General features: G+C 48.8%; 1 protein-coding gene across 1 annotated transcript; it reads right to left on the bottom strand.

Moving 5' to 3' along the window:
* Positions 1-46,683: 46,683 nt before the first annotated feature.
* syt3 (synaptotagmin III) lies at positions 46,684-104,391 on the bottom strand. The gene is made up of 8 exons (XM_080217307.1): positions 104,203-104,391; positions 81,437-81,815; positions 77,628-78,177; positions 68,160-68,280; positions 66,207-66,378; positions 52,774-52,903; positions 50,362-50,484; positions 46,684-46,860 (listed from the first exon to the last, which is right to left on the bottom strand). The coding sequence occupies exons 1-7, from the start codon at positions 104,354-104,356 to the stop codon at positions 50,386-50,388; spliced, it is 1,605 nt and encodes a 534-aa protein (XP_080073433.1). The 5' UTR covers positions 104,357-104,391; the 3' UTR covers positions 46,684-46,860; positions 50,362-50,385.
* Between the last annotated feature and the right edge of the window lie 39,788 nt (positions 104,392-144,179).

The raw sequence follows: 144,179 nt of genomic DNA, 5'->3' as shown, positions 1-144,179 counted from the left end.
TCAGATTGTTGTAAAGAGAGGTTGAAGATGCCTGCAAATACCCCTGCCAGCTGATCTGCACAGGATCTGAGTGCTGTTCCGGGTATCCCATCCGGGCAGTCGCTTTCCGTGGTCTGACCTTTGAGGAAGCCGCTCTGACATCTGCAATGGTGACCCCAGATACAGGTTCATCCAGGGTTTCCAGGGTGGAGGGCACGCTCTTGCTGACCTCTTGCTCAAAATGGGCATAGAATGTATTGAGCTCATCAGGGAGAGGTGCGTTGGAGCTGGCAATTTTACATACCCTCATCTTGTAACCTGTTACGTCTTGCAGAACTTGGCACAGTCGCTGGAGTCTGTGAGGTTAGCCTGGGACTCTAGCTTGGTCTGATACTGTCTTTTGGCATCTTTGATGGATCTCCATATGTTATATCTGGATTTCTTGTATAGGTTATTGTCGCCAGACTTGAACACCTCAGCAAGTAGTGGATATTCCTGTTCATCCATGGTTTCTGGTTGGGAAACACGCTGATTTGCTCCACAACGATCCTCAACACTGACGCTCCACAAAGTTGCATTCTCAGTCCCCTGTTATATTCCTTATATACCTCTGATGGTGCTGCCAAACTCCCCTCCAATTCAATTTGCTGATGACACCACCGTCATGGGTGAGATCTCAAACAATGAGATAGAGAATCTGGCGAACTGGTGGGGCAACAATAATCTCTCCCTGAATGTCAACAAAATGAAAGAGATTGTCATCCACTTTGGGAAGCGTAGAGGAGAACATGCCCCTGTCTACATCAATGAGTCAATGGATGGGAGATTGGTTTGCCTGATGGATTGGGCTACATTCACAACCTTTTGGAATTTCTTACAGTCTAGGACAGAGCAGGAGCCGTACCGAGCTGTGTGATACATCCGGAGAGAATGTTTTCCATGGTGCATCTGTAGACATTGCTGAGAATCGTAGCAGACATGCCGAATTTCCTTAGCCTCCTGAGAAAGTGGAGGCATTGTTGGGCTTTCTTAACTATAGCGTTAGCGTGGATGGAGCAGGACAGGCTATTGGTGATCTGGACACCAAGAAACCTGAAACTCTCAACCATTAAGGAAAGGGGCTGACTCTGATGCGATGCCTACTGCAGTCAAGCAGCTGGACATTGTCGAGCATGCAGGGAAGGCAGTGGTTAAAATCAGCATGTCTGACATCTACGGAACTACAGGGGGCTGTTTTGGAGAGCAGAGGTATCCGTTTAATCTCGCTGGCAGACGAGGAAACATCAATAATACTCTTCGACTGGTCAAATATAAAACTGCCAATGTTCGCTCTCCAAAAGACTCTATCAACAGGCTCGGAAAAGAAAGCCGATACAGGCTGATGTGCTGAGTGCCTGCTGCAGAGGTTCTGTCTGGTGTGAGTGTGCATTTTTAAAAACTAATTTACCAGTTTGATGGTTACACAGCTTGGCTCCCACTCTGTGTGACCCAGTGACGCAGCTGTCGGGGTGGCTGCTATTCCGCAAACCGTTCCGCTCGCTGGGCACGCATTGCCGCATGGATGAGCAGGCCTGATGCACACAGCTGCCCGCGTCGCAGCAGACACTCCCCAGACTCCCTGCTGGCTGCCCACACCCAGAGGCAGCACGGTGGCACAGTGCTCAGCACTGCTGCCTCACAATGCCAGGGAGCCGGGTTTAAATCCGGCCTGGGGTGACTGTCTGTGTGTGGAGTCTGCACGTTCTCCCCGTGTCTGCATGGGTTTCCTCCGGGTGCTCCGGAATAGGAATAGGGATGTTTCACTGTACAGGGCATTAGTGAGGCCACGTCAGGAGTACTGTGGGCCGTTTTGGCCTCCTTATCAGAGGAAGGATGTCCTTGTTATAGAGGGAGTTCAGTGAAGGTTTACCAGACTGATTTCCTGGGATGGCAGGTTTAAAAATAAAAGTTTATTTATTCGTAAGGCTTACATTAACACTGCAATGAAGTTACTGTGAAATTCCCCTAGTAGCCACCCTCCTATGATTGTTCGGATCAATGCACCTAACCAACATGTTTTTCGGACTGTGGGAGGAAACCGGAGCACCCGGAGGAAACCCACGCAGACACGAGGAGAATGTGCAAACTCCACACAGACAGTGACCCAAGCTGAGAATCGAACCTGGCTCCCTGGTGCTGTAAGGCAGCAGTGCTAACCACTGTGACACCGTGTCGCATGAGGAGAGACCAAATCTGTTAGAATTATATCCATTGGAGTTTAGAAGAGTGAGAGGGGAATCTCAGAGAAAGTTATAAAATTCTAACAGGGTGGATTCAGAAAGAATGTCCCCAATGGTGGGGGGAGTCCAGAACTAGGGGTGGAATTTTGCAGACACGTCCGACCCGAGACCAGGAAATCCCACCCAAGACCAATGGGAGCTTCCCAATGTCTGTCCCTCGCCCTCTCCAATTCTAATGGTCAGCTGGGCCATAGAATCCCGGTGCAGGGGGTCATAGTTTGAGGACAAAGGGTAAGCCTTTTAGGATTGAGGTGAGGAGAAATTTCTTCACCCAGAGGGTGGTGAATGTGTGGAATTCACTCCCACAGAAAGTAGTTGAGGCCAAAACGTTGTGTGATTTCAAGAAGAAGTTAGTAAAGTTAAAGTTTATTTATGACCATGTAAGGCTTATATTAACACTGCAATGAAGTTACTGTGAAATTCCCCTTGTTGCCTGATATAGCTGTTGGGGATTAAGGGAAATTGGGGAGAAAGAGGGGAATCAGGATATTGGATTTGATGATCATAATGAGTGGTGGAGCAGGCTCTTAGGGCCAACTCCTGCTTTTAGTTTCTTTGTTAATAAACAGTTGTCTAACCGGACATCCCCCCAGAGAAGCTTCTTCGGATCATAACATTTAACAGAGAGGGTAGCCAGGGGTCTGGCTCAGTCGGGGAGACAGTGATGTGGTGGTAATGGTCACAGGACTATTTATCCAGCGAGCCACACTAATGTTCTGCCAACAAGAGTTCAAATCCCACCACAGCAGCTGGAGAAATAAAATTCAATTCATTAATCTGGAATATAAAACTCGGTGATCATGGCAACTCTCATCAATTGCTGTAAAAGTCCATCTGGCAAACTAATGTCCCTTAGCTTCTCCGTTAGTGATTACTTCATGGGATGTGGACATTGCTGACAGGGACCATCCCTAACTCGCCTTGAACTGAATGTCTCACTCGACCATTTCAGAGGGCAGTTGCTGAGGCTTTGGAGTCACATGTAGGCCAGACCCAGGTAAGGACGGCAGATTTCCTTCCCAGCGAGATGGGTTTTAAGGCGATCGATGACAGTTTCACGACAGTGTTACTGAGATGACGAGCCGGTTTCCTCTGGCCTGAAGGCAAAGTAGACAGGATGGGGAAATTTGGATAGTCAATTTGGGGAAAATCCAACCTTTCTATCACAGCGAGTGGTGAATGTGTGGAATTCACTTCCACAGGGAATAGTTGAGGCCAAAATGTTGCGTGCTTTCGAGAAGAAATTAGTAAAGTTAAAGTTTATTTATGAGTCACAAGTGAGGCTTACGTTAACACATGGGTGGCACAATGACACAGTGGTTAACACTGCTGCCTCACAGCTCCAGGGACCTGGGTTCAACTCCTGGCTTCGGTCACTGTCTGCGTGGAGTTTGCACATTCTCCCCATGTCTGCCTGGGTTTCCTCCGGGTGCTCCGGTTTCCTCCCACAGTCCAAAGATGTGTGGGTTATGTTGATTGACCATGCTAAATTAACTCTTAGTGTCCCGGGATGTGATAGGTTAGAGGGATTAGTAGGGTGGCTAAGTGGGGATAGGATCTGGGTGGGATTGGTGTCGGTGCAGATTTGATGGGCCGAATGGCCTCTTCTGCACCGTAGGGATTCCCTATATAAAATTAAACACTGCAATGAAGTTACTGTGAAATTCCCCTAGTCGCCACATTCTGTGCCTCTTCAGGCTCAAGGGATATGGGGAGAAGATGGGGGATCAGGATATTGGATTTGATGATCAGCCATGGTCATAATGAATGGCGGAGCAGTCTCGATGGGCTGAATGGCCTACTCCTGCTTCTAATTTCTATGTAAATAAGCAGTTATTAACCGGACAAGCCTTTAGAGAGGCTTCTTCAGATCATAACATTTAACAAAGAGGGTAGCCAGAGGCTCAGTCGGGGAGTGCGGTGGTAATGTCATTGGACTATTAATCCAGGGAGCCAGGCTAATGTTCTGGAGGACAAGGGTTCAAATCCCACCACAGCAGCTGGAGAAATAAAATTTAATTCATTAATCTGGAATATAAAACTCGGTGATCATGGCAACTCTCATCAATTGCTGTAAAAGTCCATCTGGCAAACTAATGTCCCTTAGCTTCTCTGTTTGTGATTACTTCATGGGATGTGGACATTGCTGACAGGGACCATCCCTATCTGGCCATGAACTGAATGTCTCACTCGGCCATTTCAGAGGGCAGTTGAGACTCAACTGCATTGCTGAGGCTTTGGAGTCACATGTAGGCCAGACCCAGGTAAGGACGGCAGGCTCCCTTCCCGGCGAGATGGGTCTTAAGGCGATCGATGACAGTTTCACGCACGGTGTTACTGAGATGAGTGGCCAGCTTCCTCCGGCCTGAAGGAAAAACTGCGGCCAGGATGGGAAATTGTGGATACCGGCCTAATGTCAATCCGCGACTAATATCTCCTCCTGTGTCACACTTCAGCTATGGCATTCCTGTGACGCAGCTGGCGTTGTTCAATCGTGCGAAAGGCGCTACAGAAATATAAGTTGTTGTTGTTGAGAGTGTTAATTTGATTTATTATTGTCAAGGTTTTGGAATGCGGTATTGTTTCTTGCACGCTGTACAGACAAAGCAAACCTGGTGGAACTTTACAGCAGCGTTCGCCCCCAAGATCGGAAAATCCTGTCTGAGATCAACAGAGCTTTGCGTGGTCCACTCCATCTGCTATGATTCCCGTGGGGGGGCGGGTGGGAGGGGAAACTTTCTGTGAGGTAAGTCCATTCAGTGGTCGTAGAATTGTGAGACTGGACACTAATTTTTTTTTTGACAATCGGTTCATTTGCAGTGCTACATCTGCTTCCTACCTCCTATCCGCATGTCCCAGCAGTCTCTCTTTACACATACTCTATACACATCCTCCTTAAAACAATGCCCTTCAACTGCGTATCTTAACAATGCAATTAACAAGACAATAATGATTCTTGCAATCCAGTACAGCTAATGATTTGATTTATTATTGTCATATGTATTGGGGCAAAGTATTGTTCCTTGCGCACTATACAGGCAAAACATACCCTTCATAGAGTACATAGGGGAGAAGGAAAGGAGACAGCGCAGAGTGTAGTGTTCCAGTTGTAGCTAGGGTGTAGAGAAAGATCAACTTAATGCAAGGTAGGTACATTCAAAAGTGATGGCAGCAGGGAAGAAGCTGTTCTTGAGTCGGTTGGTACGTGACCTTAGACTTTTGTATCTTTTTCTCGAAGGAAGAAGATGGAAGAGACAATGTCCGGGGCGTGTGGGGTCCTTGATTATGCTGGCTGCTTTTTGGAGGCAGTGGGAGATGTAGACGGAGTCAATGGATGAGAGGTTGGCTTGAGTGATGGACTGGGCTTCATTCACAGACACTTTGTAGTTTTTTTTTGCGGTCTTGGACAGGGTAGGAGTCCATACCAAGCTGTGATACAACTGGAAAGAATGCTTTCTATGGTGCACTCATAGAAATTGGTGAGAGTCATAGCAGACATGCCAGATTTCCTTAGCCTCCTGAGAAAGTAGAGACGTTGTGAGCTGAGGAGCTGGAATGAGGTGCCCACTTTAGCTACACATTTTCAATCACCCGATGCACTTGATAGAGGCACTTCCTTAAATATCCTGGCAATTTCCAGCCTGTAACATTATTAATTACTTTTGTGTTATGACATATATTTAACATTATTACAAATGTAAACTTGATTAATTGCAATTAAGTTAGAGAAGAGTTCATGAATTAAAATTTAAATTAGTGTCTTCTTGTGTTTTTCAATCTCACTGAGGGACTGGTGATCCAATCTGTAATAGAGTCATAGAGTTTACAGCACGGAAACTGGCCCTTCGGCCCAACTTGTCCTTACTATCCTTTTTTAACCCCTAAACTAGCCCCAATTGCCCACATTTGGCCCATATCCCTCTGTACCCAATTTACCCATGTAACTGTCTAAATGCTTTTTAAACAACAAAATTTTATCTGCCTCTACTACTACCTCTGGCACCTCATTCCAAACACTCACCATCCTCTGTACAAAAAAATTGTCCCCCTCTGGACCCTTTTGTATCTCTCCCCTCTCACCTTAAACCTATGCCCTCTGATTTTAGACTCCCCTACCTTTGGGAAACTATGTTGACTATCTACCTTGTCTATGCCCCTCATTATTTTATAAACCTCTATAAGATCACCCCTAAGAATCCTATTCTCAAGGGAAAGAAGTCCCAATCTATCCAGCTCTCCTTATAACTCAAACCGTCAAGTCCCCGGTAGCATCCTAGTAAATCTTTTCTACACTCTTTCTAGTTTAATAATATCCTTTCTATAATAGGGTGATGAGAACTGTACACAGTATTCCAAGTGTGGCCTTACCAATGTCTTGTACAACTTCAACAAGACGTCCCAACTCCTGTATTCAGTGTTCTGACTGATGAAACCAAGCATACTGAATGCCTTCTTCACCACTCTGTCCACCTGTGACTCCACTTTCAAAGAGCTATGAACCTGTACCCCTAGATCGCATATGAAGCCCCATCCAATGATTTTGTTGACAGCACTGTGGAGATTTTTCTCAATTTAACATCAGTTTGAACATGGTCAATAAAACCTGGAGGGCATACAGAGGATATTGACCACTCTGGGAGGGGGGGAGGGGGCATCAGAAATTCAGAGAGAACACAAGGAGCTGTGACTTCCCTCCGTTGAGCAGGGAACAGTAAGGGGAAATGTTGATGGAGGCAACATAGGAATTGGGAGCAGACATTAGCAATTCAGCTCTTCGAGCCTGCCCCACCATTCAATCAGATCATGGCTGATCTCTCCCTGGTCTCAGATCCAACTCCCCACCTGTTCCCCGTAACCCCTTATCCCTTTTCTATTAGAAATATATCTATCTCCTTCTTTAACCCATTCAATGATTCAGACTCCACCGCACTATGGGGCAGTGAGTTCCATAAATTCACCACCCTCTGCGAGAAGTAGTTCCTCCTCACTCCAGTTTTAAATCTGCTGTCTTTCAATCTTGTTCTAGATTGCCCCATAAGGGGAAACATTTGGTCTACATTTACTTTATCAACCCCTTTAAAAATTTTATATTCATGGCATCCCTACAGGAGGCCATTCGGCCCATCGAGCTTACACCGACAAATTTCCCACCCAGGCCCTATTCCCGTAACCCCACATATTTACCCTGCTAATCCCTCCAATCTATGCATCCCAGGGCATTAAGGGGCAATTTAGCATAGCCAATACACCTAACCAGCACGTCTTTTGGACTGTGAAAGGAAACCAGAGTACCTGGAGGAAACCCACACAGACACGGGAAGAATGTGCAAACTCCACACGCACAGTGACCCAAGCTGGGAATTGAATGCGTGTCCCTGGCACTGTGAGGCACAGTAAGATGTCTCACAACACCAGGTTAAAGTTCAGCAGGTTTATTTGGTAGCATGAGCTTTTGGAGCGCTGCCCCTTCAACAGGTGAGTCTGTGTGATAGATGTGAGGCAGCAATGCTAACCATTGTGTCACTGCCCTCCCATCCTCCTAAACGTCGGCGAGTCTAAGGCCCAACTGTTTAATCTCTCCTCCTACGTCAACTTCATTGCAATGTTAATGTAAGCCTACTTGTGATGTTAATAAATAAACTTAAACTTAAACCCTTACTTCCCCAGAATCAATCTGGTGAACCTCCTCTGAATTGTCTCCAATGCCACCACATCCTTCCTCAAATAAGGAGACAAAAACTGGACACAGTATTCCAGATCTGGTCTCACCAATACCCAGTACAACTGCAACAACACTTCTCTACTTTTAGACTCCAGTCTTTTTGCAATAAACGTTATGTTGTCATTGCCTTTTTTATTACATGCTGCACCTGCATAGCGGTGTCCAAAATCATGAGGGGGTTTTAATGAGATAAATAAAGGAACACACTTACCACATGCGTGTGTATGCCTGTGTTTGTCTGTCTGTGTATGTGCAAGTGAGTGTGAGTGTGTGTGTATGTGTGAGTGTATATGTGTGTTTGCGTTGTGTGTGAGTGTATCTGTGTGAGTGTGTGTGTGTTTGCATATCTGTGTATGAGCAAGTGTGCATGTGTGTGTGTATGTCTGTGTGTGAGAGTGTGTGTACGTGTGTAAGCGTGCTTGTGTGTGAGAGTGAGTGACTGTGAATGTGCGTGTGAGCGTGCATGTGTGAGTGTGTGTGAGTGTGTGCAAATGTCTGTGAGCATGTGAGTGTGTGTAATTGAGTGTGAGTGCAAGTGTGTGTGAATGTGAGTGTGAATTTGTGTCAGTGTGAGGGAGTGAGTGTATGTATGTGAGTGTGTGTGTGAGTGTGTGTGAGTGAGTGTGAGGGTGAGTGTGTGAGTGTGTGTGTGTGTGAGTGTATCGTTGAGTGTGAGTGTGTGAGAGTGAGTGTGAATGTGTGTCAGTGTGAGGGAGTGAGTGTATGTATGTGAGTGTGTGAGTGTGTGTGAGTGTGTGTGAGTGAGGGTGAGTGTGTGTGTGTGTGTGTGTGTGAGTGTATCGTTGAGTGTGTGTATGTGAGTGTGAGTGTGTGAGAGTGAGTGTGAATGTGTGTCAGTGTGAGGGAGTGAGTGTGGGTATGTGAGTGTGTGCGTGAGTGTGCCTGTGAGTGTGTGTGTGAATGTGTGTGGGAGTGCTTGTGTGTGTGTGTGTGTGTGTGTGTGTGAGTGAGTGTGAATGTAAGTGTGTGAATGTGTGTGTGAGTGTACGTGCAACTGCATGTGTGTGAGCGTATGTGTGTGTGTGTGAGTGTAAGTGTGTGCGTGTGTGTGTGAGTGTATGTGCAAGTGCATGTGTGTGAGCATATGTGTGTGTGTGTGTGAATGAGTGTGTGAGTGCATGTGAGTGTGTGTGTGTGCGTGAGTGTGAATGTAAGTCTATGAGTGTGTGTGTGTGTAAATGTGTGCAAGTGCATGTGTGTGAGCATGAGTGCGTGAGCATGTGCGTGTGAGTGTGTGAGTGAGTGTGAATGTAAGTGTGTGAGTGTGAGTGGATGTGCAAGTGCATGTGTGTGAGCATGTGTGAGTGTGTGAGTGTGTGTGAGTTTCTGTGAGTATGACTATGTAGGTGTGTGTGAGTGTGTGTGTTATTGCGAGTGTGCGTTGGGAGGGGGTGATGGAGCGGGGCAGGGGGCTCTTGGGAGAGGTAGTGGATTGGAGAAATGAGACAAAATGGACAACTCCCTCAAAAGGCCAGCACGGGCATGAGGGCTCGAATGGCCTCCTTCACATCCCTGGATTCACATCCCCGAAAAATGCCCGGATTTTTATGCTCTCTAATGCAATCAGGACTGAACGTTAACTGTGAAGGTGTTGCACCAGTTAGCCTGTAAGCGTCGAGACAGGATGATAAAGTATTCAGCCCGTGCTGCTGTCTGTAATGCCCTTTCTGCGCAGATCAGGCCCCTCATTACCATGTCGGGGCTGCATCTGATTCCTAATGAGGGCCAAGACTTATACTGTCTGCAATAGAATGTATTTCCCAACATTAACAGGAGATGGGCAACAGATTATTGGTGCAACAAATTCTATTTTGAAACTCCCTGCTTAATCTGAACGGTAGCACAGTGGTTAACGCTGCTGCCTCACAGCACCAGGGAGCCGGGTTCGATTCCTGGCTTGGGTCACTGTCTGTGTGGAGTTTGCGTGTTCTCCCCGTGTCTGCATGGGTTTCCTCCCACAGTCTGAAATACACGCTGGTTAGGGTTCATTGGCCGTGCTAAATTCTCCCTCAGTGAACTCGAACAGGCGCCGGAGTGTGGCGGCTAGGGGATTTTCACAGTAACTTCATTGCAGTGTTAATGTAAACCTTACTTGTGACACTAATGAATGAATAAATAAAAGTAAGCTTACATTAACACTGCAATGAAGTTACTGTGAAAATCCCGTAGTTGCCATATTCTGGTCCCTGTTTGGGTACACTGAGGGAGAATTTAGCATGGCCAATGCATCCTAACCAGCATGTCTTTCAGACTGTGGAAGGAAACCGGAGCACCTGGAGGAAGCCTATGCAGACATGGGGAGAACATGCAAACTCCACACAGACAGTGACCCAAGCCAGTAATTGAACCCAAGTTCCTGGCACTGCGAGGCAGCAGTGCTAACCACTGAGCCACTGTGCCGCACTACCTGTGCAGAATCTGCATGTTCTCCCCGTGTCTGTGTGGGTTTCCTTTGGGAGTTCCTCCCACAGTCTGAAAGGTGTGCAGGTTAGGGTGCACTGGCAGTGCTAAATTCTCCCTCAGTGTACCCGAACAGGGGCCGGAGTGTGGCAACTAGGGGATTTTCACAGTAACTTCCTTGCAGTGTTAATGTAAGCCTACTTGTGATACTGATAAATAAAGATAAACTTAAATTCTCCCTCAGTGTAACTGAACAGGTGCTGGAGTGTGGTGACTAGGGGATTTTCACAGTAACTTCATTGCAGTGTTAATGTGAGCCTATTTGTGATACTGATAAATAAAGATAAACTTAAATTCTCCCTCAGTGTACCCAGGCAGGCACTGGGAATTGAACCCAGGTTCCTAGCACTGCGAGGCAGCAGTGCTAACCACTGTGCCACTGTGCTGCACTGTCTGTGCAGAATCTGCATGTTCTCCCCATGTCTGTGTGGGTTTCCTCTGGGCGATTCTCCCACAGTCTGAAAGGTGTGCAGGTTAAGGTGCATTGGCCGTGCTAAATTCTCCCTCAGTGTACCCGAACAGGTGCCGGAGTGTGGCGACTAGGGGAATTTCCCAGTAACTTCATTGCAGTGTTAACGTAAGCCTCACTTGTGACTAATAAATAAACTTTAAATAATGCTCCGCCGCTCCCCCGGGCAGAGGCTTTTGGGAGCCTCCCGGCCCATATCCGAGCTCACTCATTGTTGTCAGGATCAGACGGTTGTGAGGAACAAGGACTGAGTGGGTCTTTTTTAGCTTCCCTCTTGCTCAAACCCTTCTGAGAGTGAGTGATGATGAGCGAGTGGGCTTGCTGGCTCAAGTACTGTTTCTGACAGTGTGTGGGTGTTGAGTTACACTCACTTACAGTGCAACCTGCCAGATTTTTATGCTCTCACTTGAAGAATACCAGTTCTGGGAAACCAAGCAGCTACTTTCTAAGTACAGTTTCCAACCTCAGTGCCGTCCGCAAACACTCTCAAGCCAGGGAAAGCGTACCCCAGGGTTAGAGTGAGCCTGTATCGCACCCTAATGTCATAGAGTCCTCGCAGTGCAGAAGGAGGCCATTTGGCCCATCAGGTCTGCACTGACTCTATGACAGATCCCAATCCCTGTAACCCCACGTATTTACCCCATTAATCCCCCTAACCCACACATCTTTGGACGCTAAGGGACAATTTAGCATGGCCAATCCACCTAAACGACACACCTTTGAATACTAAGGAGCAAGTTAGCATGGCCACTCCACCTAACCTGCACATCTTTGGACACTAAGGAGAAATTTAGCATGGTCAATCCACCTAACCTGCACACATTTGGACACTAAGGGGCAATTTAGCATGGTCAATCCACCTAAACTGCACACCTTTGGACACTAAGGGGCAATTTAGCATGGCCAATCCACCTAACCTGCATACCTATGGACACTAAAAGGCAATTTAGCATGGCCAATCCACCTAACTCCCAGATCTTTGGACTGTGGGAGGGAACCGGAGCACCCGGAGGAAACCCACGCAGACATGGAGAGAACGTGCAGACTCCACACAGACAGTGGCCCAGGCTGGGAATCGATCCTGGGTCACTGGCGCGGTGAGCCTGCAGCGCTAACCACTGTGCCACTGTGATGCCCTTTGACCTGGAAGCATTTGTGTGATTCACAACACACTAAGATGGCCGCCATGGCCAAGTGCCACATTGTGACTGCCACCAGCTCTACACATTAACAAGTGCCTCATCATGGTCAGAGTATTAAACAGATTAAAATTAGCTCAAAATTCAAATGAACCAGAAATAATCCCTACCCTTGTCAATAAAAAACTAACAGCTTATTCCTTTGGAGTCCTGCTCACCAATTTTAAGCATTACAGCACATTATGCGGTGAATTTCTTACTCCTTGTCATTACTTCCACCGTTGCCATTAGCCTCTGTTCACCTTTACTGAGATAAAGCCTCATAACTCTTAACATCAAACTGGTGTGAGTGCCAAAGGCACAGAGATTGCGTTCGCACAGATGCCAAGGACAACCCAAAGTCAACAGCAATGACTCACTGCTGTCCGAAAAGCATTTTCCCTTCTGATTGGCAATTATTACTGCAGCAAAAAGCTTTGCTTCTGAGTAGGTAATGTCGCAGAAGCTCCTCGGAGCATTACACTTGGCTTCCTTCCACCATCTGTCCATAGCCCAAAACTGGAAGTCCAGCGGGGTGTCTAGCAGCCGCTCCACCCTTTCCCAAACCTCTCCTCTCCTCATCAAAGATAATGGCAGAGATGGGAGGCCGTTTGGCCCATATTAATCAAGCCATCCAGCAGCGCCTTAGATCCCAGCCATTCTTTCAATCCCTTGGACCATGCACTTGCTTTCACATGTGGTTCCATCCTCTTGCCTCCAGTGCTACACCAAAGGCTTTACAAGGCTCTGGTCAGACCTTATTTGGAATATCGGGAATAATTTTGGGCATCTTTGGAGTGTGGGAGGAAACCAGAGCACCCGGAGGAAACCCACACAGACACGGGGAAATGTGTAGGCTGGGAATCGAACCCGGGTCCCTGGCGCTGTGAGGCAGCAGTGCTAACCACTGTGCCACCGTGCCACCCAGTGTGCCACCGTGCCACCCACTATATTGCTTCAGTAACTATTATAAGACACTGGCTACAGACATCTTGGTGCCAATAAAATGCTGGAAAAACTTCTAGAGGAACACAATTAAAATGCATTTCATAAAGGCACATTATCACGGGGCGAGAGGGCCTTAGTAAGATACTCCGTCAATCCACCTAACTTACACATCTTTGGACACTAAGGGGCAATTTAGCATGGCCAATCCACCTAACCTGCTTGTCTTTGGACACTAATGGGCAATTCAGCATGGCCAATCCACATAACTTACACATCTTTGGACACTAAGGGGCAATTTAGCATGGTCAATCCACCTAACCTGCATACCTTTGGACACTAAGGGGCAATTCAGCATGGCCAATCCACATAACTTACACATCTTTGGACACTAAGGGGCAATTTAGCATGGTCAATCCACCTAACCTGCATACCTTTGGACACTAAGGGGCAATTTAGCATGGCCAATCCACCTAACCTGCACATCTTTGGACACTAAGGGGCAATTTAGCATGGTCAATCCACCTAACCTGCATACCTTTGGACACTAAGGGGCAATTTAGCATGGCTAATCCACCTAACCTGCATATCTTTGGGCACTAAGGGGCGATTTAGCATGGCCAATCCACCTAACCTGTACACCTTTGGACCTAAGGGGCAATTTAGCATGGCCAATCCACCTAATTTGCACATCTTTGGACACTGAGGGGCAATTTAGCGTGGCTAATCCACCTAACTTACACATCTTTGAACACTAAGGGGCAATTTAGCATGGCCAATCCACCTAACCTGCATACCTTTGGACACTAAGGGGCAATTTAGCATGGCCAATCCACCTAACCCTCATGAGTGAAGGAAATGATAGACTCTCCTTTGCAACCCAGTCCCATGTCTTCCGTGACATTGACTCATTGTGATTTTGTCTAAAGCATCAGAGAGTTGGTGCAGGCTCAATGGACCAAATGGACTCTTCTGTGCTGTAGGGATTCTATGATTCTCTGAATATATGTGGAAGATTCCAATTGGAATTCTCCAGTCCCGTGAGCTTTGCTATCCCTGCCAGTGAGAACGGAAAACTTGACGCTCAGCCAAGACTTTGCTCACTGCAGCGGGACTGGAGAATTCCAAGGCGAGGCTGGAGAATTACTGCCCCGTTACATTTAACACACTCTCTTGGACAGCAGAGCCTCACGTCTTAGAGTTTTAACCCTGTTTCCTTTTGGGATCTAATTACATACTATCCTCAGTAACTTACGGAGACAAGAATCGTCTCCAGTCCCTGAAAGGATTTCAATTATTTTTAAATCTGAGTGTGGGTGCGGTGGTACGGATCTGAAAACAATTTCACACAGCGTCCGCTTCCTTTCACTGGAGGGATCTAACCAAAGACGTCTCACACTGATTGATGAACTAAAACCTTTAAGGACCTGTTCTCTACTGCAATCCTCAATAATGACAGAACTGGATTAAACTTGCTCGCTCGCCTATCCATACTCAATGCCCCGTCACAGGCACTCTGGAGTAGGAGGAAGATTAATTGGATTAGGAGGATGCTCTCAGAACAATGTTAAATAAACAAATGCTTTTTAAGGTGCTTTAGACGAAATCACAATGAGTCAATGCCACAGAAGACGTGGGACTGGGTTGCAAAGGGGAGTCTATAGTTTCCTCCATTGGTGGCGGTTAGGTGGATTGGCCATGCTAAATTGCCCCTTAATGTCCAAAGATGTGCAGGTTAGGTGGATTGGCCATGCTAAATTGTCCCTTAGTGTCCAAAGATGTGCAGGTTATGCAGATTGGCCATGCTAAATTGCCCCCTTAGTGTCCAAAGATGTGCGGGTTAGGTGGATTGACCGTGCTAAATTGCCTCTAAGCGTCCAAAGATGCGCAGGTTATGTGGATTAGCTAGGCTAAATAGCCCCTTAATGTCCAAAGATGTGTAACTTCTGTGGATTGGCCATGCTAAATTGCCCCTTAGTGTCCAAAGATGTGCAGGTTATATGGGTTGGCCATGCTAAATTGTCCCTTAGTGTCCAAAGATGTGCAGGTTATGCAGATTGGCCATGCTAAATTGCCCCCTTAGTGTCCAAAATGTGCAGGTTAGGTGGATTGGCCGTGCTAAATTGCCCTTTAATGTCCAAAGGTGAGCAGGATAGTAGGATTGTCCATGCTAAATTGTCCCTTAGTATCCAAAAATGTGTAGGTTAGATGGATTAGCATTGGTAACTGTCTGAGATTATAGGGATAGTGAGGGCCTTTGTGGGATGTTCTTTCAGAGAGTTGGTGCAGACTTGATGGGCCAAAGGGCCTCCTTCTGTACTGTAGGGATTCTACGGTTCTATGAGGGAAATCCTACCATGTGCCATTCTCAGTGTCTAAGGTCCAATACACAAAGCATGGGGTCGAATATTAAAGACCTACGGCTATTGGCTATTGTGTTTCGTCATGGATTCCCAAGGTGCTCTTTCAGTTTGTTTATGAGTATCACAAGTAGGCTTACATTAACACTGCAGTGAAGTTGCTGTGAAAATCCCCTAGTCACCACACTCCGGGTACTCTGAGGGAGAATTTATGCACCCTAACCTAGCACGTCTTTTGGACCGATCTGAGTACCTGGATGAAGAACAGGCAAACATGGCGGGAGAGGGGGGAGAACGTGCAGACTCTGCAAAGACAATGACCCAAGCCGGGAATCCAACCCGGGTCCCTAGTGCTATGAGGCCGCAGTGCTAACCACTGTGCTGGCCAAATGTCACAGAATCACAGAATTGGTAGGGTGCAGAAGGTGGCCATTCAGCCCATCGTGTCTGCACTGGCTGTCTCCAAACGTGCATCATGGCTTAGTTCCATTCCCTGGCCTTTCCCCCATAGCCCTGTACATTCAAATCTATTCAACTAATCATCCAATAGCTTCTTGAACACCTCGATTGAACCTGCCTCTGCCACACTTCCAGAGAGCATATTCCAGATCCCAACCACTCACCGGGTGAAAAAAAGTCTTTTCTCACATCGCATTTGTCCAATCTCTTTAAATCTGTGCCCTCTCATTCTCATTCCTTTTATGAAGGGGAACAATTTCTTCTGATCTACTCTGTCTAACCCCCTCATGATTTTGAGCATCTCTATCAAATCTCCTCTTAGCCTTCTTCTCTTTAGGGAAAACAGTCCCAACCTCTCCAATCTGTCCTCATTTATGCCCTTGTCGATATCAAAGGGGAAATCATCGAGAGCTTCAGGTTTCTAAGTGTCCAGCCACATTGGCGCTGTAGTTAAGAAAGCCCACCAACTCAATTATTGAGATACTCGGTTCAATGGCAATTTAGGTATGGCCCACCAATGCCTCTACTTTCTCAGGAAGCTAAGGAAATTCGGCTACGACTCTCACCAATTTTTACAGATGCACCGTAGAAAGCATCAATTAAAAGTATAATATCACTCAACCATTGCCTTCCCTGTTCCATCTCCCCCAGGATTTCATTCCTTTTTACACTCCGATCTCCGTCAGTCTTCTATCTTGTTCCTTCGAAACTCTCTTAACCCGCAAACGGCTCGTGTCATTGTCAGTGTGGAGTTTGCACGTTCTCCTCGTGTCTGCGTGGGTTTCCTCTGGGTGCTCTGGTTTCCTCCCACAGTCCAAAGATATGTGGGTTAGGTTGACTGGTCATGCTAAGAAATTGCCCCTTGGTGTCCAGAGATGCGTAGGTTAGAGGGATTAGTGGGTGTAATATGTAGGGATATGGGGGTAGGGCTTGGGTGGGATTGTGTTCGGCGCAGACTTGATGGGCCAAAGGGCCTCTTTCTACACTGTAGGGTTCTATGATTCTATGATTCAAACCAGTGTCAGCGAATCATGACACCTCCTCAATTTACCTCATGCCCTATTTCGGACAACGCAATGCAAGGAAATTCGGCATGTCAGCTATGACTCTCACCAACTTCTACCGATGCACCATAGAAATCATCCTTTCCCGGTGTATCGCAGCTTGCTATGGCTCCTGCTCTGACCAAGGCAGCAAGAAACTACAAACTGTTGTGAATGTATTCCAATTCATCAGACAAACCAGCCTCCCATCCATTGACTCTTACCCAGGCCCTGTCCACATAAGCTGATTCCCATAACTACATTTACCGCATTAATCCCCCTAAAGCATAGAGAACTTTGGACACTAAGGGGCAATTTAGCATGGCCAATCCACCTGACCTGCACATCTTTGGACACTAATGAACAATTTAACATGGCCAATCCACCTGACCTATAAATCTTTAGACACTAAGGGGCAATTTAACATGGCCATTCCACCTAACCCGCGCATCTTTGAACACTAATGGACAATTTAGCATGACCAATCCATCTAACCTACACATCTTTGGACACTAAGGGACAATTTAGCATGACCAATCCACCTAACCTACACATCTGTGGGCACTAAGGGACAATTTAGCATGGCCAATCCACCTAACCTTAACATCTTTGGACGCTGATGGACAATTTAGCATGGCTAATCCACCTAACCTATACATCTTCAAACACTAATGGACAATTTAGCATGGCCAATCCACCTAACCTATACATCCTTGGACACTAATGGACAATTTAGCATGGCCAATCCACCTAACCTTGACATCTTTGGATACTAATGGACAATTTAGCGTGGCCAATCCACCTAACCTTGACATCTTTGGACACTAAGGGGCAATTTAGCATGGCCAATCCACCTAACCTTGACATCTTTGGACACTAAGGGGCAATTTAGCATGGCCAATCCACCTAACCTGCAATCTTTAGACTATGGGAGGAAACTAGAACACCTGGAGGAAACTCACACAGACACGGGGAGAACGTGCAGACTCCACATAGACAGTGACCCAAGCCAGGAATCAAACCCGGGCCCCTGGCGCTGTGAGGCAGCAGTGCTAACCATAAATTTGTGAATGGCTTCAAGACAACTCACATTGTCTGCGTGGGTTTCCTCCAGGTGCTCCGGTTTCCTCCCACAGTCACATAGACAGTGACCCGGGTCCCTGGGTCCCTGTGCTGTGGAGCAGCAGTGCTAAGCATTGTGCCTCCTTGCTGCCTCGCTAAACCTCTCCATATCCTTTAAGACACTCCTTGAATACTCTTTCTCTTTGACTAAGATTTTGACCGCCTGTGTGACCATCTCCTCCAGCATCAATACTTGGCTGATAAGACTGCAGCTTTGGGATGTTCTATCGCACCACAATCCAATATAAACTTAAGGTTGCTGCTGTTTCTTATCAGAACAGGCAGCTGTAACTAATCTTGGAAGTAAGTAAGTCAGGCAAAGCCCCTTGGCGATTGTTTCAAGAGAGACAAAATAAATACGATATTTCAGCAACGATTTGATATGGAACTCCTATGGGGGAAGACACTGAACAGACAAAAGCAGTGACTCTTGCAAGCCATCTGGCGATTATAAAACTTTTCTCCTTGCATTCTGATTCAAAGAGAAAATAAGGTCCAACTGCCTCCAGATCCACAAATCAAACTCTCCAGCCAACCCGATTGTCCTCAATCCCCATCTAACTCATTCATTAATTCATCAAGAAACTCAGCCAACGTTCTGGGGGACCCGGGTTCGAATCCCACCACGGCAGCTGGTGAAATTTGAATTCAATTAAAAAATATCTGGGATTAAGAATCTATTGATGACACATTGTTGGAAAAACCCACCTGGTTCACTAATGTCCCTTTGGAGAAGGAAATCTGCCGTCCTTACCCAGTCTGGCCTACATGTGACTCCAGAGCCACAGCAATGTGGTTGACTCTCAACTGCCCTCCAAGGGCAACGAGGGATGGGCAATAAATGCCGGCCCAGCCAGCGACCCCCATGTCCCACAAACAAAATGATGCAAAGTAAAGCTCCCTCTACACTGTCCCCCATCAAACACCCCCAGGACAGGTACAGCACGGGGTTAGATACAGAGTAAAGGTCCCTCTACACTGTCCCCCATCAAACACTCCCAGGACAGGTACAGCACGGGGTTAGATACAGAGTAAAGGTCCCTCTACACTGTCCCCCATCAAACACTCCCAGGACAGGTACAGCTCAGGGTTAGATACAGAGTAAAGCTCCCTCTACACTGTCCCCCATCAAACACTCCCAGGACAGGTACAGCTCAGGGTTAGATACAGAGTAAAGCTCCCTCTACACTGTCCCCCATCAAACACTCCCAGGACAGGTACAGCACAGGGTTTGATCCAGAGTAATTCTCCCTCTACACTGACCCCATCAAACACCCCCAGTTCAGGTACAGCTCAGGGTTGGATACAGAGTAAAGCTCCCTCTACATTGTCCTCCCATCAAACATTCCCAGGACAGATACAGCATGGGGTTCGATACAGAGTAAAGCTCCCTCTACACTGTCCCCATCAAACACCCCCAGGACAGGTACAGCACAGGGTTAGATACAGAGTAAAGCTCCCTCTACACTGTCCCCATCAAACACTCCCAGGACAGGTACAGCACAGGGTTAGATACAGAGTAAAGCTCCCTCTACACTGTCCCCATCAAACACTCCCAGGACAGGTACAGCTCAGGGTTAGATACAGAGTAAAGCTCCCTCTACACTGTCCCCCATCAAACACTCCCAGGACAGGTACAGCACAGGGTTTAATCCAGAGTAATTCTCCCTCTACACTGACCCTATCAAACACCCCCAGTTCAGGTACAGCTCAGGGTTGGATACAGAGTAAAGCTCCCTCTACATTGTCCTCCCATCAAACATTCCCAGGACAGATACAGCATGGGGTTCGATACAGAGTAAAGCTCCCTCTGCACTGTCCCCATCAAACACTCCCAGGACAGGGACAGCACGGGGTTAGATGCAGAGCAAAGCTCCCTCTACACTGTCTTGTATATGACACCAACAACTTATATTTATGTAGCAACTTAGTCATCAAAAAATATAACTGAGCTTTTCCCAGGAGCCGTATAAAACAAGATAAGAGACTGAGTAATGTAAAGAAGCCAGAGGCAAAGAAGTGGGTTTCACGTAGTGATGGAAGAAAAGGAGATTGGGAAGTTTGGGTTGGGAATTCCAGCACTCGGAGCCTTTTGAAGTCAGGGATGGAGGAGCATAGATCTCTCAGAGTGTTGTGGAGCTGGAATGGGGTCGCAGAGACAGGGAAGGGTGCTGCCATGGAGGGACGCTCCGACTCATGCCCATTCTCACTCAGGACTGCCAGAAAGAATTTGCATTTATATAGCACCCTCCCCCGCCCCACCACCACCATTCAGGACTTCCCAAAGTACATTGCAGCCAATGGTGGGGCAGTTGCCGTTGTCCATGTCAGAAACCCCATAGACAGTACCACACACAGCAAGCTCCCAGCAACGACAGAGAGATGATGACTAGATAATCAGCTCAGAGGGATAGAGATAGGCTGTCACACGATGGTGGGGGATGGGCGGGGAACTACCCCCCCCCCCTTCTAACATCTCCACCCAACACCCCCCCTGCTGTCCACATCCTCCCCCACAGGTTCAGTTAGACCTGCTGAGATTTTCCAACATTTTATGGTTTTCAAAGAATCTCTACAGTCCATATGGAGGCCATTGGGCTCATTGGGCCTGCACCATCAACAATCCCCACCCAGGCCCCATCCCCGTAACCCCACGTATTTACCCCGCTAATTCCTCTAACCTACACATCCCAGGACACAGCAAGGGGCAATTTAACACGGCCAATCAACCTAACCCACACATCCATCATTTCCAGGGCAGCACGGTGGTTAGCACTGCTGCCCCCACAGCGCCAGGGGCCCAGGTTCAAATCCAGTCTAGGGTCCTGTCTGTGTGGAATTCGCATGTTCTCCCCATGTCTGCGTGGGTTTCTATGGGTGTTCTAGTTTCTTCCCATAGTCCAAAGATATGTGAGTTAGATGGATTGGCCATGCTAAATAGCCCCCAGTGTCAGGGGGTTTAGCAGCGTAAACATGTGGGGTTATGGGAATAGGGCCTGGGTGGGATTGTGGCTGGTGCAGACTCAATGGGCTGAATGGCCTCCTTCGGCACTGTGGGGATTTGATGATTTGATGATAATGTTCCCCATTATTTATTTACTTTTATTAATGTCAGAAGAAGACTTACATTAACACCGCAGTGAAGTTATTGTGAAAACCCTCCAGCCGCCACACTTGGGCACCTGTTCAGATACGCTGAGGGAGACTTTAAATTGGACATTGCACCTAACCTGCATATTTTTAGACACTAAGGGGCAATTTAGCATGGCCAATCCACCTAACCAGCACATCTTCGGATTGTGGGAGGAAATCGGAGCACCCAGAGGAAACCCACGCAGACACAGTGAGAGTGTGCAGACTCCGCACAGACAGTGGCCCCATTTCGGAACAAGCACCACGATAGACGGCTCCCGAACACTAGGAGTTAAATGCACGTTGCAGTGACTGGCGATGCAGGGTTACGGGGATCCTGAAGAACTCGCAGTCTCAGTTCTTCCTCGTTAATATTCAGGAGCAAGGTTTAAATGAGCAAAACACAGAGACCCCATATGGACAGCGTTAGCTTTAGCAGCATTTGAAATTCAAATGAGGAAGAGTCGATTTCTATGTTGTTTCGCTTGAAGTAAGATAGGGCTCTTAATCTGACCACATTGGCTCATTGATCTCAATTCGAAAGGAGTGTGTCAGCAGGGACATGAGATTAGTATTTATTGAATGTATTACTGGAGACAGTGCACCTAAACCCCCTCTCCCCAACCCCCAATCCCATCGAAACCCTGCATCAACACGGTAGCACAGGGGTTAGCACTGCTGCCCCACAACGCCAGGGACCTGGGTTCGATTCCTAGTCTCGGGTCACTGTCTGTGTGGAGTCGGCACATTCTTCCCCGTGTCCGTGTGGGTTTCCTCCGGGTGCTCCAGTTCTGTTCCACAGTCCAGAAGACTTATGCTGGTTAGATTCATAATCATAGAATCTATAGTGAAGGAGACCATTCGGCCCATCAAATCTGCCCCAGCAACAATCCCACCCAGGCCCCTGATGCTAAGGGGCAATTTAGCATGGCCAATCCACCTAACCCGCACATCTTTAGACTGTGGGAGGAAACCCACGCAGACATGGGGAGAACATGCAGACTCCACACAGACAGTGACCCAAGCTGGGAATCGAGCCCGGGTCCCTCGCTCTGTGAGGCAGCACTGCTAACCACTCTGCTGGCCCGAGGTCGTGCTAAGTTCTCCCTCACTGTACCCGAACAGGCGCTGGGGTGTGGTGACTCAGGGATTGTCATAGTAATTTCATTGCAGCGTTCACGTAAGTCTACTCATGGCACTAATAAAAAAACTTTAAACATCTTTTCTCGTTAAGACAAAGCTGCATTCATCGGGGGGGTCAACCGCTGTCTACATGGAGGGTTCGGAGACTTAGGGTGGGATTTTTTGCCCATGCTTGTCCCAAAACTGGAAAACCTTGTCCGAGGTCAACAGGCCTTTCCGTGATCCTATCGGGAATCATAGCATGCAGGAAGGGAAAATTCCAACCAAAGTTTGTTGCATTTGTTCATGGGACATAGGCGTCACTGGCTGGGCCAATACTTATTGCCCTTAGAGGGTAGTTAAGAGTTAACCACATCGCTGTGGCTCTGGAGTCACATGTAGGCCAGACAGGGTAAGGATGGCAGATTTCCTTCCCTGAAGGATATTAGTGAACCAGATGGGTTTTTCCGCCAATGGCTTCATGGTCATCAGTAGATTCTTAATCCCAGATATTTTTATTGAGTTCAAATTCCACCATCTGCCGTGGCGGGATTCGAACCCTTTTCCCCTGGAACATTAACTGAGTTTCTGGATTAATAGTCTAGTGATAATATCACTGGGCCATCGCCTCCCGGGTGGTGACTTTGACTAAAGGAAAGGACATGAATTGATACGGTGCCATTCATTCCTTCAGGAATTGGATCTTGCTGTGCACAAACTGACTATTGTTCCTCGCCCACGGACAACACTGCCACTTCTCCAAAATAAAATTACCCGCTAGCGTCAGGAAGCATCAGCAGGGCAAATGAGTGAAGTTTGTTTTTATTAGTCACAAGTAGGCTTACATTAACACCGCAATGAAGTTACTGTGAAAATCCCCTAGTGGCCATACTCCGACGCCTGTTTGGGTAACACTGAGGGAGAATTTAGCATGGCCAATACACCTGACCCACACATCTTTTGGACTGTGGGAGGATACCGGAGCAAACCCACGCAGACACGGGGAGAACGTGCAACTCCGCACAGGCAGGAATCGAACCCAGGTCCTTGGCGCTGTGAGGCAGCAGCGCTAACCACTGTGCTGCCCCTGATTACAGGGTGGGGGGGATAGGGCCTGGGTGGGATTGTTGTAGGTGCGGGCTCGACGGGCTGAACTTTGCGCACTGTCGATGAGTTCGAATCGTGGAATCCCTGCAGTGCAGGAGGAGGCCATTCGGCCCACGGGCGGTCCTGAGGTTAGGAAAAGGGTGCTTGATAAATGCATTTTGTTACTTTCTCCTCGGCTGATTCCCCCCAGCCGGCGATGCTGGTGGCCGTGTTGGGCACCCAGGGCGTTGGCTGCTGCCTGTCATGCCAGCATCTCCTCTCCTCTGCTAGACGTGATTGACCCACTACGTGGCAAGCTACGTGACACCACGCTCGAACTGCGGGCTTAATCGCCTTCTCCAATTTAACTCTTGGTCCCAACAATAGCGATAATATCCGAATCTTGGTTACCCATTGTCCAGACGGAGTTGTTGGAGATAGATTATTGGCGGGAGAGGGGGGAGCCGTCGGGGGGGGCTAAATGTGTGGCGGGGAAGGGGGGGTGATGCTGTGTGTGTGTGAGTGTGTGTGTGTGTGTGTGTGTGCGCGAAGTGCAGTCTTGGCGAAGCCTGCGGCCTACGTTTTCGGGGAGCGATTCGCAGTGGTTTGGATCTCAGGATCCCTTCCCCGAGATCAGAAATCACGTCCCATTGCGCACAGAAGGACAGGGTGGTCCAGGCTGACAGATAAGGATCAGCGCACGCTGCATTATCACGGAGTAATTTATCGCAGGATTGATCAGAATGGAAGTAGTTTCCACTGGCAACCGTCGCCATGGAAACCACGCTCCCAATGAGATCTCCGGGGGGTTAATGGCTTAACTTGGTCAAGGCATCCATCCCGTCGCAGAATTAACTCTCCGAGTGCAGGCAACAGAGAGCCACACGCGGGCAAACTGACCCAGGACGTGTTCCCAGAAACGATTGCTTTATTTCAGCCCGAGGTTTATACAAAAAAAATCAGGACGTTGACGTGACTTAGCGCTCCAGTGCTCACGGCCAGCCAGTAGCTCAAGAGCTCGAGTACTGCAGGGAAAAGGAGACGCGGGGTTGTCGAAGTTTTGCATCATGCACTCATCAGGACAAATGCAGGAATGGCAAACTTCAAAGGGCAGCATCGGTCAATGCTGTGCGGGAATGGGGTTGTTATGCATCTGTAAAGCATGTTAGGTGGATTGGTCATGCTAAAATGCCCCCTAGTCTCCAAAGATGTGCTGGTTAGGTGGATTGGCCATGCTAAATTGCCCCTTAGTGTCCAAAAATGTGCAGGTTAGACGGATTGGCCATGCTAAATTGCCCCCTGGTCTCCAAAGATGTGTAGATTAGATGGATTGGCCGTGCTAAATTGCCCCTTAGTGTCCAAAGATGTGCAGGTTAGGTGGATTGGCCATGCTAAATTGCCCCTTAGTGTCCAAAGATGTGCAGGTTACGTGGATTGGCCATGGTAAATTGCCCCTTAGTGTCCAATGATGTGCAGGTTACGTGGATTGGCCATGCTAAATTGCTCCCTGGTCTCCAAAGATGTGCGGGTTTGGTGGATTGGCCGTGCTAAATTGCCCCTTAGTGTCAGAGGGACTGGCTGGGTAAACGCATGAAATTACAGGGATAGAGCCTGGTTGGGATTGTGGGCAGTGCACACTCAATGGGCTGAATGGCCTCCTTCTGCACTGTAGGATTCTATAATTCCCTTCCCTCTTCTGAAACAGTGTGCCTTGGGAACACTGGCATCCACCTGGGAGAGCCGGCGGGACCTTGGTTTCATCTCTCACCTGAAGGCTAGGTTCTCTGACTGTGCTTTTGAACGTTACACTGGGAGGGTCAAGATTGATATTTGGATCTCGTGGTGTGGGATTTGATCCCATTGCTTGTCTAATGGAGAGGCGAGAATCTCCCCAAATGTTCCAACCGGGTGACTGAAGGTGATTCCCAAAGGTGCATGTGTCACGAGGCACATACCTTAACACTCACCAGAAGGGGTCACTTTGTAATGGTAATCAGGAGTGACTGATCTCCTCTCTCTTTCACCTGACCCTTGGTCAGAGAAACAAGTGGCAAGCCAAGCGGGTTCACAGCACCCTGACCTCTGTCCTGGGCTGGCCACAGCTCACTCGGCAGAAGCCAATAGCAATTTGAATTGGGATCTTCCAGTTCACCCGACTCGCTGTGTAAACTGCTGCCTCACGGCACTAGGGATCCAGGTTCAATCCCTGGCTTGGGTCATTGTCTGTATTGAGTCTGCACCTTCTTCCCGTGTCTGAGTGGGTTTCCTCCAGGTGCTCCTGTTCCCTCCCACAGTCTGAAAGACGTGTTAGTTGAATTCTCCCTCAGTGTACCTGAACAGGTACCAGAGTGTGGCGACTTGGGGAGTTTCATAGTGTTAAGCCTATTTGTGGCACTAATAATCTAATCATTAATGTCCTTTATGGAAGGGTGGCATGGCAGCATTGTGATTAGCACTGCTGCTTCACAGCTCCAGGGACCTGGGTAGGATTATTGGCTTAGGTCACTGCCTGTGTGGAGTTTGCACATTCTCCTCGTGTCTGCATGGGTTTCCTCCGGGTGCTCTGGTTTCCTCCCGCAGTCCAAAGATGTGCAGGTTAGGTTGATTGGCCATGCTTAAATTGCCCCTTAGTGTCTTGAGACGCGTATGTTAGAGGGATTAGCGGGTAAATATGTAGGGATATGGGGGTAGGGCCTAGGTAGGATTGTGGTCAGTGCAGATTTGATGGGCCAAATGGCCTCTTTCTGCAGTGTAGGGTTTCTATGGTTCTATGATTCTATGAAGGAAATCTGCTGTCCTTACCCAGTCTGGCCGACATGTGACCAGAGCCCACAGCAATGTGGTTGACTCTTAATTGCCCCTCTGAATTGGGCCCAGCCAGCCACTCAGTTGAAGGACAGTTAGGGATGGGGAATGGGTGCTGGCCTGAGCAGTGATGCTCGCACCCTGTGAAAGAATAGAATGTTTTTAAGTATCCACATGGGAGAATGGGAGAAGGGGACCTTTGTCCATTTGATTGCTTCCTCTGCTTGCTCTCTTTCAGTCTACGTTCCTGCCCTTTCCTCCTCCTGTCCTCCTCTTTAGGGGTAAAACTAAATCAAGGGATCAATTGAAAAAGCGGTCCCTTAACAAGACGCTACATCAGAGTAACTGGAATCTCAAAGGACACCTTCTCATGTGCGTGTGAGTGCACGTGTGTTCATCCATGCATGCGTGTCTGTGAGTGTGTATGTACACATGCGTGTGTGCGTGATTGTGTCTATGAGAGTGTGAATGTGCGTGAGTGTGTCTATGAGAGTGTGAATGTGCGTGTGTGTGTGCGGGGTATGCGTGAGCGTGTGTTTGAGTGTGTCTGCGAGTGTGTGTGCGTGAGTGAGCCTGTGTGAATGTGAGTGTGCCTGTGTGTGTGTGTGAGAGAGTGTGTGAGTGAGTGTGTGTGCGCGTATGTGTGTGAGCGTGTGTGAGTGTGTGAGTGTGTGTGTGTGTGTGTGTGTGAGTGTGTGTGTGTGTGAGTGTGTGTGAGTGAGTGTGTGTATGTGTGTGAGCGTGTGTGAGTGAGTGAGTGTGTGTGAGTGAGTGAGTGTGTGTGTGTGTGTGTGTGTGAGTGTGTGTGTGTGTGAGTGTGTGTGAGTGAGTGTGTGTATGTGTGTGAGCGTGTGTGAGTGTGTGAGTGTGTGTGAGTGAGTGAGTGTGTGTGTGTGTGTGTGTGTGAGTGTGTGTGTGTGTGAGTGTGTGTGAGTGAGTGTGTGTATGTGTGTGAGCGTGTGTGAGTGAGTGAGTGTGTGTGAGTGAGTGAGTGTGTGAGTGTGTGAGTGTGTGTGAGTGAGTGTGAGTGTATGTGTGTGAGCGTGTGTGAGTGTGTGAGTGTGTGAGTGAGTGAGTGTGTGTGTGTGTGTGTGTGAGTGTGAGTGTATGTGTGTGAGCGTGTGTGAGTGTGTGAGTGAGTGAGTGTGTGAGTGTGTGTGTGAGTGTGTGTGTGTGAGTGTGAGTGAGTGAGTGTGAGTGTATGTGTGTGAGCGTGTGTGAGTGTGTGAGTGAGTGAGTGTGTGAGTGTGTGTGAGTGTGTGTGTGAGTGTGTGTGTGTGAGTGTGAGTGAGTGAGTGTGAGTGTATGTGTGTGAGCGTGTGTGAGTGAGTGAGTGTGAGTGTATGTGTGTGAGCGTGTGTGAGTGAGTGAGTGTGTGTGAGTGAGTGAGTGTGTGTGTGTGTGAGTGTGTGTGTGAGTGTGTGAGTGAGTGAGTGTGAGTGTATGTGTGTGAGCGTGTGTGAGTGAGTGAGTGTGTGTGAGTGAGTGAGTGAGTGTGTGTGTGTGTGTGTGTGTGTGTGTGAGTGTGTGTGTGAGTGTGTGTGTGTGAGTGTGAGTGAGTGAGTGTGAGTGTATGTGTGTGAGCGTGTGTGAGTGTGAGTGTGAATGTGTGTGTGTGTGAGACAATGTGTATCTCAGTCCCTGTGTCCCTCTCTCCCTCTCGGTCTGTTGATCAGTGTCTGTCTGCCTCCTTTGTCCTGCTGTGTTCCCTGCTCCTGCGTCTGGCCTCATTGTGTTCAGGCACGTCCTCCCTCTCTTTCTCCCATCAGTCAGCGAAGCAGCAATTCTGCAGCTGTGCCTCTTGTTACAAACCCAGAAAACTGGTACAATCAAATTGACGTCAATCACAGCTGCAAGATCAGTGTGTCATACATACTCCATTGATCCCAGCCAGTGGATACCTGATTAAATCCAATCTGTCGCCAGTGGAAAACACAAAGGGACAGTTTGCAATTTCTGGGTCCTATTCAACACGTTCCATTCGGACTTTTATTGGGGACAGGACACACAGTGAATTTTAAACCCATGGAATGGAATCAAAGTTCAGTGAAAGAGGGACCAGGTCACATTTCCCTTTCGTAATTCAGCACAAAAAAAGGGATAACATAAAGTTTAAAAGATGATACAGTGGCGTCAGTCAGTACCACCACTAATAAAAAGCCTTCTCTGCGCCAAGCCATCTGTCTCAAACCAATTGTCCAACTGATCCATATTCAGGCACAGATAGTGAAGGGAATGTCTCCCAATCACATTCTCCAACCATTGCGAATGCAGATGCTCGCCTGCCTCACATCTTCAGGCACGCATGTGTTGCCCCCTCTTTGGGGAATGAGTGCAGGATGGCTGGACGAGCAGAGTGATTCCCAATCTCTGGAAACCTTGCCTCCACGGGCAAACAAATCCTGAAGTGGGACTCCATCTCAGAGCTTCTGGGGCGTGGGACATTACCCACTGGACCTGCCACACTCCCTGCTGTCCGCTCTTGATACTGACTGCGCCGTAACAATAGAATCCTACCACCCACCTTCCATGTGACCCCGTACAATAATCATGGCCAATCCACCTAACCCCTGCACACCTTTGGACACTAACGGGCAATTTAGCATGGCCAATCCACTGAACCCCTGCCCATCTTTGGACATTAAGGGGATGTTTAACATGGCCAATCCTCTTACCCTGCCCAAGTTTGGACACAAAGGCGCAACTTAGCATGGCCAGTTGAAATAACGCACACGTCTTTGGACAGCAGGGGCAGTTTAGCATGGCTAATTCACCTTTATGACTGTAACCTGCACATCATTGGACACTAAGGGGCAATTTAGCATGGCCAATCCACCTAACCTGCACATCTTTGGACACTAAGGGGCAATTTAGCATGGCCAATCCACCTAACCTGCACATCTTTGGACACTAAGGGGCAATTTAGCATGGCCAATCCACCTAACCTGCATATCTTTGGACACTAAGGGGCAATTTAGCATGGCCAATCCACCTAACCTGCACATCTTTGGACACTAAGGGGCAATTTAGCATGGCCAATCCACCTAACCCGTACATCTTTGGACACTAAGGGGCGATTTAGCATGGCCAATCCACCTAACCCATACATCTTTGGACACTAAGGGGCAATTTAGCATGGCCAATCCACCTAACCCATACATCTTTGGACTGTGGGAGGAAATTGGATCACCCAGAGGAAACCCACGCAGTTATGGGAAGAATGTGCAAACTCTATACAGATAGTGAGTGACCTGAGGCCAGAATCGAACCCCTGTCCCCGGTGCTATGGGGCAGCAGTACCAACCCACTGTGCCACCATAGTGATCTCTCGTGACGTGGTTCCACAAGTCACTGATTGACCTGCTAATTCTTCCAACACTCCCCTGCTTGTCCCAAAGGGAGAAACATGTCGGTCCGTCTCTACACCCTAGCTATGACTGTAACACTGTATTCTGCGCCCTCTCCTTTCCTTGACCCCTCTGTATGCTGTGTCTGCAAAGAGTGCAAGCGACAATGCTTTTCGCTGCATATTAATGCATGTGACAATAATAAATCAAATCACCTGTGCTGGTACGAAGCAAGCAAATCCAGAAGAGATTGGAAATGAAATTTAGGACAGAATTTTAGCAGCCTGAGATTCGTACGATCCCATCTGAGGCTAATGGCGAATGCCTTTCTCCGAGCCTCACCCGCCCCCGGAATTGGAACGGGCGTGCCAGTAAAATTCTGGCCACGGTTACAAGAGAAAGCCAAACTCAAAATTATTTCTTCTGAGGCATGAGACATCGCCGGCTGAGGCTCCATTTTCCCCTCTCAAGTCCAGGAAGTTCACTTGCTAACAGGAAGAAGCTTCCACACCCCCCAACAGCAAGCAAAATAGTGTCTTGTTCAATTACTCCGTGATTGATTATGTGGGTCTGGTAACTGATCTGTGCTCACAGTGTTTGATTGTTTGAGCCTGGGTGTGGACTCTGAGCGAAGCAAACAGGCAGCACAGGAGTTGAGCAGTGAGCGTGAGTACAGACAATTTGCGATGTATCTGGCAAATAAACCTGTAGAAGACTTAGAAATCAGTCACTTCTATGGGGAAATCACGTAAAGGGTACAACACTTTAGTCTCACATCTTCTGTGACCTAATGTTGCTACCTATTCCTTGGAGTCTCCTTTAATCTGAGAAACAGGCAGAGGATTTTTTTGTGCCCAGCCCATACTGGGCTGGACAACTGAGGGGTGGCGAGAGTTTTCAAGTCCCTTGGCACATGCAGAACAGAGACAGAAGCACAGCCTGACAACGGTGCCAATCTATCAGTGTCTCATTACGAGACATTATTGAAATCGACTATCCAATTACATTGCCCGAGCACCTTTAATCATCGACCGTCGCTCAGGGGTCTCTCTAGCTGTCACCCCGCAGGCAGATGTCACCGCTGGTGCCCAGATCTGTCTGTCAAGCCTTGGCACCGCAGTTAATTAATTGTTCCGGGCACAATCAGATTGCCTTTAATTCAGGCGGTCTCGTCAGATCTCCAGCGGGTACCGGCGGAGGGGTGGTGGGTAGCTGGGGCATGAGGGGCACAGCAGAGGTTCAGTGACAGATTCTGCAATGGGTTTACAAACATCGGTTTACCAGGCTGATTCCTGGGGTGGCAGGTCCATCACATGAGCAACGATTAAGTTGGTTAGGGTTGTATTCACTGGAGTTTAGAAAAGTGAGAGGGGATCGCATAGAAACTTATAAAATTCTAATCAGGTTAGATTCAGAAAGAATGTTCCTGATGGTGGGGGAGTTCAGAACTAGAGATCATAGTGTAAGAGTAAAGTGCAAGTTTAATATTGTTACAAGTAGGCTTATATTAACACTGATCTGAAGTTGCTGACATTGGACTGGGGTGGGCACAGTAAGAAGTCTCACAACACCAGGTTAAAGTCCAACAGGTTTATTTGGTAGCGCGAGCTTTCGGAGCACTGCTCCTTCATCAGGAGTCAGGCTGTGGGGGGAAGCTGGAGCATCCCCGGAGGAAACCCACGCAGACACGGGGAGAGCGTGCAGACTGTGGCCCAAGCCGGGAATCGAACTTGGGTCCCTGGCGCTGTGAGGCAGCAGTGCTAACCACTGTGCCACCGTGTCGGTAAGGCTTTTAGGGCTGAGGTGAGGAGAAATTTCTTCACCCAGAGGGTGGTGAATGTGTGGAATTCACTCCCACAGAAAGTAGCTGAGGCCAAAACATTGTGTGATTTCAGGAAGAAATTAGTTATAGCTCTTGGAGCTAAAGGGATCGAGGGATATGGGGGGAAAGGGGGGGGGATCAGAATATTGAATTTGATGATCAGACAAGATCAAAATGAATAGCGGAGAAGGCTCGAAGGGCAAAATGGCCTCCTCCTGCTTCTATATTTCTGTGTAACTGTGGGTTGTACCCTTGCCTGTGGCTCAGACGGTTATGAGTTCAAGTCCCATTCCAGACATTCAGGTGTAAAATGAATAAGGGTTCCTACAACCTCCCCACCGTCCCTTGCAGTTCTCAGGGACCGCAGCATTGTTGGAGGCATTTAAAATATCAAGGGCGGCACGGTAGCACAGTGAGTTAGCACTGCTGCTTCACAGCTCCAGGGTCCTGGGTTCGATTCCCGGCTCGGGTCACTGTCTGTGTGGAGTTTGCACATTCTCCTCGTGTCTGTGTGGGTTTCCTCCGGGTGCTCCGGTTTCCTCCCACAGTCCAAAGCTGTGTGCGTTAAGTTGATTGGCTGTGCTAAAAAATTGCCCCTTAGTGTCCAGGGACGCGTAGGTTAGAGGGATTAGTGGGTATAATATGTCGGGAAATGGAAGTAGGGCCTGGGTAGGATTGTGTTCGGTGCAGACTCGATGGGCCGAAGGGCCTCTTTCTGCACTGTAGGGTTCTATGATAACCTGCAGCCCTGTCACCTCTCCACACTGAGTAAAATAGTCTCGTGGCACTAGTCCATTGAGGAGTCTGGGCAGATTTGACCTGGCATAAAAAACCGAAAATGCTGGAAGAACTCAGCGGGTCTGGCAGCATCTGTGGAGAGACAAACAGAGTTCACGTTTCGGGTCCATATGGGTGCATGGGGTCGTTGATTATGCTGGCTGCTTTCTCGAGGGTACGGTGGCACAGTGGTTAGCACTGCTGCCTCACATTGCCAGGGACCCGGGTTCAATTCCCAGCTTGGGTCACTGTCCGTGTGGAGTCAGCATGTTCTCCCCGTGTCTGCGTGGGTTTCCTCCAGTTTCCTCCCACAGTCTGAAAGATGTGCTGGTTAGGTGCTAAATTCTCCCCCAGTGTTACCCGAACAGACGCCAGAGTGTGGCAACTCGGGGATTTTCACAGTAACTTCATCGCGGCGTTGAGTCGACTTGTGACACTAATAAAATAAACTTTAAAAACTGACCCTTCTTCAAACTTTGTAACCTCTATAAATCCATAGAGGAGGAACATGGAATTCAAGCGTTAATTCTATTTTCTCTCTCCACAGAAACTGCCAGACCTGCTGAGTTTTTCCAGCATTTTGGGTTTTTTATTCCAGTGTATTGCTGGGATTTTTCTGGCCAATGCTTATCCTTCAATCACTCCACTCACCTGAGGAAGCGGCAGCGCTCTGAAAGCTCATGATTCCAAATAAACCTGTTGGGCTTTATCCTGGTGTTGTGAGACTTCTCACTGTGCCCGCCCCAGTCCAACACCGGCATCTCCACATCATCTACAATCAGAGTCAGTGAATTGGATGATTGGGGGATTATCACAATGCTGTTCTTGGAAGCTTGCTGTTTGCAAGTTATTGGTCACGGCTCTGACAAAAGCAACTACAACTGGATCACGAAAACACTATCAGTAATGGCAAGATGTTCATTTTTTTAATTGCGTCATTCTCCGCTCGGAGAAATTTGTTCTTAAAATTCCAAACACTGTTCCAGTAGTGTCAGCCCAATCTCTATTCTGTCCCCTTTGACTTTGTCTGATATCCTTATTCTGTTTTGGAATGCTGTAGCCAGGGAGTGATCATGGTACCTCATAGCGCCAACGTTCCTCTCGTGTCTGCATGGGTTTCCTCTGGATCCTCCGGTTTCCTCCCACAGTCCAAAGATGTGCGGGTTAGGTGGATTGGCCATGCTAAATTGCCGTTCAGATTATAAAGATGAGCAGGTTAGGTGGATTGGCCATGCTAAGTTGCCCCTTAGTGTCCAAAGATGTGCAGGTTAGGTGGATTGGACATGCTAGATTGCCCCTTAGTGTCCAAAGATGTGCAGGTTAGGTGGATTGGCCATGCTAAATTGTCCCTTAGTGTCCAAAGATGTGCAGGTTAGGTGGATTGGACATGCTAGATTGCCCCTTAGTGTCCAAAGATGTGCAGGTTAGGTGGATTGGCCATGCTAAGTTGCCCCTTAGTGTCCAAAGATGTGTAGGTTAGGTGGATTGGACATGCTAGATTGCCCCTTAGTGTCCAAAGATGTGCAGGTTAGGTGGATTGGCCATGCTAAATTGTCCCTTAGTGTCCAAAGATGTGCAGATTAGATGGATTGGCCATGTTAAATTGCTGTTCAGTGTCCAAAGGTGTGCAGGTTAGGTGGATTAGCCATGCTAAATGGTCCTTTAGTGTCCAAAGTTGTGCAGGTTAGATGGATTGGCCATGCTAAATTGCCCCTCAGTGTCCAAAGATGTGCAGGTTAGGTGAATTAGCCATGCTAAATTGCCCCTTGGTGTCCAAAGATGCGCAGGTTAGGTGGATTGACCATGCTAAATGGCCCCTTAGTGTCCAAAGATGTGCAGGTTAGATGGATTGACCATGCTAAATGGCCCCTTAGTGTCCAAAGATGTGCAGGTTAGATGGATTGACCATGCTAAGTTGCCCCTTGGTGTCCAAAGATGTGCAGGTTAGTTGGATTGACCATGCTAAATTGCCCCTTGGTGTCTAAAGATGTTCAGATTAGGTGGATTGGCCATGCTAAATGTGTTAGGTACATTGATAGGGTGGGGGAGAAGGCCTGGATAAGATAATCTATCAGAAACTCAATGGGCCAAATGGCCTTTTCTGCACTGTAGGGATTTTAAGATTTGATGAATTTGTCAAGTGAGAATTGCATGCAGAGTTCTTGGCTCAGCACTGATGCATCAGTTACTGATCCACAAATACTCCTGTTTGATCTGGATTAAGAACTCCGCATTATTCCCATTTCCATCTCATTTAGATCTTGAGCCCTCTTTGCTTTATGCGTTTCCCCGTGGAGTTGTACTTAACCTCCGTGTTCCAGACATATCTCCCAGAAACATTTCCGTAACATCCTTCAAAGACAAACAACCATTAAATTCATCATTTTTGTTGAGCTGAGTGAGTGAAGAGAGAGGGTGAGAGTGAGAGTGAGAGAAAAGCCATCAAGCTCCACAACTCCCAAACCGGCAAGGGAAAGCCCACACTCAGCGCCGGGATCCACGCAATGCGACCTGATTGGCCGAATGGGTCCCATGAGCCACTGAGAGCTCGCCAATTAAAGGGACAGGCCACCACAATTCCCAAGATGGCAGAGTGCCTGATGTACCATTGTGTGGGGAGGTTCTACTTCACCCTCCCAACCCCATGCCCTCGCTAGCGGATGTGGGCATTGCTGGGCCTGCATTTATTGCCCATCCATAATTGCCCCTGGAGAATCAAAGAGTCCATAGAGTCATAGAGATTTACAGCATGGAAATAGGCCCTTCGGCCCAACTTGTTCACGCTGCCCTTTTTTGATAAACCCCTAAGCTAATCCCAATTGTCCTCATTTGGCCCATATCCCTCTATACCCATCTTACCCATGTAACTGTCTAAATGCTTTTTAAAAGACAAAATTGTACCCACCTCTACCACTACCTCTGGCAGCTTGTTCCAGACGCACACCACCCTCTGTGTGAAAAAATTGCCCCTCTGGACACTTTTGTATCTCTCCCCTCTCACCTCAAACCGATGCCCTCTAGTTTTAGACTCCCCTATATTTGGGAAAAGATATTGACTATCTAGCTGATCTGTGCCCCTCATTATTTTATAGACCTCTATAAGATCACCCCTCAGCCTCCTACGCTCCAGAGAAAAAAGTCCCAGTCTATCCAGCCTCTCCTTATAACTCAATCCATCAAGTCCTGGTAGCATTGTGGTAAATCTTTTCTGCACTGTTTCTAGTTTAATAATATCCTTTCTATAATAGGGTGACCAAAACTGCACACAGCATTCCAAGCGTAGCCTTACCAATGCCTTGTACAACTTCAACGAGATGTCTCAACTCCTTATAATGCAGGAAGGGCCCATTTGGCCATCGAGTCTGCACTGACCACAATCCCACACATCTTTGGAGTGTGGGAGGAAACCGGAGCAGCCTGCGGAAACCCACGCAGACACGGGGAATACATGCAGATTCCGCACAGACAATGTCCCGAGGCCAAATTTGAACCTGGGTCCCTGGTGCCGTGAGGCAGCAGTGCTAACCACCATGCCGCCCCAAAGGAGAAGGTGGTGATGAGCTGCCTTCTTGATCCCACCGCAGTCAATGTGGTGTAGGTACATCCACAGTGCTGTTAGGGAGGGAGTGCCAGGATTTTGACCCTGCAACAGCAAAGGAACGGCCGATATATTTCCAAGTCAGGCTGGTTTATGGCTCGACAGGGAGCCTCCAGGTGATAGTGTTTCCAGGTATCTATTGCCCTTGTCCTTCTCATAGACCCATAGAATCCCTCTTTTGCAGATGGAGTTCACTTCAACAGGCTGTATGCGCTTAATAAAGAAATTTTAAATTGTGCTGATTCTTCGGGTTGCAGAGGTGAAGATTGGGATCTCATTCCCTTTGCTTTATTTATTGGACATTTGGTGGCACAGTGGTTAGCACTGCTTGGGTCACTGTCTGTGTGGAGTTTGCACATTCTCCCCATGTCTGCGTGGGTTTCCTCTGGGTGCTCCGGTTTCCTCCCATAGTCTGAAAGATGTGCTGGTTAGGGTGCATTGGCTGTGCTAAATTCTTCCTCAGTGTTACCCAAACAGGCGCCGGAGTGTGGCGACTAGGGGATTTTCACAGTAACTGCATTGTAGTGTTAATGTAAGCCTACTTGTGACAATAATAAATAAACTTTAGGTTTTACTCAAACACGGCTTATATTAACACTGCAATGAAGTTACTGTGAAAATCCTGTCATCTCCACACCTATATCTGCGTGGATTTCCTCCGGGTGCTCCGGTTTCCTCCCACAGTCCGAAAGACGTGCTGGTTAGGGTGCGTTGACCCGAACAGCAGTCGGAGGGTGGCGACTAGGGGAATTTCACAGTAACTTCATTGCAGTGTTAATGTAAGCCTTACTTGTAACTAATAAATAAACTTTAAACGTAAATGCTCTGCATATTCAGAAGACGTCACAAACTAAGCCGGCAGATTGAACAAGAACACAAATATATTCGCTAAATATTGACTAGTAAATAAACTTTAATCTCCAGTAGCTGCTCGGGTACACTCAGGGGGAGTTTAGCATGGCCAACGCGTCTCTCGGGAGGAAACCGGAGCACCCTGAGGGAACCCACGCAGACACGGGGAGAATGTGCAGACTCCACACAGACAGTGGCCCAAGCCCGGGAATCGAACCCAGGTCCCTGGCACTGTGTGAGGCCGCAGCGCTAACCACTGTGCCACCGCGCCGCCTCACAGCCCCCCCCCCCGAAATAACTTACTCGAGAGCAAGAGAGGTCACCAATAAGTCATGAATGTTTTATTCAGCAGTTCAGCCAGAGTGTGAGCGGAGTTAACAGAACCAGTTCCGAGAAAATAATCACATTTATTCGTCTTTGATCGTGGCTCTGGGTGCACGTTTCCTTTGGACAAACACAATTGACGCACGTTTGGGAAAAAAAAGACATCCTACAACATTCACAATGGATGGAGCTGATTCACAAGTTTGGCTTCAACACGTTTCTCCGTCTTGTGTAGTCTTTAAAAGAGTAAATTATTCTTTGTCTCCGCATGCCATTTTGACAGAACACCACATGCAAAATAAAATGGAGGAAACGGGACAGCTTTTTCTGAGTCTTGCCGCTGGTAACATCCGGCAAGTCGTACACACGGACAAACAGATAGGAAATGGATGGATCGTTTGGAATTCTATTGCTCGAGTTTGTTTCCTGTGATACGATGAAGAAGACGCCCTTCGAGTCTGCGCCGACACGCGAGAAACGCCTGATCTTTCACCTGATCCCACCCACCAGCACTTGGCCCATAGTCCTGAATGTTACGGCGTGCCAAATACTCATCCAGATACTTTCTAAAGGATGTGAGGCTTCCCGCCTCCACCACCCTCCCTGGCAGCGCATTCCAGACCCTCACCACCCTCTGGGGAAAAAAGCTTTTCCTCAAATCCTCCTGTAAACCTTCAACACCTCACTTTTAACTTGTGTTCCCCCTCATAACTGACCCTTCAGCTAAGGGGAACAGCTCCCTATCCACCCTGTCTGTGCCCCTCATAATCTTGTACACCTCAATCAGATCGCCCCTCAGTCTTCTCTGCTCCGGAGAAAACAACCCAAGCCTACCCAACCTCTCTTTATAATTTAAATGTTCCATCCCAGGCAGCATCCTGGCGAATCTCCTCTGCACCCCCGCCAATGCAATCACATCCTTCCTGTAATGTGGTGACCAGAACTGCACACAGTGCTCCAGCTGTGGCCTCACCAAAGTTCTATACAACTCCATCATGATCTCTCTGCTTTTGTAATCTGTACCCCGATTGATAAAGGCGAGTGTGCCTTTCTCACCATCCTATTAGCCTGCCCTTCCGCCTCCAGAGATCCATAGACAACCACGCCAAGCTCCCTTTGGTCTTCGGAGCTTCCCAGTGTCAAACCTTTCATAGTATACTTCCTTGTCAAATTACTCCTTCCAAAGTGCATCACCTCACACTTTTCAGGGTTAAATTCCAACTGCCGCTTATCCACCCATTTAACCCTCTCATCTACAATCTTCTTGTAATCCAAGACACTCAACCCCACTATTAACCACGCAGCCAATCTTTGTGTCATCAGCAGACTTACTGATTCTAGCCCCACATAGTTATCTATGTCCTTTATATAAATGACAAGCGATAGGGGATCCAGCATGGATCCCTGTGGAACGCCACTGGTCACTGGCCTCTAGTCACTAAAGCAACTTTCTGTTGTCACCCTTTGTCTGTCAATCGACAATGGTTTCAGGGTCATCAGTAGATTCTTAATTCCAGATTTTTTTAAATTGATTTCAAATTCCACCATCTGCCGTGGTGGGATTCGAACCCTGGGTCCTCAGATCATTAGCTGAGTTCCTGGATTAATAGTTCATTAGTAATACCATTAGGCCACCACTTCTCCTTTGCAGCTGCCTCAGGATTTCATTCCTGTGTTTACCCCTGACATCCACCAGTCTTCAATCTTGTAAGACTCCTAACCTGCAAGCCAGTCACCAAATCACGACACCTCCTCAGTTTACCTCATGCCCCATTTCCGACGCGGCAATGCAAGGAAATTGGCAAGTCAATAATGACTCACGCCAATTTTTATACAGATGCGCCATAGAAGGCATTCTCTCTGGCTGTATCACAGCTTGGTGTGGGGTCCTGCTCTGCTCAAGACCGCAAGGAACTACAAAAAGTTGTGAATGTAGCCCAATCCATCATGCAAGCCAGCCTCCCATCCATTGACTCTGTCTACACTTCCCACTGCCTTGGAAAAGCAGCCGGTATAATCAAGGATTCCACGCACCCTGGACATTCTCACTTCCACAATCTTCTATTGGGAAAAGATACAAAATTCTGGAAACTCATGCCAACTGACTCAAGAACAGCTTCTTCCCTGCTGCCGTCAGACTTTTGAATGGACCGACCTCGCGTTAAGTTGATCTTTCTCTACACCCTCGCTGTGACTGTAACACTACATTCTACACCCTCTCCTTTCCTTCTCCCCTCTGTGCTCTATGAACGGTATGCTTTGTCTGTATAGCGCGCACGAAACAATACTTTTCACTGTATGCCAATACGTGTGACAATAATAAATCAAATCACTTTGATTGGAAATGATTGTGAAGCACGCGATGGACATTTAGTGTTGGGTGCTCATTATTGCAACAAGGTTACTGCTTTGACTCAGATTGTGGGTGCTTTGTCTCTGGAATTGTACTCACTTTCTGAGTATGGTACGAATGATAGGAGTATGAGCAGGAATAAGGCCACTTGGCCCCTCCAGCCTGTCCCTCCATTCAATAAGATCATGGCTGATCTGATAGTGACCTGAGCTTAGATTTTCTTCCCCCGCATCGCCCTTGGTTGCAGGAACTATACATCATTGCAAACCTATTCGCAAAGCACTTGCAGTGATCCTATTCATCCTGACATAGGTGTAGGAAGAGGCCATTCAGCCCCTCAAACCAACATAGCCATTCAATGAAACCATGGCTGTTCTGTACGTGACTATCAGATTTGCATCCATGACCCTCAGTCTCCTCACCTTAACTCAACTCTCAGTTTTAAGCCCCACAATGTCCAACATGGAAAGGCAACGAGATGGGTCCCAAGTCTACCTGAGTGAGAATGGACATCAACCCATAGGGGCAGGAAGGTCTCACAATGGTTAGCACTGCTGCTGCCTCACAGCACCAGGATCCCGGGTCGATTCCTGGCTTTGGTTCACTGTCTGCATGGAGTATGCATGTTCTCCCCGTGTCTGTGTGGGTTTCCTCCGGGTGCTCCGGTTTCATCCCACAGTCCGAAAGATGTGCAGGTTAGGTGGATTGGCCATGCCAAATTGCCCCTTAGTGTCCCAAGGTGTGTAGGTTAGTTGGTTTGGCCATGCTAAATTTGCCCCTTAGTGTCCAAAGATGTGCAGGTGATGTAGATTAACCATGCTAAATGCGCAGGGTTATGGGAATTGGGCAACGGGGGTTGGGCCTGGGTAAGATGCTCTTTTGGAGAAGTGATGCAGACTCAATGGGCTGAATGGCCTCTTCTGCACTGGTTCTAACCACATTCTGTTGGCACCAATCCGAATCATTCCTGTCAATACCACCTTCCTTGGCCATCAAGTCCTGGGTGGGACTCGAACCCGGAGCGCCTGGCTCAGAGGCAGGGGCGCTAACCCCACTGTGCCACCACAACTCCTCACCATTTCTTTAAGAAATTAATTTATAAATACAAGGTAAAGCTGAGGTCCAGGCCCTATTGCTCAGGGATTTTACTAGTCAAACGCTGCCAATTGGAGGGCACAGCTTATATTCCTACTCTTTCTTTCTTACCTCCAAACCAATTCGCTAACCAGATTAATTTTAAATCTCCACATTGTCACCGGATTAGACCCAGCTGTGAAATTCCCTGCAGACAAACTTACTCTACTAAATAAATAGTGACTCTGTACATAGAAGATAGGAGCAGGAGGAGGCCAATTGGCCCTTCGAGCCTGTTCCGCCATTCATTACGATCATGGCTGATCATCCAACTCAATAGCCTAATCCTGCTTTTACTTATAACCTTTGATCCCGTTCATCCCAAGTGCTATATCCAGCTGCCTCTTGAATGCATTCAATGTTTTGGCATCAACTACTTCCTGTGGTAATGAATTCCACAGGCTCACCACTCTCTGGGTGAAGAAATGTCTCCTCACCTCAGTCCTAAATGGTCTACCCTCAATCCTCAGACTGTGATTCCTGGTTCTGGACTCCCCCACCATTGGGAACATCCTCCTGTACAGTCAGACAGTGAAAGATCCTTACCCTGCTGAATTACCAGTAACTTTGTACAGTTACACAGAATCCTTACCCTGCTGAATAAACAGTAACTTTGTACAGTTACACAGTCAGCGATCCCTACCCTGATAAATAACTTGTAACTTTGTACAGTTACATAGTGATGGATCCTTACTCTGCTGAGTAAACAGTGGTTATGTACAGTTACACAGTGAACAACCCTTACCCTGGTAAATAACTCGTAACTTTGTACAGATACACAGTGATTGTCCCTACCCTGCTGAATCAATAGTAACTCTGGAGTTATGCAGTGAGTTATACCAGAGCTGTGGGGAGAGGCTGTAAAAGTAACAGGTGGGTGATTTCACCCCAACAATCCAACTTAACTTCTAATAACGGATACTCTGAAAATGGGGCATGTGTTGAAGGGGATTCAATCCAGATTTCAGTCCTCCGGATGCCTATGCTGCCAAGCTCACTTCTCTTGCTGCAGAATCCTTTCTGATCCATTGGATTTCGAGATCTCAACATATATTCAGCAAACTGCAAAAACCTACTATCAATTCAGCAGAGTAACTGTCATTGTGTAACTGTCTAGAGTTGCTCTGAATTCAGCAGGCTAAGGATCATTCACTGTGTAACTGTGTGAGGTTGCTTTGAATTCAGCAGGGTAAAGATCACTCACTGTGTAACTGTGTGGAGTTGCTCTGAATTCAGCAGGGTAAAGATCATTCACTGTAATTGCACAGAGTTGTAGAGAAATCTGTAGCTTAAAGAACATTCACTGTGTAACTGTCTGGAGTTGCAGAGAATTCAGCAGGGTAAAGATCACTTACTGTGTAACTGTGTGAGGTTGCTTTGAATTCAGCAGGGTAAAGATCACTCACTGTGTAACTGTGTGGAGTTGCTCTGAATTCAGCAGGGTAAGGATCATTCATTGTAATTGCACTGAGTTGTAGAGAAATCTGTAGCTTAAAGAACATTCACTGGAGTTGCAGAGAATTCAGCAGGGTAGAGTCATTGAGGATTACAGCATGGAAACTGGCCTTTCGGCTCAACGTGTCCATGCCGCCCATTTTTGTTACCACTAAGCTGGTCCCAATTGCCCACATTTGGCCCATATCCCTCTATACCCTTTTTACTCATGTAACTGTGTAAATGCTTTTTAAAAGACAAAATTGTACTCGCCTCTACTACTGCCTCTGGCATCTTGTTCCAAGCACTCACCACCCTCTGTGTGAACAAATTGCCCATCTGGACCCTTTTGTATCTCTCCCTTCTCACCTTAAACCCATGCCCCTCTAATTTTAGACGCCTCTACCTTTGGAAAAAGATGTTGTTCATCTAGCTCATCTATGTTCCTCGTAATTTTATAGATCTCTGTAAGATCACCCTTAAGTCATGTACATGCCAGAGAAAAAAGTCCCAGTCTATCTAGCTTCTCCTTATAACTAAAACCACCAAGTCTCGGTAGCATCCTAGTAAATCTCTTCTGCACTGTTTCTAGTTTAATAATATCCTTTCTATAATAGGGTGACCAGGACTGTACACAGTATTCCAAATGTGGCCTCATCAATGTCTTGTACAACTTCAACAAGACATCCCAACTCCTGTGTTCAATGTTCTGACCAATGAAACCAAGCATGCTGAATACCTTCTTCACCACTCTGTCCACCTGAGACTCCACTTTCAAGAAACTGTGAACCTGTACCCTTAGATCACTGTTCAATAACTCTCCCCAACGTCTTACCATTAACTGAATAAGTCCTGCCTGGTTCAAAATGCATCATTTCATATTTATCTAAATTAAACTCCATCTGCTATTCATCAGCCCACTGGCCCAATTGATCAAGATCTCATTGCAATCTTAGCTAACCTTCTTCACTATCCACGATGCCACCAATCTTGGTGTGATCTGCAAACTTACTAACCATGCCTCCTATATTTTCATCCAAAACATTAATACAAATGACAAATAATAGTGGATCCAGCACTGATCCCTGAGGCACTTCGCTGGTCACAGGCCTCCATTTTGAAAAACAACCTCCACACCACACTCTGGCTTCTGCCATCAAGCCAATTTTGTATCCATTTGGCTACCTCACCCTGGAACCCGTGAGATTAACCTTATGCAACATCCAACAATGTGGCACCTTGCCAAAGGTCTTGCTAAAGTCAATGTAGACAACATCAAGGGTAAGGATAGTTCGTTGTATAACTGTCTGGAGCTACTCAGGATTCAGCAAAATATGAATCACAAGCTGTGTAATTGTCTGGAGTTTTAAATAATTCAGCAGGATAAGGATAATTCAGTGTGTAACTGCATGGAGTTGCAGAGAATTCAGCAGGGTAGGGATCATTCACTGTAACCGTGTGGAATAGGGGTGCGTTCAGTGGAGTGGGGGGGAGTTCAGCAGGGTAAGGATCATTCACTGTGTAACTGTGTGGAGTGGGGGATGAGTTCAGCAGGGTAAGGATCACTCATTGTGCAACTGCGTGGAGTGGGGGTGAATTCAGCAGGGTAAGGATCACTCACTGTGTAACTGTGTGGAGTGGGGAATAATTCAGCAGGGTAAGGATCACTCACTGTGTAACTGTGTAGAGCAGGGGATGAGTTCAGTAGGGTAAGGACCACTCATGGTGCAACTGCGTGGAGTGGGGGTGAATTCAGCATAGTAAGGATCATTCACTGTGTAACTGTATGGAGTGGGAGTAAATTCAGCAGGATAAAGATCACTCACTGTGTAACTGGGTGGAGTTGGGGTGAATTCACCAGGATAAGGATCACTCACTATGTAACGTTGTGGTGTTCCTGTGAATTCAGCAGGGTAAGGATCAGTGACTATGTAACTGTGTGGAGTGGGGATGGATTCAGCAGGGTGAGGATCACTCACTGTGTAACTGGGTGGAGTGGGGATGGATTCAGCAGGGTAAGGATCACTCACTGTGTAACTGGGTGGAGTGGGGGTGAATCCAACAGGGTAAGGATCAGTCACTGTGTAATTGTGTGGAGATGCTGTGAATTTAGCAGGGTAAGGATCATTCACTGTGTAACTGTGTGGAGTTGGCATGAATTCAGCAGGGTAAGGATCACTCACTGTGTAACTGGGTGGAGTTGAGGTGAATTCACCAGGATAAGGATCACTCACTATATAACGTTGTGGTGTTCCTGTGAATTCAGCAGGGTAAGGATCACTCACTGTGTAACTGTGTGGAGTGGGGATGGATTCAGCAGGGTAAGGATCACTCACTGTGTAACTGTGTAGAGTGGGGGATGAGTTCAGAAGGGTAAGGACCACTCATGGTGCAACCGTGTGGAGTGGGGAGAATTCAGCAGGATAAGGATCACTCACTGTGTAACTGTGTGGAATGTGGGTGAATTCAGCAGGGTAAGGATCATTCACTATGTAATTGTGTGGAGTGCGGGTGGATTCAGCAGGGTAAGGATCATTCATTCTGTGAGTGTGTGGAGTGGGGGAGAATTCAGCAAGGTAAGAATCGCTCACTGTGTAATTATATGGAGTGGCGGAGAATTCAGCAGGATAAGGATCACTCACTGTGTAACTGTGTGGAGTGGAGGTAAATTCAGCAGGGTAAGGATCACTTACTATGTAACTGCATGGAGTGGGTGAGAAATTAGCAGTTTAAGGATCACCCACTGTGTAACTATGTGGAGTAAGGGAGAATTCAGCAGGATAAGGATCACTCATTGTGTAACTGTGTGGAGTGGGGGTGAATTTAGCAGGATAAGGATCACACACTCTGTAATGTTGTGGTGTTCCTGTGAATTCAGCAGGGTAAGGATCACTCACTGTGTAACTGTGTGGAGTGGGGATGGATTCAGCAGGGTAAGGGTCATTCACTGTGTAACTGGGTGGAGTGGGGGAGAATTCAGCAGAATAAGGATCACTCACTGTTTAACTGTGTGAAATGGGGGAGAATTCAGCAGAGTAAGGATCTGTAACTGTGTGGAGTGGGGAGAATTCAGCAGGGTAAGGATCACTCACTGTGTAACTGGGTGGAGTGGGGGTGAATTCAGCAGGGTAAGGATCATTCACTGTGTAACCATGTGGAGTGGGGGTGAATTTAGCAGGGTAAGGATCACTCACTGTGTAACTGTGTGGAGTGGGGGAGAATTCAGCAGGATAAGGGTCTGTAACTGTGTGGAGTGGGGAGAATTCAGCAGGGTAAGGATCACTCACTGTGTAACTGGGTGGAGTGGGGGTGAATTCAGCAGGGTAAGGATCATTCACTGTGAAACTGTGTGGAGTGGGGGTGAATTCAGCAGGGTAAGGATCACTCACTGTGTAACTGGGTGGAGTGGGGGTGAATTCAGTTCCAGCTGGCCTGAGAACAGACCTTAGCATGGGACCCCCTCTCCCCCATCTCTCCCCACATTATCGGCCATGATTTCATCGAATGGTGGAATGGAACTAAGGGGCTGAATGGCCTCCTCATGCAACCAGGCAGCTATGAATGCGCGAGTTGGATTGAAGAAAATGATGTGTCTTATTGAACATAAGCAGCCAAAGGCTAGGGGGAATTCTACGCCCACCTGGATTATTAAGTAGATGCCCCTTGCTGCCAGTTTGCATGGAAAGGTATCAAGGTGTCCTCCCGCGAGACATCAGGATGGGGTTAGCCTGGGGTGAGACCTTGATACTTTCTCCACTTTTGGTGATGCTTCATTGAAAATCTTAATGAAGCATCTTAGAACCCTACTCGTGCTGGCTTTCTGGGTAGTGTCCCATGAACATCTGGGGAACATTCATAAAAAGCAGGTGCTGGCTAGTTAGAACTGGGTGTGAGTTGGTCATGGAAGGGTTGGGTTGGTGATGAGTGGGGTTAGATCCGTCCCCCTCCCCCTCACTGCTGCCTGGGGAGATAGCGGTCACCTTACCCTGCCTGGATGGGTGAGGGATTGACTGAACCTTTATATACCCCAGGTTGTCCTCCATGGATCAGAGAGTGAAACTGGGCAGTGTCGCGACTCAATCCTCGCTGGTGCTTTCTGATGGGCAATTTAGGGTAGGAATCGTGCCCCCCGCCTTCCGCCCCACCAACAACCCCTCTTTCCCCACTCCAACCTTGAACCCCCGAGGCCTGAGCAACTGAATCCAACTTGACCAGAGGCCCAACAAGTCTCGCCAACTCTCGGGGCGGGATATCCCCCGCAAGACCAGAAAATGCCCCACCCGAGGTCAGCGGATCTTGGCGCGGTCTGTGTCCCGCCCGCTACGGCTCCCGCTGTTGGGTGCCCCTTGGCACCCAACAGCCTTGGAAAGCACGCCAACTGGGTCAACAAGGAAAGGGAGCAGATCTTCTGAAGCCTTCAGAGTCTTCACCCGTTTGCCCGGGGAGTCTTGACTTAAAGTGGCCCCAAATTGTGGGGTTGAGGGGGGCATGGATGGTGGAAGGAGGAGAGTTACTCTGTGTGTGTGTTGGGGGGGGGGGTTGGTCGGGGGGGGTTGGTTGTTGCTGGCAACGATTCCCCACTCACATATATCACACCCAAGCCACACACACACACACACACACACACACACACACACACATCCACGACATACATGGTGAGACATGCATTCGAAATGAAGTCTTTTTTTCTGCTCCGAAAATTCGTAGTCGCATCCCTCTCGAAACTTTCACCTCGGTTTTCGGCACGGGGAGTTGGTATCGACATAGGCTCCTGGACATGCCCCCCTCCCCCCCCACCTCCTCGCAAAAAAAAAACGCCTGTCCCTTGCCGATCGAAAGCGGTTTTTGAATGAACCAGGAGTTAATCTAGAAGTCTACCCGCTTCCTTCAATGCCCACTGCCCTCTCGCTCGCTCTCCTCCGTCCAGGATGCAGGATTTGCACGTTTCCCCCCCACTCTCTCCGTCGGGGATGAAGAAAGGATTTTTTTTTTTAAACTGAAGAAAAGTGAAAGAGCACTGCTGGCTTCTTGTGTTCCCTGCGGGGGGAGAGAGACAGAGAGAGAGAAGAAAAGGGGGTTTGATAAAATTGAAGTCAATTAGATCATGAGTGTCCCAATTTAACACAGAAACCGATTGCTATCTCTCAGTCTCTCACCAACATTTGCAGATGCGCCATAGAAAGCATCCATTCCGGATATATCCCTGCTCAGTACGGCTCCTGCTCTGACCAATACCGCAAGACTCAAGAACAGCTTCTTCCCTGCTGTCATCAGACATTTGAATGGACCTACCTTGCATTAAGATGATCTTTCTCTACAATCTAGCTATGACTATAACACTGCATTCCGCACCTTCTCCTTTCCTTCTCCCCTATGTACTCTATGAATGGTATGTTGTGTCTGTATAGTGCCAGTGGGGTGACACAGCATCACAGAATCCCTGCAGTGCTTAAGGAGGCCATTTGGCCCATTGGGTCTGCACTGACTCTCCGACAGAGCATCCCACCCAGGCCCTATCCCCTTAACCCCACATATTTATCCTGCTAATCCTCCTAACCTATACATCTTTGGACACTAAGGGGCAATTTAGCATGGCCAATCCACCTAACCTGCGCATCTTTGGACACTAAGGGGCAATTTAGCATGGCCAATCCACCTAACGTGCGCATCTTTGGACATCAAGGGGCAATTTAGCATGGCCAATCCACTTAACTCGCACATCTTTGGACACCACCCACTGACTCTGTCTACACTTTTTACTGCCTTGAAAAAGCAGCCAGCATAATAAAGGACTCCCACGCACCCAGACAGTCTCTCTTCCATCTCCTCCTGTTGGGAAAAAGGTACAAAAGTCTGTGGTCACGTACCAACCGACTCAAGAACAGCTTCTTCCCTGCTGCCATCAGACTTTTGAATGGTCCCACCTTATACTGAGTTGATCTTTCTCTACACCCTAGCTATGAATGTAACACTACACTCTGCAACCTCTCCTTTCCTTCTCCCCTATGTACTCTATGAATGGTATGTTGTGTCGGTATAGTGTCAAGAATCAACCCAGTCCAACATGCAAACCAACCTCCCATTGTAGAAGCCCGACAGTGCAGAAGGAGGCCACTTGGCCCATCGAGTCTACACCGACCACAAAACGGCCCAGGCCCTATTGGTAATGAGTGGGATTAGATTTCCCAACCCCAACCCATCCCCTCACTGCTGCCTGTTACTTATATAGACATATTTGACCAGAGCCTTATAAAGCCTCAGCAGTACATCTCTGCTCTTGTATTCTCATCTTGTTCTGGTCTCCTTCCCTGAGGAAGGAAGTTCTTGCTCTAGACCGAGTGCAGGGAAGTTTACTAGGCTGATTCTTGGGATGGCAAGACTGATGTACGAGGAGAGATTGAGTCAGATAGGATTGTATTCGCTGGAGTTTAGAAGAATGAGAGGTAATTTCATAGAAACCTATAAAATTCTAACAAGACTAGACAGGGTAAATGAAAGAAGGATGTTCCTGATAGTGGGGGTTTCCAGAACCAGGGGCCACAGTCTGAGCATAGAGGGTAGATCATTTTGGACTGAGGTGAGGAGAAATTTCTTCACCCAGTGGGTGGTGAATGTGTGGAATTCACTACCACAGAAAGTAGTTGAGGTCAAAACACTGAATATTTTCAAGAGGCAATTAGATATCGCACTTGAGGCAAAGGGGCTCAATGGATATGAGGTGAAGGCGGGATCAGGCTATTGAGTTGATAAGACATGATCATAATGAATGGTGGGGCAGGCTTGAAGGGCCAAATGGCCTCTTCCTGCTCTGATTTTCCATGTTCCTACTTCAGAGGAGCAGTTAAGAATCAACCACATTGCTTTGGGATCTGGAGTCACATGTAGGCCAAGAACGGTAGATTTCCTTCCTAAAGGATATTAGTGAGAAAGAGATAGATTCTTACAATAATCAATAATATTGGTCACCATCACTGAGGCAAACTAGTTCTCTGTAGTCACCCACTAGAGAAACATCCTTTCTACGTCCACTTTGCCGAGATCGTTCAGCATCTCATAAACCTCAATCAAGTCTCCCCCTTCACTCTCCTGCACTCCAGTGGAAACAAGCCAAGTCTGTCCACATTAGACTCTCCACATATGACTCCCCATTCATTCCAGGCATCAATCGAATATTCTTATCCCCATAAAACTCCTCTGTACCCTCTCAACCGCAATCACATTTTTTGTAACATTGAAACACAGGAACTAGAAGCAGGAGTAGGCCATTCGGCCCATCGATCCTGCTCTGCCATTCATTTTGATCATGGCTGATCATTAAATTCAATATCCTGATCACCCCCCTTCCCCACAAATCCCTTGATCCCTTTAGCCCCAAGAGCGATATCTAATTTCTTCTTGAAATCACATAATGTTTTGACCTCAACTACTTTCTGTGGGAGTGAAGTCCACACATTCCCCACTCTCTGGGTGAAGAAATTTCTCCTCACCTCAGTTCTAAAAGGTTTATCTCCTTATCCTCAAACTATGACCCCTAGTTCTGGACTCCTCCAACCATCGGGAACATTCTTTCTGAATCTACCCTGTCTAACCCTGTTAGAGTTTTATCAGCTTCTATCAGATCCCCTCTCACTCTTCTAAACTCCAGTGAATATAATCCTAACCAACTTAATCTCCCCTCATATGACAGACCTGCCATCCCAGGAGTCAGCCTGGTAAACCTTCACTGTACTCCCTCTATAGCAAGAACTTTAAGTTGAAGTTTTTTTTATTCATTCGTGGGACATGAGCATCGCTGGCTGGGCCAGCATTTATTGCCCATCCCTAGTTGCCTGATGGCAGTTGAGAGTCAACCACGTTGCTGTGGCCCTGGAGTCACATATAGGCCAGGTTGGTTAAGGATGGCAGATTTCCTTCCCTAAAGGACATTGCCCCAATCACCTAATGAAGGGGCAGCGCTCCAAAAGCTCGTGATACCAAATAAAGCTGTTGGACTTTAACCTGGTGTTGTGAGACATTAGTGTGTTTTTCCGACAAATGACAATGGTTTAAGTTTACAGTTTATTTATTAGTGTCACGCGTAGGCTTATATTAACAGTGCAATGAAGTGAAAAATCCCTGAGTGGCCACACTCCGGCGCCTGTTGGGGTACACCGAGGGAGAATTTAGCACGGCCAACCAGCAGGTCTTTTAGACTATGGGAGGAAACCGGAGCACCCGGAGGAAACCCATGGAGACACGGGGAGAATGTGCAGACTCCGTATGGGCAGTGACTCAAGCCGGGAATCGAACCCAGGTCCCTTGCGCTGCAAGGCAGCAGTGCCAATTTTATAAGTTTCGGTGAGTTCTCTTTTCACGCTTCTGAACTTCAGCGAATATCATCCTCAACGGCTTAGCCTCTCCTCGTATGACAGACTTGCCATCTCAGGAATCAGTCTGGGGAACCTTTGCTGCGTTCGCTCAATAGCAAGAACATCCTTCCTCAGATAAGGACACCAAAACGCTAAAACTAATGAATACAAGGTGGAAGGAGGCACTCACCTTTAATGATGCAGAGTTAGACGCTCAGTCTGAATGTGGGCTCTCTACCACAATGCTAACTGGTTTGTTGGCACCAGTGCTGGTGGTATAACTCTTCGTCAGGTAACTATTCATTAATTTTTCCTGAGGGAGAAATAAAATGGGGGAAGGGCAGAGATGGAAAATTGCAATGAGTTCAAAGCAAGAGACAGCAGATCGTTAAGATTCGCCTCACCCCCGACCCTCCGTGTCAAACGCCAATGATGTTACAGTGCTTTTAGGAAATGTGGCTTATTCATGTTTCCAGAATCATAGAATCCTTACAGTGCAGAAGGAGGCCATTTGGTCCATCGAATCTGCACCAACAACAATCCCACCCAAACCCAATCCCTGTAACACAACATATTTACCCTGCTACTGCCCCTGACACTAAAGGACAATTTAGCCTGGCCAATCCACCTAACCTGCACATCCTTGGACACTAAGGGGCAATTTAGCATGGCCAATCTACCCAACCTGCACATCTTTGGACACTAAGGGACAATTTAGCATGGCCAATCCACCTAACCTGCACATCTTTGGACACTAAGGGGCAATTTAGCATGGCCAATCACCTAACCTGGACATCTTTAGACCCTAAGAGGCAATTTAGCATGGCCAATCTACCCAACCTGCACATCTTTGGACCCTAAGGGGCAATTTAGCATGACCAATTCTCCTAACCTGCTCATCTTTGGACACTAAGGGACAATTTAGCATGGCCAATCCACCTAACCTACACATCCTTGGACAATATGGGGCAATTTAGCATGGCCAATTCACCTAACCTGTACATCTTCAGACTGTGGGAGGAAACTCACACAGACACGGGGAGAACATGCAAACTCCGCACAGACAGTGATCAGAGACCGGAATCGAACTCGGGTCCCTGGCACTGTGAGGCAGCAGTGCTAGCCACTGTGCCACCGTGCTGCCTTCTCTGCAGTCTTTTCAAAACAGGCCCTGGTATTTTATTTTTGTTGCCCTGATGTCTGAAACGATATAACGGACAACACATTTATTTTGAATCTGGCCTGACGCAATGTCCTGGGATTTTATGATCCTTGGGGATTGTTGTGCGGAGCTTGATTTGGGGATGATTGACAGGTCAGGTGATACCAAGATGGTTAGGTTTTCTTCCCTTACAGCAACGCCCAAGGTTTTAGCTTTGGTTCAGAAGCTATTTGGACTGTAGACACAAAGCAGTGTTTCCTGCATCCTATATCTCTCTGGAGTTGAAAATTCCACTGTCTGGGAGTTGCTGTTAGAAGTTACTGGGAGGAAGACAATGTCTCTCTGTCTCTCTCCAGATGCATGCTGAATATTCCAGGATTGGGAAAACTCAGAGTTTTAATCCAACATTTCCAATTCACAGCAGGTGCTAAAGAGCTGCAAAATCTTGCATCTCGCGAGCATATTTGCTTTTGTGCACAGTGTATGTTTAGGGGAGTCAGAGAGTCACAGAGGTTCACAGCATGGAAACAGGCCCTTTGGCCCAACCTGTCTATGCTGCCTTTTTTTTAAAACCCCTAAGCTAATCCCAATTGCCTGCATTTGGCCCATATCCCTCTATACCCATCTTACCCATGTCACTATCTAAATGCTTTTTAAAAGACAAAATTGTACCCACCTCTACTACTACCTCTGGCAGCTTGTTCCAGATACTCACCACTCTCTGTGTGGAAAAAATTGCCCCTCTGGACACTTTTGTATCTCTCCCCTCTCACCTTAAACCTATTCCCTCGAGTTTTTGACTCCCCTACTTTTGGGAAAAGATATTGACTATCTAGCTGATCTGTGTCCCTCATTATTTTGTGGACCTCTATAAGATCACCCCTCAGCCTCCTACACTCCAGAGAAAAAGGTCTTAGTCTATTCAGCCTCAACTCAAACCGTCAAGTCCCGGTAGCATCCTTTTCTGCACTTATGGAGGTTGTTTGACTTGGAATGGTAAATTTAGCTGTTAAGGTTTATACATTTCCTGGTTGTTTTTTTTTAGCAATTAGTAAAAGTTGTGCTCATTTATCGCATACTTTAACTCTTAAATAAACTTTGTTTGATAAAAGCTTCCTCGTGGGTCACTTAAATGATACCTGGAGTGAAAGATGTTACGCTGACCTGTTCCAAATTGAAAGGTAAGAAGTTACACTGGAATTTTACCGCACCACCTGCCACGAGAATGGAAATGGGGAGAAGGACGGACAATGGAAAAATCCATTGACCTCAGGTAGGAATTTACGGTTTTGGGATGTGCAAGGCCATAAAAACTAACCTCCCCCACCGCCTTACGATCGAGGTTATCTTCATCAAACATCTTGGAGTTCCTGGCCTGGGTCATTAAACGCGACCAATTTCTCAATCGGAGAAGAGTTATGGGGACAGCTCGTTGCTCACCTCAATCAACTGATGCCATTGTTCAATGGGCTTGCGTGGGTTGGCCAACATTTCGGTCCAGTGCTCTCGACCCGGCCCATCAGCGTCATTGCCCACGCAACACATCCCGATGACCTCGTTGTGACCGATGCTACAGAAAGAGAGAGAGAGAGAGAAGTGGTCAGCGGGAAACGTAGAGAACATGCCCCTGTCTACATCAACGGGGATGAAGTAGAAAGTGTCGACAGCTTCAAGATTTTAGGTGTCCAGATCACCAACAATCTGCCTATGCTGACACTAGAACATAGAATGTTACAGCACAGTACAGGGCCTCCTGCCACTCGATGTTGCACCAACCTGTGAAACAATCTAAAGCCCATCAAACCTACACTATTCCAATATCATCCATATGCTTATCCAATGACCATTTAAATGCCCTTAATGTTGGCGAATCCACTACTGTTGCAGGCAGGGCATTCCATACTCTTACTACTCTCTGAGTAAAGAACATCCCACTGACATCTGTCCTAGATCTGTCACCCCTCAGTTTAAAGCTATGTCCCCTCGTGCTAGCCATCGCCATCCAAGGAAAAAGGTTCACACTATCCACACTATCTAATCCTCTGATCATCTTATGTGCCTCTATTAAGTCACCTCTTAACCTATAGTTAAGAAAGCCCACCTAAGCCTCCACTTTCTCAGGAGACTAAGGAAATTTGGTATGTCAGCCAAGACTCTCACCAACTTTTACAAATGCACCATAGAAAGCATTCTTTCCTGGTTGTATCACTGCTTGGTGTGGGCTCCTGCTCTGACCAAGACTGCAAGGAACTACAAAAGGTTGTGAATGTAGCCCAATCCATCACGCAAATCAGCCTCCCATCCATTGATTCTGTCTACACTTCCCACTGCCTTGGAAAAGCAGCCGGCATAATTAAGGACCCCACACTCCCCAGGCGTTCTCTTTTCCACCTTCTTCCGTCGGGAAAACGATACAAAAATCTGAGATCACCTACCAATCGACTCAAGAATAACTTCTTCCCTGCTGCTGTCAGACTTTTGAATGGGCCTACCTCACATTAAGTCGATCCTTCTCTACACCTTCGCTACTACATCCTGCACTGTCTTGTTTCCTTCTCTATAAACAGTATGCTTTGTCTACTACATCATGCAAGAAACAATCCTTTTCACTGTATGCTAATACATGTAACAATAATAAATCAAATCAAAAAACTAGCCTGAATTTAAAGCTGTGGGAGTGAGACTGCAAGGCAATATCGGTCAAACTCAGATGCAAAATAACAGAAGAACTAGAAGAATGAATGAACCATCCGGCCCCTCGAGCCTACTCTGCCATTCAGTAAGATCATGACTGATCTTTTCGTGGACTCAGCTCCACTTACCCGCCCGCTCACCATACCCCTTAGTTCCATTATTGTTCAAAAATTTATCTACCCTTGCCTTAAAAACATTCAATGAGGCTGCCTCAACTGCTTCATTGGGCAGGGAATTCTGCAGATGTGCAGGTTAGGTGGATTGGCCATGCTAAATTGCCCCTTAGTGTCCAAAGATGTGTAGGTTAGGCTATATTGGCTGTGCTAAATTCTCCCTCAGTGTACCCGAGCAGGCGCCGGAGTGTGGTGACTAGGATTTCCACAGTAACTTCATTGCAGTGTTAACATCAGCTTACTTGTGACTAATAAATAATTTTCTTTTTTAACTTGGTTACATTCTAACATCCTCCTCCTCCTTCAGTGAGCAGTTTGTCCTCTTTGTGCTGTCTCTGCTCCATATCCCTCTCATGACTGTCTGTGTGGAGTCAGCATGTTCTCCCCGTGTCTGCGTGGGTTTCCTCCAGGTGCTCCAGTTTCCTCCCACAGTCCAAAAAACGGGCTGGTTTGGTGCTAAATTCTCCCTCAGCGTTACCCGAACGGGCGCCGGAGTGTGGCGACTGGAGGATTTTCACAATAACTTCATTACAGTGTTAATGCAAGCCTACCTGTGGCAATAATAAATAAACCTTAAACAAGCGCTTCTTAGAAGTGTGCTCCCTGATGTAACGTGGGAGAGATTGCGCAAAGCAAGCCCCAAACAACATTGAGGACAATGTTCGCAGTGACATTGGCTGAGGGAAAGGTTATTGTAGAGAAAGAAATACACAGGAACACTTCTCTTCAGACCAAGCTCACAGACAAATCCCACTTTATTGCACTCTGAGCTTTCTTGCCCATTTACCATTCTGCCTTATTCCAAACATCTATCAGGAGAGTTTTGAATGCTATGAAATAAAACGTCCTTGAGGAGAGAAGAAGCTTTAGTTGTGATGAGCTGCCGTTCCCTCCTTGAGGGCAACTCCCACTGACAGATCACCAGAATCATTATTAAAACGCTTTCCATTCCACTCTTTCTGATATTGAGCCTCAACCTCCCTCCCCGCGCCTCAGCCACCCCCCCCAACGCCTTCGCCCACCCCCTGCTTACCCTCTGTAATAAGTCCTCAGAGGCTGAAAAAGTCCCTTCATCCAAATCCCTTTATTTACAAGTCCGACAACAGCAGGCAAAGCGCTTCCAGTTGGCAGTCCACACCAGGGGCGCAGTTATACTGTCACTTTACACCTGCTTTTGGGTGCGGAAACTTGGGGTAAAGTTGGGTGTGAGGCGAATAGTGCAATCCCCCGCGCTGGTTCCCCCTTTACCAAGGCTGGAAAAATAGCCGCGATCGGGACTGTACCCGAAACGGGCGCGACGGCCATTTAAATGCATTTGGGTGCACTTAACTTGACTGAATGGGCTGCACGCCCAACCTGACCGACACTTACCCCTTTACCACCGCGTTCACCCATCCAGAATCGGCGCAAAGGAGACGTGCTCTACAAAAGTCCGATTCGGGCGCGCCAGTTAGTGAAGAGGTAAGCGCTGAGTGTCCGACAGCTCTCCTAACCTAGTCAATCCCTCCTCATACATCAGTCCCACCATCCCCGGAGTGAGGGCGAGGCGACGTATCCGCACAGGAACAGCCTTTAGCTTCCCTCAGGTAGGAAGGAGGGGCTGTAGGCTTCTTTGAATTGCAATAATGTGGGTGTGGGCTGGGATATACAGGTGTTAAAGAAGTTATAATTTAGATAAGGTCATATTTGGTGGCACAGTGGTTAAGCTTCAGGAACCAGGGTTCGAGTCCCGGCTCGGGTCACTGTCTGTGTGGAGTTTACACATTCTCCCCATATCTGTGTGGGTTTCCTCCGGGTGCTCCAGTTTCCTCCCACAGTCTGGAAGGCGTGCTGGTTAGGTGGATTGACCCAAACAGGTGCCAGAGTGTGACGACTAGGGGAATTTCACAGTAACTTCATTGCAGAGTTAATGTAAGCCTTACTTATGACTAATAAATAAATAAACTTTATTCAAATTCCATTTTGAGTGAAATTTGGGATGGCACAGTGGTTAGCACTGCTGCCTCACAGCGCCAGGGGCCCAGGTTCAATTCCTGGCTTGGATCACTGTCTTTGCACATTCTCTCCGTGTCTGCATGGGTTTCCTCCGGGTGCTCTGGTTTCCCACGCAGTCCGAAAGACATACTGGTTAGGGTGCATTGGCTGTGCTAAATTCTCCCTCAGTGTACCCGAACCGGAGTGTGGCAACTGGGGGATTTTCACAGTAACTTCATTGCAGTGTCAATGTAAGCCGACTTGTGACACTAACAAATAAACATTTAAATACAATTCTTCCAAGTTTTTCACAAACTCCGCACTGATGATGAATCTGTCAAATCTTGAAATCTCCTGGTGAGTCTATCCGTATAAGAACAGGTAAGGTAGCTTATATAACGTTCTCAGGTCGTTCTGCAGAGTGTTCGGTATGCCGAGTTAATAATACCTTCTGTAAAAGCGAAGGTCGTGGAGGAGCTGATGTAACCAGCCTTTTAACTGAAGAAAAACAAGGCCAATCTAACCTGTGGCTTGTGAATAAAGAAACCGACATTGGGAGAGGTCTTAATGCACCATTGTAAAACATCCTTTGTAATCTCAAGTATTGGTCGTGACAAGCTGCAGTATTTAATCTTTAATAGATTCGCAAGTGTTTGACACAAACAAAGGATTGGAGCGAGATTGTCTGTGTATTATTCCAAAATTCACATTTCAGACACACGCTTCTCTCCAGGTTTTTCTTTCTCATTGATTACCTAACATCTGATTTCTGATGCTTTGTTGCTTTGTTTCTGTGTGTGTGTGTGTGTGTGTGTGTGTGTGTGTGTGTGCGCGTGCATGTGTGTGTATGTGATTGCATGTGTGACTGTGTGAGAGTGTGTGTGTGTGTATACATGTGCATATGTGACTGTGTGTCTGTGTGTGCATGTGTGTGTGTGAATGCATGTGTGTCTATCTGTGTGTGCGTGTATGTGTGTGTTTGTGTGCATGTGTGTGTGTGCATGTGTGTCTGTGCATGTGTGACTGTGAGTGTGTGCAGGTGTGTGTGTGGATGTGTATCTGTGAGTGTGTGTGTACCTGTGAGTGTGTGTGTGCGTGTGTGTGTGTGTGAATGCAAGTGTGTCTATCTGTGCGTGCATGTGTGACTGTGTGTGTGTGCACGTGTGTGTGTGTGTGTGCACGTGTGTGTGTGTGTGTGTGCATGTGTGTGTGTGGGACTATGTGTGTGTCTGTATGTGTGTGAATGTGTGTAGGTGTGAATGTCTGTGTGTTTATGTATGTGTGTATCTGTATGTGTAAGTGTGAGTGTGTATGTGTATGTGTGTGCATATATTTGTCTCTGTAAGTGTGAATGTGTGTGGATCTGTATGTGTAAGTGTGAGTGTGTGTATGTGTCTATCTGTCTCTGTAAGTGTGAGTGTGTGTGTATCTGTATATGTGTGAGTGTGAGTGTGTGTGTATCTGTGTAAGTGTGTGTATGTGTGAGTGTATCTGTGTGTGAGTGTGTGTGTAAGTGTGTGTATGTGTGAGTGTGTGTGTATCTGTCTGTGTAAGTGTGAGTGTGTATGTGTGTCTATCTGTTTGTCCCTTCACTAACACACTGTCCAACATTCCATGTGATTCTGTGATTGGACAACATTTGCTAAATGATCCGCAGTCAGCTAAAAATTTCACTGATAACAGTTTAAGATCATCAATCAGTCACGCAGTGTGGCTTTTTTTGGAAGCTACATATATTAATGCACAGGGCCCTGTTCTTTGGAGACAGAAAGAACACAATGTACCTGTTTCAGATAAAAAAAATACGTGACAGCCATTTGCTGGTCCATTCCACAAGGCAGTGCCCTCAGCAACCATAGCGAAACTACCTGGTTTAAGTTTCAAACAATGCTTGGCAGTTAACTGTCAGTCCATCAACTGGTGCACTCCCCATGGCAATGCCTCTACCAATCAGAGTCCACTTGCCAACCAACTGGCACTTTCTTCTCACACATTTCAAAGTCGTTGTTTCCCCTGACAACGGTATTCTTGCAATTGTCCTGATGGGTGCAAGACAAAAAGCTTTGACAGAATATGTCTTTTCAGCAATACTCGAGCTCTGTGCTACCAAATAATTAGCGGTCAGTTGAGTCTGTTATCAAACCAATTACCTGCCATAACTTTTAAGAAGTAAAGTTTATTTATTAGTCACAAGTAGGGCTTACATTAACACTGTAATGAAGTTACTGTGAAATTCCCTCCAGTTGTCACACCCCAGCACCTGTTTGGGTACACTGAGGGAGAATTTAGCATGGCCAGTGCATCCTAACCAGCACGTCTTTCGGAGGAAATTGGAGCACCCGGAGGAAGCCCACACAGACATGGGGAGATTGTGCAGGCTCCGCGCAGGCAGTCACCCAAGCCAGTAACTGAACCCGGGTCCCTGGCGCTGTGTGGCTGCAGTGTTAACCACTGAGCCACCGTTCCATCCCTACAGCAAAGGGCTCATCCGGGATTTGAATCTGAGACCTCTCACAAATTTTTTCTGATTTTAACACCCAAAGTGAGAATCACGCCACTAGACCGACAAGTCACAGTTCATGGCCTATTTGCTGCCTGTGCAGTCGACACGAGCAGGCAGGTGGGAGTCTAACCTGCCCTCTTTGCGATCTTGTGGAGCCCGTGGACTATGTTTATGTAGGTTGCTTCAGACTGCATTCCCTTTTCAGTTATTTTAAGAAAACATTCTGCTCCAGTTTCATTTGTACTTCAGTCCTGCGCGCTCCTGATCTGTGGGGGAGCCAGCGCAGGGGGGGGGGATGCTGGTCAAATCCCTTGGTTAGGCCACACCGGGAATGCTGTGGGCTGTTTTAATCCCCTCAGCAGGGATAGCATTGCCATAGAGGGAGCGCAAGGAAGGTTCGCCAGACTGGGAATAGCGGGACAGTCTGATCAAGAGAGAAACATAGAAACATAGGAGCAGGAGGAGGCCATTCGGCCCTTCCAGCCTGCTCCGCCATTCATCACGATCCTGGCTGATCATCCAACTCAATTGCCTAATCCTGCTTTTTCCCCAAGAGCTACATCACATGTAGGCCAGACCAGGTAAGGATGGCAGATTTCCTTCCCTAAACGGAGCCAGATGGGTTTTTCCGACAATCGACAATGCGCCAACAGTAGATTCTTAATTCCAGATTTCTTTTATTGAATTCTAACTCCACAATCTGCGGGATTCGAACCCAGGTCCCCCAGAACATTCGCTAAGTTTCTGGATTAATAGTCTAGTGGTAACATCAGTGGTTATGGGCATAGTGTGTGCAAAAGATTGTCTGATTAGTCATGATCATGTTGAATGGTGGGACAGGCTCGATGGGCTGAATGGCCTACTCCTACGTTCCTTTACATGGAGAAAAGGTTTCTTGATTTCACCACTGAATAGCCGGGCTCAAGTTTTAAGAATACGAACCCTATGGTTTTGAATATCCCTGTTGGAGAACATAACAGCACCGCAAAACTGTCAAATTTTCCATCATCTAGAGCACCCCTAACTTGCTGAAGCCAAGGTGATATTTATTACTAATTACTATTTATTATATGTCAAATAAACTGGTTGGACTTTAACCTGGTGTTGTGAGACTTCTTACTGTGTTTACCCCAGTCCAACACCAGCATCTCCACATCCTAAAAAGACTCCCTCATACATCTCCTTTAAACAATGGCACGATGGCACAGTGGTTAGCACTGCTGCTTCATAGCGCCACGGCCCCGGGTTCGATTCCCAGCTTGGGCCACTGTCTGTCTGGAGTTTGCACGTCCTCCCCGTGTCTGCGTGGGTTTCCTCCGGGTTCTCCAGTTTCACCCCCACATTTTGCAAGATCTGCTGGTTAGGGTGCTTTGATCCCAACAGGCACCGGACTGTGGCGACTAGGGGAATTTCACAGTAACTTCATCGCAGTGTTAATGTAAGCTTTACTTGTGACTAATAAATAAACTTTACTTTCAACATTGCCCTTCGCACCTTAAACCTGTGCCCCCTAGTAATTGTCTCCTCCACCCTGGGAAAAAACTTCTGACTATCCACTCTGTCCGTGCCCCTCAGAATCTTGTAGAGTTCTGTCAGGTCGCCCTTCAACCTCCGTCGTTCCAGTGAGAACAAACCAAGTTTCTCCAACCTCTCCTCACAGCTAATGCCCACCAAACCAGGCAACATCCTGGTCAATCTTTTCTGTACCCTTCCCAAAGCCTCCACATCCTTCTGGTAGTGTGGTGACCAGAATTGAACACTATATTCCAAGTGCGGCCTTACAATGGTTTTATAAAACCTCGTAAGAAGCCTGGCAACACCAGGTTTAAGTCCAACCGATTTATTTGATAGTAAACTCACAAGCTTTCGAGGTTTCCCTCTTCGTCAGGTGAATGGAGAGCTCTGGCCTCAGACAGAGTATATGACAGCACAGACAGTTTACAGATTACTGATTACAGAGGCCAGAACTCTCCATCCATCTGACGAAGAGGGAAACCTCGAAAGCTTGTGAGTTTACCATCAAATAAATCGGTTGGACTTAAACCTGGTGTTGTCAGACTTCTCACTGTGTTTACCCCAGTCCAACGCCGGCATCTCCACTTTATAAAACCTCGACATGAGATGAGGAGAAAGCTCGTCACTCAGAGACTGATGAGTCTGTGGAATTGTCTGCCGCAGAAAGCAGTGGGGGCCAAGTCACTGAACGTATCGAAGAAAGAATTAGATTGATTTCTAGACTTTAAAGGTGTCAAGGGGCATGATGCTAAGATAAAGGAACAACCACGGTCATACTGAATGACGGAACAGACTCCAAGGGCCGAATGGATGACACCTGCTCCTGTTTCTATTATTCTGGTAAATCTGCTGCCTTAAGTGAATATGTCCTTCCTGAGGTGAGACACTCAGAACTAGTCCGACCATCTGCTTAGCTTAAGTCCCATTATTTTCTCCATTTCTGCGCTTACATTCCATTCAATAAATTTCTCCCCCCGACTGATTTTTAATTTGGTGTCTTTTTGCCCCCATCTGCCACTGAAAAAATAGACATACACTGCTTGATTTAATAAGTCAGTCATTTCTCTCAGTCTCCATCTTCCTCTTTCTTGCTCTAGTGGGTCCTCAGTCAACTTTACCCACCTTTTTGTCTCTTAACATATTTTTAGAAACTTGTGCTTTGACATTCCATAAGGAGCTTTTTTTTTGATCATATTTCCTCTTTGTGCTTTTTTTTGTCGCTCTTTGTTCCTACTCCAGTTTGTTGGCACGCTGCCATCCTTTGTATTTTTGTGCACATCTTTTCATTTGATGCTGCCTTTTTTAAAATTCATTCGTGGGACATGGGCATTACTGGCTGCACCAGCATTTATTGCCCATCCCTTGTTGCCCCTTGTGAAGGTGGGGGTGAGCTGCCTTCCTGAATCGCTGCAGTCCACGTGCTGAGGGTTGACCCACAATGCCGATAGGGAGGCAATTCCGGGATTTTGACCCAGCGACTGCGGAGGAACGGCCGATATATTTCTAAGTCAGGGCAGTGAGTTACTTGGAAGGGAATTTGCAGGTGGTGGTGTTCCCATGTCTCTGCTGTCCTTGTCCTTCTGGCTGGAAGTGGTCATGGGTTTGGAAGGTGCTGTCTAAGGATCTTTGGTGAATTGCTGCAGTGCATCTTGTAGATGGTACTACTGAGCGTCAGTGGTGGAAGGAGTGGATGTTTGTGGATGTGGTGCCAATCAAGTGGGGCTGCTTTCTCCTGGATGGAGTCAAGCTTCTTGAGTCTTGTTGGAGCTGCGCCCATCCAGGCAAGTGGGGAGTATTCCATCACACTCCTGAGTGTGCCTTTGTAGATGGTGGACAGGCTTTGGGGAGTCAGGAACTGCAATTGTCCAGGGCACTGGTGAGGCCGCAGCTGGAGTAATGTGTGCAGTTTTGGTCGCCGCACTTGCGCAAGGATATATTGGCCTTGGAGGGAGTGCAGAGGAGGTTCACTAGGCTGATACCGGAGATGAGGGGGTTGGACTATGAAGAGAGACTAAATAGACTGGGTCTGTACTCGTTGGAGTTTAGAAGGATGAGGAGGGATCTTATAGAGACGTATAAGATAATGAAGGGGATGGATAGGGTAGAGGTAGAGAGATTCTTCCCACTTAGAAAGGATAGCAGGACTAGAGGGCACAGCCTCAAGATAAGGGGGGGTTCAGTTTAGATCGGAGTTGAGGAGGAACTTCGTCACTCAAAGGGTGGTGAATCTCTGGAATTCCCTGCCCGTTGAAGTGGTGGAGGCTACCTCGCTAAATATATTTAAGTCACGGGTAGATAGGTTTCTGATGGACAAGGGAATTAAGGGTTATGGGGAGAAAGCGGGAAAGTGGAACTGATCCACTTCAGATCAGCCATGATCTTATTGAATGGCGGGGCAGGCTCGAAGGGCCAGATGGCCTACTCCTGCTCCTATTTCTTATGTTCTTAGGAGGTGAGTTACTCACCACAGTATTCCTAGCCTCTGACTTGCTCTTGTAGCCACTGTGTTTATGTGGCGAGTCCAGTGAGTTTCTCATCAATGGTAACCCCAAGGATGTTGACAGTGGGGGATTCAGTGAAGTACACACTGTTGAGTGTCAGGGAGCGGTGGTTAGAGTCTCTGTGATTGGTGATGGTCACTGCCTGGCATTTGTATGGCACGAATGTTACTCAGCACTTTGTCAGACAAAGCCTGAATATTGTACACATCTTGGTGCATTTGAACATGGACTGCTTCTGTTCCCTCATTTGTTGGCTATGCATGCGAACTGCACCAGTGAAACTTGCGGCTTGCAGGGTTTTGTGTGCTGCTCTGCGTTGAATCCAAAAACACTTGAGTTGCCACTCAACTGGATAGAGCCGTGAAGAAGGCTTATAGTGTGTTAGCGTTTATTAACAGGAGGTTTGAGTTTGAGAGCCGTGGGGTTATGCTGCAACTATACCGGACCTTGGTGAAACCAGATTTGGAATATTGTGTTCAGTTCTGGTCACCTCACTATAAGAAGGATGTGGAAGCATTGGAGAGAATGCCGAGGAGATTTACCAGGATGCTGCCTGGTTTGGAGGGTAGGTCTTATGAGGAAAGGTTGAGGGAGCTGGGGCTTTTCTCTTTAGAGTGGAGGAGGATGTGAGGCGACTTAACAGAGGTTTATAAGACAATGTGAGGGATAGATCGAGTGGATGTGCAGAGACTATTTCCTCGGGTGGTGGATGTAGCTGTTACTAGGGGGGCATAACTATAAGGTTCATGGTGGGAGATATAGGATGGATGTCTGAAGTAGATTCTTTACTCAGAGAGTGGTTGGGATGTGGAATACATTGCCTGCTGTGATAGTGGAGTCGGACACTTTAGGAACTTTCAAGTGGTTATTGGATAGGAACATGGAACACACCAGAATAATAGGGAGGGGATAGCTTGATCTTGGGTTTGGACATAGCTCGGCACAACACTGAGGGCCAAAGGGCCTGTACCGTGCGGTACTGTTCAATGTTCTACATACACCTTTGAACGCTTTCCTCTGTCAGTCTGTAGTTCACCTACCGGCATCTTATCACAGGACGTGGACAACTTGTTCCTCACCTCCTTCGGGAACTTAACCTCAATCAAACGCAAATCTTGTTTGTAAAGTACCCCCAGACCGTTCGCGAGTTATGGCTCATTATTCATAATTAAATTTAGAAGGCTCAGATCCGGGTCAGTTCTGGAACGTGGTGTTCTAGAGATGCAGCCAAGCACATTTTGTTTAATGTTCCTGCCTTTATGGTTTCAGCTATTCAGTACATCCAGTGTTTATGAAATTAAAAACCTCCTGTTATAATCGAATTGAATCTACCGAATTGTTCCATTATGATGTTTAAACCTCCCCCTCATTAATGTATCAGATTTCTTTTTATTAGGTCATGGTAATTGGGCAAGGCTGGCTAGGCTCGCATTTTGATTTGATTTGGTTTGATTTATTATTGTCACACGTACTAACTTACAGTGAAAAGTATTGTTTCTTGCGCACCATACAGACAAAGCATACCATTCATAGAGAAGGAAAGGAGAGAATATATAGAACAGTACAGCACAGTACAGGCCCTTCGGCCCTCAATGTTGTGCCGAGCTATGTCCAATCCCAAGATCAATCTATCCCACTCCCTATCATTCTGGTGTGCTCCATGTGCCTATCCAAGAGCTGCTTGAAAGTTCCCAAAGTGTCCGACTCCACTATCAATGCAGGCAGTGCATTCCACACCCCAACCACTCTCTGAGTAAAGAATCTACCTTGGACATCCCTCCTATATCTCCCACCATGAACCTTATAGTTATGCCCCCTATTAACAGTTACATCCACCCGAGGAAATAGTCTCTGCACGTCCACTCTATCAATCCCTCTCATCATCTTATAAACCTCTATTAAGTTGAAATTAAGTACAGAATGTAGTGTTACAGTCAAAGCTAGGGTGTAGAGAAAGATCAACTTAATGCAAGGTAGGTCCATTCAAAAGTCTGATGGCAGCGGGAAGAAGCTGTTCTTGAGTCGGTTGACCTCAGAGCACGAGCACAGTGGTTAGCACTGCTGCCTCACAGCACCAGGGACCCGGGTTCGATTCCCGGCTCGGGTCACTGTCTGTGTGGAGTCTGCACGTTCTCCCCGTGTCGGCATGGGTTTCCTCCAGGTGCTCCGGTTTCCTCCTACAGTGACACTAATAAAATAAACTAAATTGTGGGCACACCATCAGCACATAGTGAAAGAAGGCGGCTCAGCATCACCTTCTCAAGGGGAATTAGAGATGGGCAATGAAAGGTCGTGAATGAAGCTCAATCTATCGCACAAACCAGCCTCCCATCCATTGACTCTGTCTACATTTCCCACTGCCTCAGCAAAACAACTAATTAAGGACTCCACACACCCCGGACATTCTCTCTTCCACCTTCTCCCGTCAGGGAAAAAGTTACATTTAAAGTTTTAAAGTTTAATTTATTAGTCACAAGTAAGGCTTACATTAATACTCCAATGAAGTTACTGAGAAATTTCACCAAACTCCGGCACCTGTTCAGGGACTCTAAGGAAGAATTTGGCACGGCCAATCCACCTAAGCAGCACATCTCTTGGACTGTGGGAGGAAACCAGAGCACCTGGAGGAAACCCATGCAGACACGGGGAGAACGTGCAAACTCCACATTGACAGTGACCCAAGCCGGGAATCGAATCTGAGTCCCTGGTGCTGTGAGGCAGCAAAAATTCCCCCTCAGTGTACCCGAACAGGTGCTGAAGTGTGTGGTGACTGGGGGGATTTCATAGTAACTTCATTGCAGTGTCAATGCAAGCCTACTGGTGACACGAATAGGTAAACTTTTAAACTTTAAAACTCAGTTCAAGTGCAATTAGGGATGGACAACGTATGCTGGAAAGAATATTCCCAATGGTGGGGGAGTCCAGAACTATGGGTCACAGTTGAACAGAGGGAGAGACAGAGACTCAGTTAGTTATTTTGATTTAAGCACTGAAAGTTGCTGAAGCAGATATTATCCCTTCTCACACTCACTTTAACAGATTATGAAGGGGAGTACTTCACTTTGAGTCGTTGCATACTGGTTCCCAGACAGGAAATCAGACTCCCCAATTTCAAAACAGTGGCGAATGTGTGGATATCACTGTCACAGGAAATAATTGAGGCCAAAACATTGTGTGATTTCAAGGAGGAATTAGATTTCGCTCTCAGGGTGCTAAAGGATACTGGGGGGGAGGGGGTGAGGGTTTGAGGATATTGAGTTGGGTGACCAGCCATGATCACAATGAATGGTGGAGCAGGCTCGGAGGGCCGAATGGCCTCCTCTGATTTGATTTTCTACATAACACTCTGAGTGAATACAAAACTCAGATGCCAGCCAAGGTATAGATGGACGCTGGTGGTGAATCCGGTCATAGGTGCCCATCAACACCTCCCCCCCTCCCCTAATGCCCTCTTGCCCACTCCGGGGATGATTCCCCCCCCCCAACCCCGTCTTTGGTTCAAGCGTTCCTCACCAGTCGTAGTCCATGACAGCGATGATGACGTTGACATGATCCATGTTCTCGTTGGGAATGTCAAAGACCAACGCCTCGTTGTAGACCGGGTTGAGGGTGTTCTTCTTTATCGAGGTCTTCCGCTTCTTCAGGCGCCTCCCCTCACAGATCAGCGAGGCCTTCACATAGGGATCTGCCGAGAGACGGAAGGAATGGGTCAGTTGAGACTCAGGCTGGGGCCCTTTGGGGTCTCGATTCTCCACTTTCCCCCACAGCCTCTGCCAGAATAATGGCACTGCCCCAAACCTGGGACTGTCCCAGCCAACCTCAAGTACAACCTCTGGCCCTTTTTTTAAATTCACTGTAGGACATGTATGTCGCTGGCTGGCCAGCATTTATTGCCCACTGCTAGTTGCCCTTGGGGGGGCAGCTGAATCATGGAATTCCTACAGTGCAGAAGGGGGCCATTCGGCCCATCGAGTCTGCACCCACCGTCATCCCACCCAGGCCCTATCCCCATGTCTTTACTTTAGCTAGTCCCCCTGACACTAAGGTGCAATTTAGCGTGGCCAATCCACTTAACTTACATATTTTTGGACTGTGGGAAGAAACCTGAGCACCTGGAGGAAACCCACGCAGACATGGGGAGAAAGTGCAAGCTCCACACAGACAGGGACCCGAGGCCGGAATTGAACCCGGTTCCTGGCGCTGTGAGGCAGCATAGTGCCATCATGTTCCCCCAAGAGTCAACCATATTGCTATGGCTCTAGAGTCATATGTAGGCCAGACCAGGTGAAGACAGCAGATTTCCTTCCCTGAAGGACATTAGTGAACCAGATGGGTTTTTTCAACAATGGGTCATCAGTAGATTCTTAATTCTAGATATTTTTTATTGAATTCAAATTCCTTCTGCCGTAGTGGGATTCGAACCCAGGTCCCCAGAACGTTAAGCTGAGTTTCTGGATTAATTGTCCAGTGATAATACCACTAGGCCATCACCTCTCCTACCATCCTGCACAGGTAGCAGTGGCCTTGCCAGGCTTGATCTCAGCACCCTCAGAACGTGAAGGGCAGAATGAGTAAGGCCAGGAATCCTACGATTATTCAAAGGGAACAGGCTGTTCAGCCCCTCTAGTCTGTCCCCTCATTAATTTAGGTTATTGACTATCCATACCTCAGGTCACTGGACACCATTTACTTCCCATCCCTTATCCCTTCACCCCATTTTCGCCCCCATTGAAAATCGTCATTGCCTACCCAGCATCCACTGGGGGAGTTTTGCATCATTAATGAAATAGGCCAATGGGAGAATGGGAGATCAAGGGGTCAGAGGTCAGGGGTTGGTCAGCAATGGCCACCTGACACTCGCTGTCTGAGCTCATGATCAGAAGGGTAAACAGTGTCTGTAGGAGCTGTTCCCTGGGAGAGAGAGAGAGAGAGAGAGAGAGAGAGCGGGGCGGGCGGAGTGGAGGAGGGGTGAGTGATGCATCATGTTGCAGGGACCTGGGTTCAATTCCAGCCATGGCTCACTGTCTGTCTGTGTGGAGTTTGCATGTTCTCCCTGTGTCTGCTCTGGTTTTCTCCCACGCTCTGAAGATGTGAGGGTTAAGGTGGATTGGCCATGCTAAATTACCCCTTAGTGACAAAGGTGTGCAGGTTAGGATGGATTGGCCATGCTACATTGCCCCTTAGCGTCCAAAGATGTGTGGGTTAAAGTTAAAGTTTATTTATTAGTTTATTTATTAGTCACAAGTAAGGCTTACATTAACACCGCAATGAAGTTTCTCTGAAATTCTCCTGGTGGCCACACTCTGGTGCCTTGGTGGATTAGCCATGGTAAATGCATGGGATTACAGGGTCAGGGCAGAGGGGAGACAGCACAGACTCGATCGGCCGAGGGGCCTCTTCCCTCGCTGCAGGGTTTGAGGGGAACAGAAGGAAGGAGGCCTCTGGTGCGCACGGCAGTGAAGGTACCTGAGAATCCGGTTAAATCCATTGCCTTCAGGTTGGTGGCTTTGATGATGGTGATGGTGAGTCTCCCCGCTGTTGGGAGGTAGCACAAGGAGAAGTTTATCTCGCCCAGATCAGCCTTCTCCTGGGGGACAGAGGGAAACATTAGTACGGCAAAGGAAGATCCCAGACCACCCCGACCCTGGGCGCAGTCCAGCTAGAGATACAAACATTCCTCCATCTGTATTTCTTCCTGAGACAACTCACCTGCAAGCAAGACCAAAAGGCCACTGGACCAGTGGGAGATAATGATTGAATTGTACTCTAGACCAATTATCCCAAACCTGCATCACCTTTCGTAGGAACATCCATTGGATCAAGAGATCAGACAGGAGCAGGCCATTCAGCCCATTATTCCGGAGATGAGGGGGTTAGCCTATGAGGAGAGATTGAGTAGATTGGGCCTGCACTCGTTGGCGTTTAGAAGGATGAGGGGAGATCTTAAAGAGACACATATAAGATAATGAAGGGGCTAGACAGGGTGGAAGCAGAGAGATTATTTCCACTTAGAAAGGAAACAAGAACTAGGCCTCAAAATAAAGGGGAGTCAATTTAGAACAGAGTTGAGGAGGAACGTCTTCTCCCAGAGGGTGGCGAATCTTTGGAATTCTCTGCCCATTGAAGCAGTGGAGACTACCTCGTTAAATGTGTTTAAGTCACAGGTAGAATAGGATGTAAACTTCCTCGGCTGCCGCGGTGGGATTCGAACCCTGTGTCCCCTCCAAGAGCGTTAACCTGGGCCCTCTGGATTGCAAGACCCGGGGCATGACCCATACACCACTGTCACTCCCCCTCACGCTTCCTCTCACGGCTGAGTAGCCTCGCTGGCGTGCTAAGGTTCTTGGATCATGCACAGGGAGTGGTCACTCAGACAGGGCACTGGAGGCTGAGGGACGAACTGGTGGAGGACAGCGTGGGAAAAAGATATTAACCGTGCAATAGAACAAATCTTTCTGAAGCGACACACTCCTCTTGAACTTGTTTGTTTGTTGATTAGTCGCAAGTGCTCTTACATTAACACTGCAATGAAGTTACTGTGAAAATCCCCTTGCTTCTCAAGTGTGAGTGTCACCGTAACACTACATATGGAACCTGGCAGCTCTGAAGAAGGTGACCTGTCTCACAGAGTTCGGGATACGGGTTCTGAGCAGGCAAACATGATTCCCCCTCTGTATCTGGTTCCTGTACCGTAGCCAAGAGCCTGGGAATCCACCTCTGTTACTGTTTGAGCTTCAGAAGTGCAGAACGAGTCATTGATTCTGTCTAGACTTCCCGCTGCCTCAACATAGCAGCCAGCATAATCAAGGATCCCCGGACATTCTCTCTTCCACCTTCTTCCGTCAGGAAAAAGATACAGAAGTCTGAGGTCACGTACCAACTGATTCGAGAACAGCTTCCCTGCTGCTGTCAAGCTTTTGAATGGACCTACCTTGCATTAAGTTGCGGTTTCTCCACACCCTAGCTATGACTGTAACATTACATTCTGCACTCTCTCCTTTCCTTTTCTATGAATGGTATGCTTTGTCTGTATAGTGAGCAAGAAATAATACTTTACACTGTATCCCAATACATGTGACAATAATAAATCAAATATTAAATTGATGTGTCTCTACATCCTAGCTGTGACTGTAAAGCTACATTTTGCACCCTCTCCTTTCCTTCTCTATGAACAGTATGTTTTGTCTGTGTAGCGCGCAAGAAACAATACTTTTCACTGTATGTTAATACATATGACAATAATAAATCAAGTTATTATGAGTGTTATCCAGCAACGGAAGATCTCGGCCATGTGTGGAGAAGCTGGGATCATTCTCTGTAGGGTTCTATGGTTCAATGATTCTCGAATATGTTGAAGCACAGAAGGAGGCCCTTCAGCCTGTCGCGTCTGTGATAACTCCCTACAAGAGCAACTCACACCTCCCAATTCTCCCCCCCCTCCTTTTGCCTAGAGACCTGCCCTCTTCAGACGCTCGTGAAAAAACCATGACCAGGTAAGGACAGTGGATTTCCTTCCCAAAAAGTTATCAGTGACGTGGATGGGTTTTCTCCCACTGTTGATTCACGGTCACCAGTAGACTCTGAATTCTGAGTTTTTATCAGAATCTAATGCCACCATCTGCCGCGGTGGGATTCCAAATCCAGGTTCCCCCCCCACCCCCCCCATGTCTCTGAATCTCTCGTTCAGTGACAATACCACTACACCACTGCCTCCCCTCAAAGAAATGGGATAAAAATTGAACAGGCAGGGTGAGTGCAATAGTGGGCCCTATTTTACCATTTTGATTCTAAGTGCTGGGTGGACTTGAAACTGGGAGTGTTTCAGATCTGACTTTGAGGCCGGTTTTCAGGCACGCCCATGCGCACTCTGCCTGAAAATATATCAGCGATTCCGAATGGCGATGCAGAAACCTGTGGGTGGGACACACCCGAAATCCTGCAGCTCCCATCGGAGGCTCCAACTGCGCACGCGCAGCAACAAAATGATAGAATGCGGCTCCCCTGCCGTATTGCTCCCAGGCCGGATAATGCCTCCCCCCGGGGTCCCAAAGACAAACCCCCATCCCCACAACATTACTGACTCCCTTATCACCCCACTCCCCACCATCCAGACCGATCACGGGCCCCTGCCCCCTTCCGTCTCGCTGATCTCAGGCAGAGTGGCAGCAGACACCCCCCCCTTCTCCCCGACTAATGTCAGGCAGAGTGGCAGCAGACCCCCCCCCCCCCCCCTTCCCCCCTACACTGATCACAGGCAGAGAGCCATCAGACAGTCAGCACTTACCTCCTCGCTAACCCTCACTAACTGGAGCGCCCGAATCAGACTTACATACAGCATATCTGTCTGCGCTGATTCTGGATGGGGGAACGTGGTGCTAAAGGGGGAAGTGCTGGTAAAGTTGGGTGTGCAGCTCATTAAGTCAATTTAAATACATGCAAATGCATATAAATGGTGGTTGCGCCCGTTTCGGGTGCAGATCTGATCGTGGAGGCAGGCGCGGCTCACACTATTCGCCTCACACCCCACTTTCCCAAGTTTTTGCGCCCGAAAACGGGAGCAATGCAACGATAAAATTGGATCCATTAGCTCAGAAAACCTAAAGCTTGGTCAAAGAGGATTGTCTGAGAGGAGGAAAGTGGGGTAGAGAGGTCGAGAGGTGTGGGGAGGGTATTCCAGAGTTTGGAGCCTCGGGACCTGAAGGCATTTTCAGTGTCAGTACAGACCGTGAAACTGGGGCTCTCAAAGTCTGTACTCACACTGAAAATGCTTAAAGCCCAATGGGTCTGAAAGATCGTGAGGTCCGAGATGGGGTGATTAAAATCGAGCACACATAAAAGGTCAGATGCCATGAGCCAAACCTGAATCATAGGATCCCTACAATGCAGAATGAGGCCATTCAGCCCATCGGAGTCTGTGCTGACAATAAACCCACCCAGGCCCTAAGCCCTTCATCCTGTAATTCTACCTGACAGTAAGGGGTAATTGAGCAAGGCCAATCCACCTAACCAGCACGTCTTTACAGAATGAGGGGCTGGTGCGATGCACAGACCTGAAAAGGCACTGGACTGTGGGAAATTTCACAGTAACTTCATTGCAGTGTTACTTGTGACTAATAAATAAACTTATTTACATAATGGCTTTTTGCAATTTGAAGAGTAATCTTTGTGTCTCTGTCCTGCATTGTGACTAAGTGCACACTGCCATTTCAATTAGGTTTCAGTATAATTAATTGTTGCATGAAGTGGAGTGATTGATAGGTTTTATTGCCTAATAGCGCTGGAGAAGGTAAAACATCTCGACTTATCTCTGCACCATAGATGATTTTTTTTCAGGATTCGGCTATGCATTGCGCCAAACCAATCACTTACGCATATCTCAGTGTGTACACACTTGCAACTCATCACTGTCCAGACAGCTAATAGAAGTCTACCCAAAGGTTAAAGATCAGCAAAATCTTGGAAAACCATTCACATGCATGGTCAACCTTCTAGAGATTACCATTGACTGAATGGGCCGGCCATATAAATACTGTGCCTACCAGACCAGGCTAGTGGAGAGGTGATGGCCTAATGGTATTATCGCTAGCCTATTAGTCCAGAAACTCAGCTAATGTTCCGAGGAAGACCCGGGTTCGAATCCTGCCATGGTAGACGCTGCAAGTAGAATTTGACTATAAAATATCTGGAATTTAGAATTTACAGTGAAACCATTGTCGGAAAAACCCATCTGGTTCATTCATGTCCCTTTAGGGAAGGGAATCTGCCGTCCTTACCCGGTCTGGCCTACATGTGACTCCAGAGCCACAGCAAGGTGGTTTGTTCCCAAATGCACTCTGAACAAGGCCAACTAAAGATGGGCAATAAATGCTGGCCAGCCAGTGACGCCACTGTCCCAGAAATTGGTAACACTATTCGTCCACATCTTTCTGGGAGAGACCAAAAACTAAACATCCTTATGTTTCTACCTGCTATGGTCTGTGCTTGAAAAACTCTTTTACCAAGTTACCCTCAGATGGGTATTTTTTCTGCCCTAGTCAATGGTCTGTGTGATGTGATGAGAGACCACCGCTTAAACTGAGGCCTACTCAATGCCATTCTGCCTTGGAGAAATCCAGTTTGACTTTGATGAACTTTCCTTCTTAATTTGAGCGCCGCTAAATAGCTTGGGAGGTTTTTCCTCTCCACGATGTTGCGAGCAGCAATCTTTAACCCCCTCAGTCTCTGTTCCCCCGTCCCGACCCTCCCTCATGCATTCTCAGCAGCTTCCCACCGTACAGGCTGTGGTAATGCGTATTCCTGATGTGGAGGTGCCAGCGTTGGACAGGGGGTAGGCACAGTAAGAAGTCTCACAACACCAGGTTAAAGTCCAACAGGTTTATTTGGTAGCACGAGCTTTCGGAGCACTGCCCCTTCATCAGGTGAGTGGGAGTTCTGTTCACAAACAAAGCACATGAAGAAACAAACTCAATTTTACAAGATAATGATTGGAATGCGAGTCTTTACAGGTAATCAAGTCTTAAACGTATAGACAATGTGAATGGGGAGAGGGTTATGCACAGGTTAAAGAAATGTGTATTGTCTCCAGGGCAGTCAGTGAGATTTTGCAAGCTCAGGCAATTCATGGGGGTTACAGATAGTGTGACATGAACCCAAGATCCCGGTTGAGGTTGTCCTCATGTGTGCGGAACTTGGCTATCAGTCTCTGCTCAGCAACTCTGCGTTGTCATGTGTCATGAACGTGGCCTTCACGACACACAACAGCGCAGAGTCGCTGAGCAGATAGCCAAGTTCCACACACACGAGGACAGCCTCAACAAGGATCTTGGGTTCATGTCACACTATCTGTAACCTCCGTGACTTGCCTGAGCTTGCAAAATCTCACTAACTGCCCTGGGGACAATACACATCTCTTTAACCTGTGCTTAACGCTCTCTCCACTCACATTGTCGGTACCTTTAAGATTTGATTGCCTGTAAAGACTCGCATTCCAACCATTATTTTGTAAACTGAGTCTGTGTCTATGTTTGCCCTGTTTGTGAACAGAACTCTTCACTCACCTGATGAAGGAACGAGACTCCAAAAGCTCGTGCTACCAAATAAACCTGTTGGACATTAACCTAGGACTGTGAGACTTCTGTATTCCTGAAGGCCTAGCAGGTAGCCAAGGCGGCTCAGGATATGGAAAATGGGACTGAGAGAAACCTGAGATGAGAAGAGCAGATTTATTGTTGAGTCACTGACTCCCACTCCTTTTGTCAACTTCACAATCACGATGACTAATAGCTTCTACAGATTGCTTACATGACAATCATTGAGGTTACCAATTTGGTGCATTGAGCAGGGTACCATGGCGGTGGGGGGGAGGATCCAGGCCCAACGCGTTATTGGACTGCCAATCCAAGGCTGGGCTGAGTGAGATCCATGTTCAAATCCCACCACAACCTCTGCAGGATTTGATTTCAGTTAAATAAGTACATTGGTGGCAAAAGTCCAGTGCACTGGAAGCTCTCCAGTGTCCACAAGTCATGCGGCAGAGAGTTGAGCCCTCCTACGGGGTGGGTTTGTGATCACATTGAGTTTGATTGGGGGACACAGTGTCATAGAATCCCTACAGTGCTAAAGGAGTCCATTCGGCCCATCAGGTTGTATGGACGTACCTTATATTAAACTGATCTTTCTCTACACCCTAGCTATGTCTGTAACACTACATTCTGCAACCTCCCCTTTCCTTCTCCCCTATGTACTCTATGAACAGTATGCTTTGTTTGCATAGCGCATGAGACAATACTTTTCATTGCATCCCAATACATATGACAATAGTAAATCAAATCTAAGGGGCAATTTAATGCGGCCAATGCACCTAACCAGCTCATCTATCAGACTGTGGGAGGGAACTGAACCATCCGGAGGAAACCCACACAGGCACGGCGAGAACATGCAGACTCCACACAGACAGTGACTCAAGTTGGGAATCGAATTCGGGTCCCTGGCACTGTGAGGCAGCAGTGCTAACCACTGCGCCACCGTGCCGCCCATCCAGAGGGGTGAGTTCACTAAAAGTTGCCCTTCCTGCTGAGGCCACGCACCTTACGATTCCCCTGTCAGGTACTTCCCCAGTGCTCATAATTTCCCCTCTCTCGCGAAGCACCCCACCCCAGCATCTCACTGATCAGGGCATCCAGCTTTGAGATGGGGAACCCCACTGAATACTGGCTTTGCAGCTAAACCACCCTCTCCCCACCCACCCTCCCTATACACCCTTACCTGACGCCACATTCCCCCACCCTCCAAATCTGCCATCCCCACCACTCCCCCCATCCCTGTGCCTGAAACATTGGGATGGCACGGTGGCACAATGGCTAGCACGGCGCCAGGGAACCGGGTTTGATTCCTGGCTTGGGTCACTGTCTGTGTGGAGTCTGCGCGTTCTCCCCGTGTCTGCGTGGGTTTCCTCCAGGTGCTCCGGTTTCCTCCCACAGTCCAAAGATGCGCTGATTAGGTGGATTGACCATGCTAAATTGCCCCTTTTAGTCCTGGAATGCGTAGTTTAGGTGGATTGGCCATGCTAAATTGCCCCTTAGTGTCCAAAGATGTGCAGGTTAGGTAGATTGGCCATGCTAAATTGTCCCTTTGTGTCCCGGGATGTTAAAGGGATTAGCCGGGTAAATATGCCAGGTTGTGGGGATAGGGCCTGGTATGCGATTGTTATCGGTGCAGACTCGATGGGCTGAATGGCCATCATTCTGCACCGTAGGGATTCTATGGCTCTATGGTTTCCCCAGTCTGAGACCACCGAGGGATGTGGTACCGATAACAGCCACCGCCTCCCTGATGGCACTGCTGAGCACAGCAGCTCTGATTGGCTGGCAGCTCTCAGCGGGGCCAACTTTGATCCCTCGGCTGGCCTGTTCTCTGCCCGATTGGGCGGCAACTTGCGTAGGACTGCAGAATCCCTCCAGAGGGAGGCCATTTGGCCCATCGGGTCTGCACCGACCCTCCGAAAGAGCCTGGTATCACCCGCCCTACACACCCCCCTCCCCGCCCTCTCCCCGTAATCCCGTACATTTACCATGGCTGATCCGCCCAACCTCCACATCTGGTGTAGGCACCCTGGGCATCTTGTGCTGCCCAAAGCTCTACTTCAAGACTCCACAGGCTAAGGGTTGTCCGCAAAGCAGATCCTCCCACCCCGACCCTAGATCCTGGCCATTAGCAAAGCAGCTGGCGAGCAGGGATGACGGTGTGTACAGGACAGGCTCTGCCTCTCTTGCACTCTGCTCAGATAACCCAGCGGATTGAGAGGATGTCTGAAAGCAATTTAAACGGGGAAAACTGCAAAGAGGCTCCAAGGGAATCATCTGCCAACTGTCTCCACGCCACGCGCTGTGGCTCTAGGGCAGTTTCAGTGAATAATATATACAAATAAAAAGGAAACAATCTCTCAAGCCGTGAGCGCAGCGATGTCAGGAATAAGATTAAAGTTCTGCTTTATGAGGGCTGAGAGTACATCTTCAATCAGTGAATTGTGAACACGGGAGAGACGGAATCCTTTTGACATCCAGCTCCCCCCTCCCACCCACCCACAAATAGCTCCTGGGATGAGCTGATCGTAGCCAGGTTTCTGCTCCCACAGGGACTGGGCGACACAGTGGGTTAGCACTGCTGCCTCACAGCGCCAGGGACCCAGGTTTGATTCCCCGGCTCGGGTCACTGTCTGTGTGGAGTCTGCATGCTCTCCCCATGTCTGCGTGGGTTTCCTCCGGGTGCTCCGGTTCCCTCCCACAGTCCAAAGATGCGTGGGTTAGGTAGATTGGTTATGCTAAATTGTCCCTTCGTGTCCAAAGATGTGCAGGTTAGGTGGACTGGCCAGGCTAAATTGTCCCTTAGTGTCCAAAGATGTGTAGGTTCAGTGGATTGGCCATGTTAAATTGTCCCTTAGTGTCCAAAGATGTGCAGGTTAGGTGGACTGGCCAGGCTAAATTGTCCCTTAGTGTCCAAAGATGTGCAGGTTAGGTGGACTGGCCAGGCTAAATTGTCCCTTAGTGTCCAAAGATGTGTAGGTTCAGTGGATTGGCCATGTTAAATTGTCCCTTAGTGTCCAAAGATGTGCAGGTTAGGTGGACTGGCCAGGCTAAATTGTCCCTTAGTGTCCAAAGATGTGCAGGTTAGGAGGATTGGCCCATGCTAAATTTCAAGTTTATTTATTAGTCACAAGTAAGGCTTACGTTAACACTGCAATGAAGTTACTGTGAAATTCCCCTAGTCGCTACAGTCCAGCGCCTGTTCAGATCAAAGCACCTAACCAGCGCATCTTTCAGACTGTGGGAGGAAACCAGATCTTCCGGAGGAAACCCATGCAGACACGGGGAGAACGTGCAAACTCCATGCAGACAGTGACCCAAGCCGGGAATCAAACCTGGGTCCCTGGTACTGTGAAGCAGCAGTGCTAACCATTGTGCTACTTTGTCACCCTTAGTATCCCTTCATGTCCAAGGATGCGTGGGATAGGTGGATTGCCCATTTTAAATTGCACCTTATTATCCAAAGATGTGCAGGCTAGCAGGATTGGCCATGCTAAATTCTCCCTTACTATCCAAAGATGTGTAGGTTAGGTGGATTGGCCATGCTAAATTGCCCCTTAGTGTCCAAAGATGTGTAGGTTAGGTGGATTGGCCATGCTAAATTGCCCCTTAGTGTCCAAAGATGTGCAGGTTAGGTGGATTGGCCATGCTAAATTGCCCCTTAGGATTAGCAGGACGAACACATGGCGTTACGGGGATAGATTGTTGTCAGTGCAATCTTAGAAAGCCACTTGGCCTCTTCCTGCACTGTAGTGATTCTATGTTGGGAATGAGGTGGAGGAGGGGAGATTTGTTCCGATGGGTCATACCGGACTCGGTGGTGTGTGTGGGGCGAAGAATCAACACAACTTACCGAGGTGGCTTCCAAGATGTCGCGCCACATGGGCGTGCCCTCGGACAGGTCGGAGAATTCCAGCAGGTTGTCCAGCACCACCTGCCCGATGAGGTCGTGGCGGGAGAAGCGGTCAAAGTCATAGATGCTGAAATGGAGCTTGCGGTTCTGGAGCTCGTTGAAGGGTACGTTGAACTGGAAGGTCTCGTTAAAGACCGGGTTCAGCGTCTTGCGGTGAACCTTGGTCTGGAACTTCTTCTTGCGGTCGGGGAGAAGGTAAATCTTCACGTAAGGGTCGGAGAACCCGTTGGCGTCTTTAGCCGGCAGGTCGAGGGCCTTCAGGATTTTGACCACCAGTTGCTCTGTGGCGTACGTGTACCTCAGCAGGAAGTTTATCCGCCCACAGTTCACTTTCTGGTGCTTCTTTGCCTCAGCGTCGATGGAGCGCTGTTTGTAGAGTTCCGGTTTGATCTGGCCAATGCTGGTTACTTGCTCCACCTTCTCATCACTTTGGCTCCCAAACTCCGGACTAGACAACTGCTGTGGGATTGGCCTTGGGAGTGAGTTGAACCTGGAAGGTAATTGAGACTTCTCAGAATCATAGAACCATACGGCGCAGAAGAGGCCCTTCGGCCCATCGAGTCCACACCGCCACATTGGAAACACCCCTGACCACCTACCTAACCCCCTTTACCTGGCCCTTCGCCCTGGATGTAATGACATGCCCATCCAGGTACTTTTTAAAGGATATGAGGCATCCCGCCGCCATCACCCTCCCAGGCAGCGTATTCCAGACCCTCACCACCCTCTGGGGAAAAAAGCTTTTCTTCAAATCTCTCCCTAAACCTCTCCCGCCCCTCGCCTTGAATCTTACTTTCTCAGAAGACTAAGGAAATTTGTCCGCTACGACTCTCACCAACTTTTACAGATGTACCATAGAAAGCATCCTGTCTGGTTGTATCACAGTTTGAATTGGATCCTGCTCTGCCCAAGACCGCAAAGAACTACAAAAGGTCGTGAACGTAGCTCAATCCATCACGCAAACCAACCTCCCATCCATTGACTCTGTCTACACAGCCTCAGCAAAGCAGCCGGCATAATTAAGGACCCCACGCACCCCGGACATTCTCTCTTCCACCTTCTCCCTTCGGGAAAAAGGGGTTGGGCAGCATGGACAAGTTGGGCTGAAGGGCCTGTTCCCATGCTGTAAACCTCTATGACTCTAGGACAAGTCTGAGATCACATACCAACCGACTCAAGAACAGCTTCCTCCCTGCTGCCATCAGACTTTTGAATGGACCTACCTCACACTGAGTTGATCTTTCTCTACACCCTAGCTATGACTGTAACACTACATTCTGCACTCTCTCATTTCCTTCTCTATGAATAGTATGTTTTACCCGTATAGCGCGCAAGAAACAATACTTTTCACTGTATGTTAATACATGCGACAATACTAATAAATCGATTCAAGTATGTCCCCTTGTGACTGACCCTTCAACTAAGGGGAATGGCTGCTCTCTATTCACCCCTGTCCAAGCCCTTCATAATCTTGAATACCTCGATCAGGTCTCCCCTCAGTCTCCTCTGCCCCAGTGAAAACAACCCATACTTGCCCAACCTCTATTCCTAACTTAAACGTTCCATCCCAGGCACATCTTGGTGACTCTCCTCTTCACCCCTTCCAATGCAACCACATCCTTCCAACAGTGTATCCCCAGAATTTGATCCACTTTTGGTGACTCCCACACAGTGAGAGGAACGAGGAAGCCCCAGTCGCGGGGGGAAATTGCAGAACAATATCGCTGTTCCTTACTGCCAGAAGTCCCTCCCTAACAGCGCTGCAGGTGTACCTACAGACTGCAAAGGTTCAGAATCTATTTCCCCAGAGTTGGGATGTCTAATACTAGGGGGTAAGCACTTACGGTGAGAGGGGGAAAGTTTAAAGGAGATGTGAGGGGCACATTTTCTTACACAGAGACTGGTAGGTGTCTGGAGCACATTGCTAGGGGTGGTGGTGGTGGAGGCAGTATCTACCCTCTCAAACCCCCTTCAGAATCTTGTACGTTTCAACGAGATTGCTTATCGTTCTTTGAAACGCCAAACAATATTGGCCCAAATTGCACAGACTCTTATCAAAGACCATCTCCCCCCTCCCCTCAAGAGTCATAGTTACAGAATCATACAGCCCAGCAAAGGCCCTTCGGCCCATTGAATCCATACCGACAATTCCTACCGCTTAAGTTGCGCTAATCCCATGTTCCTGCACTTGTCCCATATCCTTGAACGTTATGCTATTTCAAGTGCTCATCCCAATTATTTTTAAAGGTTGTAAGCTATCCGCCCCTGCTACCTTCCCAGGCAGCGCATTCGAGATTCCCACTACCTGTTGGGCAGCACGGTGCTTAGCACTGCTGCCTCACAGCGCTAGGGACCCTGGTTCAATTCCAGCCTTGGGTGGAATTCAATTCCAGCCTCTGTGTGGGGTCTGCACTTTCTCCCCGTGTCTGTGTGGGTTTCCTCTGGGTGCTCCGGTTTCCTCCCACAGTCCAAAAATGTGCAGTTTAGGTGGATTGGCAATGCTAAATTGCCCCTTAGTGTCCAAAGATGTGTAGGTTAGGTGGATTGGCCATGCTAAATTGCCCCTTAGTGTCCAAAAGTGTATAGGTTAGGTGGATTGGCCATGCTAAATTGCCCCTTAGGGTCTAAAGATGTCCAGGTTAGGTGATTAGCCATGCTAAATTGCCCCTTAGTGTCCAAATATGTGCAGGTTAGGTGGATTGGCCACGCTAAATTGTCCCTTGGTGTCCAAAGATGTGTAGGTTAGGTGGATTGGCCATGCTAAATTGCCCCTTAGGATCTAAAGATGTCCAGGTTAGGTGATTAGCCATGCTAAATTGCCCCTTAGTGTCCAAAAGTGTATAGGTTAGGTGGATTGGCCATGCTAAATTGCCCCTTAGGGTCTAAAGATGTCCAGGTTAGGTGATTAGCCATGCTAAATTGCCCCTTAGTGTCCAAATATGTGCAGGTTAGGTGGATTGGCCACGCTAAATTGCCCCTTGGTGTCCAAAGATGTGTAGGTTAGGTGGATTGGCCATGCTAAATTGCCCCTTAGGGTCTAAAGATGTCCAGGTTAGGTGATTAGCCATGCTAAATTGCCCCTTAGTGTCCAAATATGTGCAGGTTAGGTGGATTGGCCACGCTAAATTGCCCCTTGGTGTCCAAAGATGTGTAGGTTAGGTGGATTGGCCATGCTAAATTGCCCCTTAGGGTCTAAAGATGTCCAGGTTAGGTGATTAGCCATGCTAAATTGCCCCTTAGTGTCCAAATATGTGCAGGTTAGGTGGATTGGCCATGCTGAAGTAGCCCATAGTGTCCAAAGATGTGTCGAGTTGGGGGATTAGCAGGGTAAATACATGGGATAATGGGGACAGGGCCTGGGTGAAATGCTCTGTCGGAGAGTCGGTGCAAACGTAATGGGCCAAATGCACTGTTGGGATTCCATGGCCTTAAATAAGTATGATGTGGAGATGCCGGCGCTGGACTGGGGTAAACACAGTAAAGAGTCTCACAACAACAGGTTAACGTCCAACAGGTTTATGTGTAGCAAATGCCACTAGATTTCGGAACTGGCTGTTCCTTCATCAGAACTCCCACCCACCTGACGAAGGAACAGCCAGTTCCGAAAGCTAGTGGCGTTTGCTACACATAAACCTGTTGGACTTTAACCTGGTGTTGTGAGGCTTCCTACTTAAATAAGCAACCAGGGAAGGGGTAAGTAACACCAATAACGGCCCCACTCTCCCATAACACCCCATTACATTTCCCACCTTGTGGCTGGCGGTGGGGCAGCGACCTGTTGGTGGGAGTGCGCATTCGGGATGCTGTTCTCTTTACTCCCGGAGCTCGTGTCGACGGGGATGTCGGGGGAGGTCTGGCTCAGCTTGATGCTGGTCTCGGGATACGACTCCAGGTCCAGGTACGAGCGCTCCGGCATCTCGAGGCCGCAGTCGACACGCTCAACGGCCAGGTCGGTGAAGTGCGAGTGGTGGTGCAGGTGGTGCAGGTGATGCGAGTCCTTGCGCTGGGGGGTCAGACCCTTGTCCCTCCATGGGATCCAGCACAGCTTCCAGGAGACGAACAGCGAGACGCCCAGGAGGACGATGCCGCAGAACGTCACGATGACCGAGAGCAGGCTGACCGATATATCTGTGGGGGTGGGGGGGGGCGGGGAGACAACAGGAGGAGACAGCCATTAGCCACGAACATCAAACCCCCTGGAAGGACTTTGTCAAAGCACTAAACTGGAAAGCACTAAACTGACCACGGCAATCAATACTACACCAATCAGTAAATTCAATCATCATGCATCATTGTGTGTACAGAATCACCAGACATAGTGGCCAGAATTCTCCAACCTCACCCCTGCGTTCTCCAGTCCCGCTGCAGTGACCAGAGATTTGTCCGGGCGGCCAAATTCTCCATCCTCGCTGGTGAGACTGGAGAATTCCGACCAAAACAGAGACAATGGAATCATGGAAAGAGAGAGAGGATAGAAGCAGGAATAGGCTGCTCGGTCCCTCCTGGGCGAGTCATCAGCCCAACCAAAAGCCCAGAGGTTAGCACGGTGGCACAGTGGTTAACACTGCCGCCTCACAGAGCCAGGGAACCAGCGTTCGATTCCCGGCTGGGTCACTGCCTGTGCGGAGTTTGCACGTTCTCTCCCACATCTGCGTGGGTTTCCTCCGGGTGCTCCGGTTTCCTCCCACACTCCAAAGATGTACAGGTTTCCTGGATTGTCCATGCTAAATTACCCCTTAGTGTCCCAAGTGGTGAATTGGCCAAGCTAAATTGCACCTTAATATCCCAAGTGTTGTGGGCTAGGGGGATTAGCGTGGTTAATGAGTGAGGATTACAGGGATAAAGTAGGGTATGTGGGCCTGGTTAAAATGCTCTGTCAGAGAGTCGGTGCAGAGTTGATGGGCTGAATGGCCTCCTTCTGCACTGTAGAGACTCAGTGATCGTTGAAACATGGAAACTAGAAGCAGGAGGAGGCCATTCGGCCCTTTGAGCCTTGCTCCACCATTCATTATGATCATGGCTGATCGTCAAATTCAATATCCTAATCCCACCTTACCCATATCCTTGAGTATCTTTAGCTATATCTTCTTGAAATCACACAATGTTTTGGCCTCAAGTACTTTCTGTGGGAGTGAATTCCACCACTCTCTGGGTGAAGAAATTTCTCCTCACCTCAGTTCTAAAAGGTTTATCTCCTTATCCTCAAACTATGACCCCTAGTTCTGGACTCTCCCACCATCAGGAACATTCTTTCTGAATCTACCCTGCCTAACCCTGCTAGAATGTTAAAAGTTTCTATGAAATCCAGTCTCACTCTTCTTAACTCCAGTGAATATAACTCTAACCAACTTAATCTCTCCTTATGCGATAGACCTGCCATGCCAGGAATCAGCCTGGTAAACCTTCACTGCGCTCCCTCTATAGCAAGGGCATCCTTCCTCAGATAAGGATGCCAAAACTGCACACAATATGTGGCCTTACCAACACCCTGTACAATTGCAGTCAAACATCCCTATTCCTCAAATCCTCTTGCTACGAAACCTAACATACCACTCGCCTCCTTTACCGCCTGCTATACCTGCGCGCTTACTTTCAGCGGCTGATGCACGAGGATACAATTTACACCCGCGCAAATAATAATCCACCTTCCTATTTTTGCGACCAGAGTGGATAACTTCACATCTATCCACGTTATTCTGCATCTGCTACACTTGTGCCCACTCACTCAGCCTGTCCAAATCATGCTGAAGCATTTCTGCACCCTCCTCGCACACCCTCCCACCCAACTTTGTATCATCTGCAGATTTGAAAATTTAGTCCTCGCTTGCAAATCATTAATACATAACGTGAAGGGTTGGGGTCTACAGTGCAGAAGGAGGCCATTCGGTCCATCGAGTCTGTACCGACAACAATCCTACTCCCACTAGCCCACACATTTACCCCACTAATCCCTCTAACCTACACATCCCAGGACACTAAGCATGGCCAATCAACCTAACCCACAGATCTTTCGAACCCTGGGAGGAAACTGGAGCCTTGATGTGGAGATGCCGGTGTTGGACTGAGGTAAACACAGTAAGAAGTCTGACTACACCAGGTTTAAGTCCAACCCATTTATTTGATAGTAAACTCACAAGCTTTCGAGGTTTCCCTCTTCATCAGGTGAATGGAGAGCTCTGGCCTCAGACAGAGCAAATAACAGCACAGACAGTTTACAGATTACTGATTAAGATGCAAATCTTACACCTAACTTGCTATTCAAGTCTTAAAGAGGCCGACAGTGTGAGTGGAAGGAGCATTAAGCCCAGGTTAAAGAGATGTGTATTGTCTCCAGACAGTACAGTAAGTGGGGTTTTGCAAACCCAGGCAAGTCACAGGGGTCACAGATAGTGCGACATGAACCCAAGATCCCTGTTGAGACCATCCTCACGTGTACGGAACTTGGTTATCAGTCTCTGCTCAGTGATTTTGCGCTGTTGTGTGTCTGGAGCGCCCAGAGGAAACCCACGCAGACACGGGGAGAATGTGCAAACTCCGCACGGACAGTGACCCGAGCCGGGAATCGAACCCAGGTCCGTGGAGCTGTGAGGCAGCAGCGTGCCACCCAATCCTATCACGGATCCTTGCGATATCCCACTAGTCACTGCTTGCCAATCGGAAAAATGCACATTTATGCCAACTCTTGGGGAGGACAATGGCCTAGTGGTATTATCGCTAGACCATTAACCCAGAAACTCAGTCAATGTTCTGGGGACCTGGGTTCAAATCCCACCACGGCAGATGGTGGAATTTGAATTCAATAAAAAAAATCTGGAATTAAGAATCTACTGATGAAACCATTGTTGGAAAAACCCATCTGGTTCACTAATGTCCCTTTAGGGAAAGAAATCTGCCGTCCTTACCTGGTCTGGCCTACATGTGACTCCAGAAGCTCTATAATTTGGTTAACTCTCGATTGCCCTCCAGCAATGAGGGATGGGTAATAAATTCTGGCCAGTCAGATATTGCCCATGTCCCACGAATGATTAACAAAAAATCTTTGCTTCCTATCTGCGAACCAGCTTTGGATCTGTCATCGAAGAAGGTCAGTTTTCAGCACTTCTGTGTTCGATTATGAGAGTCTGGCAAGTGATCCATGCTCACTGTGCCTGATTGGTTAGGCCTAGGTGTGGACTCAGAGCAAAATATAGCAAGACTATTGAAGTTACTGGAAGCTGAGCTGTAAATATGGGTGCCAACCTTTTGTGACCACAGAGATATTTTAAAACGCGTGCAAATAAACCTGTTGATCGCTTACTCGAGCGAGCTCTGCATTGCCATGGGATAGAGAAAATACACAACAGAGTCCATTCAGGCTATCTTGCTGTGCTGGCCCTTTGAAATTCTACCCAAATTGTCCCGTGACCTTCCCCACAGCGCTGTAATGTTTTCATTTGATAAGTTGAGCATCATTTTTAAGGTTACGGTTAAATCTGCTTCCACTGCACTTCCAAGTCATCCCAGATCATCAGAAACATTCTCCTCAACCAGCTCCTTGGGGACTTTTCCAATCAGCTTAACAGCAACAAAACCCAAAGAAATTTGCATTTATATAGCATCAATAATGTAATAAAGCTTCGCAAGGTACTTCACAGGAATGGGGTAGAGAAAAAAACTGAGACGCATTTGGGGATATCTTCATAAAATGAAAGCAAATTACCGCGGATGCTGGAATCTGAAACCAAAACAGAAAATGCTGGAAAATCTCAGCAGGTCTGGCAGCATCTGTAAGGAGAGAAAAGAGCTGACGTTTCGAGTCCCAGATGACCCTTTGTTAAAGACCCTTTTGTCTAAAACTAGGAGTCACAATCTAAAAATAGGGGGTTGCCAATTATTTAAAGTTTATTTCTTAGTGTCACAAGTGGGCTTACATTAACACTGCAATGAAGTTGCTGTGAAAATCTCCTAGGCACCCGTTCGGGGACATTGAGGGAGAATTTAGCACGGCCAATGCACCCTAACAGCATGTCTTTCGGACTGTGGGAGGAAATTGGAGAATCCGGAGGAAACCCACACAGACACGGGGAGAATATGCAATCTCCACACAGACAGTGACCCGCGCCAAGAATTGAACCTGGGTGTCTGGGGCTGTGAGGCAGCAGTGCTAACCACCATGCCACTCCAGAGACGGAGATTAGTTTCTCTCAAAGAGGGCAGTGAGTCACTGGAACTCTTCCTCAAAAGGTGATGGAAATCTTTGAATATTTTTAAGGCAGAGGGATTTTTTAAAAGATTCTTTCATGGGATGTTGCTGGCAAGACCAGCATTTGTGGCCTATCCCTAATTTCCCCCTGAACTGAGTATCTCGATTTCAGAGGTCATTTAAGAGTCCTCCACATCTCTGTGGGTTTGGAGTCACATGTAGATCAGACGAGGGAAGGTGAACCAGATGGGTTTTTCTGACAGTTTACAATAATCTCTCCCTCAATGTCAGCAAAATGAAAGAAATTGTCATTGACTTCAGGAAGCGTAAAAGAGAACATGCCCCTGTCTACATCAACGGGGACAAAGTGGAAAGGGTCAAGGGCTTCAAGTTTTTAGGTGTCCAGATCACCAACAACCTGTCCTGGTCCCCCCATGTGGACAGGACAGTTAAGAAAGCCCATCAACGCCTCTACTTGCTCAGAAGACTAAGAAAATTTGGCATGTCAGCTTTGACTCTCATCAACTTTTACAGATGCACCACAGAAAGCATTCTTCCTGGTTGTATCACTGCTTTGTATGGCTCCTGCTCTGCCCAATGCCTCTACAAAAGACCATGAATGTAGCCCAATCCATCACGCAAACCAGCTTCCCATCCATTGACTCTGTCTACACTTCCCGTTGCCTTGGCAAAGCAGCCAGCGTAATTAAGGATCCCACGCACCCCGGACATTCTCTCTTCCACCTTCTTCCATTGGGAAAAAGATACAAAAGTCTGAGGTCACGTGCCAACCGACTCAAGAACAGCTTCTTCCCTGCTGCCATCAGACTTCTGAATGGACCTACCTTGTATTAAGTTGATCTTTCTCTACACCCTAGCTACGACTACATTCTGCACTCTCTCGTTTCCTTCTCTATGAACAGTATGCTTTGTCTGTACAGCACGCGAGAAACAATACTTTTCACCGTATCCTAGTACACGTGACAATAATAAATCAAATCAATGGTCATCAGCAGATTCTTAATTCCACATTTTGTTTGAGTTCAAATTCAACATGGCTGCGCCAGCATTTATTGCCCATCCCTAGTTGCCCCTTGAGAAGGTGGTGGTGAGCTGCCTTCTTGAATCGCTGCAGTCCACGTGCTGAGGGTTGACCCACAATGCCGATAGGGAGGCAATTCTAGGATTTTGACCCAGCGACTGTGAAGGGATGGCTGGGTCAGGGCAGTGAGTGACTTGGAGGGGAATTTGCAGGAGGTGGTGTTCCCATGTATCTGCTGCCCTCGTCCTTCTAGATGGAAGTGGTCGTGGGTTTGGAAGGTGCTGTCTCTGGATCTTTGGTGAATTGCTGCAGTACATCTTGTAGATAGTACACACTGCTGCTACTGAGGAAGCTTATATTGGCCTTGGGGTGTGGGTGAGGGTCTGCAGATTAACTGGAATGGTAACTGACATCCGAGCGGCTAATTATAAGGGGAGATGGGGAAAAGCTCAGATAATAGCAAACACACTGCGCCCACTGGAAATCTCAAATAACATGGGAAGGCGTTGGGAATACTCGGCAGAATAACGGAGAGCTCGCACTTCTGATCTCAGCCTTTCGCGCAGCTGCAGTGAAGCCCAGTGCCAGGGAGGTACAGCAATTTCAATTTGTCACTTTCAAAACCTCCTGGACTCAACATTGGGCCTGGACATTCTCCAGATCCTGTTGTGGAGATGCCAGCGTTGGACTGGGTTGGGCACAGTAAGAAGTCTCACAACACTAGGTTAAAGTCCAACAGGTTTATTTGGTAGCACGATTTTATGAAACATTGGTCAGAATTTTACCGGCACGTCCACCCGAGATTTGTATGATCCCGCCCAAGGCCATCGGAGAATGGCGTTCTCCCAGCCCAGCCCACCCCCGGAATCGGGACGGGCGTGCCACCAAACTTCCGGCCGTTAACTCTGTTTAGAAACACAGGAATGAGAAGCAGCAGGAGGCCATTCGGCCCTTCGAGCCTGCTCCACCACAAATTTTGATCATGGGTGATCATCAAATTCAATATCCTGATCACCACCATATCCCTTAATCCCTTTAGCCCCAAGAGCTATATCTAATTTCTTCTCAAAATCACACAACACTTTGGCCTCAGCTACTTTCTGTGTGAATTCCCACTCTCTGGGTGAAGAAATTTCTCCTCATCTCACTTCTAAGAAGGTTTATCCCTCAAAATATGACCTCCTAGTTCTGGGCTCCCCCCACACTCTTTCTGAATCCACCCTGTCTAATCCTCATCGTATTTTGTTTCTCTCTCCACAGATTCAGTCAAACCTGCTGAGGTCTTCTAGCACTTTCTGCTGTTATTGTACCGAGCCAAGATGCCTCCCCTTGCGTTTCGGAGGCTGACGGGTGGTCTGATTGAGAAGTTTGATGTGATGCTCATTCCCCACCTTGCCCTTCACACAGTGCAGTGGCTGGGATTTGGACAGTGCCCCTGAGAGTACGGTCCAATGCGAGTTTTCACAAGAACAATATCTGAAGGCCTCAGGTCTCTGGGCAAAAAGGCTTTGCAGGGGAGAGTGAGAAGAGGTGAGTTGCCCTTGTGGAGACCCATCATGGATATGATGGGCCGAAGGGCCGCCTCCTATTCTATAACCATTCCAGAACAATCCCAGCTTCTTCACATGGCCGAGATCTTCCATTGCTGGGTAGCAACTCAGAATAATTTGATTCGATTTATTATTTTTACATGCATTAGCTTATGGTGAAAAGTATTGTTTCTTACGCGTGATACAAAGCATACCGTTCATAGAGAAGGAAAAGAGAGAGTGCAGAATGTAGTGTTACAGTCATAGCTAGGGTGTAGAGAAAGGTCAACTGAATGCGAGGTAGGTCCATTCAAAAATCTGACAGCAGCAGGGAAGAAGCTGTTCTTGAGTCGGTTGGTACGTGATCTCAGGCTTTTGCATCTTTTACCCAATGGATAGAAGGTGGAAGAGAGAATGTCCGGGGTGCGTGGGATCCTTGATTACGCTGGCTGCTTTTCTGAGGCAGGGGGAAGTATATACAGAGTCAATGGGTCGTTCTGCGCTTCTGAAGCTCAAACAGTGACAGAGGTGGATGTCCGGGCTCTCGGCTACAGTACAGGAACCAGGCACGTACAGGGAGTCATGTTTGCCTGCTCAGAACCCGTATCCTGAACTCTGTGAGACAGGTCAACTTCTTCAGGGCTGTCAGGTTCCATATATAGTGTCACGGTGACACTCACACTTGAGAAGCAAGGGGATTTTCACAGTAAATTCATTGCAGTGTTAATGTAAGAGCACTTGTGACTAATAAATAAACAAACAAGTTCAAGAGGAGTGCGTCGCTTCAGATAGAACTGCACAGTAAATTTTTTTAACCACGCAGTCCTCTTTTGTATCTTTTTCTCGATGGAAGAAGGTGGAAGAGGGAATGTCCGGGCTGCGTGGGGTCCTTAATTATGCTGGCTGCTTTTCCAAGGCAGCGGGAAGTGTGGGCAGCACCAATGGGTGGTGTCCAAAGATGTGTAGTTCGGTGGATTGGCCATGCTAAGTTGCCTCTTAAAGTCCAAAGATGTGTAGATTAGTGGGGTGAATATGTGAGGTTACGGGGATAGGTCCTGGGTGGGAGTAATTGACTCCACGGAAGCAAGAGTCTTATCACCAAGTTACTTTATTTACACCATACGTCCGTACACAGCCCGCTCTCCAGTTGCTCCCTGCCGAATGGCAGGCTGGGAGTCTGACAGACCTGCTTTGAACAGGGAGCATGAGGCTCCCTGACTTAACCATCAATTCGGGCTCATCAGGTAGCTCTTATTGTGAGTGCAACGTCCACAAAGGCACTGCTGAGATTTGAACTCAGCATCTCCTGTTTACTAGGCAAGTGCCTTAACCAACTAAGCCACCACTTCACAGGACTCATCAGGTATCTCTTTTGCATACCAACCAAATAAGCTAACTCAAATTAACTTAAGGAGGACTCACCAGGTAGTTCATACTCTGGCAAGCCAGCCTCCTTAGGTTGGCTGAAGTCATCATAGTGGAATGCTCTGTTTAAGAGTTGGCGTGGAAAGAGTCAATGGGTGGTGTCCAAAGATGTGCAGGTTAGGTGGATTGGCCATGCTAAATTGCTCCTTAGTGTCCAAAGATGTGTAGTTAGTTGGATTGGCTGTGCTAAATTGCATCTTAATATCGTAAGAGGTGCAGGTTAGGTGGATTGACCATGTTAAATTGCTCCTTAGTGTCCAAAGATGTGCAGGTTAGGTGGATTGGCCGTGCTAAATTGCCCCTTAGTGTCCAAAGATGTGCAGGTTAGGTGGATTGGCCATGCCAAATTGCTCCTTAGTGTCCAAAGATGTGTAGTTAGTTGGATTGGCCGTGCTAAATTGCATCTTAATATCGTAAGAGGTGCAGGTTAGGTGGATTGGCCATGCTAAATTGCTCCTTAATGTCCAAAGATGTGCAGGTTAGGTGGATTGGCCATGCTAAATTGCTCCTTAATGTCCAAAGATGTGCAAGTTAGGTGGATTGGCCATGCTAAATTGCCCCTTAGTGTCCAAAGATGTGCAGGTTAGGTGGATTGGCCATGCTAAATTGCTCCTTAGTGTCCAAAGATGTGTAGTTAGTTGGATTGGCCATGCTAAATTGCCACTTAGTGTCCAAAGATTTGCAGGTTAGGTGGATTGGTCATGCTAAATTGCATTTTAATGTCCCTAGTTGTGTAGGTTGGGAGGATTAGCGGGGTGAATATGTGGGGTTACGGGGATAGGGCCAGTGTGGGACGCTGTGTTGGAGAGTCGGTGTGGGAAGTGTAGACAGAGTCAATGGGTCCAATCCAAGCCTTTGAAGGCCCTTCCAACTTTCTGTAATCCTTCCCTGAACAAATGAGACGGGCATCAGTAACTTACTGCTTGGAACCAGCTGGTTCTGGACTTTGTGTAGCCCTTCATGTCGCACAGACTCTGAATGAGTCGCTGAGCGATTGGCCAGTACGAGTGGCGGGGAGGCCTTCCATTTGCAAAGTGGTTACAGCATTTGCTCAATAATAAATAGCCTATAAATGGATAAATAATCTTCATAAGATGCTAGGCTGTGTAATGAAGGCTAATTCAGTAATTAAAACCTTTGTTTGGTTTCCTGAGCAGCCTCGCTGCTAAATAATGCATTTGCATTGCGATTGAGCTAATAAATAATACATTGGAGCGCACACCTTCAGTGCAGCAGCAATCTGAGCTGTTACTGTGGTTAGTACAGTCCAAGTTAGGAGCTGGTGGTCAGTAAACAAAAGAATTGTATCATAAGACCATATGATATAGGAGCAGAATTAGGCCATTCAGCCCATCAAGTCTGCTCCACCATTCTATAATGGTTGATATATTTCTCAACACCATTCACCCGCCTTTTCCACATAACCTTTGATCCCCTTACCATAAGAGGGGATGGCTGACTGGTATTATTCATTGAATCATAGAATCCCTACAGTACAGAAGGAGGCCTTTCAGCCCATCGACTCCACGCTGGCCACAGCCCTACCTAGCCCCTTTCCCACATATTTATCCCAGCTAGTCCTCCTAACACTAAGGGGCAATATCGCACGGCCAGTCAATGTAACCCGCACATTTTTGGACTGTGGGAGGAAACCGAGGGAAACCCACACAGACACGGGGAGGACATGCAACCTCCGCCCAGACAGTGACCCAAACCAGGAATCGAACCCAGGTCCCTAGTGCTGTGAGGCAGCAGTGCTAGCCACTGTGCCACCATTCCACCCCGAGTCACTAGACTATTAATCCAGAAACTCAACTCATGCCCTGGAGATTCAGATTCGAATCCCGCCACGGGCAGACGGTGGAATTTGAATTCAATAAAAGAATATCTGGAATTAAGAATCTACTTAATTGATAAATGTCTGGAATTAAGAATCTACCCAGTGTCGAATGTCAGAAAAACCCATCTGGTTCACTAATGTCCCTTTCGTGAAGGAAATCTGCTGTTCTTACCTAGGTCTGGCCTACTTGTGACTCCAGAGCCACAGCAATGTGGTTGACTCTCAACTGCCCTTGGGCAGCTCAGGATGGGTCCCTGGCACTGTGAGGCAGCTGTGCTAGCCACTGTGCCCCATGCCACTTTGGAACTCTCTTCCCCAGAGAGGGATGGGGGCAGTGGGTCATTGGCAGATTCTAAGGCAAAGGTAGTTTGATCCTTGATCAATAAAAGTCCCAAACGTATTGGGGTAAATGGGGAAACTTATTGAATGGCAGTGCAGGCCTGAGGGGCCGAATGGTCTCCTGATTTGTGTTTATAGGGAGGATTAAGACAGATTTTTGATCAATAAGTGAGACAAGAATTAAGGTGGGAGTGAGTGGGTGGGAATGGCGTGAGCCAGGTAATTGGAATTTATAGAATAAAGTCCCCACAGTGCAAAACGAGGCCATTTGGCCCATTGAGTCTGCAATGATTCTCTGGCAGAGTATATTGCCCAACTCCTCTTCTCTGCCCTGTCCTCGTAACCACACATACTAATCCTCCTAATCTGTCCATCTTTGGACACTAAGGGGCAATTTAGCATGGCCAATCCACCTAACCTGCACATCTTTGGGCACTAAGGGGCAATTTAGCATGGCCAATCCACCTAACCTGCACACCTTTGGGCACTAAGGGGCAATTTAGCATGGCCAATCCACCTAACCTGAACATCTTTGGGCACTAAGGGGCAATTTAGCATGGCCAATCCACCTAACCTGAACATCTTTGGGCACTAAGGGGCAACTTAGCATGGCCAATCCACCTAACCTGCACACCTTTGGGCACTAAGGGGCAATTTAGTATGGCCAATCCACCTAACCTGCACACCTTGGGACACTGAGAGGTAATTTAGCATGGCAAATCCCACCTAATCTACTCATCTTTCAGACTGTGGGAGGAAATTGGAGTACCCAGAGGAAACCCATGCCGACACGGGGAGAATGTGCAGACTCCGCACAGACAATGACCCAAGCCGGGGCTCGAACCCGGGTCCCTGGCACTGTGAGACAGCAACGCTAACCGCTGTGCCGCCCAGTGTTAAGTGACAATCAGATCATTATCAAATGGTGGAGGGTTTGAATGGCCTCTTTCTGCTCTTAGCCCTTACCATCCCAAGGCCCAGACTCGTGGTTTCGGGATCTGTGACACAGCAGGTGACAGTGCCAATGTTTACAGTTAATAGGCAGTGAACTTGCCTCTGAACGAGGTTCGATTCCCCTTCCCTGCACCCATTAAGCCCAAGTTCCTGCTCAGTTTTAAAGTTAAAGTTGATTTACTAATGTCACAAGTAGTGGCAATGAACAGGGCAATGAAGTTACTGTGAAAATCCCCTAGTCGCCACACTCCAGCACCTGTTCGGGTACACTGAGGGAGAATTTAGCACGGCCAATGCACCTTAACCAGTTTGTCTTTCAGACTGTGGGAGGAATCCAGAGAACCTGAAGGAAACAGAGGTGCGGGGTGTGGAGAAAATCAGGCACTGGGGTGTGTGGGGGTTTGTGGGCAGGAGTTGGTGGGTTGGGGGAAGTGGAGATGGTTTTCCTTGGAGTCTTTTTTTATTCCTGAGCTCATTGAGGTGGAACTGGAGACGGTGAACAGTGACTGACTGTCTCTGTACCCAGGCCGAGAGCTTAAGAGTCTCAGGTTGAGGAGAAATTGTCCATATGAGGAACAGTTGAGGATTCTGGGTCTGTACTCATTGGAGTTTAGAAGAATGAGGGGGGATCTTATTGAAACTTACAGGATACTGCGAGGCCTGGATAGAGTGGATGTGGAGAGGATGTTTCCACTAGAAGGAAAAACTAGAACCAGAACCTCAGGCTAAAGGGACGATCCTTTAAAACAGAGATGAGGAGGAATTTCTTCAGCCAGAGTGGTGAAGCTGTGGAACTCTTTGCCTCAGAAGGCTGTGGAGGCCATTGAGTGTCTTTAAGACATAGATAGGTTCTTGATTAATAAGGGGATGAGGGGTTATGGGGATAAGGCAGGAGAATGGGGGTGAGAAATATATCAGCCGTGGTGGAGCATAAGAACATAAGAATATAAGAAATAGGAGCAGGAGTAGGCCATCTAGCCCTTCGAGCCTGCCCCGCCATTCAATAAGATCATGGCTGATCTGAAGTGGATCAGCTCCACTTTCCCGCTTTCTCCCCTTAATTCCCCTGTCCATCAAAAACCTACCTACCCGTGACTTAAATATATTTAGTGAGGTAGCTTCCACCACTTCAACGGGCAGAGAATTCTAGAGATTCACCACCCTTTGAGTGAAGAAGTTCCTCCTCAACTCTGATCTAAACTGCGCCCCCTTTATCTTGAGGCTGTGTCCTCTAGTCCTGCTATCCTTTCTAAGCAGGAAGAGTCTCTCTACCTCTACCCTATCCATCCCCTTCATTATCTTATAAGAACATAAGAAATAGGAGCAGGAGTAGGCCATCTAGCCCTTCGAGCCTGCCCCGCCATTCAATAAGATCATGGCTGATCTGTCGTGGCTCAGTTCCACATTCCCGCCCTCTCCCCATAACCCTTAATCCCCTCTCTTATCAAAAACCCATCAACCCGCGTCTTAAAAATATTTAGCGAGGTAGCCTCCACCACTTCAACGGGCAGAGAATTCCAGAGATTCACCACCCTTTGAGTGAAGAAGTTCCTCCTCAACTCCGTTCTAAACCGCCCCCCCTTTATCTTGAGGCTGTGCCCCCTAATCCTACTGTCCTTTCTGAGCGGGAAGAGTCTCTCCACCTCTATCCTATCCATCCCATTCATCATCTTATACGTCTCAATGAGATCTCCCCTCATTCTTCTAAACTCTAACGAGTACAAGCCTAATTTATTCAGCCTCTCCTCATAGCTCAACCCCCTCAACTCCGGCATCAGCCTAGTAAACCTCCTCTGCACTCCCTCCAAGGCCAAAATATCCTTGCGTAAGTACGGCGCCCAAAACTGCACACAGTACTCCAGCTGCGGCCTCACCAATGCCCTATATCCCCCCTCATCCTTCTAAACTCCAACGAGTACAGACCCAGTCTATTTAGTCTCTCTTCATAGTCCAACCCCCTCATCTCCGGTATCAGCCTACTGAACCTCCTCTGCACTCCCTCTAAGGCCAATATATCCTTGCGCAAGTGTGGCGACCAAAACTGCACACAGTACTCCAGCTGCGGCCTCACCAGTGCCCTGTACAGTTGCAGCAAGACCTCCCTGCTTTTATATTCTATCCCCCTCGCTATGAAGGCCAGCATCCCATTCACCTTCTTGATCACCTGCTGACTCGATGGGCCGAGTGGCCTAATTCTGTTCCGATGTCTTATGTAAATGTCTTGCTTTGCAATTATAGTGAGGGGTCCTTAACCTGCTTGTTTACACAGGGTGTAATAGTGCCTTGATTAACAGTGGAGGAAGCCACAGGGGACTTCCCAGCCTCATCTATTTGACAGCCTGGCATTCACATTGCAGTTTCCGAGAGGGATTAGCTGACTGCCTTGGGGGAGTTTTGAGAACCGCGAGGCAACGGGAGTGTTTTGGCTGTCAGTGGCAGAGGAAGCTGGGTCTATATTGACGTGAGGCTGCGATGTGGGCAAGCTCTCCGCACTGCATTACACAGCATCGATATTCTGCTAAATCTATTTGCCAATACAATTACGCTGTGCTAAAAATAAACCAGGGTTACTGTAGGTAGGGACGGAGACTGGCACGTAGGGGGATGGATCCCAGTCTCCGAGAGTGCCGGAGGAACACATCCCGCCGGAATTCTACAGCCCCGCCCGCCACGGGAATCGGAGCGGGCGAGGGCCGGAGCGTGGGAAGGCCCGCTGACTTCAGGCGGGATATTACGGTTGTGGGATGAGTCAGGCTGTGAAACTGAGCCCACCTAGTTAATACTGATAAGGAGATAGAGAGAGAGAGAGATTGCATTTCGATAGCACCCATTCACCATTCCTGGATGCCTCGCAGCCACTTATTGCTCTCTGAGGCATCACTCCCCACCGCTGTCTGAACCCCGGGGAGGGGGGGGGGGGGGGGGTGCAGCCTGGTCACGCACAGCAAGATCCCACAAACAGCGACGTGACCAGTTCACTGCCGGAGTCGGGGGCTGGGGGTCGTGGGAGGGAGGTGTGAAATATCGACCCAGGGACACCGGGGGAGGGGAGAGCTGAGCAAGCGCGCTCCTTCTGGTGGGAAGGGGGATCTCTTGGGGCAAAGGAGGGCTGAGGGCTGGAGTGAGTCCCTGGGCAGAGGGCGGAACAGAATACCTTCCCACATTGGCACGGGGTTCCACCAGGAGGGAGGGATTTCCTGCTCCTGGTTTCGAGGGTGGGGGAGAGGGGCAGGAGGGTTTGGGGTAGGGGAGGGAAGGCAGAGAAACCTGCCTGAGTCCCATCCAAAACTGCTTTTAATGCCATCAGGGTTTGTTTAGCATGACCAATCCACCTAACCTGCTCATCTTGGGACACTAAGGGACAATTTAGCAAGACCAATCCACCTAACCTGCTCATCTTGGGACACTAAGGGACAATTTAGCAAGACCAATCCACCTAACCTGCACATCTTGGGACACTAAGGGACAATTTAGCAAGACCAATCCCCCTAACCTGCTCATCTTTGGACACTAAGGGACAATTTAGCAAGACCAATCCCCCTAACCTGCTCATCTTTGGACACTAAGGGACAATTTAGCAAGACCAATCCACCTAACCTGCACATCTTGGGACACTAAGGGACAATTTAGCATGGCCAATCCATCTAACTTGCACATCGTTCGAGGGTGGAGGAAGCCCCCAGAGATATGGGGAGAATGTGCGAACTTCACACAGCCGGTCGCCCAAAGTGGGAATTGAACCCGGGACCCTGGTGCTCTGAGGCAGCCATGCTAACCACTGTGCCCCCACCATCACTCACTGACAGTGAAGGAGCGACTAATATGATTCTGAATCAGGATGGCGAGAGGCTTGGAAGGGAATCTCCCGGTGATGGTGTTCCCATGAGTCTGCTGCTCTTCTCCTTTCTAGATGGTAGAGGTGGCGGGTTTGGAAGGTGTTGTTGAAACAATTACAAGTTGTGTGGATGGCAGGTTGGGTGGAGTGTCTGATGCTGCCCAGTGTCATTTCAGTATTCAGATGGAGAGGCAAAGAATAATGAACCTGTTCCCCACCTGAAAGGATGGTAAAGACAGAAACCGTCGTGTTTAAGAAGCATTTAGATGAGTGCTTGACACACAAGGGTAGGGACCAAGTGCTGAAAAATTGGAATAGAGTAGAACGAAGGAGAACGAAGAATGGTACAGCACAGGAACAGCCCTTCGGCCCATCAAGCCTGCGCCAACACATGACACCTTTCTAAACTAAGCACCCTTTGCTTCTATGAAGTTTGAATCCCTTTTTGATTTGATCTGATTTATTATTCTCACATGTATTAGCATGCAGTGAGAAGTATTGTTTCTTGCGCGCTATATAGATCGTTCATAGAGAAGGAAATGAGAGAGTGCAGAATGTCATGTTACAGTCATAGCTAGGGTATAGAGAAAGATCAACTTAATGCAAGGCAGGTCTATTCAGAAGTCTGACAGCAACAGGGAAGAAGCTGTTCTTGAGTCGGTTGGTACGTGACTTTAAACTTTTGTATCTTTTTCCCAATGGAAGAGAGAATGTCCGGGGTGCGTGGGGTCCTTAATTATTCTGGCTGCTTTGCCGAGGCAGCGGGAAGTGTAGACAGAGTCAATGGACGGGAGGCTGGATTGCGTGATGGATTGGGCTACCTTCACAACCTTCCACTCTCTGCCTATCCATGTATTTATCAAGATGTCTTTTAAGCATTGTGTTATATTATATCTGCTTCGACCACCTCCTCTGGCAGCACAGTCCAGGCAGTTACCACCCTTTTGTGTAAAAAACTTGCCTCTCATGTCTCCTTTAAACTTTCCCCCTTTTACCCTCAACCTCTGGCCCCTAGTAACGGGCCTTTCTATCCTGGGAAAAAGTCTCCAACTATCCATCCTATCTGTGCCTCTCATCATTTTGTAGACTTCCAGCAGGTCACCCCCTCAGCCTCCGACGTTCAAGTGTAAACAAACCAAGTTTCTCCAATCTCCCCTCATAGTTAATACCCTCCAAAACCGGCAACATCCCGGTAAACCTTTTCTGTAAACTCTGCAAAGCCTCCTCGTCCTTCTGGTGGTGTGGCGACCAGAAGTGTACGCAATATTACGAAAGAGGCCTAAATGAAGTCCTAGGCAGTTGAAAGAAGACATTCCATTTTTTTATACTCTACACCCCCAAATGATGGAGGCAAACATCACATACGCCTTCTTAAACACCTTATGCATGCATGGTGCCACTTTCAAGGGACTGTGGATCAGTACACCTAGAAACCCAGGTTTTGACAATGGTTTCGTGATCATCATTAGATTTAAGAGTCATAGAGTCACCGAGATTTACAGCATGGAAACAGGCCCTTTGGCCCAATTTGTCCATGCCGCCATTTTTTTTTAAACCCATAAGCTAGCAAAAAATTGCCTGCATTTGGCCCTCTAGACCCATCTCACTCATGTAACTGTCTAAATGCTTTTTAAAAGACAAAATTGTACCCGCCTCTACTACTACCTCTGGCAGCTTGTTCCAGAAACTCACCACCCTGTGTGTGAAACAATTGCCCCTCTGGACCCTTTTGTATTTCTCCCCTCTCACTTTAAACCTATACCTTCTAGTTTTAGACTCCCCTACCTTTGGGAAAAGATATTGACTATCTAGCTGATCTATGCCCCTCATTATTTTATAGACCTCTATAAGATCACCCCTCAGCCTTCTACACTCCAAAGAAAAAAGTCCCAGTCTATCCAGCCTCTCCTTATAACTCAAACCGTCAAGTCCTGGTAGTGTCCAAGTAAATCTCTTCTGCACTCTTTCTAGTTTAATAATATCCTTCCTATAATAGGGTGACCAGAACTGCACACAATATTCCAAGTGTGGTCTTACCAATGTCTTGTACAACTTCAACAAGATGTCCCAACCCTTGTATTCAATGTTCTGACCAATGAAACCAAGCATGCCGAATGCTTTCTTCACCACTCTGTCCACCTGTGACTCCACTTCCAAGGAACTATGAACCTGTACCCCTAGTTCTCTTTGTTTTGTAACTGCTCCCAACGCCCTACCGTTAACTGAACAAATCCTGCCCTGGTTCAATCTACCAAAACGCATCACCTCACATTTATCTAATTAAACTCCATCCGCCATTCATCAGCCCACTGGCCCAATTGACCAATTTAAATCCGGATTTTTATTAAATTCGAATTTCACCATCTGCCATGGTGGGATTCAAACCCGGATCCCTCAGAGAATTACTCTGGCTCTCTAGTTCAGCGAAAATACCACCAGGTCCCTGCCTCTCTCACCAGAATTCCTGTGAGCTCACGGTGAATTGTAAGGGGTGGGAGGGAAGGGGGTGGACTCTGCACGTCGCAGAGAATAGCCAACTGAAAATCGTTGGCCTGTCGAGAATCTATCACCTGACTTGACCACGGAGCGGACTTGTAGAGGGGTAATCTCCAACGCTGTGAATCCACGGCCTGGGGACACAGTGGGGCCGCTTCTGGCATTCACAGATAGTAGACGATAGATGATGATGCGGGGATGCTGGCATTGGACTGGGGCGGGCACAGTGAGAAGTTGCACGGCAGCAAAGTTTAAAGTTTTATTAATTAGTGTCACCAGTAGGCTTGCATTAACACTGCAATGAAGTTACTGCGAAAATCCCCTCGTCACCACACCCCGGCGCCTGTTCGGGTACACGGAGGGAGAATTTAGCACGGCCAATGCACCCTAACCAGACCATCTTTCGGACTGTGGGAGGAAACTGGAGGAAACCCATGCAGACATGGAGAGAACGTGCAGATTCCACACAGACAGTGACCCAAGGCCGGAATCGAACCCGGATCCCCGGCACTGTGAGGCAGCCGTGCTAACCACCGTGCTGCCCGTAAAGTCCAAGGTTAAAGTTCATTTGGTATCATGAACTTTCTGAGCGCTGCTCCTTCATCAGGTGAATGGGCGATAGATAGGTGCTTGATGGCCAGCAGAGACACAATGGGCTGAAGGGCCTCTTTCAGTGCTGTAAATCTCTGCGAAGCGTCTAAGCAAGTGGGAGACTAACAATCTGACATGAAAACCTCTCTTTTTAACATCTGGATTTATCTAGATAACTTTTTCCTTTAATTAAGTCTCTGCCAAGTGACAGAATAGAAATTAAAAGGCTGCACTGTCTCACTAAATTGATTACTCTGCAGAATACTGTTTAATGAAAGATTAGGTGGATATTTAAATGCACTATCAAACACACATTAGTACTGGATAAGTACGGGCTGGGTGCCCAGCAGAGAACCATGACCACCTCCCCTCCCTACCTCCCACAGTCCGAATGACATACTGGTGAGGGTGCATTGGCCATGCTAAATTCTCCCTCGGTGTACCCGAACAGGCACCGGAGTGTGGCAACCAGGGAATTTTCACAGTAACTTCATTGCGGTGTTAATTAAGCCTACTTGTGATGCTAGCAGACAAATAAAATTCATAAACTTTAAACTTAACCAGCCGGATTCACGAACAAAATCCAAACTATCCGTTTCGACAAAAGCAATATACTGCGGACGCTGGAATCAGAAACAAAAAAGATACAAAAGTCTGACCATCACGTACCAACTGGCACAGTGGTTAGTGCTGCTGCCTCACAGTGTCGGAGACCCGGGTTCGATTCCCAGTTTGGGTCACTGCCTGTGCGGAGTCTGCACGTTATCCTTGTGCCCACGTGGGTTTCTTCCGGGTGCTCCGGTTTCCTCCCACAGTCTGAAAGACATGCTGGTTAGGGTGCATTGGCCGTGCTAAATTCTCCCTCAGTGTACGCGAACAGGCACTGGAGTGTGGCAACTAGGGGATTTACACAGTAAATTCATTGCGGTGTTAATGTAAGCCTACTTATGATACTAATAAATAAACTGTAAACTTAAACAAAGTATTCCACCCAGGCTTTTGCCACGTAATCCCATGAGTTTATCCTACTAAACCATCATGCACATCAGTGGACACTCGGGGCCAATTTAGCATGGCCAATGCACCTAACCTGCACATCTTTGGACACTAAGGGGCAATTTAGCATGGCCAATCCATCTAACCTACACACCTTTGGACACTAAGGGGCAATTTAGCATGGCCAATCCATCTAACCTACACACCTTTGGACACTCAGGGCCAATTTAGCATGGTCAATCCATCTAACCTGCACATCTTTGGACACTAAGGGGCAATTTAGCATGGCCAATCCATCTAACCTACACACCTTTGGACACTAAGGGGCAATTTAGCATGGCCAATCCATCTAACCTACACACCTTTGGACACTCAGGGCCAATTTAGCATGGTCAATCCATCTAACCTGCACATCTTTGGACACTCAGGGCCAATTTAGTATGGCCAATCCATCTAACTTGGACTGTGGCAGGAAACTGGAGCACTTGGAGGAAACCCACGCAGACACAGGGAGAACGTGCAGACTCCACAAGGACAGTCACCAGAGCTGGAATCAAACCCAGGTCTCTGGTACTGTGATGCAGCAGTGCTAACCACGGTGCCACGGTGCTGCCCCAACTAATGGACACAAACCTGAAGCAAGAGACAGGAGGTGGGGAGGCGGGGGGAACGCAGCAAGTGGTGATGAGCTGAAACTCGGTGGCTGTCTGGGTGCTGGAAGTGGACAAAATGCCTTTCAAAAGGATGGATAGCTGAGGCATTCACAATAACTTCACTGCAGTGTTAACGTAAACCTTACTGTGACTAATAAATGCACTTTTTTTTAATGATAGAGCAGGGGAATGGTATTGCTCTACAGAGAGGTAGTATGAACTCAATGGGCTGAATGGCTTTCTCCTTGCTCCACAATGATGGCCCTGTGATGTGCAGGAGGTCGGAATTGGGGGGCTGCAGAGCCGAGATCCTCATTCCCAATGTCTGGCTCACATTAAGAGGGACAAATGTGTTCGCTTTTGGATATTGATGATTCCAACTGCAATGAATTCCCCAGTCAAACCATCAGCCAAACCCTGCCTCATAAGGCCTCAAGCGACTCTCTGCAGCACCTCCATTTCGATTTTCAAGTTTGCTGACGACACCACCACAGGAGGTTGGATCTTAAACAATGATGAGCCAGAGTACAGGAAGGAGATAGAGAGTCTGGTGAACTGGTGCGGCGACAATAATCTTTTCCTCAATGTTAACAAAATGAAGGAGATTGTCACTGACTTCAGGAAGTGTAGTAGAGAACATACCGCAATCTACATCAATGGGGACGGAGTAGAAAGGGCCAAGAGTTTCAAGCTTTTAGATGTTCAGATCACCAATACCCTGTCCTGGTCCCCCCATGTCGACAATATAGCTAAGAAAGCCCACTAATGCCTCTATTTTCGCCAACCCACCTAATCTACGCATCTTTGGGCGCTAAGAGAAAATTTAGCATGGCCAATCCAACTAACGTGTGCATCTTTGGACACTAAGGGACAATTTAGCATGGCCAATCGACAGCTTTGGACACTAAGGAGGAGGTGATGGCCTCATGGTATTATCGCTAGACTATTAATCCAGAAATTCAGCTCATGTTCTGGGGACCCGGGTTCGAATCCCGGCACGGCAGATGGTGGGATTTGAATTCAATAAAAAGAAAATCTGGAATTGAGAACCTACTGATGACCATGAAACCATTGTTGGAAAAGCCCATCTGGTTCACTAATGTCCCTCTAGGGAAGGGAATCTGCCGTTCTTACCCGGTCTGGCCTACATGTGACTCCAGACCCACAGCAATGACTCTTAACTGTCCTGGGCAACTAGGGATGGGCAATAAATGTTAGTCAGTCAGCGACGCATGGGTGAATAAATAAAAAATATACATGAAACTAACAATGTCCATATTTTCGGCCCATCGAGTTTGCGCTGACTACAAGTCCATCCAGGCCCTCTCCCCATAACCCCGTGCATTTACCCTAGCTAGTACCCCTGACACAAAAGAAGAATTTAGCATGGCCAAACCACCTAACCCACACATTTTCGGACTGTGGGAGGAAATCGGAGCAACCGGAGGAAACCCAAGCAGACACGGGGAGAATGTGCAAACTCCACACAGACAGTGACCCAAGCTGGGAAGTGAACCCAGGTCCCTGGCGCTGTGAGGCAGCGGTGCTAACCACTGTGCCACCGTATATATGACACATGTGCACAAAGATATACATACACACACATGTATATATACATGTATGTACGTATATATAAATATTACATCACATAGATCTAAAGCATTAGCAAACCAGGGATTCAAATGCAATTGATGAATAAAATTTGGGATTAAAAGCTTTTCTCAATGATGGTAACCATGACAACTTTCACCAAACCCAACTGGTTCCCTTTGGGGGAGGAAATCTGCCAGCTTTACTCTGTCTGGCCTACATGTGACTCCAGTCCCACAGCAGTGTGGTTGACTCTTAACTGCCCTGTGAACTGGCTGAGCGAGACACCCCAAGGGCAATTAGGGATGGGCAATAAATAGTGGCCAACCAGTGATGCCCGCGACCCGGGAAACGATAAAACGAGTATGTACAGACCGAAATGGGGACGATTTTCCAGGTTGTGTAGAGTGGGATTAACTAATTTATTTATTAGTCACAACTAAAGCTTACATTAACACCGCAATGAAGTTAATGTGAAAATCCCCCTAGCCGCCACATTCCCGCGCCTGTTTGGGTACACTGACGGAGAATTTAGCCAATGCACCCCAACCAGCATGTATTTCGGAATGCGGGAGGAAACCGGAGCATCCGGAGGAAACCCACGAAGACACGGGGAGAATGTGCAGACTCCGCGCAGACAGTGACCCGAGCCAGGAATCGAACCCGGGCCCATGAGGCAGCCGTGCTAACTCAACGTGATGACCGTTAAAAAAAGCACATCTGGTTCACTCATGCCCCTGAGGCAAGGAAATCGGTCGCCCTCACCCCGGTCTGGCCTACATGTGGCTCCAGAGCCACAGCGATGCGGTTGACTCTCAACTGCCCCTCTGAAATGGCCCGGCGAGACACTCCAAAGGGGCAATTAGGGATGGGCAACAAATGCAGGGCCCGGCCAGCGAGACCCGCGTCCCCAAGAAAGATTTCTGGGTTGTGGGGAGTGGAACTGAGTTAGTACAGTCACAATGAGCCAAATGGCCTCCTTCCGTGCAGTCGGACTTGCAATTCTATCTGGAAGAGCCCTCCCCACCCCCCCAGTTGGTTACCTGTCTCGATGTGGCGTGTGCGGTCTCGGTCGCGCATGAGGTAAGAGAACTCGATGCATTTCTCCTTGATGCGGTTCTCCCGGACACTGAGGCACAGCTCGCTGACCAGCGCCAAGGCGCTACGGCAAAGCTCTTCCTCCCCGTCGCCCGACATCTCGCCACAGCATTGCCTTCGGCGCGAGGAAGAAGGGGAGGGAGGGGGGGAAATAAATAAAGAGCAAAAAAAAACCACTTCCCGACTTGGGTGGGGACTCCGTGAGCGATGGAGGGTGGGGGGGGGGGGGGTGGGGGGCGGGAGTTTGGACGGCTGGGTGGGGAAGATCTTGAGTTTTCAGCTCTCCCAGGTCCTGTGGGAGGGGAAATCTAGAACAATCCGTGGCCCTTCTTGGTTTGACTGAGTAGCGGCGGGGAGCTCGGGGGAGGCAGAGGGGGGAAACTCTTCGAATATTTCAATCCTCAGGTGAAGTCGGTGGGTCTCAGCGCGATGAAAGCCAGCTCCATTCTCAGTTGGGAAGAAGCACAAGTTGTCTGAAGTCGTTCAAAGTACAGGCCCCAGTTGCGCATGGTCTGAACTGAGGCCTTGGTTGCGAGGGTGTGGGGAAATGAGCCTCAACTTCCTGCTTGGCCACTGGGTTGAGTTGGGGGGGGGGGGGGGGGGGTGCGGAAAGCAGCCGACCCTTATTACTTCCTGGATCAGAGGTCGGCGAGGTCTTCCCTCGGTGGAGGCTTTATTGCGGAGGCCGGGCCTCCCCGGTCACCTCCCCCCCGGCCCGCGTTACCTCAGCACGGAGGTCCATCTCTCGCACAGTCCGTGATTTCCCCCCTCCCCCCCTCCTCACCGAGGGGGCTTGGAAGGCCTCTTGGATCCTCGGAGCTCAAAACGGCGGAAGGGGACCCCGCCCCGGCCCCACGATTCCTCGGAGGGAGACGGCCGTCGAATCCCGATCCCGGGGAAGAACGCTCAAGAGGCTGGAAGGCAGTTGGCCGTCATGGCGAAGGGAGCCCGGCCTGCGAAAGGAAAATGAATTGGGTAATGAACGGCGCACAAAGAGAAGGGAGAATGCGTTCCTTCTCATTGCTTCCCTCATTATCACACAAACACTCTGCTCCCAAATATAACTGCGCCCACCTACACACAGCCTTGATGTGGGACAGTGAAAGGTAGACTCAGCATCAAGGGCCAGGAATCACAGCGGGGCGCGCTGAGTGTAATTAGCTACTGACGGGGACCCACCATCGCTCCCCCCTGCTCCCCCACTACGTGCAGGTGAAGCCTGGGAGAGCGTGGACAAAAAGCAAACTCCAGGCCTCAATAGGAATGGGCAATTTGTGCCTGGTATTGGCTGTGACTGCATCCGAGTGAGGATCAGGATGAGGGGCTGAATGGCCTCTGTCTGCTCCAAATCTTCCTCTGTTTCATCTCTGTTTTCCTGTCCTCACACTCTCTCTATCTTCACACTCTCTCTCTCTGCTTCTCCCCCTCCTCTCTGTCTTTCTCTCTCTCTCTCTCTCGGTCTTTCCCCCTCTCTCTCATACGCGTACACACACTCTTCCCTTCTCTCTCTCTTCCCCCCACCTTTATCTCTCTCCTGCTCTGCCTTATCCCTCCCCGCCTCTCTCTGTCTTTCTCCTCTCTCACACACACACATACTATTCCCTTCTCTCTCTTTTTGACTGTTCTCCCTCCTCTCTCTTTCTCCCCCTTTCTCTCTCTCTCTCCCGCTCTGCCTTTCCCCTTTCCCTCCTCTCTCTGTCTTTCCTCCTTTCCCTCTCTCTCCCCCTCTCTGTCCTTTTATTTTTCCTTTCCCCCTCTCCGTCTTCCCCACTTTCTCCCCCTTTCCCACATTGCCCTTTCTCTCCCTTCTTTCTCTCCCTCTCTGCTTTATCTCTCCTCTCCTGCTCTCTCTCCCTCCATCTATCTATCATCCCTCTCACACTCTTGCCCCTCTTCCGTCTCTCCCTCCTCCTTTCTCTCCCACTCTGGGGGGGGTAGTTTTCCTGTCCCGCCTGCCACGGGGAATCGTAGTGGGCCTGGAGGAGCGGGGGTGGGGGCGTCCATTGAGCTCAGACGAGATTTTCCAGTTTTGGGGTGGGCGTGGCTGGAAAATCCCAGCCCCCCTGACTTTCCCACCCCCTCCTCTGTCTCTCCCTCTCAGCTTCCCTCACTCTCTCCATCTTAATTCCTTTCCTGCATTGTTTCCCTGCAGCGCTGTCACTCCATGCCGTTTACACATTAACTTTTTCCCTCATTCTCCTCACGCGCGCGATTAACCCTTTGATTCACTCCGTGGCGAGGACAGGCTTTTTTCTGATTGATCCATTGTGCGTCGAGAGTTCCAGGAGCATTCATTCAAATTAATGAACCTTTAATCTCATTTTAATTTATTTCCTCTTGGAATAAAGGAAAAGCTCCTCCGTCATTCTCGAGACCCTGACACACGGCGATGGCAATTTGCCCGAGAGGTCCGGTGATATCGGAATGAGAAGCAGTTTCGTCTCTCCCCGCTCCCTTATCCGTATCCCTCTCTAGAATAATGAATCCTTTCACACTCTCCCATTAACCCTTTCCCCACATCGATTGGCTCCTGTTCCAATACAGCATGGGAATGCACAGAGTTATATTGGATTTACGGTACAGACAGAGGCCATTCAGCCCAAATTATCCACCTATTCCTACAAGCCTCCACCCATCCCTATCGTCCCGATCCAGCATCATTCCTGTCCATTCCTTTCTCCTTCCTGTTTTCCAGCTTCCCTTAAAAACAGCTAAGCTATTCCCTTCGATGACTCCCCATGGGAGCGACTCCCTCATTCTCCCCACTCCCAATGGGACCAAGTCCCGCATTGTCCCCAATCCCTGTGGGAGTCAGTTCCACATTCCCCCCCATTCCCTTAAGGATCAAGTCTCACATTCTCCCTAATCCGTGTGGGAGCAGGTTCCACATTCTCCCCACTCCCTGACGGAGTGAGTCCCATATTCACTGCACTCCCTGTGGGAGTGAGTCCCACATTCTCCCCTCACTGTGGGAGCAAATCCCACATTCCCCCCACTCCCTGTGGGAATGAGTTCCACATTCTCCCCACTCCTTGTGGGAGCCAGTCCCACATTCTCCCTACTCCCCACAGAAGCAAGTCTCACATTCTCCCCACTCCCTGTGGGAACAAGTTCCACATTCTCCCCACTCCCCGTGGGAACAAGTCCCACATTCTCCCCACTCCCTGTGGGAACAAGTCCCACATTCTCCCCACTCCCTGTGGGAGCCAGTCCCACATTCACCCCACTCCCTGTGGGAACAAGTTCCACATTCACCCCACTCTCTGTTGGAGCGAGTCCCACATTCTCCCCACTCCCTGTGGGAACAAGTCCCACATTCTCCCCACTCCCCGTGGGAGCGAGTCCCACATTCTCCCCACTCCCTGTTGGAGCGAGTCCCACATTCTCCCCACTCCCCGTGGGAGCGAGTCCCACATTCTCCCCACTCCCTGTTGGAGCGAGTCCCACATTCTCCCCACTCCCTCTTGGAGCGAGTCCCACATTCTCCCCACTCCCTGTTGGAGCGAGTCCCACATTCTCCCTACTCCCTGTTGGAGCGAGTCCCACATTCTCCCCACTCCCTGTTGGAGCGAGTCCCACATTCTCCCTACTCTCTGTTGGAGCGAGTCCCACATTCTCCCCACTCCCTGTTGGAGCGAGTCCCACATTCTCCCCACTCCCTGTGGGAACAAGTTCCACATTCTCCCCACTCCCTGTGGGAACAAGTTCCACATTCACCCCACTCCCTGTGGGAACAAGTTCCACATTCACCCCACTCCCTGTGGGAACAAGTTCCACATTCTCCCTACTCTCTGTTGGAGCGAGTCCCACATTCACCCCACTCCCTGTGGGAACAAGTTCCACATTCTCCCTACTCTCTGTTGGAGCGAGTCCCACATTCTCCCTACTCTCTGTTGGAGCGAGTCCCACATTCTCCCCACTCCCTGTGAGAGTAAGTTCCACATTCAACCCACCCCGTAGGAGTGAGTTCCACATTTTCCCACTCCCTGTGGGAGCGAGTTCCATGTTCTCCTCACTCCCAGTAGGAGCAAGTTCTACATTATCTTCACTTCCCGAGGGAACAAGTTCCGCATTCTCCCCAGTCTCTCTGGGAGTGAGTCCCACATTCTCCCCAATCCCTGTGGTTGTGAGCAAGCCAATTTTTACAGTAACTTCATTGAAATGTTAACATAAGCCTACTTGTGACACGAATAAATAAACTTTACCCCCTAAAGCTCCTCATTTCCCCCGTGGCAAACTCCTTCCTTACACCCTACCGTGATGGTCCTCATTCTCGCCATGACCCTTATTTTCCCAATGCCACTCTCTGTTTTTCCATCTATCATCGATGGGACTCATGCTCGCCATGCCAAACTCTGCCCTTTCCCTGCCCCCCATAGTCTCTCATGCCCCATATGCCAAACTTCCCTGTCCATTGATCCACGATACGCTGTTTAGAATCAATATCACCCATAGGGAGGGTCGAAAGAAAACCCTTTTAAAAAAAATTCATTCATAACTTTCTACGTTGAAAAATAGTCATTTCACTACAAAAGTGTCAACCATACAGAACCTCTGAAGTATCACCAGCAAAATCCACAAACCTTTGAAACCACTTAACCTTGTGTAAATGTGCATTGTGAAATTGACAGCAGAAATCAGAGAGCCCAGAAGTCAATCAAATAGTGTGTTCCCTGGGGCGCAATTGTTTAAACAAATGTAATGGATGCCAAAGCACTTTTGGCTGAGAGATATTACGGTGTCGGCCAGGGTGGGAGAGGGGGGGTCAGGGACAGGCAGGAAACTTGAGTGGGTGCCAGGATCAAATCAGTCATATTCCTATTGAGCGTGGGGCAATGTTGAAGGGCTGATCTTGTTACCCCTGCCTATATTTCTTCTGGTTGTAGGTTATGCTTGTATTGGCAAGAATGTGAGTTGAGCCAGGCAAGATTATGTTCTGCTGTGATGCTTCCCAAGTCAAATAGCCAGCCCATACTTCCTGCCTAGTCCTTCAGGCATCGAAAGACCTGAGACATTGTGCCATGACACTTATATCTCCATCCCCATCATATCCCCATCAAGGGCAGCATGGTAGCACAATGGTTAGCACTGTTGCCCCACAGCACCCAGGATTCGGATTCAATTCTGGCCTTGGGCGACTGATTGTTTGGAGTTTGCACATTTTCACCCTGTCCACGTGGGTTTCCTCCGGGTGCTCCAGTTTCCTCCCAGAGTCCAAAGATGTGCGGATTGGGTGGATTGGCCATGCTAAATTGCCCCTTAGTGTCCCGGGATGCATAGGTTAGAGGGATTAGCAGGGTAAGTATGTGGGGTGATGGGAATAGGGCCTGGGTGGGATTGTTGTTGGTGCAGATTGATGGGCCGAATGGCCTCCTTCTGTACTGTAAGGTTTCTATGACTTGCCATGCTAAATTGTCCACTAACATCAGGGGGCTATCAGGGGACATACATGGAGTTATGGGAATAGGGCCTGGGATCATTGTCGGTGCAGGGTGGATGGGCCAGATGGCCTCCTTCTGCACTGTAGGGATGCTATGTATCCGGATATGCAGAACAGCCAATAGGACATAGAAAGTCATTAACCCCTTCCCTCCCTGTTTCTCAGGGACATGTGTCCTAGTACCCTGTCAGAAATTTTGGATCAGTTTCAGGTGGGTACCTGTTGGGGTCTGCAGTGGTTTCAACCTAAACTGAATCCAGTCCCCCACTCCGAGCGTCAGACTGGCGGACAGCTGAGTTGTCAGTGGATCCATCTATCGGGGGTGAGACTTCAGACCAAGGCCCTCCTGGGATGGGGGTAAAGGATCCCAATGGCAGGATTCAAGAAAAAGTAGCCTGGGAGAGTCTCCCCCCACCATCCAACCCCCTGCACCAATCCCTGCCCCCTTGCACCAACCACCTCACCCCTGCACCAACACCCCCCACACCAGCCCGCCCCACCCCCCCCAGCCCCCAGCCCCGGTGCTCCTGGCCAACATTAATTGACCGACGGACATCCCTGTCAAGGAAGACCAGATTATCGCAGTGCCGCCTGTGGGATCTTGCTGTGCACAAGTGCAGAAAGCGCTGGAAAACGTCAGCAGGTCCGACAGCACCTGAGAATTGAGCCAACGTCTCGAGTCAGGGTCGCGGCATATCAAAGAGATCGCTCACGATTTTGAACATCTCTATCAAATCTCCACTTGCCCACCCATTATGGAGATGCAGTCAAGAAAGGAATCGGAATGCTAAGCTTTATTATTGAACCAGTAGAGCATTGGCCTCTGATTATCATTGGGTGGCACAGTGGGTTAGCACTGCTGCCTCACAGCGCCAGGGACCCGGGTTCAATTCCCGGTTCGGGTCACTGTCTGTGCGGAGTTTGCACGTTCTCCCCGTGTCAGCGTGGGTTTCCTCCAGGTGCTCCAGTTTCCTCCCACAGTCCAAAAGGCGTGCTGGTTAGGGTGCATTGGTCATGCTAAATGCTTCCTTGGTGTACCCGAACAGTGTGGCGACTAGGGGATTTTCACAGTAACTTCATTGCAGTGTTAATGTCAGCCTACTTCATAGACTTAGAAAAGGGGTTGGAGTTTTATGTACAAGGCATTGGTAAGGCCACTTGCGGTACTCTATACAATTCTGGTCGCCTTGCTATAGGAAGGATGTTATTAAACTGGAAAGGGGGCAAAAAAAGATTTACCAGAATGTTAAATTTTTACAGGGGAGGCTGGATAGGCTGGGGCTTTTCTCCCTGCAGCATAGGAGGATGGCGTGACCTTATAGAGGTTTATGAAATCACGAGGGGCATAGATAGATGAATAGCCAAGGTCTTTTCCCTAGGTAGGGGAGACCAAAACTGGAGGGCAGAGGTTTAAGGTGAGGGGGGGAAGATTTAAAAGGGATCCGAAGGCAACTCTTTTACACAGTAGGTGGTGCGTGTATGGAATGAGCTGGCAGAGGAGGTGGTAAAGGTGGGTACTATTACAACATTTAAAAGTCATTTGGACAGGTACCTGGATGGGAAAGGTTTAGAGGGATATGGGCCAAACGCAGGCAGATGGGGCTAGTTCAGTTTAGGAAACCTGGTCAGCATGAACGAGTCGGGCCGAAGGGCCTGTTTCCGTGCTGTATATCTCTATAAGGGGAGGAGGTGGTATTGTTGCTGGACTTGTAATACAGAGACCGAAGGTAATGCACTGGGGACCTGGGCTCGAATCCCACCAAGGCGGATGGTGAAATTTGAATTCAACAAAAAAAAACCTAGAATTCGATGACCATGAAACCATTGTTGGAAAAAACCCACTGATGTCCCTTTAGGGAAGGAAATCTGCCATCCTTACCTGGTCTGGCCTACACATGACTCCAGACCCATGGCAATGTGGTTAACTCTTAAATGCCCTCTGAAATGGCTGAGTGGGACACTCAGGTCAAAGGACAATTAGTGATGGCAACAAATGCTGGCCCAGCCAGCGATGCCCACATCCCCTGAAGGAATAAAGAAAGTCCTCTCCTTGAAATCCTTACCCGCACCCTGGTGTCCTGGCCAGTATTAACCCCCCCAACTGGCATCGCTGGTAAAGATGATCAGATTATCACAGCGCTGTCTGTGGGATTTTGCTGTGCACAAATTGGCTGCTGGGGTCTCCTGCACAAAGTGACGGCACTTGAAGAAGTTTTTTTTTAAAGTTAGTTCATTTATTACTGTAACAATCAGCTTACATTAACACTGCAATCAAGTTACTGTGAAAATCCCCGAGTCGCCACATTCTGTTCGGGTGCACTGAGGGAGAATTTAGCATGACCAATCCACCTGACTAGCACATCTTTCAGACTGTGGGAGGAAACCCACGCAGACACGGGGAGAATGTGCAGACTCTGCACAGACAGTGACCCAAGCCAGGAATCGAACCCGGGTCCCTGGCGCTGTGAGGCAGCAGCGCTAAACACCGTGTGTGTGTGCGTGTGTGTGTGTGTGTGTGTGTGTGCGCGCGCGAGTGAGAGTGTGTGTGTGTGTGCGTGCAAGAGTGTGTGTGTGTGTGCGTGCACGTGAGAGTGTGTGTGTGTGTGTGAGTGAATGTGTGTGAGTGAGTGTGTGTGTGTGTGTGTGTGTGTGTGAGTATGTGTGTGTGTGTATGTGTGTGAGTGAGTGAGAGTGTGTGTGTGAGTGAGAGAGTGTGTGTGTGTGTGAGTATGTGTGTGTGAGTATGTGTGTGTGAGTGAGAGTGTTTGTGTGTATGTGTGTGTGAGAGTGAGTGAGTGTGTGAGTGTGTATGTGTGAGAGTGTGTGTATGTGTGAGTGAGAGTGTGTGTGTGTGTGAGAGTGAGAGTGAGTGTGTGTGAGAGTGAGTGTGTGTGAGTGAGTGAGAGTGTGAGAGTGTGTGTGCGAGAGTGTGTGAGTGAGTGAGAGCGAATGAGTGTGTGCATGAGTCTGTGTGTGAGAGAGTGTGTAAGTGAGTGAGTGAGTGTGTGTGTGTGTGTGTGTGAGTATGTGTGTGTGTGTATGTGTGTGAGTGAGTGAGAGTGTGTGTGTGAGTGAGAGAGTGTGTGTGTGTGTGTGAGTATGTGTGTGTGAGTGAGAGTGTTTGTGTGTATGTGTGTGTGAGAGTGAGTGAGTGTGTGAATGTGTATGTGTGAGAGTGTGTGTATGTGTGAGTGAGAGTGTGTGTGTGTGAGTGAGAGTGAGAGTGAGTGTGTGTGAGAGTGAGTGTGTGTGAGTGAGTGAGAGTGTGAGAGTGTGTGTGCGAGAGTGTGTGAGTGAGTGAGAGCGAATGAGTGTGTGCATGAGTCTGTGTGTGAGAGAGTGTGTAAGTGAGTGAGTGAGTGTGTGTGTGTGTGTGAGTATGTGTGTGTGTGTATGTGTGTGAGTGAGTGAGAGTGTGTGTGTGAGTGAGAGAGTGTGTGTGTGTGTGTGTGAGTATGTGTGTGTGAGTGAGAGTGTTTGTGTGTATGTGTGTGTGAGAGTGAGTGAGTGTGTGAATGTGCATGTGTGAGAGTGTGTGTATGTGTGAGTGAGAGTGTGTGTGTGAGTGAGAGTGAGAGTGAGTGTGTGTGAGAGTGAGTGTGTGTGTGAGTGAGAGTGTGAGAGTGTGTGTGCGAGAGTGTGTGAGTGAGTGAGAGCGAATGAGTGTGTGCATGAGTCTGTGTGTGAGAGTGTGTGTAAGTGAGTGAGTGAGTGTGTGTGTGTGTGTGTGTGTGTGTGCATGAGTGAGAGAGTGTGTGTGTGTGAGTGAGAGAGTGAGTATGTGAGTGAGAGTGTGTGTGTATGTGTGAGTGTGTGAGAGAGTGAGTGAGAGTGTGAGAGTATGTGTGGGGGAGTGCTTAATAGTCTGTAATACGTTTGGGAGAAAGGTGCTGACTGCACTGTAGCATTCCTTTATTCCCTCTCTCTCGCTCCCCGCCCCTGTGTCGTCACGGTGATTTATCTGGGAGACGTTTTTATTTCCAATTAAAGGATCTCCCGCAGCGACCCAGTCGGAATGATTGCGGACTCGGGCAGAATCTTAACTGAGAGAGCTGTTTTCTAGCAGACCAGCCAAGCAGCAAGTGTCTAATTTCTCTTAATGATGCTGTTGCCTTTCTTTCTCTCTCTCCCAAGTATCCTAAGCTCAGATGTCCCTCGGAGAACAATTCTCCACAAAAAAAAACCCATTTCGGCTTAAGTCACTCGAGCAGGGTGATTCTGCTGGTCACGGTGTTTGCTCGGATTCTGTTCAATCTCCCGAGGATCCTCCCCCCTCTCTATACAGACACCTTAAGCTCTTTTCTTCTTGGCTCAGCCAATGTGCTTCAGCTCAGCGGAGCAGCGAATATTTACAACACAGCGCAATCTATTTTTAAAGCTGGCCATGGGTGCAGAGGAGGAATTGTTCCCTCGATTCCTGAAAAGAGGTCTGAGCAACCCCCCACCCCCACCTCTCCATCTCTGATCCAGGGCTGGGGGAGGGCGCCGTTACCTAGGCATTTCTCCCCCTGCCCCCCACACCCCAGTGCCATTCTGAGGGAGTGCCGCACTGTCAGTGTGCCGTCTTTCTGAAGGAGCTTTTTTATTTAAGCCTAAGCCCTCCCCCCCCCCCGTCAACGACCCCCCCACCATTCTGGAGTTGACGTGCGCCCCACTGCTCCGAAAAAGAGCTGAGGGCTTTTTCTCCCCAGTCCCCCGTTCCCCCCAACCCCCACCACCTCTCGTTCCCCCCCCCTCCAACCAACACATGACCGCAGAGTGGTGAATGTAGCCCAGTTCCATCACACAAACCAGCCTCCCATCCATTGACTCTGTCTACACTTCCCGCTGCCTCGGCAAAGCAGCCAACATCATTAAGGACCCCACGCACCCCGGACATTCTCTCTTCTACCTTCTTCTGTCGGGAAAAAGATACAAAAGTCTGAGGTCACGTACCAACCAACTCAAGGACAGCTTCTTCCCTGCTGCTGTCAAGCTCTTGAATGGACCTACCACGCATTAAGTTGATCTTTCTCTACACCCTAGCTATGACTGGAACACTATGTTCCACACTTGCTCCTTTCCTTCTCTGAGCGATATGTCTTGTATAGTGTGCTTTTTACTGTATCCCAATATATGTGACAATAATAAATCAAATCAAAGAACTGCGTCTCTCCTGCTGCCATTGGACTTTAGAATGGACCCACTTTATATGCCAAGGATACGGTGGCACAGTGGTTAGCACTGCTGCCTCACAGCACTAGGGACCCGGATTTCTGGCCTGGGTCACTGTCTGTGTGGAGTTTGCACATTCTCCCCATGTCTGCATGAGTTTCCTCCGGGTGTTCCGGTTTTCTCCCACAGTCTGAAAGACGTGCTGGTTAGGGTGCATTGGCCATACTAAGGTGTCCCTCTGTGCACCTGAACTGGCACCGGAGTGTGGTGACTAAGGAAATTTTACAGTAACTTCATTGCAGTTTGAATGTAATCTTACTTGTGACAGTCATAAATAAACTTTAACTTTCACCTTTGCGGGTGGGCGGGGAGGTAAATCTTTTAGAACTGAGATGAGGAGAAATTTGTTCACCCAGAGGGTGGACTTACCTTGAACTAAGTTGGTCTTTCTCTACAACCTAGACTCTCACCAACTTTTAACAGATGCACCATAGAAAGCATTCTTCCTGGTTGTATCACAGCTTGGTATGGGCTCCTGCTCTGCCCAAGACCGCAAGAAACTACAAAAGGTCATGAAAGTAGCCCAATCCATCACACAAACCAGCCTCCCATCCATTGACTCTGTCTACTCTTCCCGCTGCCTCAGGAAAAGCAGCCAGCATAATTAAGGACCCCACACACCCCAGACATTCTCTCTTCCACCTTCTTCCTTCGGGGAAAAGATACAAAAGTCTGTGGTCACGTACCAACCGACTCAAGAGCAGCTTCTTCCCTGCTGCTGTCAGGCTTTTGAATGGACCTACCTTGTATTAAATTGATCTTTCTCTACACTCTAGCTATGACTGTAACACTACATTCTGCACTCTCTCCCTCCCTTCTCCCCGATATATTCTATGAGCAGTATGCTTTGTCTGTGGAAATAACAATACTTTTCACTGCATCCTGACACATGTGACTATAATAACTCAAAACAAACATTGTACTGATGTAGTGTCTTGAACATAGTGGGAATATCCCAAGGTGCTCCGACAGGGGTGTCCTCGAGCTCAAATCTGACACTGATGAGCCAAGTAGGGAGGCATTGAGTCAAGTGACCAGAGGTAGGCTTGAAGGAGGAAGGCCTTGAGGGCAGAGGGAGAAGGTTGAGCACGAAATTCCAGAATTTGGCACTCAGCCTGCTGGAGGGGGAGGGGGGCATCGGAAATTCGGGGATGGGGGCCAAACGGCAAGGGAGAGGAGAGTTTCTCCCCACTCTTCAAACAGAAGAGTGATGAGAACAGAGAGTGAACAGAACTATCCCGAGAACATGTCGATCACGTTGCTGTTTGTGGGATCTTGCTGTGCACAATGTGGCTGCCATATTCCCTGCATTACGGTGATGCTTTTTAAAATTAACTCGTGGGAGATGGGCGTCGCTGGCTGGGCCGGCATTTATTGCCCATCCCTCTTTGCCCTTGGAGGGCAGTTGAGAGTCAACCACATTGCTGTGGCCCTGGAGTCACATGTAGGCCAGACCGGGTAAGGATGGCAGATTTCCTTCCCCTAAATTAATGAATTAATTCATTAATTTTTTTTAATAAATCTAATTTTAATTAATTAAAAACTAATTAGTGAACCAGATGGGTTTTTCCAACAATGGGTCATCAGTAGATTCTTAATTCGAGATTTTTTTATATTGAATTCAAGTTCCACCATCTGCCGTGTCGGGATTCGAACCCACGTCCCCAGAACATTAGCTGTGTTTCTGGATTAGTAGTTTAATGATAATACCACTAGGCCTTCACCTCCTTCTTTGGCCATGCTAACTTGTCCCTCCAAAGATGTGCAGATTAGGTGGACTGGCCATACTAAATTACAACGCCGGGTTAAATTCCAACAGGTGGTAACATGAGTTTCAGAGCGCTGCCCCTTCATCAGGTGAACAAACCAGATGGGTTTTTCCGACAATCAACAATGGATCATCAGAGGATTCTTAATTCCAGAATTTTTTTTTATTGCTCTTGACCTCATCTGATGAAGGGACATTGCTCCAAAAGCTCGTGCTACCAAATAAACCTGTTGGATTTTAACCTAGCATTGTGAGACATCTTACTGAGCCCACCCCAGTCCAAGGCCGGCATCTTCACATCATACCAAATTACGCCTTAGTGTCCAGAGATATGGAGGTTAGGTGGATTGGCTATGCTAAGTTGCCCCTCAGTGTCCAAAAATGTGCAGGTTAGGTGGATTGCCTATGCTAAATTGCCCCTTAGTGTCCAAAGCTGTGCAGGTTAGGTGGATTGCCATGCTAAATTGCCCCTTAGTGTCCAAAGCTGTGCAGGTTAGGTGGATTGCCATGCTAAATTGCCCCTTAGTGTCCAAAGCTGTGCAGGTTAGGTGGATTGCCATGCTAAATTGCCCCTTAATGTCCAAAGATGTGCGGGTTAGGTAGATTGGCCATGCTAAATTGTCCCTTGGTATCCAAAAGTGTGCAGGTTAGGTGGATTGGCCATGCTAAATTGCCCCTTAGTGTCCAAAGATGTGCGAGTTAGATGGATTGGCCATGTTAGATTATCCCTTAGTATCTAAAGATGTGTGGGTTAGGTGGATTGGCCATGCTAAATTGTCCCGTATTGTCCAAAGAGGTGCAGGTTTGATGGATTAGATATTGTTATCGGCAGATATTTTATATTAAATTCAAATTCCACCATCTGCCCTGACGGGATTCGAACCTGGGTCCCCAGAGTATCAGTTTTGGAAGTACCACATTGATTGCAAGGCACATTGGGAGGGTGAGGAGAACTGCTTCATGGGAAAGCGAGTGTGTCAGCCCATTTGAAGGAAATGCTAGGACAGAGGGAGAAAGAAAAATCATTCAACGATGAAATATGTTTATGAAGGCTGGCATTCCGCAAATTTTTGTTAGGACTGTTGCTTAGCAACGTTAGTTGGTTAGATGGAGGTTGCTGTAAGCGGGAAACGCCAGCAGGAGTCAGCTGGTAATCTCCCCGGGGCAACTTCTGTTTAATGTGTGCAGTGCACCAAGTCATCCAGCAACGCACCAGCTGTTTGAGCTTCTCCAGGTCTCTAGACAAGAGGACCCGTGCGCAGGGCACCAATCGTCAACATGCCGAGTCAGTCGGAGCAGGAGATGCTCATGGATAGCAGCACCCATGGGTGCCTCACCCACGCACACACATACACACTCCCTTCCCTCCCAATGGCACATTGAATGTTACCAATGCACAACTCAAATACTCCTAATAGAATTAGATGTAATTCTGTGATAGGGCAGCACTTGTTGAACACTCCTGAGTGCGCTAACAGCTATGCCCAAAGCCAATGTAAGATAATCTGCCCTTCTCGTAATGCAATTCATTTGCACTTGCTTGCAGTGACACGCATTCAAGCGCAGGGATCTCATTCCCCGCAAACAAAAGGGACATGTCCAAAGATTGCATCTTTTTTGAACTACTCAGGTGAGCTTGGGGAGCCTATGGTTCTCAGTTGTTTTCTTCATCACGACACCTCAGCATCCTTCCTCCTGTGGTACAAGTGATTGCTTGAAATTTGGCATTCTGGAATTTGTCCTGATGAGTGCAGGGTGAAAAACTTCAGCAACCCACCTCTTTTCAACGATATATGTTTTTGCTTCTTCAATGACACTCGAATTAAATTAGTGATGTTCTTTACACTCACTCCCTGTAATTATTTGCTCATTTTCAGGGCTTCTCTGTAATTACTGGCTAATTCCTAGAACACCGCCCTCCCCAACCATAATTATTGGTCAGTCCCAAGGACTGCTGTAATTATTGGCTCATTCCAATGCCCCCCCCACCACTGTAATTATTGGATCATTCCCAGGAACCTCCGCCCCCCCCCACCCTGCAATTATTGCATCATTCCTGAGAAACCCCATCAACACCCCACCTACCCTGGGACCTGCCCCTCCAGCACTCCCAAGGTATTCCTGTCAATATCTTAAGGACCTCCCAAGGTATTTGACAGCCAGTGAGGTGGTTGGTGGAGCGCGAGGTTGCCAATAGCAAGGGGGGAAGCAACAATTCGCGCACAGCAAGCTCCCACAAACTGCCGACATTTTGGGGAGAGCCATGGCGGACGTGCCGAGGTTCCTTCGGAAGTGGAGGCGTTGGTGGGGCTTTCCGAACCATAGCGTCGGCTTGTTGCTGTAGCTTCCTCTCAGGGGATGCGCTGGTCACGCAGTAAAGCCCATCGAGTGGTATCTGCTCTGGGGCACTTCCTCTGACAGAACCATTCCCCCTGCTTTAAAATGCAGCAGTTTCCACCCCGACCCCCACCCCAATAGGTCCCGGGGAAATTGAGAGTGAACGTCTTGCCATCTCTCCACGTCTAGCGCGAGAGCCCCGCTTTGCTGTCACAGCCCCGGGGGAAACATATTAATTTGTCTCATTTAATTATTCCTCTGCCAATCCCTCCCTCCCGGTTGCCAATGAGTTATCTCAAACGAGTGAGGCCCCCTGTCTCTGGGGTCCCAGATTCACAAAACAGCCATGTCCATGCCCCTCTTAATCCTGTAGACTTCTATCAGGTGGCCGACTCAACCTTTGTCGTTCCAGTGACAACAAAGCAAATTTCTCCAACCCCTTGGGTCACGATTACCCGAGCTCATTCATTCCCTAATCCCCGGTGCCAGCGAGAATGGAGAATTTGGCATTCAGTCCAAGCTCCAGTTGTCTGCAGCGGGACTGGAGAATGCCAGCCGTGAGCGAGGTAGGAGATTTTCTCGCACTTAATTTTAAACTGTGCCACCTAGTTCTAGCTTTTCTCCGTGAGAGGAAAATATCCTCTTCGTGTCCACCCTGTCAAGGACCTCCTCAGAATCTTATGCATTCCAATGGGATCATCTCTCATCCTTATACAGTTACCCAGAGATAAGGAGCAAGAACCCTGGCTGAAGTCATGCCATGCGATGGCCTAGTGGTATTATCGCCAAGCTATCAATACAGAAACTCAGCTAATGTTCTGGGGGACCCGGGTTCGAATCCCGCCATGGCAGATGGTGGAATTTGAATTCAATTAAAAAATATCTGGAATTAAGAATCTGTTGATGACCATGAAACCATTGTCGTAAAAGCCCATCTGGTTCACTAATGTCCCTTTAGGGAAGGAAATCTGCTGTCCTTACCCGGTCTGGCCTACATGTGACTCCAGAATCACACAGCAATGTGGTTGACTCTCAACTGCTCTCCAAGAGCAACTAGGGATGGGCAATAAATGCTGGCCCAGCCAGCGATACCCACGTCCTATGAATGAATACAAGAAACTGTGCGTCCGTCGATGAGAAGTTGTGACACTCCAGTGCCGTGGTGAAGGAGTGCTGTGCTATTGGATGTGCTGTCAGAGGAGATATTGAGCCACATCCCCATAGCAACCAAACACCACCCCCCTCCTCCTGCTTCAAAGAAGGTGTTTGCCATGGTGTCCCGGCCAACATTCACCCTGTCCGCCAACATCTCATTGCCGTTGGCTGGATCTTGCTGTGCACACGATGGCTGCCCAGTTTCCTACGTTACGGCAGTGGCACGGTGGTTAGCACTGCTGTCTCACAGCACCAAGAACCCAGGTTCCATACCTGGCTTGGGTCACTGTCTGTGTGCAGTTTGCACATTCTCCCCATGTCTGCATGGGTTTCCTCCGGGTCCTCCGGTTTCCTCCCACAGTCCAAAAAAAACATGCTGGTTATGTGGAATAGCTGTGCTAAATTACCCCTTAGTATCCAAAGATGTGAAGGCTAGATGGATTGACCATGCTAAATTCCCGCTTAGTGTCCAAAGATGTGAAGGTTAGGTGGATTGGCCATGCTAAATTGCCCCTCAGTGTCCAAGGATAAGCTATGCTAAATTGCCCCTTGGTAACAAGAGATGTACAGGTTGGGTGGATTGGCCAGGCTAAATTGCATCTTAATGTCGGGGGGTGGGGGGGAGGCTAGTAGAGTAAATGCATGTGGGGATGGGGCCTGTATGGGATTGTGGTCGGTACAGCCTCGATGGGCCGAATGGCCTCCTTCTGCACTATAGGGATTCTATGACAGCGGCTGGGGTTCGAGAAGTGCCTGGCTGGTTGCTTTCGGATCTACGTGGATGTAAATCTTTCTTTAATGTGTGTATTTCCCCCCGTTGCCTGAGGTAACATCATCCAAACCAAGCAATCAGGCAAACAAAAAAGTATAATTTGCCTGATTAAACCCATTCTGCAGAAGGATATCAAACAGTGACAGAGAACCATCCAGTACATTTTCTCTCAAATGGTGGTGCCTGACTCTTTCAATGGGATTAATTCCTATTGGTGTAAGCTACCTTGACAAACCTTTCTTTATCTGAATAATTCACTCGTGGAGAATTATAGACTCAGAAGATAGAATTTAATGGAGTCGATTTGGCCTCACCCATTGGCTGGAGAGCCAGGTGGAACCCCCCCCCCCCCCACCCCCCCCCACCACCCCCCCCACCCGGTTTTTGGAGAAGCCTCCTCGAATCAAACATCGCTCAGGCACTCAGCAGGACGAACGTGGACATTATCGAGGACCCACCACCGTAGGCGGAGGTTCCAGGGCAGCTACGGCACGGGGTTAGATACAGAGTAAAATTCCTTCTGGCTGAAGAAATTCCTCCTCATCTCTAATTGGTTGTTAGTGGGGCTCTTAGCGCACTGCGATAGTCTGAAATTTGGCACTCTTGGTGACTGTCCTGATGAGTGCGAGACACAAAACTTCGACAGTGCATCTCTCTTTTCCCCGACACTTCACCTTAGCGATCTGAGATGGTTTTTCCACAAGGAATTTGATTGGTGGCCTCTCAATACTGGGAGAGGACGTGTCTGGATACGATTACTCCTTCGCAGGCCACGGACTCGCTAAGGTGAAGTGTCACAGAAAGGAGAGATGCACTGTCGAAGTTTTGTGTCTCGCACTCATCAGGACAGTCATCAAGAGTGCCAAATTTCAGACTATTGCAGCAGTGCACTAATAGCTACGCTAACAACCAATTAAAGGTAAGCGTGAATGATACTTGTTTTCGAAACACAGAGGGATATTTGACACAATATCTGAAGACAGCTAAGGATCACTTGTACGCCAGACCAGGTAAGGATGGCAGATTTCTTCCATGGTGGCACGGTGGTTAGCACTGCTGCCTCACAGCAGCAGGGACCCGGGTTCAATTCCAGCCTCGGGGCATTGTTGTGTGGAACCTACACTTTCTTCCCGTATCTGTGTGGGTTTCCTCTGGGTGCTCCGGTTTCCTCCCACAGTCCAAAGATGTGTGGGTTAGGTTGATTAGCCATGCTAAATTGAACCTTAGTAATCAGGGGGATTAGAAGAATAAATGTGTGGGGTTATGGCAATAGGGCCTGGATGGATTGTGGTTAGTACAGACTTGATGGCTTAAATGGTCTCTGATTGTACTGTAGGGATTCTATGATTCTGATTCTACACTGTCCCCTATCAAACACTCCCAGGACAGGTACAGCACAGGGTTAGATACAGAGTAAAACTCCCTCTACACTGTCTCCCATCAAACACTCCCAGGACAGGTACAGCACGGGGTTAGGTACAGAGTAAAGCTCCCTCTACACTGTCCCCCATCAAACACTCCCAGGACAGGTACAGCACGGGGTTAGATACAGAGTAAAGCTCCCTCTACACTGACCCCCATCAAACACTCCCAGGACAGGTACAGCACGGGGTTAGATACAGAGTAAAGCTCCCTCTACACTGACCCCCATCAAACACTCCCAGGACAGGTACAGCACGGGGTTAGATACAGAGTAAAGCTCCCTCTACACTGTTCCCCCATCAAACACTCCCAGGACAGGTACAGCACGGGGTTAGATACAGAGTAAAGCTCCCTCTAAACTGTCCCCATCAAACACTCCCAGGACAGATACAGCACAGGGTTAGATACACAGTAAAGCTCCCTCTACACTGTACCCCATCAAACACTCCCAGGACAGGTACAGCACGGGGTTAGATACAGAGTAAAGCTCCCTCTACACTGTCCCCCCATCAAACACTCCCAGGACAGGTACAGCACGGGGTTAGATACAGAGTAAAGCTCCCTCTACACTGTCCCCCATCAAACACTCCCAGGACAGATACAGCACAGGGTTAGATACAGACAGCAGAGAGAGAATGCGATTCTTTATAATGTAATGTCAGAGGTGGAGCTTGCCTTCGGACCCCAGCGAGCGATTCAATACAACATCTGAAGACAGCTGAGAATCACATGTAGGCCAGACTGGGTCAGAGTGGCGGATTTCCTTCCCTAAAGGGGAGTAGATGGGATTGCCCACCTTTTGGCAGTTTCCAACAAGAACAATGCATTGCCGAAATTTTGAATGAAAATTTGGAGAGGGGCGTTTGAGTTCTGATTGGTTAGAGGATTGGTCCTATGACATGGTCACTCGGGTACCACAACCGCCCTATAATTATCGATTTGTTCCTTCGCTTCTGCTCACGTCTTAATGTCAGTTTTCTCATTTCTTTCCCCCGCAAAGTATATCATTTCCTGTACATTAATCATCAGCCGTCATCAATGAACTGACTGCTTAGCATCATCCTGAAGTCAGTTATAGTCTTTTTCACACCATGCCATATTGTGGGATCAGGTGCCGCTCGCATTTAATCTTTCCAAGAGAGGTTTCCGGAATCCTTCATAACTGAGGACACATTTACTAACCCAGGATCAGCACTGTAACGATCAAAGAATTTAATATTCAAACCCAGCCTCTCTGGGTTATTAGATATTCTTTTCTTAAATTTTATTTCCTCATCGAGGTGGGCGGCGCTGGATACATCCACATTTATGATCTGTTCCCCCACCCCTGCTTCCCCTGAGCAAGCATTGGCACAATGCCAGCCTTCCTCTATAACTCTCACTGCCACCTCCGTTCCCTATCGCAGCCTGTGGAGGCCTTCCCTCCCTCCCTCCCCCACGCCACCACCTCCTCAATCTGGCTTTCCCCAGAATCCGTTTGAATCCCTACGGTGCAGAAGGGGGCCATTTGGCCCATCGAATCTGCGCTGGCCACCATCCCACCCAGGACCGATCCCCACGCGCATTTACCCTGGCTAGCCCGCCTGACACTAAGGGTCAGCACGGTGGCACAGTGGTTAGCACTGCTGCCTCGCAGTTCCAGGGACCCGGGTTCGATTCCTGGCTTGGGCCACTGTTTGTGGGGAGTCAGCACATTCTCCCCGTATGTGCATGGGTTTCCTGCAGGTACTCCGATTTCCTCCCGCAGTCCGAATGATGTGCGGGTTAGGCATATTGTCCACACTAAATTCATCCTCAGTGTACCCAAACAGGCGCTGGAGTGTGACGACTCGGGGATTTTCACAGTAACTTCATTGCAGCGTTAATGCCAGCCGACTTGTGACTGACAAATAAAATTTAATTTCGCTTGTCCAATCCACCTAACCCACACATCTTTGGACTGTGGGAGGAAACCCGAGACACAGACAGAATGTGCAGACTCCGCAAGAAAATGATCCAAGCCAGGGATTGAACCCAGATCCCTGGCGCTGTGAGGCTGCTGTGCTAACCACTATGCCACCATGTCATCATGGTTGAGAGTGGCATGAACTCCCAACCTCTGCCTGTTTTATTTCTTTTTCTCGTGGACATGGCTGTGCTCACTGGCCTGTACTAATTGCCCATCCCTAGTTGCCTGAGGGCAGCTGAGAATCAACCAAATTGCTGTGGCTCTGGAATCACACATAGGCCAGACCGGGTAAGGACGGCAGATTTCCTTCCCTAAAGGGACATTAGTGAACCAGATGGGCTTTTCCCACAATGGGTCATCAGTAGATTCTTAGTTCCAGATTTTTTAAATTGAATTCCAATTCCACCATCTGCCGTGATGGGATTCGAACCCGGGTCCCCAGAACATTAGCTGAGTTTCTGGGTTAAAAGCTTGGTGACAATAGCACTAAGCCATAATTTAAACAGTTCAGAAAGAGCCTCATTTTTTGGGTGAAATTTAATGGCTTCCCCCACAGCAAGTTTGGCGGCAAGAGGCAATTCACGGGACGGCAGAGCTGCGTATCGAATCATAGAATCCCTACAGAAGGAGGCCATTCAGCCCATTGGGTCTGCACTAACTCTCTAATTGAGCATCTAACCCAGGCCCTATCCTTGTAGCCCCACACATTTCCCATGGCCAATCTAACTAACCCACACATCTTTGGCCAATAAAGGGCAATTTAGCATGGTCAATCTTTCTAACCTGCACATCTTGGCCACTAAGTGGCAATTTATCATGGCCAACCCACCTAACCTGCACATCTTTGAATGCTAAGGTGCAATTTAGTATGGCCAATCCATCTAACCTACAAATATTTAAATACTAAGGGGCAATTTAGCATAGCCAATCCACCTAACCTACACATCTTTGAACGCTAAGGAGTAATTTAGCATGGCCAATCCACCTAACCTACACATCTTTGAACACTAAGTGACAATTTAGCATGGCCAATCCACCTAACCTACACATCTTTGAACACTAAGGAGTAATTTAGCATGGCCAATCCACCTAACCTACACATCTTTGAACACTAAGGAGTAATTTAGCATGGCCAATCCACCTAACCTACACATCTTTGAACACTAAGTGACAATTTAGCATGGCCAATCCACCTAACCTACACATCTTTGGACACTAAGTGACAATTTAGCATGGACAATCCAACTAACCTGCGCATCTTTGAACACTAAGGGGCAATTGAGCATGGCCAATCCATCTAACCTACATATTGTTTGGACTGTGGGAGGAAACCAGAGCACCTGGAGGAAACCCATGCAGACATGGGGAGAATGTGCAAACTCCACACGGACAGTGACCCAAGCCAGGAATCGAACCCAGGTCCTTTGATAAAGGTCCCTCTGTTCCAATGCCAATTGGAACTCCTCATTGGCCAATTACTACTCACCTAAAGAACTCATCATGCTGCTGCCGGTTTGGGAGGGTTGGCGGGCGTCGGGGGTGGAGAACTTCGCCATGCGAGAAAGCTGGAAAAGTAAACCACTTCTAAAGGTCCAGTGAGGGAAGGGGAGGGTGGGCATGGGGGTGCCCGCTGAGAGTCAAATCTCTGCCCTTGCTGCTGACCCCAGCCCATTCTTCCCCCTGACACCTACCCCACCCCCACCCCAAAAACCCCTCCTGCCGTCGCTTACCAGAGCCTGGGCCCATTAACCTCCCTCTCCAAAAGACACACAGACATCTGAGAGAGGGAATATCTTCCCATCTTGGTCCAAAATGGGCGGCACCGTGGCACAGTGCCTCACAGCGCCAGGGACCCGGGTTGGATTCCCGGCTCGGGTCACTGTCGATGCGGAGTTTGCACATTCTCCCCGTGTCTGCGGGGGTTTCCTCCCGGGGCTCCGCTTTCCTCCCACTGTCTGAAAGGCGCGCTGGTCAGGGTGCATCGACCCGCACGGAGTGTGGAGCCTCGCTGCAACTTCATTGCGGCGTTAACGTCAGCCCCTTACTTGTGACTGATGAATGAACTTCAAGATGGCCAACCCCGTATAACCTGGGACTGCGACTGCTGGGGACCCCCCAGCCTGGAAAAGGGAGGGAGAGGTGGGGGGGGGGGGGGGAGAGGGAGGGGGGGAGACATACCCCCAGCATCAGCCTGTCCAATCCCCTCAGAATTTTTAGCTGCCTCAGTGAGATCACTTGCCCGTTCTCCTCATCTCGTCTCTCTGCACCTTGGCCAGTCCTCTGGAATACTGACAAACTGCTCACTCTGCTTGAAATTGAAATGCAGCGCACTCGCCGAGTTCCCCAGTAAAAACCCTCGTCTGCAGGATGGCATTCGCAGCCGGTGTAAAGGTTTTCTTCCAGCGGGAAGTTTAACGCCCCGAGGCGACCGATTACTAATGGATTGGCCCTCTCCCACCCCCGCGCTGGTTTTTTTTCATTCTCTTCCTTTCCGGTTGCCCCTCTTCTCGAGCCTCCCGTTTTATTTAGGGGCAGTGAGCTAACAGGAACAGCCAAGCTGATCTTCCCTCTCCCTCTCTCTCTCTCTCTCAGTCAACCCCATACTGGCTTGTCCAGTACGTGGTTGGCCTGATACTGCAAAGGGGGGAGGAAGGGAAGCTCGGATTAGGCCTTTGTAAGATCATAGAATCCCTACAGTGCAGAAAAGGCCATTCGGCCCATTGAATCTGCGCCCATTCTCTGACAAAATGTCTTATCCAGGCCCTATCCCCATAACCCCAGGCATTTACCATGGTTAATCCACCTAACCTGTACATCTTTGGACACTAAGGGGCATTTTAGCCTGGCCAATCCACCTAACCCACATATCTTTGGACACTAAGGGACAATTTAACATGGCCAATCCACCTAACCTGCACATCTTTGGACACTAAGGGGAAATTTAGTATGGCCAATCCATCTAACCTACATATCTTTGGACACTAAGGGACAATTTAGCGTGGCCAATCCACCTAATCTACATATTTTTGGACACTGAGGGACAATTTAGCATGGCCAATCCACCTAATCTACACATCTTTGGACACTAAGGGACAATTTAGCATGGCCAATCCACCTAACCTGCACATCTTTGGACACTAAGGGACAATTTAGCATGGCCAATCCACCTAACCTGCACACCTTGGGATCCTAAGGGGCAACTTAGCATGGCCAATCCACCTAACCTGCACACCTTGGGATCCTAAGGGGCAACTTAGCATGGCCAATCCACCTTTTCTACATATCTTTGGACACCAAGGGGCAATTTCGCCTGGCCAATCCACCTAGCTCACACATCTTTAGACTGTGGGAGGAAACCGGAGCACCTGCAGGAAATCCATATAGGCACAGGGAGAATGTGCACACACCACACAGGATGAGACCCAATGCCAGAATTGAACCCAGGTCCCTGGTGCTTTGAGGCAGCAGTGTTAATCACTGTGCCACACCAATCATCCTCCTTTTTATCCCATCTCCTCACCTGAAGACCATACTTTTAAGGAACACATCAATCAAAGCTTGCCTCCCCCCCGGCCCCCCCCTCGACACCTCCCACCCCACAAGTCTTCTCAAGCGCATTCTTTAGCCCACGGAGCCTTTGAACGAGGTGGAGAGGCAGGCACTGAGCTGGTTTAATGGGTAATGGTGGGGTAACTGGTGGGCTGGGTGGACATCAAAACTAGAAGCAGGAGTAGGCCATTCGGCCCTTCCAGCTTACTCCGCCATTCATTTTGATCACAGCTGATCATCAAATTCAATATCCTGATCCCCTCGCCACCCCCCGCCCCCCGGATATCCCTTGATGCCTTTAGAAACTTCAAAACTAGAGGCAGGAGTGGGTTAACCAAGTTACTGGGTGGAGGTGGGAGTGTTTGATGGGTAAAGGAGGTTTGCCCTGGTTTAATTATGGAGAGAGGCAATGGCATTTTCATTGGGCTAGTAATACTGGAGAGGGGATGGGGAGGGGGTGGGGGAGAGGGGGAGGGAGAATGGGGGAAGGAGGGGGAAGGGAGAATGGGGGAGGGGAGGGGAAGGGGGAAGGGAGGGGAGAGGAAGGATAGAGGGAGGGGGTAGGGAGGGGGTGAGGAAGATTAAGGAGGACGAGAGGAGGGAGAGGGGAGAGGGGATGGAGGGGGAGAGGAGGAGGGGGGAGTGGGGGAGGGGAGGGAGAATGGGGGGAGGGGAGGGAGAATGGGGGGAGGGGAGGGGAGGGAGAATGGGGGGAGGGGAGGGAGAATGGGGGGAGGGGAGGGAGAATGGGGGGAGGGGAGGGAGAATGGGGGGAGGGGAGGGAGAATGGGGGGAGGGGAGGGAGGGGAGGGGAGGGAGGGGAGGGAGAATGGGGGGAGGGGAGGGAGAATGGGGGGAGGGGAGGGAGAATGGGGGGAGGGGAGGGAGAATGGGGGGAGGGGAGGGAGAATGGGGGGAGGGGAGGGAGAATGGGGGGAGGGGAGGGAGAATGGGGGGAGGGGAGGGAGAATGGGGGGAGGGGAGGGAGAATGGGGGGAGGGGAGGGCAAGGGAAGCCGGGGAGAGGGGAGAGGAAGGATAGAGTGGGAGGGGAGGAGGGAGAGGGAGGGGGTGAGGAAGAGGGGAGGAGGGAAAGGGAAAGGGAGAAGAGAGAGGGAGGAGGAGGGGTAGGGGGAGGAGGGAGAGGGAAAGGGGGAGAGGAGGAAACGTGGACAGGCAGGGATGAGGGGTGGAGGGGCAGGGAGGGGGAAAGGAGGGGGAGGGGTGGAGGAGGGATAAGGAGGGGAAGTTGGGGGAGGGACGGTGAGGAGACGGGGAGGTGGGAGGGCACGAGTGAGATGCCCTTTCAGAGAGTCAGTGCAGAACCAATGGGCCAAATGGCCTCCTTCTGCTCAGTGGGGATCATGTGGCTTTCTGGGCAGGGATAAGCCTGACATCATTTCCAGCAGGAACTACTCAGTGTGACTGTGTCACTGAATCCCAAAGCAAATCAGGATGAGATGAACCCAAAGCAGGAGACCTAACGCCAAGTTCAATATTGATCCTTTAATCTTCTCGCTTTGCCCCAAACCCATCGCAAACTTCACTCCACTTTTATTCCTGATCCGCCTTTCAAACCAGAGTCATTAGGAAAGGAGAATAAGCCAGGAGAGGGTTAAAAAAGAGCAAGAATGCACAAAGCAGGGTGGTTGGACAGGTTTGAGGAACTCCAGGAAGATGACATGAAAATTGATGGAGGGAGAGGAAAGAGACAGAAAGAATGATGGAGAGAGAGCTGGCGGAGAGAGAGAACAGAGATAATGAGAGGCAGAGATAAAGAGATAGTGAGGTTAAAACCCAGTGGTGGGGCAATGGTGAGAACGAACAGTGAGAAGGAAGAAGCAAAGAGGGGAAAAAATATACAAAACGGGGGAGAGGGATAAAGCCAGGAGAGAGAGGGGAATCCTGGAGAAAGAGAAAGGAAGAAAGAGAGGGGGAGAAAATGGAGAAGGAAGAGGAGATAGAGAATGGAGACAGGGGAGAGAGGGGAGGAAGAGGTGGTCAGAAGAGGATGGGATGGGAAAGATGAAGAGAAAATGGAATAGCTAACAGACGGAGTGTGCACAGAGTAATAGTAAGGAGGAGAGAAGGTGGGGGGAAAGCAGAGAAGAGAAGGCGAGGGAATGGAGGGTGGAGGGACTGAGACAGCAGTGGTGGAAGACACAGAGAGAGCAGGAGGATGGGGGCGAGGGAAAAGGCAAGGGAAAGGGAGAGCAGGAGGGGAGGAAGGGACCAGGAGAGGGGAAGGCAGGAGAGTGGGGGGGACAAGGAGAGAGGAGGAGGCAGAAGGGGAGAGAAGGGGAGAGGCGGGGAGGGCAAGGGAGAAGGGGAGAAAGGGAACAAGAGATGAGGGATGGAGGGAAGGGCACGGCGGGTTTGGAGGGAGGGAAGGGGACGGGGGGGTTGGAGGGAGGGAAGGGGACGGGGGGGTTGGAGGGAGGGAAGGGGACGGGGGGGTTGGAGGGAGGGAAGGGGACGGGGGGGTTGGAGGGAGGGAAGGGGACGGGGGGGTTGGAGGGAGGGAAGGGGACGGGGGGGTTGGAGGGAGGGAAGGGGACGGGGGGGTTGGAGGGAGGGAAGGGGACGGGGGGGTTGGAGGGAGGGAAGGGGACGGGGGGGTTGGAGGGAGGGAAGGGGACGGGGGGGTTGGAGGGAGGGAAGGGGACGGGGGGGTTGGAGGGAGGGAAGGGGACGGGGGGGTTGGAGGGAGGGAAGGGGACGGGGGGGTGGAGGGAAGGGGACGGGGGGATGGAGGGAAGGGGACGGGGGGATGGAGGGAAGGGGACGGGGGGGTTGGAGGGAAGGGGACGGGGGGGTTGGAGGGAAGGGGACGGGGGGGTTGGAGGGAAGGGGACGGGGGGTTGGAGGGAAGGGGACGGGGGGGTTGGAGGGAAGGGGACGGGGGGGTTGGAGGGAAGGGGACGGGGGGGTTGGAGGGAAGGGGACGGGGGGGTTGGAGGGAAGGGGACGGGGGGGTTGGAGGGAAGGGGACGGGGGGGTTGGAGGGAAGGGGACGGGGGGGTTGGAGGGAAGGGGACGGGGGGGTTGGAGGGAAGGGGACGGGGGGGTTGGAGGGAAGGGGACGGGGGGGTTGGAGGGAAGGGGACGGGGGGTTGGAGGGAAGGGGACGGGGGGTTGGAGGGAAGGGGACGGGGGGGTTGGAGGGAAGGGGACGGGGGGGTTGGAGGGAAGGGGACGGGGGGGTTGGAGGGAAGGGGACGGGGGGGTTGGAGGGAAGGGGACGGGGGGGATGGAGGGAAGGGGACGGGGGGGATGGAGGGAAGGGGACAGGGAGGGAGGGGGTGAGGGGGGAGGGAAGGGGAGGGGGGAGGCAGTGAAAGGAGGAGGGGATGGGAGAGGTTGCTGAGGAGTAAATGGAGAGAATGACTGAGTGAGAAGGAAATGAATGAGAGGTAATGAGAATCACTGGGGAGACAAAGGCCAGAGCTTCAGCGGGGTGGGGGTGGTGGTGTAGGGGTGGTGGTGTAGGGGTGGTGTGGGGGGTGTTGGGGTGGGATGCAGCGCCCTGTATGTGTGTGTGTCAGCAGTCAGAGATCTCACTCACATTACTGGCATGTTGCACCCCGCCCCCCCCCCCCTGCCTTTTTGTGGGATACATGGTCTTTGACAAGCAGGGACAGACAGACAGACAGACAGAGCTTGGGGTGGGGGGGGTGGTGGAGGTCCGTGTAGGTATGGGGGAGGGGGGAAGGGGAGGGTGGGGGGGTTGGGAGATGTGAGGGTAGTGGTAGGGTTGTGAGAGGGGTGGAGGGGTGTGTTGGGGGTTGGGGGTGTGTGGGAGGGGTTGGGGGTGTGTGGGGGGGTGGGGAGAGAGTTGGGTGTGTGTGTGGGTGGGGGCTGGGGAGGGGGGCTCATGTGTAAATCAGCAGGGGCTAAGTTGTTGCTGGACTTGTGAAAACTAACAAAAGGAGGGAGTCGCTCACAGCAAGAACAGAGGGAACAAACATAAATAAAACCAGCAATAAATCGGAGGGATTTTTAACCCTGTGACAGATTGGATCAGACTCCTGGCACACAGTGGGACGATACCTAATATACCCGGAGTGCAGAACCCGCCCAAGAGAGAGGGGAGGGGGCATTAACCCGAAGGGCAGAATGGACGGTACAATAAGATTCCACCCAGCACAGGGACACAGTGGGTTCGCCCTGCTGCCTCACAGCGCCAGGGACCCAGGGTTCGATTCCCCGGCTCTGGCTCACTGTCTGTGTGGAGTCTGCACGTCCTCCCCGTGTCTGCGTGGGTTTCCTCCCACAGACGTGCCGGTTGGCCAAATTCTCCCTCAGTGTACAGGAGGCTGGAGACTAGGAGGAGGAGGAGGAGGGGGGTGGGATTTTCACATCAACTTGATTGCAGTGTTAACTTGTGAGACTGAGAAATAAAACTGAAACCTCTGCATTTGAAAAGAAGGAACAATTGAGAAAATAGCACAAAGCAAATACCTGTTCTTTTATCCTCCTTGTTTTAAATAAAAAAACACCCGGGAGTTTTTTTTCTCTCTCTCCCCACGATGAGGCCTTGCAGAGCCGGTGTTAAGATTCTCAGTGGTTTTTATCCAGGTGTTAGAATGTTTCTTCTCCCCCAGTTCCTGCGCGCAATTGCTCTCCTCCAGTCCCGTGGGCAGAGATTAGTTCTCTCTCCCTCGCCTACCCTCCCTCCGTCTCTTGCAGCTCCTATCGTGTAGGCATGTCTGGTTTCCCTCCAAACTGATTCTCAATCAGTCCCAGTTCCATATCCGTGAACTGAAGTAAAGTCCTGTGCTTCATCAGCTTTTATACAATCTCATTCCTCTCTCTCTCTCTCTCTCTCTATCCCGCTCTGTAATACAGTCAGTCTCTTCACTGCTCCCTCCCCACCCTCTCTCTCCCCTTAGCCCCTGGATTCTGGGAGACGAGAAGGCAGCCTCTCCCAGCCTGCTCACGATTCAGATGTTAGTCCTTGAGAGAGAGAGGGGGAGAGAGAGAGAGAGAGAGGAGCCGGCTGTGTCCCTGCCTTCCCGTTAATCCTTCCTCCCACTTCAATCTATTAGTGGGCTGCACCAGATGCAAAATCCGTCAGTTCGTCAGGTCCTCACTCTCACAGCTCCAGCTCCTTCACATTACAGGAAGGAAGAGTCCCCACGTCCTCCTAAATAGCCTTTCTCTCTCTCTCTCTCACCTTTCCTCCCTCTCCCCCACCCTTTCTATCTCTCTCTCTCTTCCTGTCTCTCTCTCTCCCTCTCTCCCACCCTCTCTCCCTCCCACCCTCTCTCCCTTTCCCACCCTCTCTCTCTCCCTCCCTCTCTTTCCCTATGTCTCTCTTTTTTCTCTCTCTCTACTTCACTGTTTTTCTCTCTGTCTTTATTTCTCTTTGTCTCTCTGTTTCTCTATCCCTTCTTCTTTATCTTTCTCTCTCTTTATTTCTTCCACTCCATCTCACTCTATCTCCCGCTCTCCATTTTTCTCTTTCTCCCTGTCTGTGTGTGCCTCTCGCTCTGTGCCTATCAATCTCTCTCTCTCTCTGTCTCTCCCCCTCTGTCTTTTGTCTCTGTATCTATTTCCTTCCCTCTCACTTAATCCCTCTCAATTTTTTCACTCTGTCTCTCTATCTCTGTCTCCCTGTCCCTGCCTCTCCCTGTCTCTGTCTCTATCTCGTTCCTTCTCACTTACTCCCTCTCAGTGTCTCTCTCTGTCTTTATCTCTCTGTCACTCACTCACCCCCCTCGCTATCACTGTCTCTCCTTTCTGTCTTTCTTTCTTCCTCTCCCCCCTCTCTCCTTTCTTTTTCTCCTCTATTTCTTTTTTGCTCTGTCTCTCTTGCTAATTAAGTGCCAGTTGAATCTGTGTCTAGGATTCTCTCTCTCTCTCCCCCTCCTAAAACAATGTATGGATTGATGGATTCACGGGTCCCTTCTGTTCCTTATCAGTCTCTCGACTGCAATGAAACAGTTCTGCTTTTATCTATAATGCCTTTGCCATATCCTTTAACCCTTCCAGTTCTCTATCTCGCACACACACACCCCCCAGGAGGAATTCATTGCCCGCTCTGTTCTGTGCCTCCCATCAGTTTTAACACAGAAATCTCCTTCACCCTCCCTCCCCCTCACTGTGACAATCTGGTCCAATCGTGTAAGCTCCCTGCACTGTTCGCTCAATAGCCCTGTACATGAAAATGCACACACACTAACACACACACACACTCACTCTCTCACACACACACACTAACACACACACACTCACTCTCTCACACACACACACTAACACACACACACTCACTCTCTCACACACACACACACTCACTCTCTCACACACACACTAACACACACACACTTACTCTCTCACACACACACTAACACACACACACACTCACTCTCTCACACACACACACTAACACACACACACACTCACTCTCTCACACACTAACACACACACACACTCACTCTCTCTCACACACACACTAACACACACACACACTCACTCTCTCACACACTAACACACACACACACTCACTCTCTCTCACACACACACTAACACACACACACACTCACTCTCTCTCACACACACACTAACACACACACACACTCACTCTCTCTCACACACACACTAACACACACACACACACTCACTCTCTCACACACACACACTAACACACACACACTCTCTCACACACACACACACTCACTCTCTCACACACACACACTAACACACACACACTCACTCTCTCACACACACACACTAACACACACACACTCACTCTCTCTCACACACACACACTCACTCTCTCTCACACACACACTAACACACACACACTCACTCTCTCACACACACACACTAACACACACACACACTCTCTCTCACACACACACACTAACACACACACACACACTCACTCTCTCACACACACACACTAACACACACACACTCACTCTCTCACACACACACACTCACTCTCTCACACACACACACTAACACACACACACACTCACTCTCTCTCACACACACACTAACACACACACACACTCACTCTCTCACACACACACACTAACACACACACACTCACTCTCTCACACACACACACACTCACTCTCTCTCACACACACACTAACACACACACACACTCACTCTCTCTCACACACACACTAACACACACACACACTCACTCTCTCTCACACACACACTAACACACACACACTCACTCTCTCTCACACACACACTAACACACACACACACACTCACTCTCTCACACACACACACTAACACACACACACTCACTCTCTCACACACACACACTAACACACACACACTCACTCTCTCACACACACACACTAACACACACACACTCACTCTCTCTCACACACACACTAACACACACACACACACTCACTCTCTCTCACACACACACACTAACACACACACACTCACTCTCTCACACACACACTCACTCTCTCACACACACACTAACACACACACTCACTCTCTCTCACACACACACTAACACACACACACTCACTCTCTCACACACACACACACTCACTCTCTCTCACACACACACTAACACACACACACACTCACTCTCTCTCACACACACACTAACACACACACACACTCACTCTCTCTCACACACACACTAACACACACACACTCACTCTCTCTCACACACACACTAACACACACACACACACTCACTCTCTCACACACCACACACTAACACACACACTCACTCTCTCTCACACACACACTAACACACACACACACACTCACTCTCTCACACACACACACACTAACACACACACACTCACTCTCTCACACACACACTCACTCTCTCACACACACACTAACACACACACTCACTCTCTCTCACACACACACACTAACACACACACACACTCACTCTCTCTCACACACACACTAACACACACACATGCTCGCATTCACACACACACACACACAAGGCCTCCAGCGCCCTCACCCACCTACCCCCACCACTCCCGCAGCAATGAATCAGGTTTTCTGTGTGCGGAGATTTGTCCCTCTCTCGGAATGTGAGTGGAATTCAATCAGCCATTCAACCCCACATTTCCACAACCGCTGTATTTTGGGGTTTTTTGTTACGTTTCTCCCGTAGGGACAGCTTCCCTGCCCGGGGTGCGAGACATCCCCTACAGCAAGGAAGGGGTTAACACTGAAAGACCAGGGAAATAATCAGACAGCAAGTTCATTCTCCCTCTATCCATCTCCCTCTATCCATCTATCCATCTCACTCTGTCCATCTCCCTCTGTCTGCCTCTGTCCACCTCGCTCTGTCCATCTCGCTCTGTCCATCTTGCTCTGTCCATTTCGCTCTGTCCACCTCGCTCTGTCCATCTCCCTCTGTCCATCTCCCTCTGTCCATCTCCCTCTGTCCATCTCGCTCTGTCCATCTCCCTCTGTCCACCTCGCTCTGTACAACCTCACTCTGTCCATCTCCCTCTGTCCATCTCCCTCTGTCCATCTCCCTCTGTCCATCTGCCTCTATCCATCTCCCTCTATCTCTCTCCTTCTATCTATCTGCCTCTAACCATTTCCCTCTATCCATCTCTCTCTTTCCAGCTCCCTCTCTCTATCCATCTCTCTCCCATGTCTCCCTCTCTCTATCTATTTGTCTCTATTTGTCTCTCTTTCAGTCTTTCTATTCATCACTACCTCTTTCTCTCTCTATCCATCTCTCTCTCTCCTTCTCTCTTTTACTCTCTAACCATTTCTCCTCCCTCTCTCTCTCCCCCTCTCATTCTCTGTCCATTTCTTTCTCTCTCTCTCCATCTCTCTCTTTCTTTTTCCATCCATTTCTCCCCCTTTTCTCTCTCTCTCTCCAACTGCCTCTCCCTCTTTCTCTCTCTCTCTCGTGCTCTCTCCCCCCCTTTCTCTCTATTTGTCTCTACCTTTTTCTCTCCCTTCTCTCTCGCTCTACCCCTCTTTCTCTCTATCCATCTCTCCCTCTCTCTTTTTCTCTATCTGTCTCCTCCTCTTTCTCTCCCTCTATCCATCTCTCCCTCTTTCTCTTTCTCCATCCATCTCTCCCTCTTTCTCTCTTTATTCATCTCTACCCCCCTTCTCTCCCCTCTCGTTCTCTATCCATCTCTCCCTCTTTCTCTCTCTCTTCCTCTCTCTTTCCCTCTCTCTCATTCTCTCCACCTCTCTTTCTCACACTCTCCATCTATCTCTCTCTCTTGGTCTCTCTCTTTGACTCTCCCCCGTCTTTCTCTCTTTCCGTCTTTCTATTCATCATACCTCTTTCTCTCTCTATCCATGTCTCCCTCTTTCTCACTCTCTCTCTCTCTATCTGTCTCCATCTTTCTGGCTCTCTTCTTCTCTCTTCCCCTCACTCTATCCATCCTTCCCTCTCTCTCTTTTTCCCACTCTTTTTCTTTTTCTATCAGACTCTCCCTCTTTCTCTCTCACCCTCTCTGTTTTTCTCTATCCACCTCTCCCTCTGTCTCTCTTTCCCTCTCTTTTTCTCTCTCTATCCATCTCTCCCTCTTTCTCTCGCTCTCTCTTTCCCTCTCTCTATCCATCACTCCCTCTTTCTCTTTCTCTAGCTCCCTCTCTCTCCCTCTTTCTCTTTCCCTTTCTCTATCCATCTCTCCCTCTGTCTCTCTCTCTCTCCCCCTCTCTCTCCCTATCTCCATCTCAGTCTCTCCCCCATCCGTTTCTTCTTCTTTCTCTCTCTTGCTTTCCCTCTCTCTCCCCCTCTTTCCCTGCCCCTCTCTCTCCATTCATCTCTTTCTCTCTCTCTCCCTCTCTCCCTTCATCTCTCTTCTCTCTCTCTCTCCTCTCTGTCTCTCTCTTCTCCTCTCTCTCTCCCTCTCTCTCCCTTCATCTCTCTTCTCTCTCTCTCTATCTGTCTCTCCCGCTCTCCTTCTCTATCTCTCTCTCCCTCTCTCTTTCCCTCACTCTCTATCCCTCTCTCTTTCTCTCTCTCTATCTCTCTCTCTCTCTCCCTCTCTCTTTCTCTATCTCTCTATCCCTCTCTCTTTCTCTCTCTATCTCTCTCTCCCTCTCTCTTTCCCTCACTCTGTATCCCTCTCTCTTTCTCTCTCTCTCTCCCTATCTCTCTCTCCCTCTCTCTTTCTCTATCTCTCTATCCCTCTCTCTTTCTCTCCCTATCTCTCTCTCCCTCTCTCTTTCTCTATCTCTCTATCCCTCTCTCTTTCTCTCCCTATCTCTCTCTCCCTCTCTCTTTCTCTCTATCCCTCTCTCTTTCTCTCCCTCTCATGCTCCCTCCTTCTCTCTCTCTCTCCAGTTGGGGTTGAATGTAATATTCTTTGTGTGCTTTCCACTGAGTGACAGGGTATGAAACCTCAGGGAGTGCTGAGATTGAGCCAATCGATTCGCAACTCAGCAACGATGTAATAAATTCTACCATTTATCACGGGACAGAAATTGAACCTTTGTCTTTAATGTTCTTGTACGTTACAAACATTTCATTCGCTGCAGCCCTTGTCCCAGAGACAATAGATTTGCCACATTGCAGCATTACTGGAACTCAGTTCCTGCACATTGGCAGCGTAGTCGTAACCAGCTCCACATTCTCTCAATGTTCTGGTGTGTGCTCCCTCTCCAGGGCATGCCGCCTCAGTGCAGGCGCCTCCCCTCCCGGGAGACCCCTCTTTCTATTCTCCTCTGCCCCTGAGCTGTGCTTATCAGCAATCTACAGTTCCGCTCGCAGCCTCACAGAGGGAGCTCTTCCACAAGGGTTGCGTTAAAAGGGATCAGGGAGTGTGGGCCTCACCTTCCAGAGGGCACAGCCCACCCTCAGCGCTTCTGCCCACAGGGTCAGCAGGGTGGCACAGTCGGTTGACACGGCTGCCTCACAGCACCAGGGACATGGGTTCGATTCCTGGCTTGGCTCACTGTCTGTGTAGAGTCTGCACATTCTCCCCGTGCCTGCGTGGGTTTCCTCCGGCTGCTCCGATTTCCTTCCACAGTCCCAAGATGTGTAGGTTAGGTGGATTAGCTATGCTAAATTGCCTCTTAATGTCCAAAGATATGTAGGTTACATGGCTTGGCCATGCTAAATTGCCCCTTAATGTCCAAAGATATGTAGGTTACATAGATTGGCCATGCTAAATTGCCCCTTAATGTCCAAAGATATGTAGGTTACATAGATTGGCCATGCTAAATTGCCCCTTAGTGTCCAAAGATGTGTAGGTTAGGTGGATTGGCCATGCTAAATTGCCCCTTAGTGTCCAAAGATGTGTAGGTTAGGTGGATTGACCATGCTAAATTGCCCCTTAGTGTCCAAAGATATGCAGTTTAGGGGGATTAGTATGGCAAGTATGTGTGGTTACAGGGCTAGGTCCTGGGTGAACTGCCCTGTCGGAGAGTCGGTGCAGACTCGATGGGCCGAATGGCTTCCTTCTGCACTGTCGAGATTCTATGATTCTACAATACCTCGATCCGTTCAATCCTCCTGTTTGACCAAGCTTTAGGTCAGCTGCCTGGAGAAGCCGTGGCCCAGTGGTATTGTCATGGGGATAGCCATCCAGAGACCCAGAGGTTGTGCCATGAGGACCTGTGTTCGAATCCCACCACAGCAGATGGTAAATCCTGAATTATGTTAGATAATGTGAAATTGGATAATCTAATGATGTCATTGGGAATTACAGCACGGAGAGAGAGGGACACTTCAGCCTGTTCTGGCCACCAATCTGATTAATTTGAATCCCATTTTCCAAAAGTGTTCATGAAGCTATTGTCAATTGTTCGAAAATCCCACCTGGTTCACTAATGTCCCTTTAGGGAAGGAAATCTGCTGTCCTTACCTGGTCTGGCCTACATGTGACTCCAGAGCCACAGCAATGTGGTTGACTCTTAAATACTGACTGAAATGGCCTTGCCAATGTGATGACTTCAGTCAAGCAAATGAGTTTGGCCTCTTAGAGTATGAACCCCCTGACCGATGGCCAGAGTTCGTGCAACCATATAACTTCAGGTGTCTGGCGGAGAGCAGGGCGGGGGTGACCAGAATTGGGGACGTACTGGGTGGCAGAGGAGTGGGCTGGATGAGCCCCCATGTGCTGGCTGAGCGTGCGGGGGTTGGCATGCAGCCAAAGCCATTCATGACCTTCGGACTGTCGTGCTCGGATCCTGAGGGCACACGCGGTCTCGAGGAGGCGCAACTGTGCGGTGGAATCCCTCCCGAGCGTTCCCCTGCTCCGATGGAATTTCACATTGGCCCAAAACCTTGACCATCCTCCGCAACCCCCCCGGGTCAGGTGCCCCACTGCATGTGCCACCTCATGGAAATATCCTCTGTGCCCTTTGCCACTGCGCGGAGACATTTCCTGTATGGGCTGCTGCTGCACACCTTCCATTACCGCATCCTCGTCTGTCGCCAGGATACACCTTGGCGGCCTTGTTGTCACCAAGCAGAGGTCCCCAGTGGAAGTCCCTATATGGAGGGATCCCCCCGCCCCCCCCCCCCCCACTATCTCGGGGACCTGGGATAGGGTGTGCTGCAGTACCGTACAACTATAGGCTCTTCCGGTTCATGGGCCCCCAGCGTGCTCTTTTTGCAACCCTGTGGAGTCCGTGGACCGTGCCTATGTTCTGTGTTGTTGGCTACACCAACCTCTTCAGAGACCTTTTATTGATGTTTTGTTTGCACTTCAATCCCACACTCCTGATCTACCGGCACCTGGTGTGGAGCGGGGTGGGGAAGGAGGAGGACCTCCTCGTGACCATGCTCCTGGGCCTGGCAAAGCATGCCATCTGTAGGTCCAGGCAGCGGGCGATCAAGGAGGTCGTCCAACCTGACTGTCTACCCCTGTATCACGGCTATATTCGCGACTGGGTGTCCCTGGAGAGGGAGCATGTGCTGGCGACGGGTGCAGTTGATGCCTTCTGTGCCCGCTGGGCAGCACAGGGACAGGGGTGTATTATTGACCTCTTTAATCACATTTTAATTTGATGTTTTAAGTTTCCTTTCTGCGTTTTTTGTTTTGAGCAGTTCCACGCCTTTTAGGGAGCTGCCCCTTTTTGAGTTGTTCCTGAGTTAATTTGATGTTGTATATTTGGTTTGAATATAAAAATATGTCCCTGACTGAGCATGAATTGATGGCCCAATTAGGGAGCCTCGTGTTCCCTATTTAAAGCAGGAGTGTCAGTCTCTCTGCCTGCTGAAGCAGGGAACACACAGAAAGCACTCTGCTGGGATAAAATGTCCTGTAAATAAAGGGACTTTCGGTGATGGGACCTTTGCCTCCATGTACTTATTACTTGAGCCACTCAGTTCAAGGGAAATTAGAACAATGCTGGCCCAACAAGGAGCGAATGCAAAAAAGTCCCCATGGATGAGTAAGATTTCATGATGTATTTGAGAAATTTCTCATTGAACCTTACACTGTTTTGCCAAGTTAGATGTGAAACAATCGCAGGACAACTACAGCACGGGGTTAGATACAGAATAAAGCTCCCCCTACACTGTCCCCATCAAACACTCCCAGGACAGGTACAGCACGGGGTTAGATACAGAGTAAAGCTCCCTCTACACTGTCCCCATCAAACACTCCCAGGATAGGTACAGCACGGGGTTAGATACAGAGTAAAGCTCCCTCTACACTGTCCCCCATCAAACACTCCCAGGACAGGTACAGCACGGGGTTAGATATAGAGTAAAGCTCCCTCTACACTGCCCCATCAAACACTCCCAGGACAGGTACAGCACAGGGTTAGATACAGAGTAAAGCTCCCTCTACACTGTCGCCATCAAACACTCCCAGGATAGGTACAGCACGGGGTTAGATACAGAGTAAAGCTCCCTCTACACTGTCCCCCATCAAACACTCCCAGGACGGATACAGCATGGGGTTAGATATAGAGTAAAGCTCCCTCTACACTGTCCCCATCAAACACTCCCAGGACGGATACAGCACGGGGTTAGATACAGAGTAAAGCTCCCTCTACACTGTCCCCCATCAAACACTCCCAGGACAGGTACAGCACGGGGTTAGATACAGAGTAAAGCTCCACATTGTATTCTATAAGTATATTGTATCCTGTGTCTACTCTGTCAAAATGAGCAATTAGCCCCGAATTGGAGACAGCTTAAAGTCAGTGATTTGACACACACCGGATTGTCGCTCCTAATGCTTTCAATTCATGAATCATCCTCGAGGCGCCTGACACAAGCGCTGCTAATATCCCATCAGCCTGGTTTTCCATCCACTCAGTGCAGTGTGTAACCAGACTCAGTTCACACACTGAGTGTCTGAGGTTAAACTGCACCTTGATGTACCCACCATCCTGGGACACTGTGACACATTCCCCCCCCCCCCTCAGTTGGTGGCTCAAGCTATTGGGAAGGCGATGGCCTAGTGGTATTATCGCTCGGAAATTAATCCAGAAACAAGTTCAGGAGACTTGGGTTCGAATCCTGCCACGGCAGATGGTGGAATTTGAATCTGTCAAAAAACATCTGGAGCTAAGAATTTTCTGATGACCATGAAAATGTTGTTGATTGTCAGAAAAACCCATCTGGTTCATTAATAAAAAGTTTATTTGTTAGTGCCTCAAATATGCTTACATTAACACTGCAGTGAAGTTACTGTGGGATTCCCATAGTTGCCACACTCCAACGCCTGTTTGGGTCAATGCAGCTAACCAGCATGTCTGTCAGACTGTGGGAGGAAACCGGAGCATCTGGAGGAGACCCATGCAGACATGGGGAGAATGTGCAGCCGCCACACAGGCAGTGATCCAAGCCGGGAATTGAACCTGGGTCCCTCACGCTGTGAAGCAGCAGTGCTGACCACCGTGCCAACCTTCTTTGGGGAAGGAAATCTGCCGTCCTTACCCGGTCTGGCCTACACGTGACTCCAGAGCCACAGCAACGTGGTTGACTTTCAACTGTCCTCCAAGGGCAACTAGGGATGGGCAATAAATGCTGACCCAGCCAGTGAAGCCCGTGAATTAAAAAAATGCTCCTGGAATAATTGTTCAGGTCACATGCTAATGATTCAAGCATTAAGATTCTGTCAAATTGAGCATCAGCAGGTTTAGCCAATAGCCTGCTTTAATCACGAGGTTATCTTGATACGAAATGCACACTCCTCGTTGACCAAGTTGAGCTCACTCTGGACCTGAAAGTTTTGGGACTAATTCCCCACTCAGGAAACTTGCAAACAAAGGCAAAAGCTGGAAGTTACATGGAAAAGTAGAAGATAGGAGCAGGAGGAGGCCATTTGGCCCTTCAAGCCTGCCCTGATATTCATCACAGTCACGATCGTCCAACTCTATAGCCTAATCCTGCTTTCTCTCCTTTGATCCCGTTCACCCCAACTGCTATATCCAGCCGCCTCTTGAATACGTTCAATGTTTTGGCATCAACTTCTTCCTGTGGTAACGAATTCCACAGGCTCACCACTCTCTGGGCGAAGAAATGTCTCCTCATCTCCGTCCTAAATGGTTTACCCCTGAATCCTCAGACTGTGACCCCTGGTTCTGGACTCCCCCAACCATTGGGAACATCCTCCCTGCATCTACCCTGTTTGGGTCTGTTAGAATTTCTTCAATTCCTTAAACTTTATTTATTAGCGTGACAAGTATGCTTACGTTATGGGCAGCAAAACGGCACAGTGGTTCGCACTGTTCCTTCATAGTGCCAGGGACCCAGGTTCAATTCCCGGCTAAGGTCTGTGTGGAGTCTGCACATTCTCCCCATGTCTGCATGGGTTTACTCCGGGCACTCCGATTTCCTCCCACAGTCCAAAGATGTGCGGGTTAGGTGGGTTGGCTGTGCTAAATTGCCCCTTCATGTCAGGGGGGACTAGCTAGGATAAATGCATGGGGATAGGGCCTGGATGGGATGCAGACTCGATGGGCTAAATGGCCTCCGCCTGCACTGTAGGGGTTTCGATGATTCTATCTATTGAGTTGGACGATCAGCAATGATCGTGATGAATGGCGGAGCAGGCTCGAAGGGCCAAATGGCCTCTTCCTGCTCCTACCTTCCACAGCACTGCCGTGATGCAGCAGCGCTAACCACCGTGTTGCTCTCCCGTTAACAAGGGTGTCACTTTTCCCTAGGCTCTGAAGCTCTGGGATTTCCTCCCCACTCTGCACCCCTACATCCTGCTTTTCATGGAGAAATCCACTCAGAGGATGAGGAAAGGATACACAGACTGGGTTTGTTTCCATCGGAGTTTCAGAGTGTAAGGTGGCTTGATTGAAGTACAGAAGATCCGGAACCGTCTTCACAAAGTGCGAGTAGAAAGGACGTTTCCTCTTGTGGGTGAATCCAGAACTAGGGGGCACAGTTTTAAAATTAGAACAATAGAATCCC

Source organism: Carcharhinus amblyrhynchos, chromosome 35 (genome assembly GCF_965287045.1).
Source record: "Carcharhinus amblyrhynchos chromosome 35, sCarAmb.v2.hapA, whole genome shotgun sequence".
Lineage (NCBI taxonomy): Eukaryota > Metazoa > Chordata > Chondrichthyes > Carcharhiniformes > Carcharhinidae > Carcharhinus > Carcharhinus amblyrhynchos.
The sequence above is the reverse complement of the archived record's forward strand: the minus strand, read 5'-3'. Positions and strand labels throughout refer to the sequence as shown.

Bases quoted from the DNA above. Each gene is read 5' to 3' on its own strand.
- syt3 (XM_080217307.1), bottom strand. From the start codon at position 104,356: ATGTCGGGCGACGGGGAGGAAGAGCTTTGCCGTAGCGCCTTGGCGCTG. The intron at 81,816-104,202 runs GTAACCAACTGG...CCACCCCCACAG, and splicing joins CACACGCCACATCGAGACAG to ATATATCGGTCAGCCTGCTC. The intron at 68,281-77,627 runs GTAAGTTGTGTT...TCTGTCCCCCAG, and splicing joins ACATCTTGGAAGCCACCTCG to GAGAAGGCTGATCTGGGCGA.